Source organism: Mastigoproctus giganteus, chromosome 10, assembly GCF_048544385.1.
Source record: "Mastigoproctus giganteus isolate SK-2022 chromosome 10, ASM4854438v1, whole genome shotgun sequence".
In the NCBI taxonomy this organism is placed as follows: Eukaryota; Metazoa; Arthropoda; class Arachnida; order Uropygi; family Thelyphonidae; genus Mastigoproctus; species Mastigoproctus giganteus.
This window is the reverse complement of record NC_143584.1, coordinates 150176865-150293630: the sequence shown is the minus strand read 5'-3', so window position 1 is coordinate 150293630 and position 116766 is coordinate 150176865. Positions and strand designations below refer to the sequence as shown.

General features: G+C 36.2%; 2 protein-coding genes across 2 annotated transcripts; one reads left to right on the top strand and one right to left on the bottom strand.

Annotated features, from left to right (window-relative positions):
• Positions 1–7459: 7459 nt before the first annotated feature.
• On the bottom strand, positions 7460–35437 carry LOC150079371 (uncharacterized). The gene is made up of 4 exons (XM_090382547.1): positions 35154–35437; positions 34828–34914; positions 28888–29029; positions 7460–9927 (listed from the first exon to the last, which is right to left on the bottom strand). Exons 1-4 carry the CDS (start codon positions 35332–35334, stop codon positions 9837–9839), a joined length of 501 nt encoding a protein of 166 aa, XP_090238673.1. The 5' UTR covers positions 35335–35437; the 3' UTR covers positions 7460–9836.
• Positions 35438–47492: 12055 nt separating this feature from the next.
• On the top strand, positions 47493–113406 carry LOC150079370 (uncharacterized). The gene is made up of 9 exons (XM_090383042.1): positions 47493–47693; positions 50829–50913; positions 51018–51305; positions 54027–54205; positions 56425–56463; positions 74186–74296; positions 79082–79226; positions 98363–98533; positions 113339–113406. Exons 1-9 carry the CDS (start codon positions 47493–47495, stop codon positions 113398–113400), a joined length of 1281 nt encoding a protein of 426 aa, XP_090239168.1. The 3' UTR covers positions 113401–113406.
• Positions 113407–116766: the final 3360 nt, after the last annotated feature.

Below are 116766 nucleotides of genomic sequence, written 5' to 3'. Positions count from 1 at the left end.
AATATCCTCTATGTTTATTTGATTCTTATATTTTTGGTCCCACATTTGTTTGTTATTTAATTCAATTTCATTTATTTCTGGATCCAAAGAGATTTTCTTCAATTTCAGCTTGTGCAAGTCTGCGTTGCCTTGAAGCTTGTAACTGGACCACACCATCCAACACTGATTTTTCAAACAAAAATAGCTACTATTACTTGTAAACACAGTTGACTGATGATAGCACATCTTTGTAGAGTTTCAAGAAAGTCTGTGTGTATATATATATATATACACACAGACATAATTTGTTGATACTGTGCTGATCAGAACTAACATAAACTTACTTGCAAAAGGGTTAACAGCTGAATAAACAGTGACTAGTGCTCATCAAAGAATATGCATGGACTTCACAATAGAAATTAATCTTTAGGCAGATCACTCCCTCAGAAAGCCAGTAACTTCATTACTGTATCCAGGTGACCATCAGCTTACTGTAACTTTGGGTACCTTTCAGGTTGAGCTTAAATTGCCTTGTTTGATTTAATTACTCCTTGGATGACTTAAAATTACTGTTCTGAACATGGCATTCATTTGAATGCCATATTCGGTAACTACTACAGCAAAGATATATTTCATACTAAGGATGAGGTGATTATAGTTAATCAGAATTTCGACAGGAAATGTTTTGGGAGAGAAAAGTGTTTGATTAGGGTGATCATGATCAGATTATTGTGAATAAATGGAATACAAAAAGATACCAAAAACAAAGATGAGGAATAAGCAAATTCTTACATTAGCAGGCAGAGACAGCATACTGTTTGATTTTCAAGTTTGTCAGCTTGAAAAACAAACACTGCTCTCCATGGAAACTAATAAATTTATTAAAAATAAAATAAAGGATAACTGCTTAAGGATCTAACAAATTTTTTAACAAAATTTAGTTATTCCTTGAACAGTTATCCTTATGAGGGGAATACAATGACCGTACTTCTTGGTCAAGTGTTCTCTCTCTGTGTGTGTGTGGCAAAACTGGGAGAGGGGTTGAAATAAAGCTTTATATCTACTGCCTGTTCCACTTGCACTTGACCACATTACAGCCTAAGTCAGACACATACTACTAGGTCAGAACTGGTAGATGTGCATTTTAATTAATAGGCTTAATTAAAAATCTTGTAGCACAAAGTAAGTTATTGCAATATAATTATTGTACCCCTCAAGGGCATTTTGTTTCATGTACAAGTCATCACAAATTTTGTACCAGTTACTTCTGTGATGGGCAAATTATTGCTACTAATGGAACAGAAATAATTACACAACGAAAAAGTAATTTGTCTACAAATATTAAAATGAAAATAGACTATATGTAGCATATAGTTTATTAACCCTTTAGTGCAGTGGTGTCAAACTGAGAAGTGCCCCTGAACACTGAAAAAATATTTTCTTCAGTAATGCCACACTAGAGCAGCACTACTGGAAAAGATATGTATTTTGTCCTCAATGAAAATATGCAATCTCACAAAAAGCAACATTTATGGAGGTTTGTTATGATTTACTGACTTATCACCATTTGCCATTACCTTTATACGAGTTTAAAACTGTTAACCTGTAAAAGATTACAACTGTGAGCTGCACATAGTTTGACATGCCTGGTATACTTGATATTACATATACATACTTTTCTGCAGATTGAAGAATTTGTCATTTCAAGCCACATTACATTGCTACTACTGCTGCAGGCTGCCAAAATAACACATCTGGGCTACACTACATAGTATGTGGCCTGCCATTTTGACATGCCTGCTCTAGTGGGCATATTGGCTAGACACAAAAATTAAATGCTCATTAGAATTGTGCCAGTGTGAAGTTTAGTATTCCTCCATTACTGTATTCACTTTCAATCCACATTATTAATTCGAAAAAGTATAGCTGTAAAAAAATTCTTTGTGTACAAAATATACTACATCCACTCTAAGTTAATTTTCTATAGAGTAATGAAAGTTTGTTGGAAATCTTTTTTGTGTAACAAGACAGCAGTCTTGTTACACAAAAACTAAAGATATTTGTTCTTATTATCTAATATAATGTCAGAATAAACTTTAAAAATTTCCATTTTCAACTTAATATTAATTTTAGTTACAATGAAGTTATCCTCTTCTGACCACAGTGGTCAGGTATAAATGGAATACTCCAAGTATAAATTTATTTATTTAACCTTGCTTTAATTTTACAATAGGTTTGCCACTAACAAAGAATAGAATGTGGTTTAATGAGGTGTCTTCTTGAATAGGCTATGCCTCTATAAATAGAGGTAAATATATGAAACTTTGAATCTCTTAACTTCAAGCAAGTTTACAAAGGAAAATTGGCTTCCATATTCTTTTAAACAGACAGATTAAAATTCATTTACTTATTGTGAGGTATTCCTAACTGCACGAATAAGAAAAATTTATCTGCTACAGGCATTTTAAAATTGATATCAGCAGATATACTATGACAAACCAAATCTGCACAGAACTATAATTCATAAAAAAAAAGTAATAATAAATTGTCTTAATTAAAAATTCTTGTATCATGAAGTAAGTGTACAGTGCAAAATACCCTTCAAGGAGCTTAACAACTAACCCCATCAGTCCTCATTTTTATTATTATAGAGAGCAATGCATAAATTTCACAACAGGACTATAAAAATTTGCTAATGTGGAGCTGCTGAAGTGTTAAGATGCATTGCATCTTAATGAAGTCTCACTAAAAGGAAAAAGTTTGATAATTAAGAACACTTTTACTTACACAAAGAAGTACACAGTCATAAGTTACTCCATTTTAAAGAGGAGAAAACAATAGTTATTAGTGCCATTTTTAAATTCTTGACTTAACGGGAATCACTACCAAAGTCATCCTCCTTCAGCATAACTCATACATAAGTGTTACTTGAAGAAAGTTTCTTATACAGATTGGTACCAGTTGTAGGAAGGTACAACTATGAAAAGGATCTACTATGTAGAGCTGCTAAGCTAGATATTCTCGGCATATCATATACCTAAATAAGAAAGATGTATGTGCACCATAAGTGGGAAGAAACTCGAAAGTTCAAACATCTGCATCCATCCCGAAATAAAGTCTAAATTGTATACACCAGATACAGGAATGACTTATTTATATTGTATTTATCCTTAAAATATATCTTTATAATTTGTTTTTTATGTTAAGAAGTCCTGGAATTTGAATGATGCAACATTATGATATGCCAACCTGGATGAAAGGATTAAAATAATAGAATTCTATATTAACTGAGGAATCGTGTAATGAAATCTCTGTTGTCAATACACAAAATGTCAGTATAGAATGAAGTTTTTTCTTTCTAGAATGACAAAAACTTGTTGCTCCTGTCACAATGGTCATTACTAATGGTACGGTTAACTTTCTTCAAAGAGTGTGCATCTGACGTAGCCGAGTGGTTATGAGCAAGAGTGCATAGCACATGTTCCTTGAGTGGACCAGGGTTCAAGCCCGTGACTACTAAATATGATATTTGTATTGACGATTTATTGTAAACTCTACTAACTTGGTTGTCGTGCCGGAGTATAAACAGAATTTTTTTTTTTTTTTTTTTTTTATTCAGGAGAATACTTTAATGGCATTAGGGCTTAAAGCCTCAAGCTGCGAAAGAGATTAGACTATGTGTATTTTAGTGCAATTGCAACATTTATACACAGCTAAATATAGATTAGTAAATTTGCAATAGTGGCATCATTTAAGTTACATCTCATATTGTGAGTACCTTCACGACAAGTTGCCATGACATTGCACTACTTCGAATAAGTAACGCTTCATCCGAAGGAGAAGACTGTTGTTACTTATTCTCAGTGGATACCACCACCCAGACAGCCCCGTTTCAGGGCTATTTGGCCTTTCTTCGGTGTGTGGGTAGGTACCCAAGTGATGTAATGATGGCAAAACAGTTGTGAAAGTATATCTTCCCAATATGAGAGATATCGTGAAGGTATTCACAATATGAGATGTAACTTAAACGATGCCGCTATTGCAAATTTGCTAATCTATATTTAGCTGTATAAATGATGCAATTGCACTAAAATACACATAGTCAGGAGAATACTTATTGGACTTGACAACAGAACCTTCTACATAAGAATGTCAATAATGTTTCATCAGTTCCCACTGGATTTTTTCTACAGGAATACTGGAAGAACTATGTTTAGCAGAAATATCCAAAAAAAAAAAATCTGGAACAGCAATGCTTTAGATGGAAGTGATGCACACTCTTTGAAGAAAGTTGACTGTACCATTAGTAATGACCATTGTGACAGGAGCAACAAGTTTTTGACATTCTAGAAAGAAAAAACTTCATTCTATACTGACATTTTGTGTAATAAACACTGGTGAATTTGTTTTAAATATATGCAATAAAATATTTTTTCCCAAAATGTGCCTTTGAAACCTAGGTGCATCTTATCATCCAGAAAATGTTAAGTTATATTAAAGTGCAGTACAGGCATGGCAGAGATGTCTACTTTTGAAAAAAAAAAAAAAAATCACACCATTCAACTGCTGTCCATTCACAACTACAGCATTCCCTGCATCCTATCAGTATACATTATTAGCTTTAGTGGCAGTAATAGTTTTAGTCATTCTGATCTTAAGTTTATCTGGATATTCCTGCAAAACCTATTTCAACAAGGGGAAAAAATCCTGTGGGAACAGATTTAGAGATAAAAATGGCTCATATTTCAATAATTCCATGAAAAACTTATCTACACACTTTTGAAAATTTTGTCCATTTTCACACATGAATGCTTTAAAGGGTTTGTTACATTGAGATGTTCAATGGCCACAGTTGTCTAAGGCCTCCTGGAATCACAGCTAACTTCAGGAGGAATCAGAGTTAAACTGTGCTTAATTCAGCAACTACCTGTTTTGTTGGCTCCATTACATGTGATCTGAACTCATCACAAACTGAAGGAACTAACTTTTACAGAAAGCCAACTGGACATTTTGTCTACATTTTTGTTATCTGCAGCTAGGGATAAAACATCACTGTGTGCACCTAGTATACCTTTGGGTCATGAGAGAGAGAGGGGAATTTTAAGCAATTCTGTTAATGCGTTATGTGCATCATGGGATTTTTAATCCACTTGGAGCGGGGGAACCCCCTTATGCAATTTGATGGAAGAAAAACCATATATTTTTGTCAAGAAACCTTTGCCTCCACCTGACTAATTCAGCCATAGTGAGAAGAAAGACAAAATGTCTCTGCCCTACCCAGTTCAGATTAACTCAATCCTGTAATTTTCAATCCTGGGTTAAAAAGATTTTCAAAAAAGCACATGTTGAAAGTTTCAAGCAATATATACAAATCATGCTAAAAGACCATTTGAAGACTGTTTAGAAAAGATAAGTGCTAAAGCACATTAGCGAGTGCTAAGAAGCTATTGAATTCAAAAATTATTTCATTTCATATTTTATGTTCTGTTCATCTCATTTGATTCACTAATGTATTTATTCTTTAATGAGCCAAGCCATTTTTCTTTTTTCTTCTGAATGTCTGTTTTGTCAATTTTGGCATAGGGTAAGGAAATTGGTCAAATTCATTCACAGCCATGTATTAGTGCAACATAATAAAAAAAAAAAAAAACAGGTAGTTTTTTTTTTATTATGAGTTGGAAATCCAACTGTTGCTATGCAGGTAGCAGGTTGGATTATCTGATAGGCTGGGTTATTCACTAAGCAGATATCTTATCCAATATCTGCTCACTAACCACTTTGACATGACTCGCCTATCAGAAAATAAAATTACACATTTGATGCATAATTCCATTCAATGAGGTTATAAATTTGTGTTGCAAGTTCTTCCATCTGACCTCTTTCTGCCACAACTGTTGGGAATACCTTTGTACTGTAAATTCTTCTAGCCCCCCATGCACTGAGCATTAACAAGCAGTAGATGGAAATTATAATATAATCATCTCAGAATATCTTTTGAACCTATCCAAATAATAAAAAAGACCATGACATCAAGTTAGTTTGAGATATTCCCAAGCAGTCTGGTGATAAATTCAATGAAAAAAAAAGAAGTGTCACGCATAACAGCAATTAACTGACTGGCAAATCACATCAAAGTGGCCAGTGAGCCACCCCTGGAAAAGCAGTTTTGGCAACAGAGATGGAGAACAATTAATTTACTACAAGCAAATTGCCTGCGTAACAAGTGGAGTTCAAGTCTCTCTCTTAAAATTACTCCCACCCTGATTTTATTTAATTATTAGAGCATTTGAAGGCTGTTGCATCCTCAGTGATACTCAAATGCTAAGAATGGTGAAGTAATACAAGTAACATGGACAATGAGGAAGTGACAAGCCACAAAGGCTTCAATTACCCAGGGCAAGAGTTACAACCATGGCAACATCTCTCCCGAGCAATAAGTGGTTTCTAAATACTCTTCTAATGGTTAACCACCTCATTTTATTTTTATCTCTTATTTATCCTTGCTATAGTTTTGATCTTCCATCTGTTGTTCTACATGCTGGAACACAAATGATTCCATGATATCTATTAGACTCAGGAAAGTGGGATGAATGAGGATTTGGCTCAAAGCAGGAACAAGTGGAGAAAGAGGAATAGAATGAAAAGCTGAGTAGAGGCGCCTCCGTGGGCAGGAGCAGCAGTGCGTAGCACACACTTCTTGATTAGACCGGGGTTCGAGCCCGTGACCACCAAATATGGAGGATGTGGAAAGGTCAGGGAATGACCACCGCATATCCCCAGAGCAATATGGCCTTAGTTGCTAATGCTCCTAAAAACCCAATAACAACAACAAACACCCAAGTAGATGGGAAAAGGATGATAAGCAGCAGCTCTTTATATAGTTTGGCTTTCTGATATGAATTCAAAGTGGATGATACTTTTGAAGCCAAAATGCAATTCCCAACACCCTTTACTTATGTTCCTATCAGTGAAATACTTCCAACATGTTTGTTGAATTTGCACTATATGCTTGTTATAATAATAAACATTTCAGATGGAGATTTTTTAAACAGCACACAAAGGTTAGTCACTGACATCTCAGAATTACTAGGAAGGAAAACTAAAATGTGACTGTACATTCGACCATGACCATTTGCTATCTATCCATTTCTAGAAATGTTAGAACTTGAATACTACTTCCAGATAAATAACTTTATTGAATGGTGTGGTGCATTTTACAATCTCATCTTGGGGAGATTTAATATGATATATTTCAACAAATTTTTTTTGAACCTACCTTATAGAACTAAGTGTTAAAAATTAAATATTTAGTTTCTTTTTTCTCCCCTTATATCTGAATACTAATTCAAGCACAATACCTGAACCTGCTGAGAGTTATATCTGGGGCAGCACCAATGCATGTAAAATCAAAAAAATATTTTCAATAAAGTTATGGAGCTTTTCTTATGATAAAAAATGTGACTAAACAACAAATAGTGTGTTTGTTTAAAAATATTTTTTAATGCAAAACTTATGGTTTTAAAACAATAAGAAATAAAATTTAAAGACTTAATTTATTGAGTTGGTTTATTATCACTCAGAGTAAGAGACTTTCCAAAAATAGATGAGACAATGAATATGGTTTTTAAGGTAACATATACATCAGTGCTAATAAAATTAAATATCTCCTTTCAAAACTCTTGACTGTAACATGATAATGAGGTATACATAATCAGCTGATTTCCCCCCCCCACCCAATTAGTAAAGTATATGTCAATTTTAATACTTACCATGCAAGGAACATATGCAATATTATGTCCTATTATTTTACATCTTAAAAAAAAAAAATCTAAAAAATTATTCCTGAAAACTTAAAGGCCCAAGTATATTTACACAAAGGATATCACTCAGTATACCAAGGTACATTCATTCATTCTCAAAATGTACGTTTAAAAAAGTTATCGTGAAATTAGAGACACCCAAAGCCTTGGAACACAAATTATTTTACTTTAAATATAAAATTAAATTATTGACATAAGACATGTAAAATTCAATCTTATTTTGTAATTTTTTAAGCATGAATTCATAACCAAATTAAATTGGAATACAAAAAAAAATAAAAAATAAAAATAAAAGTAAGGTTAATTTGTACTGGTTAAAACCTTAGCTGATATTAAAAAAACTACAGACTTATTTTAACACCAGTGGATCTAACAGATGCACATTGGTGCTGATTGATTCTCGGGGATAGGATGTAGAAGAAGATAATGATAGAAAATTTTCCAATGCTAATAGATAATATAAAAAAAATCCTTAGAAAGATGAAAAACCTAAATTATACTGTTTACCTGAAAATAAGTTAGGTATTAAACATAAGCATGTAATTCCTGATCTGTTGACAGGATCCCTGGTATGCTGGGCCTCAAAAATCCAAAACTTCCCAAATAAATACCCTTATTTTGGTTTCATTCTATTGTCTTTCTAGAAATTAAAAACAAATGAAAAACAAGATTCCTAATGTGTGATGCAAGGCTTAAATTTATTGTATGGTAATTTGTGTTCAGAAGGTTTTTTAAAATTAGCATTAAGTGGTGTCTTATGTAAATACATTTGAATTCGAAATTAAAATTTTAGGATTAATTTGTTAGCTGCTGTCAGTAAAAAGATCGGTTTCTGTTTATGGCAATGTAAAATGATGTGATATTTTCTCAATATCTCCCAAACATGTATATAAACATTTTGAAAGTTATTAAAAATAGCTTTTTCAACAGTATGAGCAATTGAATTCATAATTAATCACTCAATTAGTAGGAGTAATGGGCGATTGAATTCATAATTAATCACTCGTGGTAAAAGTAAAACCTCCTATTTCTCCAAAATTAATAAAAAATGTACAGCTTACAACAATTATTTGCTTGCAGATTTAAAATTTTGGAAGCATAATTAATTATTACTGACATCCTTTTGATTTATATATCCAATGATCAACTAAGTGAATATGTTAACAAAAACATGAATGTGTAATTATCCTATAAACTGTCATTAGATTAAGATGTAATGTACAATTTAAAATATTATTTGAGTTATACAATCATGACCTTGAAGGCTAAATAATCGGCTGTAAAGAATTTCTCATTGTTTTTACCATTTTAGCTTATTGAATTACACAGAAAGTACCTTTCTGCATGCGTGCATATACACACATACACTCTTTTAATCTCACCTCAAAATTAAATGCATTGGGGGGGGGGGGTTAACAATCCTAAATTTAAAACTATGTTAACTGATAGAAAATATATAAGCTGATGAAATCAGGGTATTTGGCTTCCTTAAGATCTGTAGGATCAAAAAGTAATCTCTTCTGCTTAGCAGCAAGTACTATATTAATACAATAATTATAACCAATTGTTAATACAGAAAAATGAATCATGAACTTTGAGAAATATAAAGTTCTTTCTGCTTTTGAAAAAGACAGAAGAAAAAAATGTAGTACTTATATTCTATAACTACTACTATGCCTATTCAGAAAAGGTTTGTCTCCTCTCCTCTACCCAAAAAAAATAATATTATTTTCAGCAAGCCATATTTATGAATGCCATACTTATTTTCTCTATTTATAGGTATGAGAGCATATATAGCTTGTAAAGATTAATTGCAAAATTTTTAAGAGGCTACTATAGTGCAATTTATTGCAAAAAAGAATTTTGTATATTCTCAATGTCATATTTAGTCAATTTCTAAAAAGGTATAGTGTGTACTGTATTAAATAAGAATGGCTAGTGTAAATATGTGATGGAACTGACTTTGTCTTGTCATTAATATTGAGCAAAATAATTAAAAACTGTACAATAACTAAATTTCTCATACAACATGATTTTTCACAACCACCAGAAAGCCACAAAGGAACACAGAATCCCATTTATTACAGCTAATGCATATCCTGTATGAAACGTATGTCCAGACTGCAACCTAAGAAAGGAAAATCTGTAATTAGTAATATAAAGAATTATCAAAAAAAAATCTGAGTTAAAGGCTAGTTTTCTTTGAGTCAAGAAAAAGAAAAAGAAGAAAAAAAAAAAAAAAAAAAATGAAAAATCAGTCTTTCTTCGATCAAAATTTATCTTGGAGAATAAGATACTTGTATATTATATATATAGCCAGGCTAACGTGCCTGTAATCAGTAGCTGAAATGACCAGTGTGTTGAAGGAGAAATGGACCAAAATACAGGAACTCCCCGACTTACATAAGGGTTGCGTTCCGCGGAATGCTACGTAAGTCGGATTTTACATGTCGGAATTTCCCCCACGTTTGTGCAGAACTTGCAACTGTGCTCGCTGAATTGATTGAATCAAAAAAGAAAAGTTCAACTAACATGTAAATAGAATTATTTATTGTATTTATTCAATTTTTTATCTCATGCGCAGGAAAAATGACAAAAGCATGCAATTTAAAAAAATTTCAAAATTGTAAAATTACAAAAAAAGAGAGGAGACAGGCATAACATCAGTAAGTTTCACCTCTCGAGCATCATTGCCAGAATTGATGTCTTCAGTTGATAAGTACACCACTGCAGAGGTTGAGGGCAGTAGTGATTTAGAAGAGGTCAGTCGCTCAACCTTACAAAAGAACATATTAATGGATGACTGGATGGTGGCTTTTTTCTTTTCATCGTAGATTTCTTTGTAGCACAAGCAAGCGTATCATCTGTTAACCCCTCTGTTAACTTTTAAGAATTGTTCGCTGTCAGGATCCATCTTCTCAAATCTCGCCATTGCCTATGCAATTTCATGAAATGCCATTGCCATCTCTCTGGTGATGAAGCGTCCTGGCTCCTCATTTGGTTCATCTTGAGCTTCGTCAGCATTTTCTTCTTTCACTATCACTGCCTGCAAGTCAATAAGTTCTTCATTAGATAATTCCTTCTCTTCTTCCTCTATTAACTCCATGTCTTTGGCATCAACCTCCAACTGAAGTAGCTCTGCAATCTTTACAATCTTATCTGTAACCTCTTCATATGATTCGCCTTTTTCAACTCCTTCGAAGCCTTTTATGTGCCGTGGGCATATTTTCTTCCATGTGCCATTTAAACAACTTTTAGTAATTTCCACCCAGGCCTTATTAATGTTTAAGATGACATTTGGCAGTAGAAATATGACTCTCACGTTTGAATTGAAATCATCTAGATGAGCAGGATATCCAGGAGCATTATCTAATAGAAGCAAAATCTTGAAAGGAATGTCGTTGTCTTTACAATATTTTTCAACCTCAGGAATGAAGCAGCATTTAAACCAATCCTCAAAGAGAGAGAGAGATTGTTATCCATACTCTCTGGTTCGATCAGAATTGCACGGGTAGGGTGGCTTTATTGATGCACAAGGATTTCCAGAACAGTACACAAGCAGTGGTTTTAATCTGTAATCTCCTGCTGCATTAGCCCCAAGCAAGAGCATGGCCCTATCTTTTGACGCCTTGAATCCTGGCATTGTATTTTCCTCTTTGGCAACGTATGTTCGATACGGCATTTTTTCCAATACAGAGCTTTCGTCAACGTTAAAAATTTGCTGCGTTGAATAGCCGCCTTCGTCAATAATTTTTTCCAACACATCACAAAATTTCTCTGCAGCTGCAGAATCAGCACTGGCGACTTCACCGCATACTTTAATGTTGTGTAAACCAGTGCGATGCTTGAACCTATTAAACCACCCGTTGCTTGCCACGAACTTGGGTTGGGGTTTGCCTCTGAAGGGGCACTCACTTCTAAATCTGATTTTCCATTCATGTTATTAATAGCTTTTCCATCTTCGATATAGCACCTGAATGCTGTTTTGTGACCACTGTTGATCTTAAATGCGTTGACTGTTGAAGCAGCGAGACCTAATTCCGTGCAATAGATGGCAAACTTTTTTTTTCCCTGCTTCGTACTTGTTAATCATTTTTCTCTTCATTTCTAAATCAATTTTGTTTCATTTCCTGGCACTACCACCACTTGCACCTTTCGTTGGTCGCTTTCCCTTCATCATTGTAATATGTAAATAGGAATGAAGAGAAGTTTCTGAAAATTTATTTTTTATGATTTAAGATTTCAGTGAAGGGGAACACATTTCACCATAATAGCTTAAAAACCCACGCAACTGCAGTTATCGGGATTATTACAAATGCAAAAAGATCGAGTTTACTACCCATTTATAATTAAATGCACTAACAGAAAAGCCCAATAAACCGGAAAGTGCAATTTCCATTATAAATATGACCTTTTAGAGAGATAAATAGCTTAGTAATATAGCAAAATTTTCAACTTCCAACAACTTGGAAAGAATAATAAAAAAAAAAAAAAAAATATATTACTGGGGTCACATTACGATATTTTCACGATACCTCCATTTATTCCTACGCGATGCAAAATACATTTCCACTGATGAGGATACAGTGTGCAATTAAGGAAAAAGGGGGCTAACTTCATTAAATATTGTAGCAATAAAAGGTTCTTTGAAATATACAGGTGTCTGGTTACTTCTGGCAATATATGTGTATTTGTGATTGCATTGTTCTTGAAAGTCAACACTATATACAATAACCAGTACAGTGGTTATGATTGTTGTCCTTCCACACCATCTGGAAAAAGGTTGGGTTTGAATCCCATCAAGGCAGGAAGAATTGCTACAGGTGTTTTCCTTTGAAATACGCTAATGTCAAGTTACTTTTGCAAAATATATGTAATGCATGTAAAATCAATTTTTATGCCTGAAAAATTATATTTAGAGACAACAATTATCAAGCTGTAATCTCTCATATCTCCAGTTACTTGTCTTTTCTGTGATAATTGACTCAACTGATTTGTGCTGGAAGCAGTTGCAAATGGCTTCAAAATCATTATAGGTGACTTCAACCTTCTAATCCCAGCTGCCATTTGGACATGAAATAATCTGGTTGATAATCCGAAAGTCCTAAGTTTTACTGTATTGCTCGCCCCTACCACACAACTCAAACAACAAACTGACACCAACTAAATATTTTAACTCTGAACATTTACCTTTAGTCTGCTCCTTCAAATTTGTATCCAAAGCCCAAACTAATGCAGTGACTTCCCAGGATGGCCAAAAAGATCTAAATCTCAAATTCATCAACATTCCATGGCTAAATTTCTATTTGAAATGAATCCTTGGAACTCTCATAATTCTTCTGCAAACTGCCTTGAGTTGGCTTCTGCAATGGGTCATTTTAGCATTAGCATTAGCATTAGTAGAGGCATATGATGCAAGAAAGCAAGCTTATTCAGCATCAGCCAAAAAAAAAAAAAAAACCCTCTCCCATTTCACCCCTCCGTTCGTTCGAAATACCTGTCCAGTTGAGCTTTAAATTTGTTTAGGCTATCAACTTCAACAACAAGTGATGGAAGTCGGTTCCACCAACCAACCACCCGCTGGCCAAAGGCAAATTTCCGCACATCTATTCGACATCCGTCCTTCCTCAATTTGAATTTATGCCCTCTCAGGTGATTATTCTGAGAAAGATGAAGAATCCCATTGGCATTGAGCATGCTCAAACCATTCAAAGCCTTATACACCTCTATCAGATCACCTCGCCGGTGCCTAGTCTCCAGACTCTGTAATTTGCAAAACTTAAGCCTTTCTTCGTAAGAGCAACCCTTTGTTCCATTTACTAATCTTGTTGCCCTTCTCTGTACCCGTTCCAGCAGCTCTACATCCTTCTTGAAATGAGGCCTCCAGACCTGTATACAGTACTCAAGATGTGGCCTAACCATTGCCTTATACAAGGGAATAATCACCTCCTTATCCCTGCTAGAAAAATTCCTGTATATCATTGACAAGACACCATGAGCTACTCTTGCAGCTCGTCTGCACTGCTCAGAGAACTTCATATCTGCCTGCACAATTACTCCCAGGTCCTTTTCATTCTCCACCACTGTCAGTGTAGTACCGCAGAATTGATACATTGCTCTGGGGTTACTGTTACCCATATGTAGTACTTTACATTTGTCAATGTTAAACTTCATTTGCCACCTCTCAGCCCATCTGTTCAACCTTTCCAGATCCTGTTGCAGCAGCATAGCGTCAGTAGTGTCCTTAACGACCCTGCCAACCTTTGTATCATCTGCAAACTTAGACATTAAACTTGATATCCCATCATCAATATCATTCATAAACACCGAAAACAACAATGGACCCAACACTGAACCTTGAGGAACTCCACTAATAACATTAGTCCACGTTGAGCAGTGTCCATTGATTACCACTCTCTGTCTTCTGCCACTCAACCATCCCCTTATCCATAGCAGCAATTTGCCTCCAATGCCACACTGCTCCAATTTGTGCAGCAGTCTTCCATGTGCAACAGTATCAAAAGCCTTTCTAAGATCCAAATATATAATATCAAAGTTATTCCCTGCATCCAGTTATTTTGTGACTACATCATAGTATCCAATCAAATTGGTCAGGCAAGACCTGCCCTTAACAAAACGATGCTGCGTCTGAGCTATAACTGAATTCTTGTCTAGATGATCCTGCAGTGCTTCTTTAACCAGTGCCTCCATTAATTTACCTGGAACAGAAGTTAAACTAACAGGTCTATAATTACTTGTGTCAGCCTTTGATCCTCCTTTGTGAATTGGGGTTACATTTGCACATCTCCAGTCTATGGGTACCTCCCCTGAGTCCAAAGAAGCTCTCATAATTATGGCTAGGGGTTTGCATACTTCCTTTGCTGCCTCCTTTAATATAACTGGATAGATCCCATCCACCCCAGGTGCCTTTTTTATGTTTATCCTCAACAATCTCTCCTCCACTTTCCTCTCAGTTATTACAAAATCATCCAGCTCACTGCCAATGTTTACTTTACCTACATCATTCTCCTTCCTGAATAACTCCTCATGCGTGAATGTAGATGCAAAATACTCGTTTAGATTGTTAGCCACCTGAGCAGGATCCTCAACTGTTGAACCATCAATATCCAGTGGACCAATCTGATTCATCCCTTTCCTTCTCGAGTTCAAGTATGTAAAGAACTCCTTTCTGTTTTTCTTTGCATCCTTTGCCAAGGATTTTTCGTAGTCTGCCTTTGCCTGCCTAATCTCCTTTGTGACTTGGTTACAGACCAACTTATATCTATCATAGGCTTCCATGTCACCCATTAATTTGTATGTATCCCATGCATTTTTCTTCTCTGCCACATGTCTCACTAGTCCATCTGACAACCATTTAGGCCTAAACCTTGAACAATATTTCTTAGTTGGTATGTAAAGCCTGGTAGCCACCAAGATTAGTTCCTTGAATGCTTCCCATTTTGAGTTTGCTGTTGGTAACATCATCAGTTGGTCCCACTGTATAGAATTTAAATACTGTCTCAGACCATCATAGTCGCCTTTACGAAAACAAAAACCCTTCCCTTTACCTCTGATGGTAGTTACCTCCTTGAGTAAATCCCACTTCAACACACTGTGATCACTGCCACCTAGTGGTTCATTTATCTGCAGGTTCTTAATGCATGAAGAATCACTACTGATAATCAGATCAAGAGTATTGCTCCCTCTTGTTGCCTCACGAACATGCTGATGTAGAAAACAATCATCCAATAAATCCACAAAAGCCTTGCTAGTGTGCGAGTGACCAACCCACAAATTCCAGTCAATATCTGGGAAATTAAAATCCCCCATTATAAGACTCTCTGATTTACTGGCCCATTCTATTTCCCTGTACAATATATTATTATACTCATCAGAGTCATTAGGCCTATAGCACACTCCTACTCTCAATTTTGATTTCCCTATGCTTATGTCACACCAAACTGACTCGACACTGCCCTGTCCATCGATGTCAACTGGCTTCACTTCCTTTGACTTTATGTGTTTCTTAATTAATAGCATAACCCCTCCTCCCCTCCTGTCCTGTCTATCCTTTCTATATACATTGTATTCCCCAAATTCCAGTTCCGCATTACTTATATCTGTGTGACACCACGTCTCTGATATCCCAACAATATCTGCCTTTGATGTTTTGAGCAATACCTCAAATTCATCAAATTTATTTACCAAACTCCTAGCATTGGTGTACACGCAGGTATACATGCACCTGTTTCTATTCTTAGCTACCCTAACACAACCCATGTGTTTACTTGTAACGCAATGACTACCAGCAGTCTCTGAAATATCCTGCATCTTGTTTTTCAGACTTCTGCTCATTTGAATAGAAGCAGTGCAAGAATCACTTCCACCTCTGCCAGTGGCTACTGTTAATCTATTAGTCCTTGTATCCCCCCCAACTAGCAGTTTTCCGACCCACCTAACACTGCCTCGACAGCATCAGCAAAAATTCTTGCACCCTTTCTATTTAAGTGTATCCCATCCCTGTAGAAGCAATCTCTCCTGTTAACAAGTACAGTCCAGGCTGAAAAAAATTCTACCCCTTGAGCCTTGCACAATCCCTCCAGGGCCGAATTGATCGACAAGGCTCTCATCATATACTCCCTCCTATCGTGTCTGGGCAGAATTGCAGACACTTTCAAGTTCAACCCTAATTCACGGCTTTTTTTCAACAGTGACCTGTACTTGCTAAGTAATTCCGCCGGTCTCCTACTCTTAATATCATTAGTGCCAACATGTACAACTATATCACCTTTTGTGCCCTTAAAAGATGATATCCGCTCTACAACGTCATCAACCTTTGCCCCTGGCAGATTATCTAAACGGTAATGCCTAAGGCTTCCACAACTTCTCATTATTTCAAACCATGATGGAAGAACCAGTTCTCAGCTACTTTTAAGGGAAAACAATCCATCCATTGAAATTGTAAATGGAACCCACTGACCCACATTTTCAGTGAGTTCACTGGCAAAAGGAAACTGCAGCTGGAGCAGAATGCACTCTGCTCCCATGTAGACAAGACTGCTATGTAAACAAAACAACTCTTTTCAACTGCTGTTCACACCAAACAGAGCATTCTAAGTGCAATGAGCCACATTCTTAGTTTCTCCTCCTCACACGTGGCTCCACCATGGGACGATGACACTATTAATATCTCCAAGCAAGAACTGAAATAATAAATCAGTAACTATTCTAGTCTTGGGGCTGGCCAATTTCCAAGTTATGTCCTTAAAATTACTAGTAATTATTGCATTCATGTCCTGGTGGTCTCAATCACAAAATGTTTTTCAGATGTCTGGGTTTTTTCTTATCGACTTCAGTAGACTGATAACAATGCCTAAAACAAACATGCCAGTCAATTCATTGGATTTTCAAACCATCTATCTCCTCAGGTTGGCTTAAATTATTAGAAAAATGCATGCTTCACTGCTTATCAGCCCAAAGCTTTAGTGTAAGACCAATACATACCATTAAGGAATGAAAAAAAAAATGGTCACATACCACACACTTAGGTGTCCAAATTCTTAACATCCTAACCTGAACTGTGAGATGAACATTCTGTTGCATCTGACTTAGTTTTCATTAATTCCTTCCTTTCTTTACTTGGATAATTCTAATAAAAGATCCTGCGTTACCCTTCATTAAGGTTGTTCTATCAAAGAGAGCACTTCATTTCATATTTGAGGATCATTTATTAGCCAAAGACTCCAAAACAGAGATCCCCAGTGTGGTTCCTTGTCATCCCTGCTCCTTGCTGCCATCTTTAAAGCCTCTTTTTAATAAAAACCAGGGCTTTCTCTCACACAACAATGATGTCCTCTCATTTGGCCTATACTCACAAACTAGAAATTCCTATCAGTACTGGCTGAAGAGGCACAAAGTTTTTTTCTGCAAGGGATGGGATACGTTTAAATAGAAAGGGTGCAAGAATATTTGCTGATGCTAATGAGGCAGTGTTAGGTAGGTCGGAAAATTGCTAACTTTGAGGGATACACAGACTAATAGATTAACAATAGTCACAGGAAGAGGTGAAAGTGATTCTTACACTGCTATCTGAATGTGCAGCAGCCTGGAAAGCAAGGTGCTGGAGATTTCAAGGCCTGCTGTGAGTCAACATGAAAAAAGTAAATACATGGACAGCGTTAGGGTAACTAACAGTAAGGTGTATGTATACTTGCATGTACACCAATGCTAAGAACATAGTAAATAAATTATTTTGATGAATTTGAAGTGCTGGTAAAGTCATCAAATGTAAACATTGTTGAGATATCAGAGCAGAGACATGGTGTCACTCAGATATAAGGGATGCAGAATTTGAACATGGGAAGTACAGACAGGATAGGAGAGGTTATGCTCTTTGTTAGGAAGAAATAAAATCTTAAGGCAATGCATCCAGTCGACATGGGTGGCCAGTGCAATATTAGTCAATTTGGTGTGACAAACACTGGGAAAGCAAAAATAAGAACAGGAGTGTATTGTACACCTAAATGACTCTGATGAGTATAACGAACTGTATAGAGAAACAGAGTGGGTTAGTAAATCAGAATGTCTTATAATGGGAGATTTTAATTTTCCAAATATTGACTGGAACTTGTGGATTGGTCACTCATACACTAGCAAAACTTTTGTGGATTTATTGGATGAATATTTTCTACCGCTCTACTGGAGCACGTTAGAGAGACAACAAGAGGGCATAATACTCTTGATCTGTTTATCAGCAGTGATCATTCATACATTAAGAATCTGCAGATAAAACAACCACCAGGTGGCAGTGATCAGTGATGTATTGATGTGGGATTTACTTAAAGATGTAACTACCAACAAGGGTAAAGGGAAGGAAATTTGCTTTTATAAAGGTGACTACAGTGGTCTGTCCATTTTACTTAAGAATTTAAATTCTTAAGTAAAAATTAAAAATACGAATATTATTTTATTATGAAGATTATATAAATATTTATATATTTTCGGAATCATGTATGCCAACCTCCAGACACCATCTTTTGCCACAATCTTAAGGCAGTGCATCTTTTTGATAAAAAATACTAGTTTACCACTAGTATTTTTTATCACAAATATTTACAGAAGTACAATTTAATATAGCCTAATATTTTCTGAATTGAAATTAAAAAATTAGCACCAAAGGATTATTGAAGTAATATGTACCAATACAGGTCTTTATACCACAAGACCTATATTGGTACAAACTAAAAGAATGCCTTTTATTGAATAAAATGTTGTTTGGAACAGTTCCTTAGTTTCAAACGATGGAGAAATAGCCACTGTGGGTAAAAAGACTAAATATCAAAATAACAATAATAATAAACAAACTCACACTACATCCATGTTTTTCAAACTTTGTTTCTGATGAACCATTTTTGAACAAACCAGAATCTTGAGTTCTATAATTTTCTTTAACATTTTCCAGAGTATGTATGCAAATTTACATTTTTGTGTATACAGACTCTGGGGATATATATATATATTTATATATTTCAAGACTGTTTCAAATAATGTCTGTCATCTCTCATTTGTGTTTCCAACAGTGGATGGTTTCAATATATAGTAAAAAAAAATAACTTGAAAATCAAAGGAGGAAAATGCACCTGAAAAGCACTGCTGTCTGATTTAGGCTTACAAAAGCTGAAATTTCTGGAATTCAAATTCATAAGTTGATGCAACTGAATTAAGTGATAAGTATATAGGATACAGCTGCATCAAAAAAAAAAAAAAAACAGTTTATTTTACATTAAAAATAATATTTATAATAATTTCGCCCTGATGGGGCAATCAAGTCAAAATAAGAACAATTTAATATGTAAACAGCAATTATCTTCAAATTTTTAAATTTTATAAAACTTAAAAATTACAATTTTACTTTTATCATTTTTTAAAAAATTCACTCAACTGGCTATTGCAGAAAACTTACTTCTGAACCCGCACAATTTTGGCACACTCATGAAAGGATTAATGGTCATTACATTTCTTTTGTGACTATATTTTGTATTTTTAATTTATTTAAATCACTAGCACATATATATATTTTTGGCAATTTTTATACAGAACGTACTAAAACGCATCATACTTCAAAAGTTAAGTCTTAATTTTTGAAGCATGATGGTATATGAAGTATAATTTCCTGTTTTATCAGCTTACAGTTACATCTCCAGTGAATACCCTTCATTTCTTGCAGAATGTTGAAATGGTATGTAAACTATGTAGACACAGCATGGGTTTGTTAAGGGGAAGTCTTGTCTAACCAATTTCATTGGATACTATGATGTGGTCACAAAGGAACTGGATGCAAAAAATAATTTTGATATCATATACTTGGATTTCAGAAAAGCTTTTGATACTGTTGTACATGGAAGACTACTGTACAAATTGGATCAGTATGGCATTATGGGCAAGTTGCAACAATGGATACTGCTCTACGTGGACTAATATTATTAGTGGAGTCCCCCAGGGTTCCGTGTTGGGCCCATTGTTGTTTTGCATATTTATCAATGTTATTGATGAAAGTATATCAGGCTTAATGTTGAAGTTTGCTGATGATACAAAGGTTGGCAGGGTTGTTAATGACAGTATGCTAGTGCAACAGGATCTAGAAAAGTTGAGAAGTGGCAACTGAAGTTTAACATTGACAAATGCAAAGTACAGCATATGGGTAGCAGAACCCCAGAGAAATGTACCAACTGTGTGATACTACACTCAGGGTAGTGGAGAATACTAAACTGTAGTAAGTTATCTTTTGGCCAGTCAGATATGAAGTTTATTGAGAAGTGCAGACAGGCTGCCAGAGCAGGTTATGGAGCCTTGTCAATGATTTACAGGAATTTTGCTAGCAGGGATAAGGTGGTCATTATCCATTTGTATAAGGCAATAGTCGGCCCATACCTTGAGTAAAATGAGGCCTCCAGACCTGTGTACAGGTCTGGAGGCCTCATTTTAGGAAGGATGTAGAGTTGCTAGAACGAGTACAGAGAAGGGCAACAAGACTGGTGAGGGGAACAAAAGGGTACTCTTACCAAGAAAGGCTTAAGTTCTGCAAACTGCAGCACCTGGAGACTAGGCACCTGCAAGGTGATCTGATTGAGGTGTATAAGGCCTTGAATGGTTTGAGCAGGCTCAATGCTGATGGGATACTTCCTCTTGCCCAGTTTACAAACCTGAGAGAAGTAACCAATCAAATTGAGGAAAGACAGTAGTAGAATAGATGTGGGGAAATTTACCTTTAGCTAGAGGGTAGTTGATTGCTGGAACAAACTTCCATCTGCCGTTGTGGAAGTTGATAGCTTAAATAAATTTAAGGCTGAACTAGACAAACGTTTGGAGTGACCGGATGGGTGAAATGGGAAGGGTTTTTTTGGCTGATGTTGCATAAGTTTGCTTTCTTGCATCATATGCCTCTGCTAATGCTAACTCACAGCAGTATATTGGCACAAATGCGATGGTTGTTTTTTCAGTACCACAACTCATTTCACCACAATAACTATAAAAAACTGATAGTTACAAATAAATTAACATTAATACTAAAGATTCAAAATACAGGTAGTTCTCAACTTTACGAGTTAATTCGTTCCTAGCGTGTGCTCGTAAAGCGTGAATTTATTTCCCATAGACATACGTTATCAACAATGAAATTAGTTAGCTAATTAGTTTATGTTTAAACAATGATTGATGTATCCAAAGAAATGAAAACGTAGCCTGTAAAATCAAGCAAATTATAATTATAGAGAAATTATTTATGACTTACAAAAGTTAAAGAATGTTTATTCTTCATCATCATCAACTAAATGCACATTCGTTGATCACTCATTATTGGCTCAGCACTTGTTGGTTTGTTGCACAAGGAGTCGTCTTCTTCAGAAATGCTTCAAGAGTCATTTATTTCCAAGATAATCTTCTCTTTTCTTTATAAATTTCAATAGCATGCATAAGCATTTTTTAACGGAACGCACAAATTGTAACTAACATGATTTGCATGGAGTAACAATTTTACTAAGTTAAAAAAAAAAAAAAAAAAAAAGGAATGAAGAGAAGATTCTGAAAATTTATTTATGTTTTTTATACGATTGAAGATAAGTAAAGGGCAAACACATTTCACCATAATAAAGTAAAAACCCACACAATTCCAGCTATCAGTATTTTCACAAATGCAATAACGTCGAGTTTACTACCCATTTATAATTGGCTTGCAGTAACAGAAAAGCCCAATAAACCAGAAAGTGCAAATGGTTTTTATTGTTTTATGGTCGTGACTTCCAGAAATGTGCTTTAGAAAAATATCACAAAGCCGTTCAAAATTGATTCTTATAACATATGATAACGATGAAAGTGTAGTGCATTTAATGATTTTAATTGGTAACTAATACAATTTACACTATAAAAACGACCTTTTAGGGAGTTATATAGTGAAAATTTGAACTTCCAAGGTCGTGGAATGAATTACCAAAAAACAATGTGTTATTGGGTTCACATTATATTTTTGCGATACGATTGTAACAGATTAATATCGTAAAGTGGAGTACACTGTATTGTATAGCTACTATGAACCAGAGCTGTAATGCTCAATACATTCTATGTTGATATCAATATTTGTAAAATAATAAGAGAAGTTTACCTCAATATAGTAAGTAAAACACTTCGGTATGATACTCTCCACAAATTAAAACGGAAAAATCGAAAAACTTACATTCGAGTAACAAATACAGTGGATTCCGGTTATTTGGGCCACCGGTTAATCGGGGCAGCCGTTTATTTGGGGCAAATCTTAAAAAACAAAAACCAATGGAGAAAATAACCAGGGTTTACTTCGCTTAATTGGGACAAAATGCCGTTTAATCGGGGCAGGAGACCTCAGCACTGGAGATTACCCTACGATTGTCTCTGACCGTACCACTTAGTTCGGTCGGATTTCTGGAGGTCACAACCATAAAACAATAAAAACAATTAGCAGTCACGTGTTTATTGGGCTTTTCTGTTAGTGCAATCTATCATAAACGGACAGTAAACTCGATCTTATTGAATTTGCAATAATACCGACAGCTGGAATTCTGTGGGTTATTATGGTAAAATGTGTTTACACTTCCATGGAATCTTCAATCATATAAAAAAAATAATTTTCACAATCTTCTCTTCATTCCTATTTTTAAAGCTTCCTAATTTGTTACTCTGTTCTCACTTGCGCGTGTTGTGTTACTTGCAATTTGTGTGTGCCCTGTTCTTTGTTATTGATTGCTTATCTTTTTAGTTTTAAATTTCAGCCCCCACCAACAAATGTCAATGAACAGAAATGTCAACTAGTTTAGTTAGTATGTACATATTACAGTGCGTATTAATTATTCCGATTATCACGTATATTCTTCAGATTTTCACGTATCATTTAATTTTTTAATTGGTAAGGTAATAAAGGGTAAATTTGTGCTTAATATATCTTTACTTTTATAACCTGTGGATAATATTCCTCCTATTTTCGCTAATTAGAATCGCTGTTTAATAGAATTAAAATTCAATTCACAAACGTGATCAGAATGAACGACGCTTAGTGCACATCGTATAGTGAACGGTGCTTTACTATTTTGAGTTCGTCGTAACGTGATTTGATTGTACAGTGAACTAATTGTAAAGGGGGGGGGGGGTAAATTGTATTTTTAACTATTTATGTGAAACTTCGGATAATTGGGGCAGCCGCTTAATCGGGCCAAAATGCACTAGTCCCGATGTGTCCCAAATAACCGGAATCGACTGTAGTTTAAAAATAATTAAAAATCAATTTAACACAATTAAAAAATAAGAAAATTAATTAAAAGGATTTAATGAAAAAAAATTGTTTTGCAATTTTTTTCATTAAATCCTTTTAATTAATTTTATTTTTTAATTGTGTTAAATTGATTTTTAATTATTTTTTAAACTATTTGTTACTCTAATGTAAGTTTTTCGATTTTTCTGTTTTAATTTCTGGAGAGTATCATACAGAAGTGTTCTACATACTATATTGAGGTAAATTGCATGAAGTAAAATGCATGAAGATGAAATTTTCATGATTATATGTTAAAACCAGGAACCACAAATTCAAATTATGTAAGAAGAGGTACAGATTAGACTGTAGTAAATTATCTTTTGGCCAGTGAGATGTTAATTACTGGAATAGATGCAACATACCTAGGTTTTTGATTGAAAAGGGATCCAAATTGCAACAAAAGGGAAAGGGAGCCTCAGTCCCAAAAGGGAGGACCAGATGGACCAAACTTACTTAACTTCTTGCATTTGGGATTCCTGAACTCTGTTCTCTAGTAATCTGATGCTTCTACCATTGCATTTGATATGAAATCACTGAATTCCAACTTATGGTAATATTATCGAACATAATTTATGAAGCACCATGAAGTGGAGAGAGAAGAATAGTTACCAATGAATTATAATCATGCCATTTTGTTTAAACTGATGGGAAGCCATTTCTGTACTGGAAATTTTAAAAGGCATAGTATTCTAGGGTTAAAGGCCTTAAATTCTTTCTCAGGGATAGGGCTCCAGATTCATTCTCACCTACATTAGTTACTTTAATAAATGATTCACTTTTATTAAGCATTATTCAGTGCCATTCTCTTTCTAATAGTATGTGAAGGAGAGAGTTTTCCAAACTTTTCTAAATGGTATGCGATAAGTATTCCCATTCTTTATGATAAAGTTGTGAAATCTCTGGTTCAGTTCTATACCACTTATATGAGCTGGAATTCAACTATGCCAAGAATTTTTTTTTATTTAACAGCCTCAACCTAAAGGAGTTCATATGGTATTACTTGGATGAAATGAATGAACAAACACACACACACACACACACACACACACACACCCCCACCCACCCAAATGTCGGGCTAGATCTGTGAAACTAATCACAACTTAATTGAATACTGAAGTTCCGTGTTTAAATATTCAGATCCAATTTTGTATTTTGAAGAAATAAACTGCTTTTACTTTCTGCTTTATATTTTATTCATTATTAAAACTGTCATGACTTTCACACAACATAAAAAAAAAAGAAAGTGGCAGCAGCATATGAATTAAACAGTACAGAAAGTCAAGGGAAATTTTGTTAAGTGGTACATGTAAGAAAAAGTTGAGAAACAGTTGATCCAATATACAGGTGACCCCCACTTAACGCTGATAATTTGTTCCGTAAAAACAGAGCGCTAAGTGAATCCGCGCTAAGCGAGCGCCGCATTCCCATAAGGTAGCATATGTATTTGTGAGTTGCGGTCGGTGCCATAGGATATTTCCTAATCAATAATAAACAGTAGTGAAAAGATGCACAAATGTCGGTCAAAATATTTAATATTCAAATATTTGTACATATAAAATATTCTGAATTACATACGTATATAGTTATGTGGTAACTACTTACGTATCAAAATTAAACTTAAAATTCCAATTAAAATCATGAATTTAATTGATCTAAATCGATTTAATTTAATTGATGAATTTAATCATGAAAAATGTGTCAATTTTGGGTTGAACTTTGGCCCTCTTCCAAATAAATTAAAAGGAATATTAATTTTCAATCCCCCGCAGCGTTACCATCCAACAATAAAGTCAACCAATCCTTCGCCGCTTTGAAACCTGGCATGCTTTTTTCTTCTTTCAATATGAAACTTCTTTTAGGCATTCATTTCCACTAAAGTCCTGCTTCATCTATGTTAAAAACTTGTTGAGAAGTATAACACATGATACCCCTCTTCAATAATTTTAACAAGTTCTTTTTTGAAAGTTTCAGCTCCTTCTGCACTTGCAGCTTCTCCCTGGATTTTAAATCTATTCAACCAGCCCTTACAAGTTTTAAATGGTTCCACTTTTTTTTTTTTAGGTGAGTTTTCTTCAGATCATCATATTGGCTAATCTCTCTCTCTCTTTTTTTTTTTTTTTAATAATATTTAACTTAACTGAATTCTGCATTGGATAATATTTTCAATAAAATTAGTTAAAGTCTTTCCATTTCAATCCTAATAGCCGGCCTAGCCCTAGTTGCTTGCAGTGGAACAGCTATCTTTCTCGCTGCTAAAATTAATTCTTTATTTTTTTTTTTTATAATTGTTCTTACAGTTAAACTTGTAAGTCCTAAATTATGGTATACATCCACTTGTCTTTGACCGGAATCGATTCGCTTCAAAACTTCTAATTTAATTTTCAAATTCAGTCTTTTTCTTACATTTATAGTCTTCGTACTGTGCTCAGATGTTGTTGCTTTTTCATTCTTATCGGCCATTATTAACTCTTCGAAAATGTAACTGCGTTGGTTGCATTAATTATGATACAATGTTCAAGTAAACTGTCCGTTTCGCACGATGTCTAATACGGTACTAAGTGATGACTAGATTTCGGATAAATGCATATAACGCAAATATTACAAGCAATATACTTGGTCATTTTTTAAAATGTTGATCTCGGAACTACGTAACAAGTCACTGTACTGCAATTAAATTAGCGTGCGAGAAAATTTCACTGAGGGTGGGAAACGTTTTAATGCTGTTTTGCTATTCATTTTCAAGTTATTGACTCCATCAAATGAAACGATTTCATTAAATATGCCAAAAATGCAATCTGTAAAAGAGTGTTATAGTGATCTGTGACAGAATTATAGTCAGATAGGGGTTATAATATAAGAACAGCGTAAAGCAAACCGCGTTATAACGGGCGCCTGCTGTATTAAAAAATTAAATAATAACAGTCCTCAAACCCTCCTATCACATATTAATATCTACCAATCCTACTGGAGTGATCCCACTTGCATTGAAAGCAGTCAAAAACAAACTGGTTACTTTTTCAAGACATTCACTGTAGAACAGCACTATGTTATGTAGAACAGCACTATGTTCTACATAAATTTTATTTTCCTACTTAAAATCAAGCCATCATAAAATTTGTAAACTCAACTGCAGGTAAGAAGCATGATTATATGGAATCTATAATAGTATGAATTCTTTGTTCAGTTTACCTGTTTTCTAAGGAATACAACTGTGCAATCCTTATCCAAGACTAATTAACTTTGCTGCATTGTGGAAAAAGCAAAGGATGCAAAGAAAAACAGAAAAGAGGTTTTTACTTATGTAAACTCTAGAAGGAAAGGGATGAATCAGATTGGTCCACTTGATTGGTCCACTTGATATCAATGGTTCAGCTGTTGATGATCCTGCTAAGGTAGCTAACAAACTAAATGAGTATTTTGCATCTACATTTACACATGAGGAGTTATTCAGGGAGGGGAATGCCAGAGGCGAATTAAACTCTGGCAGTGAACTAGATGATTTTGTAATAACTCAGAGCAAAGTGGAGGGGAAATTGTTGAAGATAAACATAAGAAAGGCAACTGGGGTGGATGGGATCTATCCAGTTATATTAAAGGAGGCAGCAAAGGAAGTAAGCAAACCTTAGCCATAATTGTGAGAGCTTCCAGTCCATGAGTACTCAGGGGAGGTACTCATGGACTGGAGATGTGCAAATGTGACCCCAATTCACAAAGGAGGATCAAAGGGCAACAAGTAATTACAGACCTGTTAGTTTAACTTCTGTTCCAGAGAAATTAACGGAGGTACTGGTTAAAGAAGCACAGCAGGATCACCTTGACTTCACTTATAGCTCGGACACAGCATGGTTTTGTTAAGGGGAAGTCTTGTCTGACCAACTTGATTGGATACTATGATGTGGTCACAAAGGAACTGGATGCAGGTAATAACTCTGATATCATATATTTGGATCTTAGAAAGGCTTTTGATACTGTTGTACATGGAAGACTGCTGCACAAATTGGAGCAGTGTGGCATTGGAGGCAAATTGCTGCTATAGATAAAGGGGTGGTTGAGTGAGAGAAGACAGAGTGTTAATCAATGGACACTGCTCTTCGTGGACTAATGTTATTAGTGGAGTCCCTCAGAGTTCAGTGTTGGGTCCATTGTTGTTTTCTGTATTTATTAATGATAATTGATGATGGTATATCAAGCTTAATGTCCAAGTTTGCAGACGATACGAAGGTTGGCAGGGTTGTTAATGACACTAATGACAGTACACTGCTGCAACAGGATTTAGAAAAGTTGAACAGATGGGCTGAGAAGTGGCAACTGAAGTTTAACATTGACAAATGTAAACTACTCCATATGTGTAGCAGTAACGTATCAACTGTGTGGTACTACACTCAGGGTGATAGAGAATGAAAAGGGCATAGGGGTAATCGTGCAGGCAGATATGAAATTTTCTGAGCAGTGCAGACGGTCTGCAAGAGTAGCTCATGGCATCTTGTCAATGATATACAGGAATTTTTCTAGTAGGGATAAGGAGGTGATTATCCCCTTGTATAAGGTAATGGTCAGGCCACACCTTGAGTACTGTATACAGGTCTGGAGGCTTCATTTTAGGAAGGATATAGAGCTGCTGGAGCAAGTGCAGAGAAGGGCAAAAAGATTAGTGAATGGAACAAAGAGTTGCTCTTACGAAGAAAGGCTTAAGTTTTGCAAATTACAATGTCTGGAGACTAGGCACCTGCAAGGTGATCTGATTGTTGTGTATAAAGCCTTGAATGGTTTGAGCATGCTCAATGCTGAAGGGATTCCTCTTGCTCAGAATAATCGCCTGAGAGGGCATAAATTCAAATTGAGGAAAGACAGTTGTAGGACAGATGTGTGGAAGTTTGCCTTTAGCCAGCGTGTGGTTGATTGCTGTCGTTGTAGAAGTTGACATCTGTCATTGTAGAAGTTGATAGCTTAAATAGATTCAAGGCAGAACTAGACAAACATTTGGAGCGAGCAGATGGGTGAAATTAGGTTTTTTTGGCTGATGCTATATAAGCTTGCTTTCTTGCATCATGTGCCTTTACTAATGCTAATGATAAAATTTTTTTCTGTCAAGGTGAGATCTGAAGTCAGAATTTTTCCACACAGTACAGAATGCCCACTGACTGATAAAATAACAATCACAGGGAAAAAAGCTGGTAAAAAAAACTCAGTAACAAAGCTGAAATAATTAGAAAAATAAACCCATCATTCAAACCAGCATAGTTAGACACTCACCTGATCTTTTGTGGAGATAATGGAGTAGGTGGGTGAATACCAGGAACAGTGCTGTCACAATATGTTATCATCCATGTAAATATTGTTATTCCTAATCCAAGAAACCCAGCACAAAGGAGAGACAACATAGGAGTCCATAACACTAAAATTATTAAATTTCTTAAGTTCCATTAAGAATATTTTCTTATATAACTATGTAAATATAAAATTCAAAATTATTTAAGCAATTTTGAATAGTAATTTATAAGTTATGATATAGACATAACGATGATATGATATAATAATAGACAATGTGAATAGACAGAGAATGTGCACAATTTCCAGTAAATAGATACATTTATTGGAATCATAAAGAATTGAACCATGTGGAAATAAACAGATGGAAACTTTTTTCTTGACATTATAATGGATCTTTTTAGAGTTTGGGAGTGAATATGAAAAATATTCTTGTCAACACTGACTAGACATCAAATGTGGGGGGGAAAAAAATTAAAGTCACCCTATAAAGAATAAATTAAAATATTTGGGAAGAAATAAAAGAAGGAATTCAGCTGCTGATGCCCCATCTTTTCAAGAAGATGGCCAAGCTACTCAAGTGGGCAAAGGATGAATGTAGAGTTTCAATATCCATTTTGATTCTATACAGCCAAACTTTATTTTACTACTTTTAAAAATTTTAGGCCATTTTTCCTGTCTAGTCAGTGGCAACAAGAATATTGTTCACATTTACTCCACATAAAGTTCCACATTAATTCTATGATAACTTATAAACAAAATAAAAGAATAAAATGAAATATGGCCTTGAATATCTGTCTACAACTAGATGTCATTTTCAAGCCCTATAGAACATACACTAGAGAATTTTCATAAACATAAAATCAAATACATAATTCTGCAAGCTGATAAAAATGCATATCATCAAACATATCACAGAGACTAAAATATTTACAGTAGTTAATAATACTAATTTATTCTGACAAAGTACCAAAAAAAATTGGCAGAATGACAGTTTTGACAAATCAATAATCATAATAAAATAACAATTGCAGTGGCATTGTCATTTATAAATAAATTATTTTTTTTTTGTGCAATAACAGAAGTTAAGGCCCCAGAAGGAAATATTTCATAATGAATAACAAAAAGTTTAATTTATTAACATAACGTTTTGGAATATTTTTCTATTTCCTGATGCAAGTAACACAAATTTGCTATAAAATCAACAAGCATTTTACCTCAATTCTTGTAAGGAATCATAGCATTCATTAGCATTAGTAGAGGCATATGATGCAAGAAAGCAAGCTTATTCAGCATCAGCCAAAAAAAAACAAAAAAAAAAAACACCACTTCCATTTCACCCCTCCGTTCGTTCGAAATACCTGTCCAGTTGAGCCTTAAATTTGTTTAGGCTATCAACTTCAACAAGTGATGGAAGTCAGTTCCACCAACCAACCACCCACTGGCTAAAGGCAAACTTCCATACATCCATCCGACATCCGTCCTTCCTCAATTTGAATTTATGCCCGCTGAGGTGATTATTCTGAGCAAGAGGAAGAAACCCATCGGCATTGAGCATGCTCAAACCATTCAAAGCCTTATACACCTCTATCAGATCACCTTGCCGGTGCCTAGTCTCCAGACTGTAATTTGCAAAACTTGAGCCTTCCTTCGTAAGAGCAACCCTTTGTTCCATTCACTAATCTTGTTGCCCTTCTCTGTACTCGTTCCAGCAGCTCTACATCCTTCTTGAAATGAGGCCTCCAGACCTGTATACAGTACTCAAGGTGTGGCCTGACCATTGCCTTATACAAGGGAATAATCACCTCCTTATCCCTGCTATTTACAAGAACTTGAAGAATAGGATTGATGCCCTCAAAGGAATTAAAATGGGGAACCCATCAAGCTCTCAACTGCTATCTCAACACCAGAGAGCTTTATACTTGTGTATCAGACAAGCAAAAAATCCCAATGGAAGAAAGTGCAGGTCCACAGGAAATAGCTATTGTTGGTGACTGTATTGTTAGCAAAATATATTGTGCAATAAGGATAAGCGGAATAGGACCATTGTATGTCTACCAGGGACAAAAGTTAATGTTGCTGTAGAGAAGCTGTCACCTTTTAAGGGTATAAAAGTTGATATTGTTGTATACATTGGCACTAATGATATTAAGAATAGAAGAACTATGGAACTGCTTAACAGGTATAGGACAACGTTGAGAAAAGATCACGAGTTACAAATAAATCTAAAAGTATCTGCAATTCTGCCCAGACAGGATAGAAGGGAGTATATGATTATTATTATTGTTGAGTAAGCTACTGCGAAAAGATCTAGAAAAATTAGGAACATGGGCTTAGAAGTGGCAACTGAAGTTTAATATTAACAAATGCAAGGTACTCCACATGGGAATAAGTAACCCCAGATTAATGTACCAACTGTGTGGCACCACGTTCAGGGTAGTTCAAAATGAAAAAGACCTGTTGGGTAATTTGCACTCATACGAATTACTCTCAGAAATTCACATAGGCAGCAGGACAGCTCATGGGTTTTTGTCAATGATACATAGGAATTTTACCAGCAGGCATAAGGTGGGGATTTTACCAGCAGGCATATAAGGAATGGTGAGGCCAAATCTCAAGCAGTGCATACAGGTCTGGAAGCCTCATTTCTGGAAGGACGTCGAACTCTTTGAATGGGTGCAGAGAAGTGCATTGAGCCTGGTGAGAGGAATTGATTGAGTAAGCTCAATGCTGATGAAATCCTTCCTCTTTCAGATTTTACATATGGTTGCAATAATTGAAACTGAGGAAGGATGGCTGCAGGGTAGCTATGTGAAAATTTGCCTTCAGCCAGCAGGTGTTTGACTGTTGGAACAAACTCCCAACACTGTAGCAGAGGTAGAAAGTCTGAATAAATTCAAAGAAGTATTGAACTAACTGTTAGAAAGGATGGATAGATGAAATGGGAAGTGTTAGCTTTTTTTTTTTTTTTTTTGTGGCTGATACTGTATAAGCTTCAGCTCTTGCATCAATTGCCACTACTAATACTAAAAAGTTTCAGGGCCTTATTTTTATTAAACAAATATTTACATGGGGTTTTTCAAAAAAAAAAAAAAAAATTACCTTGGTTATTTATACATTGTTCCTAATGGCTGTGTAATTTTTTCTAAGTCATTTTCTGGAAGTTCCTCGATTGCATTTGTTGTAGCCGACATAATTTACACTTCAATGCAAAATAATTTTCCTGTTAACAAGCTCTTTAGTTCAGGAAAAAAATAATAATAATCACAGGACACAAAGTCAGGTGAATAAGGAGGATGGCAGGAAACAGTTGCAGATTATCTAGAAAAGTATTATTCAGAAATTATTTGGTCTGCTGAACAGCAGTACTGTTTTGAAGTAAACTTCAAATTTTTATCTCGTCCGCTATGGACAAGGAAAAAAATTAGAAATTACATCTCTCAAGTGCATAATGATTTTTAAATATAGAGTCCTATTAACAGTATGACTTCCTGGTATAAATTCTGGAATTATTTTTTGACTTATAAGCCTTTATAAAAAAAATAATAATTGGAAGACAAGCCATGGACATTTGGTTTGTCTGGAAGACAAGGGTTTGTCTGTGTGAATATTTAAAAAATAATGACAGAGAATTGCTTACTATCACAACAAATAAAAAATAAACCTTTCAACATATGCAACCAAAACCATATGCACTGCAAAAAATTATATATATTTCTGGTTACAAAATAAAAGGAAGCTTTTTTTCTATCTTGTATTTTTATTTAATATTCAGATAAATCAATAAATTCAATCTTGGTATTTGTGATATTACAACTCACCTTTAGAAGTTTATAACATGAGCTGTATTATATGAACATTTTTCATTAAAACTTGTTTTTCTGGTGAAATACAATTGTTGAAATACGAAGGGTTTCCAAAAAGTAACACAAAAAAGGTAACACATTTTTTTCTCTCGATGATGTTTAATACGAAGTTAAAATTACACACCAAGAAATAACTGAACATGCACTACTTCTCCACAAAGCCTCTAGTTTTATTGATGCACTTGTCCCAACGATGGATCAGTTTTATCAATACCAGTACTGAAGAAGTCCGTGCCCACATGCAGTAACCAACATCACACTGCCTGATGAGCTTCCTCATCCGTGGTGAAATGCTTTCCCGAAAGGTGTTTTCTCAGAGGACCGAACAAATGGAAGTTTGAAGGCGATGAGACAGAGTTTCCCAACGATTACGGCACAATACTCACGAGTGGCGTGGAGTTGCGTTGTGCAAATCATGCCGTTTGTCAGGAGTTGTTTGTGTCGAATGTTGGCTTTCAGTTTTTCCAACATTGCACAGTAAAGCTATGCATTGATTGTTCCTCCCTTTGGCAAGAAATCCACCAACAGAATGCCTTGGCGATCCCAGAACACTGTGGCCATGACTTTTCAGACAATGGGAACAGTTTTGAATTTTTTGCGCACAGGAGATTGTGAATGTTTCCAGGTCATGGAGTCTTGCTTGCTTTCCGGGGTAAAGTGATGAACCCACGTTTTGGCTGCTGTGATTATGCAAGTGAGAAAATCCTCTCCTTCATTGCTCTATCGCAACAGGTTCTCCAGACACATCCCCATGTGTTTTGGTTTGTCCTCCTCTAACATTTGTTGGGGCACCCAGCAGCAGCAGCACACCTTTCGAAAGCCAAGGACATCGCGAATAGTCAACTTACTCATGTTCTTTATTTGTGCAATTTCACACAGTTTCACTCGTCTGTTTTCAAGAACGATGCCCTTAATGCACAAAATGTTGTCTTTTGTCTTGCTCGATGAAGGCCTGCCTGATGTCGATCTTCAATGTCAACACTGCCCGTTTTAAATTCATTGCACCAAAAACACACCTGCTTCTTTGTCATCACCTTTTCGCCATACACAGCAACCAGTTCATGGTGAAGACCCTTTTGCTTGCAAAAAGCAAATAACTACACGAACACCTGTTTTGGACCATACTCGCACGGTAGATGCCATTTTGCAACTTGAATCTGCTGTGACGCAACAGACTGCAACCCTGCACTGACGGTCTTTTTGAATGTTATTAATGGGTCTATCTGTCCACCGTGTTTCATATCATTTCCTTTCACCATTATTAAAAAAAAAAAAAATGTGTTGCCTTTATTTTCGGAAACCCCTCGTATATTGTAATGATTTTTTTTTTAAATCTGGATTAAGGTATTACATCATTTGGTTATAACAGAACCCAGGAAATGTTTATTGGGACCTGAATTTTTTTTTTTTTTTTTTTTAACTACAAGCAACCTTCACCAATTGCAGTGCCACATTACTTACCAGATGTCCAATACAAACAGAACCACATATAAGGCTTGAAAGTAATAGGAGAAATTTGTTGATGGAAGAGTTAGATACTGAGAAAGTAAATGTAATGTTGTAGATGTGAGGAAGGTAGAAATCAGCTCAAGAATTGTGTAACTGGAAGATGCATATCTTTCTTTGTTCAAGGATTCGAAGCTGCTTATCTTTCTTTTTCATTTATTTTCTTTAGCAGCATTAGGGTTTTCAGATCATCCCCTCCCGAATAACATGAAACAAGCCTGAACACACACACACACACAAAATGATAAACTATGTGAACCTGATCATTATGACCAAAACAGTCAAAGCAAAAAAAAACCCTACAAATATATCTTGATTACTATAATTTTTTTTCAGATTTTCAAAACCTTAAGAAAATACGATATGAAGTGTAAACTTTGTGAAATTATATATTCAGTAGCTCTTGCTGCTTGGGGAAAAAGATCTACCTTGATATTTCCTGGTATCTTGGTGGTCCAGTCTTCCCCTGTATTAATTATAATTAATAATTAGAATCACATAGTGTATTTATTCAAATACGCTATGAGTGATGAAACATTGGAAAATAACTTACTTTCTAATATTAGTATGGCTGTCTTATTCCAGGATCCGAAAAGCCTGTCACGTAATACAGACGTCCAATACTGGGAGTCTAAACCATCTATTAAAAATAGATAAATGAAAGAGGTTAGGAAAGGAAAATGACTTCCTAAACACATCTTAAAGCACCAAAGTAAATTGTGCATGCTAGAATGAACTGATATAACCGTCATCTACATGTATAAGCAATTAAGAAATAATCAAATAAAATTCTTAACCAACATCCTCTTGTAATATAAAAAAACAATTATACACAAGAAAGTGGTTACTGTGTTGATTAAGTAAAAATGCGAAGTTCACCTTTGCTAGTGGATATTGTCCAATAAACGAATGCAAATGAACACAGCAAAACCATAAAGAGTAAATAAACATAGTTTTGTGCTTCTTTACTCTTTGTGGGGAAACTGATGCAATCATTATCGGAATCAAAGGAAATATGTTTCTTCACATCACTGTAACAGCTCCTCTCTTTCTCGTACATCAGGAGAACTGCAGTTGTAACCAATCCAAAAATTTTGTTGTGAATGCCAAATGAATTACTACATCTTTAAAAATATCACTACGGACCAAAACCGAGCGACAGTAATCAAGTCTCACTCTGAACTCTCGTTGCACCACCTATATTCTGCCTTTTATATTTCGAATTAAAAAAAAAAAAAAAAAAGGAGAAAATCATGTGAATATAACTTCAGACCAAATTATAAAAACCTAAAATGGCCGGACGAGAATCGTTTTCCAAGCTAAAGGAACACAGAAGTTTCTACGCTTGCATGGGCTCACATCTGGTGAGCATGGGCTTGGCACACCCAGGGTCTTTAGCTGGATATCATCATTCTTTTCTTTCTTGGTGATTCCCCTCTCTCTCTTAGGGTAACTCGGGAATTTTTTTTGACTGGTGCAGCATAAGCCTCAGGTTTCCTTGCACCATATGGCTAATAATAATAATAATACTCAATCTCGGCAAGAGGATGTTACCAGCTAATGAGCGTGTCCCCAACCTAGACTAGATGGAAGACCAAGTCACGAGATTATTTGGTAGAAGTTCCAGCAATTTGGAGGAGAAGAAATATTGTATAGTTATTAGTATTCGTAAACGTTACAAGGAAGCAAGCTTTTTAAGGGGAAAATAATGGAGTCTTTCGTTAAAGAAGTAATGCAGGGCTAACCAGACAGGAGTGCGGTTATACTCCAGTAACAGCATGGGCTTGTTAAGGGGAGACCAGTTCGATTGGGTACTGTCATTCAGTCACAAAGGAACTAGATGCACAAAATAATTTTGATATCATACACTTGAATTTCAGATAAGTTTTTGATACTGTCGCACATAAAAACACTGCTATACAAGTTGGAGCAGTGTGGTATGAAGGGAAAGTTACTGCTATGGATAAAAGGATGGTTGACTGGGAAGAGAAAGAGATTCAATGGACACTGCTCTACATGTACTAAGGTTATTTGTGGAGTCCCGCAGGGTTCGGTGCTAGGCTCATTGTTGTTTCCTGTATTCATCAATGATATACAGGGTGTTTCAGTTAAACGTTTCAGAACTTCTAAGAGGGGTAGGGTACATCCTGACAACTCGAAATCATATAGCAATGTGGGGTCGGAAATGCTTTCCTGAAGCGGTGTTGTACACAGAAGCACCATAAAAAGAAAAGAGACCGTAAGTGAGAAATCGTTTTAATAATACATGAAAAGAAGCAAAAGGTATATGGATTAAAGTAAGTGTTCGAAGTTTCTTCAACCTCGTATTGCTTTCGCACAGTGGTACCTTGGAAAATGTGCTACAAATCCCCTTTTTCCTGCTGAAGTGTTGTTTTCCGATGGGGCATCCTTCACAAGGGAAGGAATTTTCAACACGCATAACGACCATATCTGGGCGGTCGAGAACCCGCATGCAATACGACGTCGTGCAGCACAGATTCGATTTTCGGTCAATGTATGGGCCGGTATTATGGGAGATCACCTCATCGGACCTTACCTGTTACCGTGTCGTCTAACCGGACCTATCTACTTGATCTTTCTGCAGCAAGTATTGCCACAACTTTTGAGAGATGAACAGATTTCTGCATCGACGCAACAGACAATGTGGTTCCAACACGATGGAGCCCCTGCCCATTATAGCGGAGATGTTCGTAACTACCTGGATGTCACATTTGGTCAACAGTGGATCGGACGTGGTGGTCCCGTGCGTTGGCCTGCTCGGTCACCCGACCTATCATGTCTTGATTTTTATTTCTGGGGTCATATGAAATCGCTAGTTTATGACACCCCTGTTGACAATGCTGAGGAGCTGGTTGCAAGAATCGCAGTAGCTGCCGAAGAAATTCGAAATTCGCCTGGAGTATTCCAGAATGTTCGGATGTCCATGCGTCGGAGATGTGAGGCGTGCATTGTAGCCCGTGGAAGAAACTTCGAACACTTACTTTAATCCATGTACCTTTTGCTTCTTTTCATGTATTATTAAAACGATTTCTCACTTACGGTCTCTTTTCTTTATGGTGCTTCTGTGTACAACACCGCTTCAGGAAAGCATTTTCGACCCCACATTGCTATATGATTTCGAGTTGTCAGGATGTACCCTACCCCTCTTAGAAGTTCTGAAACATTTAACTGAAACACCCTGTATATCTAATAATATCTAAGTTTATCGCCTAATATCTAAGTTTGCAGATGACAAAAAAGTTGGCAGAGCGGTTAGTGACCGAAATAAGCCCTGGTGGATAGCACATTTGGTAGAATCGCCGTTTTTATAGGTATGAATAGGTTGCATAATGTGTGGCTCTGTAAAATGGGAGCAATTTCTCTTGAATACTAGGTTGCTCACATCTTGAGAGTATGGGCTTGACTTACCCAGGGTCCTGAGCTGGATATCATCATTCTTCTCTTTCTTGGTGATTCCCTTCTACTTCTCTCTCTCTCTCTCTCTCTCTCTCTCTCTCTCTCTCTCTCTCTCTCTCTCTCTCTCTCACACACACACACAGGGTAACTCGGGAATTTATTTTTTTTGGCTGGTGCAGCATAAGCCTCAGGCTTCCTTGCACCATATGGCTAAAAAAATAATTATGATATTAGGGTCCCCTGTTATTGATTACATCTACCCATATTTATTTTGTCTGTAAATCGCGTGTGTTCTCTCGTCGATTTGCCTGTTTTCTGGACGAAAAAACCTAAGCTTCTGGGGGAGGGAACTCCTTGCCATCTACGCCTGAGACCGACTAACTCAGCCATAGAGTGAAAAAAGCTTACTAAAGTTCCTCGCGTCATCGACGGGATTCGAACCCAGGCCTTTTCTACCCAGTGTGGGGAAGACGGTGACGATACCACTGTGCTACTAGCGCAGACCACCATACGGCTAATAATAATCAACACCAGGAACTATAGAAAATACATTGCCAAGGAGCCCGGAGTGTTCGATGACACATGTCGACGATGCCACCTGGCCTCAGAAACGATCTAACACCATCGCGGGATGCAAGGTGATCACCCAGATTGAGTACACTCATAGACACGACCAGGTAGCCAGGATAATACATCGGAGGCTACCAGTTGATCGAAGAAAGTGTGCCGTACTACAAGTACGAACCACAGGCAGTACTAGAGACCCCAACCCACAAACTGTACTGGGAACGCGCCATAATAACGGATAGGAGAATCTCGCACAACAGACCGGATATAACCCTTGTGGACAAGAAGGAAAAGGCTACCTATCTGATTGACATAGCGGTACCCAACACTGACAACCTGCAGAAAACCCATGGGGAAAAAATCATGAAGAACACGAACCTAAGACAGGAGATCAAAGACATATGGCAAATGCAACAAGTAACGACCTAACGGGATGGTCAAGCTGCCCATCCCACTCTGTGGGTGGTATATGTTAGCTGGCAGCGGGAACCCACCAGGCGAAGGGGTGGGAGAGACACACATTTATTTCATTCATAATCTGCATTCTCACTCTACTTGCATTCTTTTTTTTATTACTTTTTTCTTATTTTATAATTTTTTTCCCCCAAGTTTTATATATATACAGGGTGTCTCAAAAATACACGGTATAACTTCAGGAATAAGTTCTCATATGTAGACAATAAAAATATTTTATATCAACATAATTCCGGAAATGCTTGGTTTCCGAGTTTTGAAGGTCTGTCTATGACACTTAACTGTTCACATCACCTTATAGTAATTGTTCAAAATGTCCACCTTCTGCCTGAATACAGGCCTCACGTCGACGTCTCATGGACTCGCGAAGACGATGCCAAATTCCTGGCATGTTTCGTATTGTCTCACAACCTGCCACAATTCGATTGCGGAGAGTTTCCATATCAGCTACCGGAGTCGAATACACCAATGACTTTAAATGGCCCCACAAGAAGAAATCTAGTGGGTTTAAATCAGTGAGCATAGAGGCCAGGCAGTTGGTCCACCCCTCTACTTAAGGAGTCGTAGATTTGGTCGTTCTCTGTCGGCAGCACGAGGTGTAAAGGTCCCAGGTTCACAAAGGCGGCGATGGATACCTTCAAACGTTTTCCTGTCTGGACATCTTCGTTCTGGGAACATTTCGTGGTACAAAGACGAGCCTCCAGAGCATCGCCGACCGCCAAACCGTACATAAAGTGCATATCCGCTTGCTCCTGATTTGAGTACATGATCGGAATGGAAAACCACCAGATTCTGTCAGTACCTTCTGATGCCCCAGGAAGCTAATCTTGGGGACTGACTAAGTGATTTATCAGAAGCGTAATTAGCAAATTTTTGATTAAAATTTCTTTATTGATTTGTTGCTTATTGAGTTTTCCGTTGCACGACGTGCACTGATTAGCTGCCCTACGTTCACGACGTCTGGGGTGAGCGGCTAGGGGTTATTCCCCTGGCCGGCCAAACGGGTACTGAGTGATAGAGCGGAGAGAATTTTGTTTAAAAATTTATTTAGTTGAGTTGGTCTAAAAGACCTTGTATAAAGTTGAATTGTAAATAGTTGGCAAATTTAGCCTTTTAATATGTCTAGTAAACAGTCGAGCACTGGCTCTCTTTCCAAGAAAAACAGCAGAGATGATGTTGGAAGAAGAGAGTGATCTTGAGAGTGAAGAATCCGAGACTCAGGAAGAAATGGAAGATGTAGATCTAGAAGAAGTAAGTGGAAGAACTGATAGTACTGTGGAATCTCGTGATATAGGTGGTAAAAGGGAAAAGCAGGATAGATGGACACCAGAAAAGAAACTAGAGATGATTCATAATATGAAAAAGTTGTTAAATTCTATGGCAAGCAGTTCGGAACAAAGACCAATGGTAACAGGATTGGAAAAAGTTGCAGAGGCACGAGGGAGATTGAGGGCTCTCCTACTGCAAAGGGAACATCGGGTTACAGGCAATGTGGCAACCAAAATAATGAACATCTGGGATGATCTAGAAATGACTATAGTAAAGATGGAAATAGATATACATGTTTTAAAAGCTGAAAAGAGAGACATTCAAAAGGAGCAAAAAAGGGAATATGCTACTGTATTAAAAGAAAAGTGTGTTAAACCAAAAGTGGTAGTTATTACTACAAAGAATAGTGAACATAAGTGCAGTGAAGATATCAAAGAAGATCTGATAAAAAAAGTAAGACCAGAGTTACAGAAAATCAGGGTACAAAACTTAAGAACTGCACGGGATAACAAGATCATCCTTGAAGCAGAATCAGAGAAGGACATAGACTTGCTCAAAGATTGTCCAAAGTTTAAAGAACTGAAATTGTGCGTGGAAAAAGTAAAGAAGCAAGATCCCAAGATTCTGATCTTTGATGTGGAATTAGATGTAAATAAAGAAGAGTTAAAAGAACAATTGTGGATAAAGAACTTGAAGGATTATGGCGTGGACCAAAATGTATTCCAAGAAAGCTTTAACGTAATATCAGTAAATAAAGCAAAGAATAAGAAACTAAACAATTGGATATTGCAGATAGCAGGTCCCGTCCATAAACAGCTAATTAGCAAAGGGAAAGTGTTCGTAAATTGGTCTGCTTGCCGAGTTCGAGATATTGTAATGGTGACACAATGTTACAGATGTATGGCCTTTGGCCATATAGCCAAGTTCTGCAAAACGAGAGCGAGCTGCGGATTCTGTTCTATTGAAGGCCATTCATATAAAGATTGTGCTAATAAAGAAAGACCTCCTTGTTGCATAAACTGCAAACGTAGGAAAATAACAGCTGAACATACTGCAGTAGACCATACTTGCCCTGAGTATGAAAAGGCTATGTTCCTAAGCCGGAGAAGAACTGATTATGATTGAAACAGTGCTGCACTTGGAAAGAGACTCAGTGTGAGACTACAGTTTTAAGGTTTTAAAGAGTTAAGCTGAATTTTACCGCCAAACGTGTAGAGGTCTTCCTCCTCGAGGAAGGGGCGGAAACTGTGGTCACACAGGATATTCACTTATCTCTGTGTGACCACAGGCTAAAGACCAATTTTAAGAATCCTTTAATCAACAGAAATGCTTAGAACAATTTTGGCTGAGTAACAATTAAAGTGATGATAAGTCACATAAATATAAATGTATTACAAAAGTTAAAAGACTCTGGCGCAGATAGGCAATTGCCTGGGTGGCGCATTGAAGGTTCTGTTGTTCTGTTGCTTAAATGGAGTACCTTCTGATGAAGGAAATCATCTGCGGGAGATAAGACATTCTAGTTAATAACTCGGAAACCAAGCATTTCCGGAACTATGTTGATATAAAATATTTTTATTGTCTACATATGAGGAACTCATTCCTGAAGTTATGCCGTGTATTTCTGAAACACCCTGTATATATATATATATATATTTTTTTTTACTCACACTTCTTCATCTTTTTCTCACACACCAGGGGGGGATACAATGATGTGTGATGTAAAATACTAATTAAAACTAGGGTTAGTGTGTACTTAACTGTAGCATTTATGGTTTGTGTTCTTTTTCTCACACAATTACACTTTCATTCATTCTTCTAGCTCTCATTTCATTTATTCGACTCTTGCTTTGTGCACTGCCCTCTCTGGGCACCTCAACTTACTGTTATTCTTCAGTTGTGGTGCAGGCCTAGCTGCAAGTTTTTTTTTTTTTTTTTTTTTGCAGGCTAGGGGAGAATGCAGTGATACTGTTTATGTGGTCAGTAAATATTTGTTAGTATATATAAAGTAGTGTAAGTTATTATTATTATTATTATCTACATGGTGTGCAAGGAAGCCTGAGGCTTATGCCGCACCAGCCAAAAAAAAAAATTTCCCCGAGTTAGCCAGAAAGAGAGAGAGAGAGAGAGAGAGAGAGAGAGAGAGTTAAAAGTAGAAGTTAATCACCAAGAAAAAGAAAAATGATGATATCCAGCTCAGGACCCTGGGTGTGCCAAGCCCATGCTCACCAGATGTGAGCCCCTGGGTATATTTTTAACTTTGTATTCTTTCGGCCATTTACAGTTGCTCTTCCACTCATTCCCATTCACTCTCTCTTTCCCTCATGCTGGGTCACTCTTTCTTTCACCAAAGCTGCCATTTATTCCCTTTTACTGTAATTCCTAGTTCACTCAGTGCCCAACCTATTCATTCTGTCTTTCATTCTCATTCATTCATTCTTCTTTCATTCTTTAATGGATCCCCTTGCTAACAGCTTACTGATATTTTTCAGTGTATATAATATGTTTGTAAATTGTTTGTGTTGTGTGATCAATTTGCTGTTTGTTGGACGAAAAATCCGAGTTTCCGGGAGAAAAAACGAACCTATCTTCACCTGAGACCGACTAAGTCAGCATCGTTGTGAAAGAGACCCATAAAAATTTTTCGCGTCATTGACGGGATTCGCACTCAGGTATTTTCATGCTGGTTTGCGGTGCTTATACCAACCACGTTACCCACGAGGGCCTTCCATGAACTAAACAAAGTAACGACTTATCCAACCTGAAGCCTATACGAGTACTCGTCATCCTGAAGAAGCTCTGCCCTTACTAAGTCATTTATTCACCCAATATTTACGTCATCTGCAAATTTTGACAACGTTTCCTGTATCCATTTGTTAGTGTAGTTTTAAAAAAAATTAAAAACAGCAGCGGTCGCAGCATCGGATCCTGATGGACCACACTCCTAACCCTGCAAAGACTAGGTATAAACACAATCATCTCTCTCTAATTTTGGGTTTAGTTAATAGCACATATGTCAGTGTTGGACCCACTGTTTTCAATATTTATTATCGATAATGATGAAGGCACATCAAGCGTATTTTCCCAGATTGCAGGTGATACAAATGTTGGCAGGGTAGTTAAAGACAGAAAACAAGGCATAATACTGCAAGAAGCCCAGAAAAATTAAGCAGATGGACTGAGACGTGGCAATTAAAGTTTATCATTGATAAATGCAAGGTATTGCATATCCCAGAATAACATACGAATTGGTTCTCTACCACTCTAAAGGTGGTAGAGAACGAAAAAAGACCTAAGAATAATTGTACAGTCCGACATGAATTTCTCTGAGTACTGCAGACGTGTTGCTAAGGCAGCTCATGAGGTTCTGGTAATGATACACAGGAATTTTCCAGCATGTACAAGGATGTGATTACAGTATTTCATTTTATAAGGCAATGATTAGGTGGCCTCATCTTAAGGACTACATATAGGTCTGGAAGCTGCATTTTAAGAAAAGTATTGAGAAAAGGGGTGCGCTCAGAACTTTTTACAGTACTGAAATATTCCATCCATGTAAATTTTACAGCATTTGCACATAAAGTGCAAATTTGTTTTGCATCAGAATATTACAATTCCAGTGTGCATAGCAGAAATGAACAAGAATTGATCTGACTTCATCTTTAGTAAATTCATTTATTCAAATGCAGTCAAAGCTGCATCTTGACTGAGTTAACGGCGAGTATTTTATTCTTCTGCTGTTATATTCTTGTAAACACAAGTAACAATCTCCTATTAGTTTCCAAAGTGTTAGCTTTTTTTTTTTTTTATCACAGCATTAATTGTCCTTGATGGGCACAGAGAAATATCCTCATTTGCCTTTCTCTTTCCATTATTGCTTACACATTTTCCGTTGAGGGTCTTCAAATTTATTTCATGAAGATACCACACATCAAATAATGTCTTCCTCTCCAAACGTAAATAATTAAATAATTTCGCTCAGCACGATTTCACAGTGCATTGTCAATTCCCCTCTTTAAAACTTTCTTTCTTTCTGCAATTAAACCATTTACTAACAAATGTTTACTTTTTTTTCTGATAATAGTGGACTTACCTCCATGTATTCCTTTACCTGCAGAGAAGAGATAAGACAAGTTTCAAATTTTGTTTATTCGAGTGTCCTTTTGTAGCCTTCTTTCCTTGAAGGACTCTAAGGGAAGAAAAAAGGGGAAGAAGGAAAACATCAATCAACGCCGCAATTTACATATCGGATCATATTTAGACTTACCTTCTGAGGACTAAGAGGATTCTTACACTGCAATATACATGTACCAACCTCGACGCATCTTTCTCAAATCAGAAGACTGGTTTTTGTAGCCTCATACAAAAATCCTTGAGATATGCACAAGCAATACTTCTACTCTTATAATCATAAAATGCGTTTCTGTACTCAGGGGCGTTCCTAGGGTATGTGGCGCCCGGGTGCCAATTGAAATCTGACGCTCCCTTTAAAATTTTCTTCATATGTGTATGTAAGTTTCAGTTGTTCAGGCGCCCCTTGAACGTTGGCGCTCGGATGCAGTGCACCCCTTGCACCCTCGGGATGGCTCGCCTTTGTCTGTACTATACCTGCCTTCCCCATGGCTAATACAGATAGATAAATTCCTGACGACGCCATGGCCTCCTGATAATGTTTATTAGTAGGTTATATCGTTAAACTAATTAAGTTTGACATTCTAAATATTTGCAACCCATTTTAAGTGACATAAACTGCAGGTGTTTTTAATTTCATGAAGTTTTTTAAGAAAGAAATTTCGAAAGTAATTCATAAGTATTAATCATTGTGATCTACTTCTAAGCTACCAAGATATTTCCATTTCTGCCTTACAGAGCATACTTACTTTATATCTACTTCTTGGCTACTAAAACTGCCTGCCACAAAAAAAAAAAAAAAAAAAAGGGGGAGGGAGGGATTCCCAAATGAACCTGTAAACAAGCATCAAGGTTGTTTTATCAATAGACTCTGCAGAATCCAGCCGAATCAAACAGAATCAAAATGGTTTACTGCGTTGATCTAGAATATTCCACAAAGAAATGTCGATTGATGTTTTGTAGCAGCAGTCTTCAGGGGGTTCGGAGAAGAAATTTTCTGTGGGATCATTCCCACCTATGGGCCTCGATCATGTGAGTATGACATCCTCAATACTCTTTGAATTTGTACGATTATTCATTGAGTGCAGATGTGAATTTTACAATGTTAGTTTTGTAAGTATTAAATTTGTGAATTGCCGCCCCTCGAAAAATCCACTTAAGTCTTTATTAGCATATTACTATATAAATTATACCCAATATAACACAGCATAATTATATTATTATTATTAGCTATATGGTGCAAGGAAGCCTGAGGCTTATGCTGCACCAGCCAAAAAAAAAAAAAAATTCCGAGTTACCCTGAAATAGAGAGAAAGAGAGAGAAGTAGAAAGGAATCATCAAGAAAAAAAAGAATGATGATATCCAGCTCAGGATCCTGGGTGTGCCAAGCCCATACTCACCAGATGTGAGCCCCTGGGTTCATATGATTAGTGATCTCCAGAAAAACTGAATCAGAAAATTCCCATCTTTCAATTGTTGTCCTGTACTGTTTTCGATTTTTTTTTTTTTTTTTTTGTAGTGATTTAATTGTTTAAATCTGTAGCTTAAGGCATTGTTGGAAAGGCTTTCTTTTCGAGTGACGTATGTAACTCGAATATATTGTTTGATGTACTTCAAAGTGAAAACAAGCGCTATGAAAAAAAAAGGAACTGACTGGCTAACCTTCTGTAAAAGAAATGGTAAAAACCTCTTCTGAGTGGGTAGGAATATCTTTTTTTTTATTCAAATGGTACTGTCGTTCCCTAACTATTATTGTTAAAAAACTTTGATAAAGTAAATATTTTTACGGAATTTTTTTCATGCATATCATTACACATGAAAGCCTCCCCGTCTCTCTCTCTCTCTTTCACACTGCAAATACACGGTACAGGGAGTTGCTGAATGGCTAGTCTAGATAAACTATGATTTCATCACAAAAAATCCCATCTATTTAAATCCTGATTTTGACAAATGTTGCTTTTTTGCAATGGTGGTTTTGTAAATGGAAATTGAAACAAAACGCTTTAGAGAAAAGTTACTTTAAAAAAGGTAAAGTGCAGCCATTATCAACCCACTGCAAGCCTCCTCAACAATTCATGCTGAGGAAAATGGACCATAATCTGCCATGCTGGTCTAGTGAGCGTTGGCAGATCGACCGTATTCAACAGTCAGGGGCTTGAACCCCGGTCTATTCAAAGAGCGTGTGCTACTGCACTCCCGCTCCTGCCCACTCGGCTACGGAGGCCTCTATGTTACTTTACTTATTAAGTATATTTTACAAGAAACAAAACTGCATAATAATAATAATAATAAAAAATAAATAAAATAAATAAATAAATAAAGAGCATTCTCAATCCGTTAAAATAAACACAAAAATTTAAATACACCATCAGTATCAGGGGATATTCAAGTAGAAATGAAATAAATCGTAAAAAGTAAACAACTAGCTACCAATAGGATCAATGGCGATCGGAACATGCTCTCCCTTCCCACGCTGATTTATGGTTGTTGTAATAGAGTTTTAGGAGCTTCAGCGACTAAGGTCATATTGCTCCGTGTATATCGTCTGTAAATTGCGTGTGTTCTGAGGTCGATTTTCTGTTTGCTGGATGAAAAACTAAGTTTCTGGTAGAAAAAAACCATGCTACCCTCGCCTGAGACCGACTAACTCAACCATATTGTGAAAAATGGCCCATAAAAATTCCTCCCGTCATCGATGGGACTCGACCTCAGATCTGTCCATAGGGGTGGGGAGGACGGCGATCCTACCAACTGTGCTACACGCAAGGGCCCTGATTTACGATATTTAACGACGACGCTGAACTATTTAAGAAATGATATACAGGTATAATTCTTAAATTTTACTTCAAAAAAAAAAAAAAGATTTCGTGATCCTAAAAAATAAGCCCAAACACTGGCAAAAATCGCTAAATCGGTAGACATCGGGTAAAAATGACTTTTGCCAACCGTGGATGGATGACCTGCGCTTTGACTTAACACTGCTGTTAGGCTGTGTGTTTACAGACTTCTGTCAGTTGGATTGTGAATCGGTAAACTTTATTTTGTTATGATTATTTTCTTTAATTAAATACGTTTAACCTGAAACGCTATCCATATAACTTACAAGTGATCATGAGTATCTCTTCCAAAATTTCCTATTTGGCAGTGAACTTGACCACATAATAAAATTGATAAGATGGAATAGAAAGTACAAAATGAACACTTGTCAAATGCGTACGTAACCATATAACTTCCAGAGAGAATTTGAAACGGAAAATTTTAAAGATAAGATAAGCAACAAAATCTGTTCGGCGTCCCATTTAATTTTTTTTTCCGGATAACCAAACACCTGCCTCAAAATCGGGACGATCTAGTTAAAAATGGGACGTCTGGCTATTTCTGCAGAATCACATGTTTTGAAGAAAAATAATACGTTGTTTAAAAGAAGACCCGAGAAAATTACTGGAAAAATGGTAGATTTTTGGAAAAAAATTAAACTAGTGCATTCCCGTGAACGAATAATTCGATCACATAATATGAAAAAGCCTCCTAGTTCACATCGTAATCATTCATCCATCCAAGTATTATTATTGACAAGAAAATACATAACTTAATTTTATTTCTTCTTCCTCAGATATGAAAAGCTAGTGAAATTCGATGTGTACTAGAAGGAAAAGAAATATATAGTGTCCAAATTACTTACACGCTTGGTTCAGTAAAGGATTGTTAGAACTGGTAAGCAAATTTCAATTTGTGTATGATTATTTTATTTATATCGGTTTGAATTATACATTCATAGTATATGCACTCATGCATATAATAAATTTACTGAATGTAGTCATTAGAATTATTGTTCGTCTGACAGTAGCACAGAAACTGGTTACAATCAGGGGCGTATTCAGGGGTAGGCAGAGGGGAATATGTCCCCTTAACCAAAATTTTGAAATTAAAGAAAAAGAACACTGGAGATGTTCTAAAAAAAAAACTAAAAAGCCTACTCGCCCCCCCTTACGATGATACCTGGATACGTTAAGGGGATCTGCTATATTATAAAGAGTTCTCAAACGCAAAGGTGAGCAGCTTTGAATCATAGTTCTTGAAACCGATTTCGACCCCTCTCCATTGCTCTCCTGTATTTTCCAAGCATGTCAAGCTTCCTATATGTTTTTTTTTAGATTATTATTACATTAACCATTTTATACATATTTAAATTACTAATATTGCCTATTTCTGTTATTTTAAATTGCCTAACGGTATTTTTTAATTTGCTTAATCCCCTCTTTCCATTAATTTGAGTATTTGCTGTTCTGGGTTTTGTCGATCACGAGGGTTCACCAGTCACTAACCCCCCCCCCCCCCCTCTCTCCTGAGATCATCGGTGAGACTTTTAATTAAAAAAAAAAAAATGCTGAAAGCGGCTCCCCTCAAAACATTTCTTAGATGCCCTTATAATTACCAATTCGTCGCTGGACATTACTGAGTTTCTTTCTTTCCGGCACTGCCTGATTCAGTTACACTTTGTTGATTACTCTGGTACGATGAAAGAATCCCATTTTGTTCAAGTATGGGGACAAAATGACCTGAACTTAAAAGAATTTGGAAAATAAAGACAAACCATTGTGTACATCCGGAAACAGAATTAAATAATAATAATAATAATTAAATAAGTGAAATTATGAATTTATTTAATTAATAAGCAACGAACGTAATTACAGTAATAATATTGCTTATTTTTTTTAATTAATTATAACATTAATAAAAATATGTTAAGATAGCTCTTATTAAGATAACTCACATCCATAACCTGCTAATTATTCTCACGGTGAAGGTTTGAAAATAAAAATAAAAAAATTTAAAAATATCAAAAATAGAAAGCCATCAAATTTTAAAAAAAAATATTAGCTCTCTTGAAGTTCGTCCCTGTCGAATATGTCACGTCCAAACCATTGAATACAGGCATTAAAAATAAAACGAAGGTGAAAAAACGAAACCCGTTTGAAATACAATGGCAAGAACCCTAGTCTTTTCGTTGAGACATTTTCGGTTTCCTTAGAGATAATACGCCAGTAAAAGGAAAAGATTTAAATAACTAGAGTGATCCTTGCAATCACTCCAGGTATATTGTAAGCTTCGAAAGCACAACTTCGAAATACTGTACAGGTATTATTTTTCGAAGTTGTATTGTTTCCAAGATTTATTAGATAATTTTTACCCCAAGTGTGTTCTCCTGGTTAAATGCTTAAACCCCCCCCCCAAATATGATACGATAGAGTTGTTAATAAAATTCAAAATACATTTAAAACCAAACTATTATATTAGGCCACCGAATATTTAAATTCATATGCCGTGCTCTGTGTCTTATGTCTGTTAATTGCGTGCGTTCTCTGGTCGATTTGCCTGTTTTGCTGGACGAAAAAACCCCAGTCTCTGGGGAGGGACCTTGCTATCTACGCCTGAGATCGACTAACTCAGCCACGGAGTGAAAAAAGCCCACTAAAGTTTCTCGAGTCATCGGCGGGATTCGAACCCGGGCCTTTTCCACTCGGTGTGGGGAGGACGGTGACGATACCACTGTGTAGACTCACATATACTCTAACACATCCACATATACCCCAGGGCTCACATCTGGTGAGTATGGGCACACCAGGGTCCTGAGTTGGATATCATCATTAAGCCTCAGGCTTCCTTGCACCACATCGCTAATAATAATAATAATAATAATAATAGACATACGTGCTGGCCTTGGCGCTATGCCCTTACAGACATACCAGCGGTGTATAGGGTAAACCCTGGTTACCGCCATTTATACAATCATACTTTGAATTGCCACATCACTATGAATAAAAAAAAGAAAAAAAATATATATATATAATAAATAAAATAAACTGCTTTGTAACTGACAGCTGTTCTGTATATCCTTTGGAGTTTATTTTATTTATTCACTTGAAAATATGTCTGTCACAAATAGAGTGTATTGGGGCAGAATTATTAATTATTTCTCTTACGTGCTCCTGAATTTAGAATTTTATTCCTTAAATTAAATGCATTATTGATTCTGTGAAACGTCACATTAGACACAAGCACGTACTCTGTCATATACAAATAAGTTTTTTTTTTTTTTTTTTTTTAATTCGCTTTGTAGTAAAAGATAAATAGAAAAAGATCTTTAAGGGCCAAAACCTCAACTCACGGAAAATTCACTTAACGTAACAGGTTACAAGTGTATGTAAATATGTACGTAAAAGTGTACATGTAGGTAAAACTTACGTACAAATATGACGCTAATTCACTAACCTGTTACAGTAAGAGATAATCAAAATATTTAATATTCGTTGTAAAAAGTACCGATATTTGACAGAGCAAAATTTTGAACTCCTCTCATGCTGAGATTCTAATTTCGCCTATGTGTGAGATTGCTGCGAATTGCTCCTAGATAGTCCCTAAATCTGACCCAGATATGACTGCGCTCTATGAAATATCTTCCACTTTTGACGTCAGCCTTGCACACTAAACAAGCTTTAATCTGCTTTTTTCTAATGCTCTTCGATGAGAGGATGATTGTTTTGCTTTCCCAAAATTTGGATCTACATTCCCGAATATATGCAGATATAAATGGTACAATAATTTTTGTTGTTGTAGTTGGCTAATGATATAACCTTCTAATTATAATATAAAGTTTTGATAATCAAATCGACCTTTTTCCTTTCTAATTATAGATGAATATTCTCAGCTACATTCATAAGATTGCCAGTCTTTTCCTATGTGCAATGCTTTTCAAGAACGTTTCGGGATTAGGATTTAGTAAGTAAACACTTTCTGTGAGATCATGATTCATAATTCAAAACATTAAACGTTCATAGACGAACGATCCTAATATTTCTCTTCTTCGTACTGTTATTGTATAGGTAAAGATGGTGATTTTGCTGTCTTAAGAGGCTCTTCAGTTATTATGCCATGCGTTCCAGCAGCTATCAGCGAACAGCAGCAGCTTGATATAATAATAGGATATAAGTGGAGCAATTTTGAAGATAACAAACTGACAGATAATCGTTTCAATCAGTTGGAAACTGGAGAACTCGAGATCAACGAAGTACATGTTGGTGATTCAGGATTGTATAAATGTCTGGCTCAAGTGCTTGCTGAAGATGAGAGTAATACAATGATAGAGAAAATGTTTGAGCACAGATTAATTGGTAAGTAGAATATTTTGGCTCTTATATATACTCAGCCGCACAAAAATTAACCACGTACCATAACAGTGTGTCAAAAATAGTGAGAGATAAAATTTAGGTTTTCTATAATGACCACTGTTATACCACGTGAATATTAAAGTAGTTTATTTAGCTATTAACTAAATTCCTTTACATTAAGATAACGTTTCGGGAACCTTGTTGGAACTCATCTTCAGACAACACATAGGCTGTTGCTTGCCTTCTGCTCACTGAATGTCTCAGTTCTGACTGCGCAATCTACGGAATTTACAAATATAATGCACTTTGGCAGATGAATGAGTATTCCTGGTGGCCCTAGTGTGAAATTTATTTATTTTATTGGTTGATATGTTGTTTAATGACACAAGGGCTACTAAGTCCACATTGTGCCTCATTTATTTTGTCTGCTTCCACCAAATCAGGTTGTAGTGGTTGGTTGTTGTAAGATTTTAGGCACATCAGCAACTCGGGTCATATTGCTCCATATATAACGTCTGTAAACTGGGCGTGTTCTGTGGTCGATTTGTTGTTTGCTGGACGAAAAAAAACCGTGCTACCCTCGCATGAGACCGACTAACTCAGTCACGTTGTGAAAAGGGCCTATAAAAATTCCTCAAGTCATCGACGGAACTCAAACTCATTTCTCCAGGTCTTTTCCACCCGGTGTGGGAAGGACGGCAATTCTACCAAGTGCTACCCACGAGATCAACCAACAAAATAAATAAATTTCACACTAGGGCCACCAGGAATATTCATTCATCTGCCAAAGTGTATTATGTTTGTACCCATGAGGGCTAGACTTGAAATGCCTAAATCAGTACTGTTAATATTAACAACAGCAAACGGCCAAATACCTGTCCCTGTGAGATCATACTCATAAAATTTGTCCACGAATTGGGCAATTTATAACTACGTTCAAAGTAATCTCCTACCACTCAACCAACCCTTCTTCCATAGCACTATCTTGTCCCTAATACTGTACTGCTCCAAATTATACCTTTTTGACTATCTCAAAGAAACAAATCATATTGATAAGACAAGATCGCCTCCAAATAAGTCCATGCCGTAACCATTGTATAAATGCATTCCTCTCAAGATTACCTTGCATTACTTCTTTACATGTTGACTTCATTATTTTTTCTCTGATAGAATTGGCCTTTCAAGCCTATAATTACTCACTTCTTAGTGTTAGTATTATGAAAAGCTTATATATGAGGAATTGCGCATTCTTATACAAGCAGGGTAGTTAATCACGGTAATCAAGGTAAGTTACTGTATAGAAAAATTAGGCAGATGGGTTGAGAAATGGCAGTTGAAGTTTAACAGTGACAAGTGCAAGGTGTTGCACATGGGTGGCAGTAATCCCAACTTAACATACGAACTGTGTGGTACCGCACTCAGAGTAGTGAAAAATGAAAAAGACCTGGGGGCTTGTGCAGTAAGATATGAAGTTCTCTGAGCAGTGTAGACAGGCTGTCAGCTTACAGGGTTTTTTTCAAGGATATACAGGAACTGTGCTAGCAATGAGGTGATCATCCCAGTGTACAATGCAATGGTTAGGCCGCATCTTGAGTACTGCTTCCAGGTCTGGAGGCCTCATTTTAGGAAGGATGTGAGAAGAAGCAAAGAAATTAGTGAGGAGAACTAAAGGATGCTGTTACCAGAAAAGGCTTCGGTTCTGCAAATTGAATCGTCTGGAGACTAGACACCTGCGAAGTGATCTGATTGAGGCTTTAATAGATTGAGGAAGCTCAATGCCAATGCCATTCTTCCTCTTGATCAGGCTACATGTGTGAGGATGTTAAATTCAAATTGAGGATGGTAACAGAGTATGTGTGTGGAAGTTTGCCTTCAGCCAGCGGATAGTTGATTGTTGGAACAAACTTCCATCTGTTGTTGTGGAACTGGGTAGTTTGAATAAATTCAATGAAGAACTAGATAAATCGTTGGATGGGATGGGCAAGTGATGTGGGAATTTTTTTAGCTGTGTTATAAGCTTGCTTTCTTGAATCATTTGCCACTACTAGTACTAATACAGTGCTATACAGCAACAACCAAAAGAAAAAAAAAAAAAAAACATTTCCCCATCACCTGCCGTTCCCTTCTCGTAATTCTCTAAAACTTTACAGTATCTAACCAGATAACTTCACTACAAGTTAAATGAGTTTCATCGCGTAATAAATCTAGAAAACAGATAATAGTCCAAATTTTCCCATGCCTGGAAGCTACTGATGAAGAATTAGACTATATTTTCAGGCTCAGTATTTAGGAGTGATCGATTGCCCTTATATTTGATTTGTTAAAGGACTTTAAAACGTGGACTCTATATGCTGTATTTATGGTGTAGAACTGTAGGTACTCATGGTACATGCAAGGCTAGTCCTAGAGCTGGTTGCAAGGATTAATATTGAGGAAAAAGGACAGCAAGGGGGAATTATTGCTTTGAGCTTTGATGAGCCTCTCCATTTGTTGGGATTTAGGGCCAGTCTAGGGCTCTGTGAATTACATTCGCTACATTCCGAATGAAAGTTGTGGCAACAACTTGCATTTCAATTATTAAACCGTTCCAGTTTCAGAGATCGTTATCAATAATTATGACAGATATTTTTTATTTTAAAACCAAACTATATTCATAATGCGCCAATAGTACACAAGTTTATAAATTATGCTTAACTGCTACTAAAGTACTTAATTTCTTTCCAGTATATGATTTAGCTGGTCACAAATTCCTGCATCATGTCACATTTGATTTCGAAACTGCTCAGCCAGATGCCATTATTTCCAAACTTGTTCATCTCCTTAAAGATGTTTGTGCTGGCGAACTGTGTGCAACTGAAATGCCAAAGCTGGAGCATTGCTCCTTTAAAGAATCAGAAGAAAAGGTAGGATTTCATGGTTTTAATTCAGTTCAATTCTTTCTCTCTACACTGAAATCTAAAGTACAAAATGTGACTTTATTTATTTATTACACAACCGAAGACAGTTATAGAGTTTCGTAAAGATCAATGAATATTATGCTGTAGATGCACATTAATTATTACAGAGATTACAATTATAATACAAATATTACACTTAAAATAAGTATAATGGGTGAGTGAAATAAAACGAACAGTGCCTCCAACAGTAAAGTTCTTCAAGGATTTTTTTTGGTTAACGAGTTATATTTTTTATCATCTTCCAAGTAATCGTTTTGTTAGTATATGCAATACTAGGGAACGTCACTCTTATGCTTAAAAGCATTCTTGAGTAATTTTTGGAAAGGCAATTTAGCTCCTTGGCCTTTACGTTCTGCTACTGATGCAAACTTAGTTACTTTCATTGGAGTGTTCAGTTCTGGAAACAAGCAAAAATTGTAAAGTACCAAACCAGCAGAGTACATCAGCACAGTGATTTTCTTTGTTGCCAAGAATCCCCTCTCGAACAGCACCGTGTGTATGGGAACATTGAGTCATAAACAATCCAGTTGCTTGGAGCAAGTTCTGATCTTCCTGGCAAAAATGTTTTCTCAAACATTCTTGCACTTTCAGATAAAACGTTTGGTTGATAATTTGTGCAGGAGAATCGAATTACTGGTTAGTACGATAAAGACAATCCATTCTGACACCCATCAGAAGATACATGCAAACTCCTTTTGCTTAGGTTGTTTATTACTTAGTTTACACTTTTCTCCTGTTGCAATTATTATGTTCAAATTAAGAATCTCTGATCACATGTAATAAATAACAGCGTCTGATTCAGCTATGGCAGAGCTCTCAAACGTCTCTTCAAAGCCAACTTTTCCAGATTTTCGATTTACTTCCATTTAAGTTGTTTTATCTTGTGTTAGAGCATCTTCTGTCATGTTCATTTTCCTTTCTGTTGATCTCTTTAGCTACTTGTGATTTTGACATTGTATCGCTATACATCGAAAATATCAGAGATATTCGACCAGTTTACAAAATAAAGATTTTGAAAATTGATTGGACAATTTTCAAAAACAAGTCAAACTGAAACTATATTTTCACACGATTCTGACAAAATAGTAAGCCTGTTCAACAGAAAAAGCAGTTTCTACTTAGTGAGAAAGCTAATCAAATTTTGGATTTTTATTTTAGATCTCACTGTCTTTCCACATTATGTGGCCAGGACCACAATTCGAATCCTATAACACACATAAAAGTTTGTCACATCCAAAGGGAACTTTTTGTTCGTTTTTTTTTTTTTTTAATTATTTTTTTAGGACGTACTATTTGATCACATCGAGGGTTTGTTGTTGTCTCTGGATTTTCATCCTATACCATGAAAACAGCCCATATGACCACCTTCAGTAGAAGCCTGATCTTTTTGCTGACTTTTTCTTGTAGTTGTAAATGCTGCAAAGCAGGTCTAGCAGTCTTTACTGAGATTGTAGCTAGTGTTTGCTCCTTGGACTGGCAAAGGATGTGACCAAATTAAAAATACTTGTGCATATCACCGTTATTTAATGATCAATCACAAACAGTGTGGTCATAACTAGGCTACCATTTTTTTCCCTTGAAATTTAGACTTTAATGTAAAGAACACAGAAAATAAACATATACCCTTTGGCACTTCTAGGGAATAATTAAATAATTATTGAATAAGTGTAATAATTATGAAGAATATCCCATCCCTTTTTCCCCCAGCGAGCAGGATTTAAATTGCAATGGTCTTAATTAGGTTTGCCAAAGGTCCTGATTTACAAATGTAAATCATACCTCACACTAAGCAGGATAAAATATCCTACTTTCAACTTATATTGATTGCTACCATCAATTAACTTTATCATCTTTAGTTTTATATGTGGCAAAGGGAAAGGACCTGAGACCAACGGACGTAGTCAAAATGAAAAACAACCAACAAAAATTGCTCCTCTCATGACAGAATTTCAACCGTGTTTTACAACGTGGAAAGATGGCAACCATACCACCATGCTACCTATGGGGGTACAGGTTCTGAGGGAAAACATGTATTCAGGTTATCATCTAGATCTTTCTTTTAAGCTAAAAAACCTGTTTCCATCTTTCATTTAAATTTAACATATATATGGAATGAATGCCTGCAACTTATTAGTATACAGTATATTACACTATATTTTTTATAGGTGTTTCGGAAAAAAAGACATATACGTGAAGAACCCCAGGTAAGCAATTGTTTTTGAATTATGCTTAAAACTGCCATGCAGACAGTAATGTGGAGACCTGAAGAGCTTCTATGGGCAGGTTATCATAGCTTGCACCATATATCATGTCCTTCCTACATGTATTTGTACATGAAATTAGAAAAATATGTTAGAAAATAAAATGTTAATATTATGACCCCATGGACTTTAATGACATCAATGAGGGCCACATTCTGCATCTCCCATGGCAATTTCTCTGCTTAACAAAAGGCTTGAAGTGTTATCCCTACAAAGCTTTGCAGGGATGGCACTCTCGTCTTTTTTATTCACCATAGCTATCAGAAGTCTGAAATTCTGACAAATGTCTTCTGATTTTCGTAGACTACTAAAATACTTTTGTGCAGTTCAATATGCCCATGTTTTTTCAGACCATCATTGCCTCTCACTAACTGTTTTATTTTTAAAAATCTCCACTTCTTCAGCATCTAAAAAAGCTGAGTTTTCTCTTTTGTTCTTGGCATTACTTTTCTTCCAAACAGCTGTTCTCGGTACAATTCTCAAATTTCTTGGGCTTCTGGATTCCATTCAAAAGAGGGCAGTTAGGTTAGTTAATGACTCATCTTTAAAAAAGCCTTTCCACTGTCTCATGGACATCCTGTTTCTGCTGCATGCCTTTTCTTTAGATAAATCCATGAGTACTGTTCTTCTTCATGGTTAATGTTGTAATTGACTTCTATGATTCCTGTTCTCTTCCAAATCAGTCTGAACATGTGCTGCAACCAGTCAATATTCTTTTACTGTCCAACTTCAAACTCACAGAACCAACTTTTCTTCTTCCTCATTTATTCATTCAACTTCCGTTTTCTGGAGCCTTCCTTCATATGTATTTCCTGAAAATTACAATCTAGAGAAATTCAAGTGTAATGTGAACAAATATCTCCTTTCATCTTATCAACCTTCAGCACATACACAGTACTAAGTACTATAAGTTCTAATATCTCTCATGTTTGCAGGTTTCATAATAAAAAGCCTTCTGCAGTGACTGCAAAGACAGTAAGGATTGTTATTATTAATGGAATTAAAATTTTTTAGTAGAATTTGGTCACAAGAACTTGATTTGTTTATGGATATCAAGTCAAGAAATCATAACAAATAAGTTGACTTGTGACCTTTTGTGACAGTGATATTGCAAAGAAAGCTGGTAAGCGTTTACATATTATTTACTTACATAAAATTAACCTTAAAACAAAATTCTCAAATTAGATCTGTTTGATTTACTAAAAAATTGTAAAATTTCATTATAATGATAATAACCCTTAGTAACTAAGTCTTTGTGGTCACTGAAGGACTGATAAGAAAATACCATGAAACATTTGACTCCATTATGTATGTACAGGTTGACCATCACTAATCCAGCAGCGTTGGGACCGGTGGTGTGCCGGATCACCGGTGGTTATTTTAGCACATACATTTTACCCAACAGTTTAACCACCTCCTTCTACCTTTAACACGTTGACTGCCAAGCTAGTTTAAGAAAAAAATTCCCCAGGGACCAAAAAAATATTTAGGAAATAATTTGATTAGTAATTCTAAAATAAATATTGTAATGTCAGTGTTGTCATTTTTTTCACTTAAAATATATATATATAAAAAAAAGTATTTTTTTATGTCGCATATATGTGGCCAACGTGGCCACATATGTTGGTTACTTTATTTCTTGAGAAGCCTCGTCGGCCACATACGTGTGACGCTATTATGGCATACATATGAAAGTCGTTTGTGATTAGTTTATTGCACGCACGCCAAGCTGTGCAATAAAACTAATTACGATAAAATAAACCCTCAAATATCGCAATAAGTTTGTCAGTATTGTTAGAGATTTCGTGAAAACAAGTTCGTTAGTGCGCTGTATTATCCATCATATTGTGTTGTGTTTTTCTGCAAGTTTGTATAAGTGTGTTGTAAAAAAAAAAAAAATCTAAAAAGGAATGGCTAAAAGAAAATCACTAAGATAAGATGAACTGAGAGAAATTGCTGTAATTTACAATTAAGCAGAGTTAAACTTCTCACAGACACACTGCTGTCGAGCTTTCTCAGAAGTTCAACTTTCTTTGTTATGGACAATGTACAGTGTTTGTGCTTTACACCACGAGAGACACTTCATTTATGCACTGGAACCATGGCTAGGGCTAAATGTGAGCAGGTTATAATAATAAATTCAGAAAAACAAGTGGGAATGGCTTGCCAGTGTTTACGAGTTCGTGCCAACAGCTGATGTTGCAACCAACGCCACCAAAACAGTAGTGGCAGGTCGGTGCACCAACGGGGGAAATTTGAAATTACGTCCGAATTAGCGGTGGAACCGGATTACTGGTGGCTGGATTAGTGATGGTTGACCTGTATTTCCAATTCGGAAACAAACATAACTATACCAATGTAGGTTTGGGTGCACCTCACACCTATCCTGCACCAACCCTGCTTTTCCATCACCAATTCATCTCCTCGATTGCTATTTGTAAAATTTTTGTAACTTTTAAGTTTCGCACTCCACAAGTATCCCCCCCCCCACAAACCCTTAAGCCCACCTTCAACCTTGAGTTTTTATCCTCCATTCTAATCTCAACCAACCCCACCCCATTATCAATTTTTTTTTTTTTTTTTTAAGTTTTATTTACTCTTATCCGTAGTGAATCAATCCTACCATCATATCTGCTATTGCACAGGAGGAATAGCTGGGTAGCTGTTTTGGATTGGCTATTATAGATTAGGGGTTGTTTGGAGATCCTATGGGAATACCCAAAATTTTTAGTTTTGCTACTGCTCCACTCTCCCTTAAAACTATACTTCCTTCACCTTAACAACCCATTACTTGTACTTCTTACCTTCATTCTCTATAAACAATCTTGGTTAAGAACGTAATGCAGCAGTTTTCGATCTTTTTTTAATAATTGCACCCCTATTCAATCTAATATTAAAAAAATTTTATATGATAGTTATTACGTGGTACCCCTGGAATGTTGTTGTGGTATCTTGGTTGGAAACCACAGGTGTAATGGCTAAGACTGACATTCTTCCACTGTGTGGAAAAAGCCTGGTTACACCACCACAAGAATGAATTCAAGGTCACCACTAGATGTAGTCTGTTTATAGGAGTAAAGTAGTGTTGGGATGACTAGGGTACATTCATTTTTAGAAACAAAAGCAATTATATAAATTTATGTGATGAATCAATTTGTACAGAATCAATTTCGATCGCATTTCTATCTTAGACTATAATAGAAATATAATATCTGAAATCACCCCCCTTTTCCTTACAACACTAACCTTATACTTCTCAAACTATGGAGGTGACCTTGAGTTCATTCTCACGGCAGTAGGTCAGTTCCCTGACAAAAGCCCACACAGAAAAAAACCCAGTCGTAAATGCTCACATGAAAAATATCCACACGGAAGAATGCTCACATTATTTTTAGTTTACAAAAAACAAATTATTTCATATTTCAAAATGCAACAAAATGTTGAATTTATATATTTTATTTCTACTTCCATATGATGTATTTTGATATAAATTTTGATATTAAACTTTTGATTTTAATGTAAATGTTTGTAAGGGAAATTACAGGAAATAATATGCTCTGGTTTTACTGCAACTAAAGCCTTTTATTTTATTTATAAAAATAAATTATTTTTTCTCTGTCTTACAAAGTGAACAGTCAACAGTTTAGTTTTTTATCAACAAACAATTAATTCTAATCCAGACATATTTGAGTGATTTATTTATTTGTCACGGATTTGAATAAAATATTCATTACTGTAAGTTAGCCAATCTCTGCAATTATTTTAGTTTGTCTTCTACCTGCTCATATTCCTGCACAAAAGTGGCAACCAAGTCATGCAGTGCATCATATCTCTTTTTCACCTCTAGATGACCTGCATGTGCATTAGCCAGTATCAATTTGTGGCAAGCCAGGTCCCTCTTCAGTCCAACAAACAAAAACCACATGCTGGGATGACTGCAGTGGAATAGGGAATTAAGTGCATTGTGAAATCCCTCACAGTAGTTTGTAGTTTTAGGTGATCGTTCAAGAGCTGTATCACGATGATTCCATATTCTTATTGGAAACTGGGGATCTCCACCTGCTGCACCTCAATTGTCATTCAATTATAAAGACAAAAGATGGCAACATAGTACAACAACCAACCGAACATTGTTGTGATTCCTGTCCTCAAAAAGCAGAAGCCAACGTTGTCAGAAGGAAAATGAGGCAATACATGAGAGTAGTTAGTTCTACTCCTTGCAATGTGTTCAGAGTTCAGTAATGATGTACTGGCCCATATGCCCAAACAATCATCCCTTGCAAGAAATCTCAATCACAGAAAAGACAGTCATTTGCCTAATCCCTAGAAGTACCGTCAACTGATACTTTATGATTCAGGTGTGGATGATCCAGACAGAAGTCTGGTTTTAGGCATAAAGACCTCTTAGTTGAATTGAACAAAGATACAATTTATGGAGATAGCATCTTTGAGAAAGTTCTGAACATGGTTTACCAACTGTATACATGGCATGCCAAGGTGGGTAATTCATATCTGCCTTGTATTTACATTTTGTTAGAGAAAAAGAACTTGGATACTTATAATAGAATGTTTGTGAAATCATGAAGCTGTTGGTTCCAAATCTGGTGCCTCAAAAGGTTTTAGTGGATTTTGAGGTTTGCATGAATGCAGTGAGGATTGCCTTTCCACACGTTGAGGCCAAAGGGTGCTATTTCCATCTGTGTCAGAGTCTCATCAGGAAACTCAGCAACGTTGGCATGAAGACTGAATTTGAAACTGATATAAATATAAAACTGAAGCTGAAGTCTCTTGTTGCTATAACCTCTGTCCCAGTCCATAATGTGAGGAGTGTCTTTGATGAGCTTGTCGCCAACATTTCCAGACGAAGATAGCTATAATGAAGAGCTCACATACTTATTTTCCACATACATTGAGGATGCAGTAGGTAGAGATCCCCAGTTTCCAATAAGAATATGGAATCATCATGATGCAGCTCTTGAATGGTGGCCTAAAACTACAAACTGCTGTAAGGGATTTCACAATGCACTTAATTCCCTATTGCTGGTCCCACAGGAACTAGTTATTGTTGGTGACTCTATTGTTAGGGAGATGGAGAATATATCATGCAAAAGTTGATATCTTTTAAGGGCACAAAAAGTGATATTGTTGTACATGCTGGCACTAATGACCTGAAGAGTAAGATATCTGCAGATTTACTTAACAAGTACAGGTCAATGGTGAAAAAAGTCGCGAGCTAGGGTTGAATTTGAAAGTGTCTGCAATTCTGTCCAGACATGATAATAGGAGGGAGTATATGATGAGGGCCTTGCCAATCAATTCAGCCCTAGAGAGATTGTGCACGGCTCATGTAGTAGAATTTTTTTCAGCGTGGTCTGTGCTTGCTAACAGGAGAGACTGCTTCTACAGGGATGGAATACACTTAAATAGAAAAGGTGCAAGAATATTTACTGATGCTATCGAGGCAGTGTTAGGTGGGTTGGAAAATTGCTAGCCGGGGGGGGGGAGATTCACAGACTAAAAGATTAACAGCAGCCACAGGCTTGTTGCTGGAAACTTCAGGAGCTGCTGGGGTCATCATGGAACAAATAAATACATGGGCTGTGTACTTAGAGTAACTAAGATTAAGAACAGGTGCATGTATACTTAAATGTACACCAAAGCTAGAAGTATAGTAAATAAATTTGTTGAATTTGAAGTTCAGATCAAGGCATCAAAGGCAGATATTGTTGGAATATCAGATACATGGTGTCACACAGATATAAGCAGTGCAGAATTGGAATTTGGGGAGTACAATGTGTACAGAAAGGGTAGACAGGGTAGGAAGGGAGAAGGGGTTATGCTCTTAGTTAAGAAACAAAATCTAAGGAAGTGCATCTAGTTGACATGGGTGGACAGTGCAATGTTGAGTCAGTTTGGTGTGACATAAACACTGGGAAAGGGAAAATGAGAGTAGCAGTGTGTTATAGGCCTAATGACTGTCATGAGTATAATGAAAAATTGTGCAGAGAAATAAGAGTGGGCCAGTAAATCAGAATGTCTTGTAATGGGAGATTTTAACTTTTCAGATATTAACTGGAACTTGTGGTTTGGTCACTCACACGCTAGCAAGACTTGTGGATTTATTGGAGGATTGTTTTCTACAGCATGTCCAATCATATTGTACTGATGTGGGATTTACTTAAAGATGTAATTACCATCAAGGGTAAAGGGAAGGGTTTTTGTTTTTGTAAAGGTGACACTACAATGGTCTCAGGCAGTTTTTGAATTCTATACAGTGGGATCAACTGATGTTAAAAACTGTGAATTCTAAATGGGAGGCCTTCAGGGAATTAATCTTGGAAGCAACTAGGCTTTTAATACCAACTAAGAAATAGTATTCAAGATCTGGATGTCATCCATGATCTAACGAGGCCCGTGGCAGAGAAGAAAAATGTGTGGGATCCATATAAATTAGAAGGTGACACGGAAGCCTACGGCAGATATAAGCTAATCTGTAACCAGATAACAAAGTAGGTTAGACAAGCGAAGGCTGATTATGAGAAATCCTCGGCAAAGGGTGCAAAGAAAAACAACAAAGACTTCTTTACTTATGTAAACTCTAGAAGGAAGGGGATGAATCAGACTGGTTCACTTGATATTCGTGGTCTGACTGTTGATGATCCTGCTCAGATAGCCAAAAAACTGAATGATTATTTTGATCTACATTCATACATGAGGAATTCTGTAAGGAAGGGGAGGACAGAAGTTTAATAAACTCTAACAGGGAGCTAAATGATTTGGTAATAACGGAGAGCAAAGTGGAGGAGAAATTGTTGAAGATAAACATAAAAAAGGCACATGGGGTGGATGGAATCTATCCAGTTATACTGAAGGATGCAGCGAGGGAAGTAAGCAAACCCTTGGCCAAAATTATGAGAGTATCCTTAGATTCAGGGGAGGGCCCCCATGGACTAGAGATGTGCAAATGTATCTCCAATTCAGAAAGGGGGTTCAGAGGATGACGCAAGTAATTACAGACTTGTTAGTTTAACTACTATTCCAGAGAAAATAATGAAATCACTGGTTAAAGAAGTGATGCAGGATCACCTAAACAAGGCTGCAATAATAGTTCAGAAACAGCATTGGTTTGTTAAGGGGAAGTCTTGTCTGACCAATTTGATTGGATACTATGATGTGGTCACAAAGGAACTGGATGTAAAAAATAATTTTGATATCATATACTTGGATTTCAGAAAAGTTTTTGATACTGTTGCACATGGAAGACTGCTGTACAAATTGGGGTGGTATGGAATTAAGAGCAAATTGCTGCAATGGATAAAGGGATGGTTGAGTGGAAGATGGCAGAGAATGGTAATCAATGGACACTACTCTATGTTGACTAACAGAGCTGGCCCAAGGGGGGTGCGAACGCACAAGGCCCCGTGCCGCTGACTGATTTTGCAAAATAAAAATGGTTTCATTTTTTTTTTTTTTGTTTTAATACTGTCGCAAAATCTAGCGACATCGCCATAAAATGGCCATATTTTTAATATACATAAGAAATAAAATGACAATAATCATGTTATTAACATTATCTGAAACCCCGCCAAGAATTCTCCAAAGAACACAGAAAAATTTATTTAAAATATCTCTCCTTACAAGTCGCTCGGACGTACGATTATATGTTGCCAGCGTTTGCATAGTTATCGTACTGTAATGGCTATATATACCACCGACTAGGCTACTCATTAACTACACTTCTTTAGTAGGCTACTCATTAACTACGCTTCTTTAGTAGGCCATTTACTCATTTGATCCTAATAGGCTACCGCAATATTATTGAGTCTCTTAGAGACCTTATAAACAATTAAGCTGATCGAAGCCTACAAATAAAAATAATAATTATATAATAATTTATTGGAGTTTCATTTGAAATTATTGAATAAATATTCCTCACAAATACGAATATATATATATATATTATGACAGCTGATCGTACATTGTACACTTTTATCGTGATTCGCGAGGCGTGAAAATAAATAACATATTCTTATCCATTTCACAACATGACTAGTAGAGACAGAGATGCAGGAAGAAAGTATATGTGTGGCTCTGATACATTGAAGAAAAAAAGAAAGAGAGAAGAAATTACAGAAACACAGAGGAACTCCCTTGCAAAATTTTTTAAATATTGAAAATTTGAAAATATGCAACAAACTGAAGAAACGCATAATTCACGGTTACTGGAAGATCAAACTCGCGGAAATTAAATTACGCCATGCAACATCCACAAAAACAATCGTGATCATCATAAAGCCAGCTCTTGTCCTAATGAAGAAGAAAACGACGATAAGAAAACTGTAGAACGGGAAGATAATCATGAAGCAGAGGGAAACATACAGATGGATTTTTTGTCAGCGTCGAACAAAGAACAAGATGAATTATTCCGAGGACCGCAGCTTCAAGAGAATCAACAAAGCGATGAAGACAAAAATGTCGATATCAATGATCCTGGTACTTAGCCTGAAATTAAAACTGATAAATTTAGAAAGGCTATCATACAAAATGGCGTGACACAAGTAAAAAACTACGATTTTCCGAAAGATAAAAATAACAGAAGTTTTTCTGAAAATTATTATTTAAGAAAATTAACGAATGGGGAACGTCAAGAACGAAGGTGGTTACTCTACTCAAAGTACAAAGATGCCACATTGTGTTATGCATGTAAGTTATTCTGTTCAAATACAACTTCTCTGTGTTTAACTAGACTTAATGATTGGGTACATTTAAGTTCATGATTACAAAGTCATGAAAGATCAGAATATCATTTACAAGCTATGTACAAATTGTTACAACTTGAAAAGAATTTGAAACTTGGAAACACTATTAACAAAAAGAACATGAAAAAATAATTAAAAACGAAACAGCATTTAAAATGTGTTTGTGAACGAATAGTGGCTGCAATTTTATATTTATCAAAGCATAATTTGGCATTCAGGGGCAGTAGCAATGCTTTATAAAAACCACACAACGGTAATTTCTTAGGTCTCATAGAATTACTTGCAAGATTTGACCCAGTCATGAAACAACATTTGGATCGGTGCGTAGAATCAGCATCGCATTCCTATTTATCTCATAGAATATAAGATGAACTGATTTCTGCTTTGGCTAAAAAAGTTAGAAAGGAAATAATAAATACAGTTCGGAAAGCTAAGTATTTCACAATTTTATTAGATTGCATTCCAGACGTAAGCCATCAAGAACAATTATCTGTTATTTTAAGATATGTTAATGTAGATAACTCTGAAAGTGATGTGAGTATACAAGAACAATTTATTTGTTTTGAAACAGTAAAAGACTCGACAGGAAAAGGGCTATCAGACAAAATTGAAAGCATATTAGAAAAGGAGGAATTAGATTTAGGGAACTGTCGAGGAAAGGGGTACGATAACGGAGCTCATATGAGAGGTTTATATAAAGGCATGCAAGCACTTACCCTGCAAAAGAATTCCAAAGCACAGTATATGCCCTGCAGAAGTCATAATTTGAATTTAGTTCTTGGAGACATTTCAAAATCATCTTCTCTTGCAAATTCATTTTTTGGGACTTTACAAAGCATATATAATATTTTTGCAAGTTCTGTAATACGTGATCTCAATTATAATCTCAACGATGTCCATTTCCACTTGCAGTCTGCCAAACCTCATGTACTTTTTCTGACAGAATCTCAGTTATCGGTTGATTCAACTACTGCTCATCACAGATGCCCAAATTATTCGCTGTATGATTCCTTTCGCCTCAAAGGTGGTATTTGTGCATATGTCCATTTTGATATTCCCTGTCAGAGACTTGGCAATTTGGAATCTACTCTCTTTGATCTTTGGCTTAAAATCTCTCTACCTCATTGTGTAAAATTCATCTGTTGTCTCTACCGTTCTCCCAACTCCACTAATCACTTGGAGCTCTTTGACTTTCTCCAGTCCAACTTGCCTAACAGTGAGGTAATTTTCCTTGGTGATTTTAATGTTCACAACTCCAGCTGGCTTCCATTTTCTAGTCATACCAACCCAGCTGGTCGAGATGCTGAGGCTTTTGCAATTACTAATCACCTTGCACAGATTGTTCATTTACCTACAAGAATACCAGACAATCCTAATCATACAGCCAACATGCTTGATCTTTTTCTCACAAACAACCCTTCTAAGTACACGGTCAAAGTGAGAGGTCCTTTAGGCACTTCAGATCACAACTTGGTGATTGTCTCTTCTCCAACAGAGCCTTTATCTCATGGCTATTTCCAACCTCGTGTTGTTTGGCATTACAAGAATGAAAATGGGATAACCTGCAAGATTTTTCTACTTTTCCTTGGTCGGATTACTGTTTCAAAACTTATGTCAATGTTTGCTCAGATCGTGTCAGTGAAATTATTCTTGCAGGAATGGAATCCTTTATCCCACACTCCACTTTAAAATCTCGTCCTTTATCTAAACCTTGGTTTTCCAATAAATGTGCTAAGGCTGTTCAAGACAAGAATGTTGCATATCGTAATTGGCTTGTTTTTAATTCTCCAGTTTCATTTTCTGCCTACACCAAAGCTCGCAACAATTGTAAAGCAGTTATTAATCAGTCCAAACTAGAGTTTGAACAGGCTAAAAGTAGAAAACTTGCTTCTTGCCCTAATGGTAGCAGAGCATTCTGGTCCCTTGCCAAAACTATTGGCCACAACATTTGGCCATTTCTGCTCCCACCTCTGTCCAAACCAGACGGTTCTGTTGTCACTTCAGTCAAGGATAAAGCTGACCTGCTAGCATCCCATTTTCTTCCAATTCATATATTAATGATCTTGGTAAAACACCTCCCACCATTCCCAACACGCTCCATTCAAAGCCTCCTGTGGTCTTCCATCAAAAGGATGTCAGAAGGATTTTGACGAATCTTGATGCTAAGAAAGCTCCAGGTCCCGATGGTATTTCTCCACTTGTTCTCCAAACCTGTGCTCCTGAACTTACTCCTATTCTTTGCCGCCTTTTTTCACTTTCTTATTCCAAAGGTGTTTTTCCTTCTGCTTGGAAATTTGCTCATATCCAGCCAGTTCCTAAAAAGGGTGACAAATCCCTCCCATCTAATTATCGTCCCATTGCAATTATTTCTACTCTTTCTAAAGTAATGGAGAAATTAATTAACCGCCAACTCTTAAACTAACTAGAAACCTTCCATCTGGTCAACAATCGCCAGTATGGATTCAATCAGTGTCGATCCACTGGTGATGTTCTGGCTTATGTTACCCATTTATGGACTAATTCAATGGAAAGGTTCAGTGAAACAGAAGTAGTTGCTCTTGCCATCTCAAAGGCTTTCGATCGTGTTTGGCATAAAGGTCTTCTAAACAAGCTTCCATCTTATGGTTTGCCAACTGTTTTTAGTAATTGGTTATCCAGTTTTCTCTCTGACCACTCACTGATTTTTTTTTTTTTTTTTTGATTTGGTAGTTGTTGGCGCATCGGCTTCTGTGGCCATATTGCACCTCCCAAGGTTTTTGCAGTACTTTGATCCAAGCCCGAGGCGGGAATCGAACCCGCGACCTTTGGGTTGCCGGGCAGGTACTTTACTCACTCGGCTAGCCCGGTCGGCATGACCACTCACTGAGGGTGATGGTAGATGTCTCTCTGTCTTCTAACTTCTCCACTAATGCCGGTGTCCCCCAAGGTTCAGTTCTTTCCCCCACTCTTTTCCTCTTGTATATTAATGACCTCCTTCCATTGACTGGAAATCCTATCCAAGTTTTGCTGATGATAGCACATTACATTCCACTTTCCATTTTGTGAGAAACCTTGTCCTGCTCAATCAGCTTCAACTTCTAGAAAATCTGCTACCAATTCCTTAAATGCCGATCTTCAGGTAATTCTCGAGTGGGGCAAAGACAACTTAGTTGATTTCAACCCTTCTAAAACTCAGTCTTGTCTTATATCTCGCAAAAATGATTCTTCTGCTCCTATGCTTATCTTTAGCGTCACTCCGCTTTCTATGCAAAATGATATATCTCTTTTGGGGATTACCCTGACTTCTAATCTCTCTTGGCACAAGCACATTACAAATATTGCTTCCTCTGCATCTAAAAAACTTGGTTTTCTCTTTCGCCCTCGGCGTTGCTTTTCTTCCAAACAGGTGCTCACTATGTATAAATCGCAAATCCACCCAGCCATGGAATATTGTTCCCACATCTGGAGTGGTGCCCCCAAAACCTCTCTCAGGCTTCTTGATTCCATTCAGAAGAGGGCAGTTAGGTTAATTAATGATTCATCTCTAACAGAGTCTCTCCACTCGCTGTCTCATAGACGTACTGTTTCTTTTGCATGCCTTTTCTACAGATACTTCCATGGGCACTGTTCTTCTGAATTGGCTTCTATAATTCCCACTCTCTCTTTCAAAACAGTCCGAACACGTGCCGCCACCAGCCAACATCCATTTACTGTCCAACTTTTCATCTTCTTCGTTTATTCATTCAACTGCCGTTTTCTGGAACAACTTTCCTTCATACGTATTTCCTGAAAATTACAGTCTACAGAAGTTGAAGTCCAATGTCAACAAATATCTTCTTTCGTCTCCTCAATCTCCAATCCAAGCATGGTACTAAGTACTATAGGTTCTAATACCTCTCGTGTTTGGGATTTACATAAAAAAAAAAAAAAAAAAATGCACGGGATATATTAAAAGAGCATGTCAAACGTCTTACTCCAAAACCACTGTCAGAAACGAGGTGGGAATGTCGCCTCGAAAGTGTGAAATCTGTGAGATACCAAGTACCAAAATTTTCTCTAGCTTTGAAATACCTTTCTGAACATACCAGTGACATGAAAACAAAATCCAAAATCCAATCAATCGAAAATAAACTTATTTCATTTGAATTTTTATTAAGTTTGGTCATTTGGTATGACATACTGAATGAAGTAAATATTATGAGCAAGATATTTAAAAATTCAAATATAGATATCGGTACTGCAGATTCACATTTAAAAGGCCTTTTAAATTTTTTTGAACAGTATCGTGAATCGGGATTCAAATCTTCTTTAATAACTGCAAAGGAAATAACTGAAGAATTACAAGTGACATCTGAATTTAAGAATCAAAGAACTGGACGAAAAACAAAGCAGTTTTGTTATGAAGGAACCGATCAGCCTATTTCATCAGGCGAAGAATATTTCAGAATTCAACATTTTCTAGTCATAATCGATAGTGCGATTATTTCTTTTAAGAAAAGATTCTAAATTTATCACAAACATGAGACATCATATGGTTTTTTTATATAATTCGGATAATATTCAAAAACTGACTGAAAATGATCTTCTTAAATGTTGCAAAGACTTAAATGCTACCTTGCAAGACGATATTGATTGCATTGATTTATTTAATGAACTCGAAATTTGTCGCGAGTTTTGCCTTCCAGGATCACAATATTATATTACAATATTTACTGAAAAATATTTGAATTGTATCCAAATTTTGTTACTGTTCTGAAAATTATATTAACCTTACCAATTAACGTCGCATCTGCAGAAAGATCTTTCTCAAGATTGAAAATAATAAAAAATTACTTGAGATCTAGCATTAGCCTTTAGGTGGTAGATGACTTTCATCAACCGGTGAAATACCACCACTTTGCTTATTGGAGGCTTGAAGTGGTGAAACCCATGTTTAGTCTCTAGAGCAAAGTTTCCGGTATCCCCCTCCCCCCATACTTCTCCTTCAATCCATGCACGGTACTAAGTACTATAGGTTTGGATACCTTTCGTGTTTGGGGTTTTCATAAAAAAAAAAAAAAAAAAAAAATTAGTCAAGAACGATTTACCTCCTTAGCCAGTTTATCTATCGAATCCAAAATAGCCAAAAAACTAAATTATGATGATATTATCAACGAATTTGCTATAAAACATGTAAGAAAACGAAACAAAAATCGCATATTGTGATCTTATTCGATTAAGTCGCATACCAAATTGTATTTTATAAGTATATGAAGCAATTATTTTTCTTATTTGATTTATTAAAGATTTTTTTGTGATTGAAATGTTAATTTTATTAAAATAATTTAATTATTTATCATTTTCATGTAATCCTTACTAAACTAATTTGTGCAATGTAATAAATATCAAAATGCAATAAATTATTTTGTTGTACAAAATTTGTATCAAGGCCCCACAAGTCAACTTTGCAATGGGCCCCGCTTTTGTTCGGGCCGGCCCTGTTGACTAATGTTATTATTGGAGTACTCCAGGGCTCGGTGATGGGCCCATTGTTGTTTTGTGTATTAATTAATCATATTGAAGTTTGCAGATGATACAAAGGTTGGCAGGGTTGTAAAGACAGTATGCTAATGCAATAGGATCTAGAAAAGTTAGGTAGATGGGCTGAGAAGTGGCAACTGAAGTTTAATATTGACGAATTTGAAGTATTGCATATGGGTAGCAGTAACCCAAGAGAAATGTACCAGCTATATAGTACTACCTTCAGGAAAGTGGAGAATGAAAAGACCTGTGGGTAACTATGCAGTCAGATATGAAGTTCTCTGAGCAGTGCAGGCGGGCTGCAAAAGCAGGTCATGGACTTTTGTCAATGATGTATAGGAATTTTGCTAGCAGAGACAAGGAGGCGATTATACCTTTGTATAAGGCAATCATCAGGCCACACCTTGAGTACTGTGTAAGGTGTCTGGAGGCCTTATTTTAAGAAGGATGTAGAGTTGCTAGAAAGACTACAGAGAAGGGCAACAAAATTGGTAGAGGAACAAAGGGGTTTTCTTACCAGGAGGCTTATATTCTGTCAATGCAGCATCTGTACAATAGGCACCTGTGAGGTGATCTGATTGAGGTGTACAAGGCCTTGAATGGTTTGAGCAGGCTCAATGGTGATGGAGCATAGATTGAAATTGAGGAAAGACAGTCGTAAAATAGATGTGCAGAAGTTTACCTTTAGCCAATGGGTAGTTTATTGCTGGAACAGACTTTCATCTGTTGTTGTGGAAGTTGATAGCTTAAATAAATTTTAAAGCTGAACTAGACAAACATTTGGAGTGACCGGATAGGTGAAATGGGAAAGGTTTTTTTTTTTGGCTGATGTTCTGTTAGTTTGCTTTCTTTCCTCAACTAATGCTAATGCTATTCCACTGCAGTCATCCCAGCATGTGGTTTTTGTTTTATGGACTGAAGCAGGACCTGGCTTGCCACAGATTGATACTGGCCAATGCAGAGGCAGGTATTTTAGAGGTGAAAAAGAGAAGATATGATGCACTGCATGACTTGATTACCACTCTTGTGCAGGAATATGATCAGGTAGAAGACTGAAATAATTGCAGAGATTGGCTAACTTACAGTAATGAAAACTTTATTCAAATTCTTGACAAATAAATAAATCACTGAAATATTTCTGAATTAGTTGTTTGTTGATAAAAAAACGAAACTGTTGACTATTCACTTTGTAAAACAGAGAAAAAATAATTTATTTCTATAAATAAAATAAAAGGCTTTAGTTGCAATAAAACCAGAACATTTTATATCCTGAAATTTCCCTTACAAACATTTACATCCAAATATTCTACTTTATATTAAAATACATCATATAGAAGTAGAAATAAAATATATAAATTCAACATTTTGTTGTATTTTGAAATATGAAATCATTTGTTTTTTGTAAACTAAAAATAATGGGAGCAATTATTTGTGTGGGTATTTTTCACATGAGTGTTTGAGTGGGGATTTTTCTGTGTGCGGAATTTTCATGTACGCATTCATGGATTTTTTCCCCACACACTGGTTGAGTAAGTTGTCTCATTAAGAAGGCTCAATGGCTTTCTTCCAGGAACTTGGCTTTCCTGTGCTAATAGCAACGCCCATTACTATACACCAGGGGTGCCCAACAAGTCGATTACGATGATTTTTTAAATATATATAAAAAATCGATTTGTCAAAATCTAAATATTATTATTATGCGCTCCACTGCATACGCGAATTACAAATCCGTTGAACTATGTAACTACTGTTTCCGCCATGCAGCCGCTAAGCTTGTCTAATGAAAATTCATGTAGTTGTGTGGTGGAGAGCAGTGTATGTGTCGAATTCTTATTTAGGTTACTTATTATTAATAACTGGACAGTACTTATGCGTTAATTTAATAACCTTTGATTTAAAATGAATACTATGAAAAAGAGCAAAATGTATAATTTTCATCAAGGGTGGGTGGCAACTAGAATATTTTTTTTGTAATGATAAAAGAAAAATGCTGTTGTATGATTTGCAATGCTTCCGTGGCTATACCCAAAAAAAAGGAAATTTAGAAAGGCACTTTCAACGCACTGATTAGTAGTATTTTTGCATATAAATTTTTGCCAATGGCTAAGAATCTCAAAGGAAAAGAAATTCGATCATTTTGCGAATATGCAAGATCGTTTGCAAAAATATCCTGTTTTTGAATTTAATAGTGAGAAATAGGTTTCTGAAATTGAGAATGTTGTGAATGATTTTGAAACCAGATTCAGTGATTTTAAAACAATTGAAGACATTATCAATATATTTCTTATCCATTTAATGTTGATTTAGATGCAAAACAAATTGCAGAAATATCGCTGAAATTTTTCACATGGAGAAAATATTACTTGAAAATGAAATTCTTACATTGCAACACGATATCTTCCTAAAAGCCACATCATCAGAAGAAGACTTATGGAAATATGTTTGACGAGAAAAGTACCCAAATGTAAAAAAATGCAGTGAACTTTTAAATTGCTGTTTTGGTTCCACATATCTATGTGAATCGACCTTTTCGTATTTGAAACAAATAAAGACGAGGAATGGCTGTTCTCTTATGGAATTGCATACAGAAGATTTTTACGGTTGGCCTTATCACAGTATATCCTGATTTTGAAAGCTTGGCAGATGACATGAAGACACAAGCTTCACATAAATTAAAATTTTAAATACGTGTGAATTTAAAATAAGAATTAGACGGTAGATTGTGGCACATTTTGAAGAAAAAAAGTAGATCGCATCAGAAATTAAGTTGGACACCCCTGCTATACACTAATCACTCATTGCCTTAGCTGTGAATGACTCAGTACTTATTTATAAACAAACCTTTCTTCAATTTTTCGCCTCATTCTCCCCACCTACGATCCCATTCAAGTCCAACAATCCATTACCACCATTCTTCAACCATTTTTATTTTTTATCCACCCTCTACAACTCTATCAATAGGATAGAGTAACCTGTCCCAACAAACCCATACTTCTATTTTTTAAATTTATATTTTTACTCCACCTATATTCCTAAAAAATTTTCCTCTTCCACAACACATTTCCTCCATTATTCAACATTTCAAAATTATTTTTACATCTTGGCAAACACCTATTTCCATTCATTCAATACCTTGAATTTTCATTCTTTAACTATACAACTCACATTATTTCATACCCCTTCTCTACTTCCTTCCTATGCACTCCTGTAGAAGAGTGGACAGGAAGTTACTGCAAGTTAAGAGTATAATTCCAAATAATCACAATTAAGGGTTCAGCTTGATAATTAATTGGCATGATACAGCCAATTAATCAGAAGGGCAATTACTTAAAGAAACACCTAGTAAAATTTTCATAGTAAAAGTACATATCATTTCATGTTTGCCTTTTTTTGATTCCATTCTATAGACAAAAAAATGTACCTTTGCAATAGCATTTGATGCAGTGATGAAGTATTCTGATGACGAGAATTGTGATGAAGAATGTATGACACAAGATATGTTAAATAACCTGAAAAATGTAAGTCTGCTCTGTTTGCTCATTAAGAAATTTTCAAAAAGTGCTTATAAATACTCCTTGCATGTAAGTGAAAAACTATTTCAATTGCAAGATTGACATCAATATTTTAATTTTAAAAAAATTCTGTTTATAGTGGGGAGGAGGAGGAAGAGTTGCATAACCAGAGGAAGTAAATGAGATAGAGAATCGCATTATAGATGAACGTACCTTGGGATTTAACTTTAAATACTAATATTTAAAATTATATAGTTTACTAGTTTATAGTTTGGAAAAATAAAATTATGTATATTGGTAAAAGTTTCACACATCTGAAATCATGAAAATATAAAAAAAATCAGTAATTAAATTACAGGAATACCTCGCATAGCGCGGTTAATTCGTGCCAAAAAAATATCATGCTATGTGAAACTGTGCTGATTGAGGTATTATTAGTACAGTATGTATTTTAATGTAATGCGTTCCGACAATTTGATTATATGGGTCGAGTTGCAAAAATATATAGGTGTTTGTTTACCATAAATTGATGCACACGAAGTTTTTGCAAAAGAAATTAAAATGATAAAAATGAAAAATACTAGTAAGTACAGCAGAAATGATTTTTATTGCAGTATGTACATACCAAAAGAATATAAGTGAAGTATGTACCGCATTTTTATTTTGAAAAATAACTGATCAGCTTAGTTTGTACAGTTTTTTCCTTCTTTTTATCTGCATACATCTCTTTATAACATCGAATGTCATTTTGCAACACCTGCCTTACTTTCATACCTCGTTCGATGTTTGGATCTAGAACTCTCAGCGCCATTACATTTCTTCTTTCCACTCATATTTGCATATAAACGTGTAACGTTTTTAAAAAATAATCTTTAATAAAAATACGCAGCGAAAAATATTTGTACAGTTTACGCACAGTGAATGCCCTCACCGCTCGGAATCTAGAGTGTTTACTAATAATGTATAATGTATGAATTATGAATGTATAACGGGAGTTGCGACAACAGTCAGCATGGCCTTGAATCCATAACGCATTGGCCTACATGCTGGCATTATAATACATACATACATATCAAATGTATTGGTGCATAACACAGTAAATTTTTTTTTTTAATTTGTAAACCGTGCTATAGTGAAACCAGCACTGTTCAAAACCGCGCTGTGCGAGGTATTCCTGTACTCCTATCTAAGATGATATAAATCATTTTAGATATGAGCATTATAATTATAGGTATACCTTTCCTGATGATAGGATTAAGTTCTTCAAAGAGGAGTCATTAAGCAAAACTTTGTTAAGTATATGGAGATTTCTTATATACTCCCACATTATAATTATAGAAGCATTCCTTGGGGGGAAAAAAAAAAACATATGTAGCAAATTTTAGATATAATACAGTTACAATGAAAAATAGATCTATCTAGCACAAAACTTCTATTGCTGATGTTATTTAAAATATGAGTTTTTTGATACTACCAATCTTTTTGTAAAATAGCTGGTATATCATGTTTTTTTTTTATATATATATATATCCTTGTCCATTCTCCTGTTTTTTTGTATGTTTTCATCCTTCTCAGCAGAGATGGCCATTCCAATTTCTAAATGAGTAAAAGCTTCTAACATTCATTTTTTGGGATACAGCATTAACATTTCTTCAGCTTTATTTTGCATTATTTGAATTTAAGGAGGGTTTTTGATGTCAAATCCTCATGTGATTCAAGTAAATTGACCACACTGGCTTCATTGACATTAAACCAAGCCAGCCTTTTTTGCAGTTTCCACTATGTACATCCTGTGCTTGCTCTTCTAACCCAAGGCAATTTTGGGTACACCCAGGCTATAATTTTCTGTGGCCTCAAATCATATTTGATGTCCTAACTTTCTTCCATGCTTGTTCCTTTCACAACCAATTTAAAAGGGACTCTTAAAGCTAAGAAAATAAATGAATCAAGTAAACACAGAACAAGAAAAATAGTATATTTTCTAGATTCATTTTTTTACTTAGATTGGTATGCTACTGTTTGTTGGTAAGCTTTTTAATATTTCTGAAAATTATGTTATAATGAAGTTGGTTGGCTATTTGGTATTTAATGGAACATTAGTAGCTAAGGCCATAATGCACCAAGTCTTCATAATAACGTGACAGCTATTACCACCAAACACTGGTGGTAATTTTAAAGTGTTGTTATAATGAAATATCATTGAACAAAATATACCTGCACTGATTTTTGATTTTCACACTTTCTTTTAATGTAATTTATAAAACTAAGCAGCAGAGACTTATTGGCAGAATGCTTTGGCAGTAAGGAATCACAGCATATAACAACATTATTACTACACTAAGCAGAATATATAACTATATATATATATATATATATATATATATATATATATATATATATGTATGTTATGTAGTTATGTACACAATGTATTACATTCCAGGTACATTATGAAATAGTAATAATAACACAATTTATAATGACAATAAGAAAAAATCAACAATTTTTATGCACAAACCAAGAGTAAATATATCTCACAAAAAGAATTCTTCTGCTCCTATGCTTATTTCAATGACACTCAAATTTTTGGACAAGATCACATATCTCTATTAGGGATTACCCTGGCTTCTGATCTCTCTCGGCATAAGCACATCACAAATATTGTATCCTCTGCATCTAAAAAACTGGGTTCTCTCTTTTGCTCATGGCATTGCTTTTCTTCCAAACAGCTGCTCACTCTGTACAAATCTCAAATCCATCCTACCATTGAATATTGTTTCCACATCTGGGGCAGTGCCCCCAAAATCTCTCTCAGGCTACTAGACTCCATTCAAAAGAGAGCAGTTAGGTTAATCAATGTGATCCACCTCTAAAAGTCTTTCCACTCTCTGTCTCAGAGACATTCTGTTTCTGCTGTATGGTTTTTCTGTAGTATAAAACAGAACTACGATGCTTTTTCTCTAGATACTTCCATGGAGCACTGTTCTTCTGAGTTGGCTTCTATAATTCCTACTCTCTCTCTCTCTCTTTTAAACTACTGCAGCTAGTTAGCATTCTTTTACTGTCCAACTTCAAACTCACAGAACTAATGTTCCCTCTTCCTTGTTTGAGCCTTCCATTTCCGTTTTCTGGATTAACCTCCCTTCATACCTAGTTCCTGAAAATTATAATCTTCAGAAATAATGTCAATAAGTATCTTCCCAACCCTTCAACCCATGCATGGTACTAAGTACTGTGGGTTCTAATACAAAGAAAACAAAGGCACTGCATTTTGTTTCTGCACATGCCAAATTATCCAGTGCTTCAGATACAATATATGGACAGCCTATGTAATGTGATATGTATGTGAAAAAAAAAAAAAAAAGGAAAGAAAGAAACAATAATTACTACAATTCCACTCTGAATTTTAATGAAATATTGGATAGGTCAACAAATTGCTAAAAATGCTAAATGCTAAATACAAAATTACATAAACTCACCCATTGAGAGTTGAGTTATTACAAACAGATGGACATGGTGAAGATAATAAGCACTTTATACACATATATGCTAGTACACCTAAACATTGATGTAGGTGTGTTGTAAAGAGCACAGAGCATCAATTCTTATAGCAATAATAAAAAGCAAACAAAGTTGCAAATGGCATCATTATTTGACCTCATATTGTGAATCCCTTCATAAATTTCCCTGCTCATTACACTTAAAATAAACAATACCTACCAAGCAGAGAAGACTACTGTTTATTATCAGTTCAGTGGCACCCTAAGCATAAAAACTAACAACACAGTTGTGAATTGATTCCACAACATGAGATGACAAAAGGTATACGAAACTGAGATGTTAGTTATTTACATAGCTATAAAAATATAAGCAAAAGAGGTGTGCAAATGGCATCAATATTTGAAAATCTCATACTGCAAATCCTTTGTAACAAGTTGCCCTGAATGGAAGAACTCGAATGTTGTCAGCTCTTACAATGAGGGTGTCTACTCACCCACTAACAAGTTGATAATCAAAATTGTGCCACCTGGGTGGTGGGACACTCAACTGAGAATTCCAGAGAGTAACTGATTGCTGGAATAAACTTTCACCTGATGTTGTGAAAGTGGTCAATTTGAAATCCATAATGAAACTTGACTTAAAGATAAGTGTAGTTACATCACTGTTTTGAAAGTGGAGTCAAGTCATGCCTTGGTTTTTGGTTTACAAAACTGCCAGTTCAAGTATGTGAAACAAAGGAACCATACACCTGTAATACTGAAAAAATTAATTTTGCTACTCTAAAAACTTTGCAATTTCAAACTACTGAGCTTCAGAACACTCCAAAATCCCTTAACTAGTTAAGAAAACATAACATTCTAATCCTGAAACTGTTTTTGTCAGATAATGTATACTTGATCATTTAATCTTTATTGATTCCATTACCAATGATCTACTAAAAACTAAAGGGTTAGAATGCATGCTGAATGACAGTGGAAATCTTTAGATAAAGCTTCTTAGATTTAAGATTTATTCCCATTTTAAACGAGCCAAAACATCCCTGCCACACCTATACAAATGTGTCAAAACTATTTTAACCTGTTAATTGCAATTAGTTATTCTCTATTTTTAGTTGATCTTTAACCTTAGCATTAGTATTGGCAAATGATGCAAGGAAGTAAGCTTATACAGCATCAGTCATATATATAAACTGCATTTCCTCCCACAAACATTTGTATTCAAATTTCAGTTTGTCATTCAAATAGCTAATTTACGGCATTAACCTATTACAATTTTTCTTACTATTGCTATTAGGCTGAAACTAAGCTACATCAATCTATGACCGACTTGATGCATACAGATCCATCCTTTCAACCTGAAATGGACTCTATCCATACCCGACATTTCATCATATGTAATGAAGGGTTTCACTTAGTAAAGGAACACAAGAAACGATGCTGTAAGTATTTCTGTCTGCTAATTCTGTCCATAAGTTTGCTTATGACATATACAGTACTATACTCTTCTTTCCTTTTGACAAACGTTTTCAAAAATAAATAAAACATACAGTTCCTCCAGCATCCATAAACTTACACTTTTCCCTTTTATGTGTCAATATCTTTCTTCTAACTATTAATGTTGTATAAATCTCAAAACTGTCCTAACATAGAATATTGTTCCTATATCCAAGATGATGCACCCAAAATTCTGATCAAATAATCCTTGACACTGTTCAAAAGAGGACAATCATATTAGTCAACTTCCCTGCCCCAGTTCTTTTACTTTGTATTCAAAGCTCACAGAATTTGTATACAGACATTTAAGTTTTTGCCACGTGCCTTTTCAAAGAATATTTCCATAGACACTCTCCTTCTGAACTGGCATCTCTAATTCTATCATCCATAGTTTAACCCTAAACTCGGTGACTTATATTTTCTTGTTTGAAACTATCTCCTTTCCTATGTACAGTATGAAGCAGTCATGAAAAGTCAATCAGTCACCATTGGTCATGCAGAACAGTTCCTTTAACGGATCATGTATGACTGTGGTAACTATTTCTGTTCTTGTTTCTTATGTTTGTGCATTACATAAATGTAAATTGTTTTATATAAGTTTTGTTAAGCTGTCCTGACTTTTAGTTTACTACTGTACCTACCGAAATTCAGGTATAATGACATGCTTTCAAGTATAATGACAGATGCTTTTTTGTAGAGACATATGATACTTTCTTGCATCATATGCCTCTACTAATGCTAATAATGTTAAAACAAATTTACTGACTTTTCAACCCATCGATAGACTACAATATAGTTGAACTACCTTTTGTATATATGTATAGTATTCCACTGAGATTTTTCGAAGACTGCGTATTGTAGTTTAATATGCTGTTTACTGCTAGCATGATTGCCATGCTAGCAGTAAACAGCATATTACTCTGAATTATTTACCAGTGTAATAAACCACAGGTCTGATAATTCTCCTTGTACACAAAGTACACCAAAAGTCATTTTTGTATAGTGAAGTGGAATTTAAAACACAAGATGTGGGTTTTCTGAGCTCTATTTCTATTATTTTGAGAGTCCACATGACAATTCAAATAAAAGTTACCTTACCCGGAGAGAGAGAAATAAAAATAAATGAGTGACTGTCAGCATGGCAAGTACACCACAGAACAATCATCAAAATATCTGCATAACAACACAGCAATAAATTATAATAAAGAAAAAAAAAGGGGGGAGGGGTTTAAAACAGTGCATTTAAAGCCCTAGTAATGATGATTAAGAATTTTTTGGCTTTGCCAATGAACACGGTTACCCTTTCAACAAGGAAAATATTCATTATTACAGCTTGTTGCAATGTTTTATAAGATACACAAACATAAAACCATAGTTGAATGAGCTGAGAGGTTAGAAGAAACTTGCTAACATTTGACTTGTATTTTGGTGGGTTGTCCCAGCTTTGGCTTACTACTGTAAGTCAGAGTTGGAACATATGAAGAGCTGATAAAGAAAAATTTACGACATTCATGTTTATTTGCTGTGTAATCATATAAGGTCTTTCATGCATTGTTAAAAAAAAAAAAAAAAACTGTTCAACATGACCAACATTGGGTGACTTGTCCTAACTAGTTTATACAGTACATATGAAGGGCAACTGTTTCAAAGGGAAAAGTTAAGTCAGTGAGTTTAGGATGCACTATGAATGGTTGCTGGCTGACTAATATGGGTTTTCCACCCATTCAATGTCTGAGGCACCTTTTGTTTTAATTATATAAAAAAATTAATTCTTAACTTTTTTTTCACTAAATTGAAAATGGTATTCTGTTAATAATGACTTGCTAAACTCAACAAAATTTTGAAAAAAAAAAAAAAATAAATAAATAAAACAAATGAGAAAAACCAATAGTAATAATAAAATTTATCATATGTTTTAGAATTTAAGGCCACTCATCTCCTAAATTAAAACAGACACGCATAGCATCTGACAGACACAATATGAATGTCTATTTTTGTTAGCTGTTCGCATTTAGCCAGCAAGGCCAAAGCTGTATGGCAAATTAGATAACTCTCGCTGGCATCTCACAAATGATACATGGCAATGGTAGATGCCTGTAAGAAAGATAGATGCTTTTGCTCTTCTAGCACCTTAAACACAAAACAAAATGTTAATTTCTTATAATTCATAGTACTGGTGGGCAAAGGTTATTTAATAGGATTTGATTTGATTTTAAAAAAATAAATAAAAGTGGCATCTATCAGATGCCATGCTAGTGTCAAAAGATTAATAATCCTTTGGCTAAAAGAGAATTTTCTTATATCCAGTTTATAACTGTACTTCCACAACTGAATTAGGTGCATTCCAGTTTGTGCCACCTGTGAAAGAAAAAGATATCTTTATTATTTAATTTATTAAAGCCCTTAAACACTTCAAGTCACTGAAAATGCCTGGTCTTGACATTTTGCAACCCATAAAACTGAAGTCTCTCTCACTTATTTTTAAATTTCAGGCTATTTGTCGCATGGGCATTTTTTGTCATATTACAGGCTAAATTTTGAATGTGGTGTTAAAAATGGATTAAGTATTACCATTTTTATTTTATGATTTCTAAATTAGAATTGTGCACAATCATTTCTTTTTTCTCAATGGAAAGTTGTTCCCCATCTTTGGGTTGGTCTTAAAAATCTCATCACTGCACTTCTGAAATGAACTTAAAGCAACTTCATTTGAAAAAAAAAGCCCCCAATATAAACAAGTTGTATATTCAGTACATGCATGTTTGGCAGTTTTTATTGTGGCACCACATACTATGTTGTGTTACTGGTTTGGCTGAAATACAGTCAACTCTCAGTTTATGAACGAGTTCGTTTCCAAGACTTTGTTCGTTGTGTGTATCTTGCATTTCTGAGCTATTACAATACGTATTGTATACGCTAGCAGCCATTTTAAAGCATTAAAACCATGTACCAAACATTGCATGGTCTATACAATACATTTTATTATAATGTATATATGTGTTATGGTTTATCATATACGGTATGTAAAATAAAATAAGAAAAAAAAAAACAAGATATCATACTTGTTAATTTTAATTAAAAACAGTTACAAAATAGAAATAATGTATTCGAAGACGAAATGCACAAGGCATAATTTCTTATGGGTTTAGGTAATTAACTATAAAACAATGCCTTTACACTACATACATAGCTCAAATTTATGGGTAAACTATGGTGTATCTACACCGATATTATATACTTAAAATAAAAATAAAGAAAATGAGTACAGTAAACCCCCACTATTCGCGGGGGTTCCGTTCCTGAGAAATGCCGCGAATACTGAGTTATGGCTCCCATAGTAATAAAGGAGTTCCGTTCCAAAGTATGAAATATATAAGAAAAACTAGTAAAATTTTGTCTATGTATGTATTATATGTATCTTCATAATATGACTATGTACATAGACAGTACATAGTGAAATGCAAGCATATGGCATCAAAATGAAAATAAGAAACAATTTAATATTAAATGTAATATTTATTAGAAATTTCAAACAAATCTTTCAAACCAGCGCCTTTGCTAGCTAAAAAACTATCCCGCCAGTGCTATCACCAGTTTCGCTCAAGTGTTGATAAAGGAGTTTTGCGTTTTCACAAATGATGAGTGAACTTAATGGAATTTTATTTTGAGTTCGGTCTTGTATCCACAGTTTTAAAGCCTTTTCCATTTTTTCTAATTAACATCACGAGTTACAGAGCAAATTTTTGAAGCAATTAGCGCATTTTCACGGACACATGGCGGATTTTTTCTTCCGATTTTTTGATTGATAGTACCCTTGACTCATTGATTTTATGTTTTGCCACTGAGGAGACAATTTCACCATTAGAAATTTTGTCTAATAACTTAATTTTATTCACTAATGTCATCACCTTCTTTGATCTTTTCATATTTCTCTTGTTATTCGTAGCCATATTTTTGTACGGGTTAGAAAGAACTTGTCCACAATAAAGTCACTTTCTTCCGTTAACACACTCGAAAAAGTCTGTTTTACACTGCAAAACGGTAAATTTATCACTTTTGTAAGTATATCAATTTATAAATTGATAAATTTATTCAATTTATAAGCATATAAATTAAAAGCAAACGACGAAACCTTCCATGACAAGCGCATAACACATACTGAACAAGGAGTAGCGAGAAACATCCACGCCGGGATTTTGTCACCCCTCTCCCCCACCCACTGAGTGCTGTTTTGACCGGGAAAGATAATTTTAGCCACGCCCATGTTTTTTTATGGTGGAAAATGTTCACTGCGCTTTAAAATTCACATTTTTTTTAGGTTTCATTTTATATTAAATCGGCGATCGCGAATACAGATACCACGAATAGCGTGGGTTTACTGTACTAACATAATATCTGTACTGTACTGTAAATGTTGAATACATATGTATTCAATGTTTACTTATCAACATTTTTGTACGGATCTTCATCAGAGTTCATTATTTTCTACATAAGTGACACTAGGTGAGGTAGATGGAAGGGGATCTGATAATGAAGAAACAGCTGGGTTTTCTACTTTTTTAAAATGTTTTTATAGAAGACTGCACGGTTAGTTTCTTTTTTTCTTCAAAAATCTCACTGTAGCATGCTAGACAGTCATAAATGCCTCTTTTCACTTTTGCATCTTCTTCAAAGGTTGCAATCCCTCAGAAATAGATTTAAAAGCTGCAGACATTTTCTTGTAAATGTTCTGGGAGGTTGTGGAATATCAGGCTGTTCTGTTACTTTAGAATTTAGATGCGTCTCTATTTCAATTATTTCATCGGTTATTAATTCCTCAAAATGCGAGTCTGAATGCTCTCTCACATCAAGGTCGAGGTCCATTTTATTGCCCAGTTCAACAATTTCTTCAGTCACGGGTTCTACCGGCTCCTCAAAATCACTTAAATTATTCACATATTGTGAACACAAGTTTTTCCACACACCACTTAAGTTTGTTTCCTTCACATCCCCCCAGGCACCAGAAATGTTTTGCAATGCATTATTTTCTGATAATTTTTTTTTATTTATTTATTTAAATCTTACAATTATGTTCACTATATGTTTGGCATTTCGTTTTATAAGGACCTCTAACTATTGGCAACTTTAAGAAATTTTAAATGAATTGTGATGTTCGTTATAGTGAATGTTCGTAAACTGAGTTGCCTGTAGATTGAAAACTAACTAAATATACAAGAAGATATACAGAAAAGATAAAATATAAATAAACTATTTTACATGGTTAGTAGTGAGACTATATGTTAAAGCTGTGCTCATACTGCCACCTATAGCCTAATTTCTGTATATATTCTAATTTAAAGGTGGCATGGTGTTGCCATGTGAGTGCTAGGTTCTGTGTTCTATCATAATTTTTCGCTGCAAAAGGGTCACCATTATTCAAATCCATTGCATTTGTAGTTCAATCAGTGTATGGTTTGATGATGCACGGATTTGTCTAATGTTTGAAATGCAGTGATTCCTTGACCATTACACTAGCCAACAAAAAATATTTTTTGTCATACCTCTGCAATGAAAATGCGGAGGTATGGCAAAAAAAGAGAGGTCAGAAGAAGAGGTTGTTCATAAATGATCAGGAGGAAATAAACATATGATTCAAGAAATCACCATAAAAAGTTTTTATCAGGTCTACATCAAAAGATGTACCATGTTTAATGTTAAAATAAAGGGATATATACATATAATTCAAGTTTGTAATACAAGAGTAAAAAAATATTATACATTCTCTATAACTCATTTAACTTCGGAAAAAATATAAATCATAGCGAAATAGTTATATTTCAACAATATACACTGTGCTGCCACTTTATTAGGTACACCCCTGCTGTGCACACAAAAGGTTTGTCCCACATTGCAAATCACATGATCACAGTTGTGGATATAAATGCAGCAGAACAACCTTTCTATTATCAGTTACACGTACAAACCATAGCAAGAATGGGGGAAAAATGTACAAAATATCGCAACGGACCACTGGTCGCACTTTGTCGCGAACGCGCTACAACAGCCAGTGGCCACATCGCATACCTTTGTCATCAATGAAGAACAAGAGAGCATGCCTTCTGTGGGCACAGCAACACCAGCACCAGACTATCGAGGATTGGAAAACATTTGCTTGGTCTGACGAGTTTAAGTTCCTGGTGCATCATGTTGATGGAAGGCTCAGAATTTGATGAAAACAACACAAATCCATGGACCCGTCATGTCTGACGACTACTGTGCAAGGTGGTGGGAGCAGTGTTATGGTGTGGGGAATGTTTTCTTGGCACACGTTGGGTCCATTGATACCCACAGATTCAAGTCTGAATGCCACATTGTACCTAAACATCGTTGCTGACCAAGTGCATCCGTTCATGTTGACAGTTTATTCTCAGTCAGATGGTTACTTCCAGCAGGATAATGCGCCGGTGCACAAAGCCCGAATCACTATGGAATGGTTTTAGGAACATGACTGACTTTTCTTTGCTGCAGTGGCCCACTTAGTCTCAGGATCTCAATTCTATTGAACATCTTTGAGATGAGCTGGAAAGGGCTGTTCACTGCAGGCCTATCGATTTCAAGCCATGCATAGAAGAATTCAGGCTGTTTTGAAGGCTAAAGGAGGCTCAGCACACTACTAGGTAGGTGTACCTAATAAAGTGGTAGCACAGTGTATAATCAGCATACCTTTAATTGTCCTTAAAAATGTTTGCTACTAAGGAATTTTCTCTTATATTCTTGCTTACTCTTCCTCACAAGGAACCTGCAGTAATTCCCCATCATTACAGAATCCCAGTGACCTTGGTTCCACTTTTCCATCGTGGAAATATCTTGATGAAACTGCTCCCCTTGTTCATCACTAAAATCTCCCAGATTTTTGGGGAAAAATTCGAGGTGGGAACGAAGTAACGAATTCTCAACGACATTCGACAGCCCATGTTTTTGTAGCACTCGAGTAAATTAGACACCAACATTTCATTCTCTTTCCTATTACCCAAAGAAAAACCACATACTACTACCTTAAATGATCGCCAAGCTGCCAATTCAACCTCCTTTAACTGTGTTTCAAATGCATCGTCTTTCAGGAGTTTCCTAATTTGGGGTCCTAGGAAAATTTATTCCTTAAGTTTGACATATGTTAAATGCTTCTCATGCAAATGTCTTACCTTCTTTATCTAGTCACGAAATTTTTCATGAATCCAAGTTTGATGGGCAGGGGTGGAAGAACTTTGTTTGATTGCACTAAAGGAATATATTTTGCATTACCATGTCCTGGTATAGAACTTGTCCCAATGTTGCCCAACATTATGCTCTTCTGTCGCAAGGGCTGTCCGACAAACACAAAAAACATTTTGTGACCCCCACACCTGCAAACCAAAAAAAGCAAACTAATAATCTTAAGATCACTGCATATGTTCCAACCATAACCCCGGTATTTTATAGCATATAGAACCTTAGACATGCTTTCATGACTTTCTTCCAACTGAATGAAACAGGAATTGATGGAAATCCGTTGCCATTATGAAACAAAGCTGCTTTTAACTTAATTTTGAGGCATCTACGAATAAACTCCATTCATCTGACTTATGCACGGCATTTAGTTCTTTCAGAAGTCCAATAATATCTTTGCAAAAACACAACTGTGCTCTGTAGCAAAATATTTCACATCTTTTTCGAAACACTAAAATCTTTGTTCCTGCTGCAAGTATATTCCACCGCTGTAACCTAGAACCTAACAATTAAGTTTGTTCTTTCAGCAAATTTAAGTCTCTAACCAAATCATTCAACTCATCTTGTTTGATTAAATGTACCTCACTATCTGAATTTACTGGCTGATAGTTGACATCTTGTGAAGTGGAGGCTTCTGGGGAATCCTCAACTTGAACTTCATCATGCAAAAGGTAACGCTTTGAGTTTGCCATGTAACCACTTCCTAAAGTTTGACACATAGATAAAAAACACTTGTGAGGTACCCAAGGTTTGTCTTGATCACTAATTTTACATCCGAAATAAAAAGAATAGAAAAGTTTTGTAATGTCATATATATTTTTTCTTTGAGTCTTTGGGGTAAACTGTCCACAAACATAACAAAAATTGTCTGGATGACTGATACACTTCCCATGTGCCTGCTTATTCATTGTAACACTAAATGAATTTCTGAAATCTTAAATTCAGTTTTGAACACTACAATATAAAACAACACAAATTAAATTTTTATCACTACACAGCACACAGACATGGCAACTTACAGAATATGTCACGATCAGTTAATACTCGGAAAATCTTGGTACAGCCTACAAAAATCCTCATCAAAAACTCTAAGTGTGCTCCCTTCGAATTGTAAATTGTTGCATCGGAATTTGAACCTAAGGTAGAAGTCTAATAATTTATCACAAGAAAACCAAGGCCAGAATTGATTGCTAAAATTAAGAGAATTAGCTTATATCTGTTAAAATAAACCAGTATGTCATAATACTGGCTAGATTATGCAAAACTGGCATATTTCGGTAAAACGTAACTCCCCCTATATTTCATAACTGTGACGTGATGTGAAAATATCATGGCGATTTTCGAAATCCACGCATAAAAATCGGTTGAAAACAGCATTTAAGTTCTTGGAGGTAAAAAATCGTGTTGGCTAGTGTTATTGGGCCTGTAGTCCTCTGCCGAGATGTGGCATAATGGTCAGTCTATTTATTTTCATTTTGTTGATCAAGTAACGTAGTTCATTTCTGTCTTCATTTTAAGTGATATTTCACATAATTTGGACCTGGTGCTACCTTCTGTGTGCCGCTAGATTTCAACTAATCGGCATCTAGCATCTATATATAAAAGAATATTTTGCTTTTTTCACGTCCACACTTTTTGCAAGGCAGGGCTAACTGCTATTGCATCATACTACAACAAAGTGACTGACAATTCTGCCTCAAAGACACTTTTACGAACTCTTAATTTTTATATAAAAGAATATTTATAGTGCTTTTAATTTTTAGAATTTTGCATGTCTCAAGGTGCTCCTGATATATATATATATATATATATATATATATATATATATATATATATATATTAGATAGTATGAATCAGAGCTGTAATACTCAATATGTTCTACGTTGATAATAATATTAGTAAATTAATAAGAGGAGTTTACCTCAATATAGTACGTGGAACACTTCCGTATGATACCCTCCAGAAATTAAAACGGAAAAAACGAAAAAATCGGCAACTTACCGGTACATAAAAGTAAAATATAAATAATTAAAGTAAAATATAAATAATTAAATAATCAATTTAACACAATTCAAAAACAATTAAAATTCAAATTAACGCAATAAAAGAATCTAACGAAAATATTCAAAACGATTTTCCTTCCTGAAGCTGACAATGCTTTTCGACCGACTGTCGTGATCACAGGAATGAAAATTACCGAATCAGGCTAAACCTGCAACTTAAATAGTAAATATGTGTCTTCGCGCATGCGCGTAAAGGTCTACGCATCGGAGATCAAATATGGCCGCCGAACATTAACATGTTTATAACATTATAAAACCTTTTAGACAGGTTATACAATTTGGGATTAAGAATTACGATACATTTAATAATCTTAAAGACTGTAGACTCGGCGACAATGACAATTTATTCTCATTAGATGTTACCTCATTATATACGAATGTAAACGTTGAATACACATTAGATATTATTTGGGATATGTTAAATAAAAACTCGACACCGATTAATTATACGAAGCTGCCTATTAAGGAAATTTTTCACTTAATTAAACTATTAGTTGAGGCTAACTACATCACCTTTCGAGACAAGGTGTACAAACAATTTTTGGATTACCAATGGGTTTGAGCCTGAGTGGCTTAATGTCAGAGATCTATCTCTCAACGATTGAGCAGATACATTTGACATCTTTTCGTCCCCGTATCACATACTATGGGAGGTATTTAGACGATGTTCTAGTTATTACCGATAGTAGTACTATCCAAGACATTTTACATTCGTTTAATAATATTCATTCTAGACTCAAATTTACATTGGAAAGGGAAGATACAAATACTAAGTCATTAAACTTTCTAAATTTCACGCTTACCCGGGACTCGAACAAAATACAATTTAGCATCTATCGAAAACGCACAAACACCGGTATGCTTCTACATTATAATAGCTACCACCCGTTCACCTACAAAAGATCGATTATCTTTAATCAATTTCTAAATGCCTATAAATATTCAACGACGGATTCTGCTTTGGACTCAGAAATACAAATATTAACTAGCAGATTCTTGAACAGGGGTTATCCCATTAACACAATAAATCGAATTAGGGTACAAGCTAAGGATAGGATACAAAATACTGCACCAATCAACAATAGTAATATCAAAAATACTTTATTTCTGTCCCATATGTTGAACAGTGGCACAAACAGTTTAACAGATTCTTTAAAGATACCGAATTTAAAATTATAGCTAGGCCTATACGGAAGTTACACACTATACTGAACAATCGCTCGGTTCTTTCCGCGTTCGCAACACAAATTAATGATCTAGTATACAACATTTCTTGCGGTGATTGCGACTCGTCTTATCAGGGTTCGACGCGGTTTTCTCTTAATATTCGTGTAAATCAACACGAAGCCTCAGTTCGTGCTTCTCGTTCAGCAGCGTCAGAATTAGCCTTTCATGCCATTAACGAAAAACATACTTTTTTATTTAACGAGGCCAAAATACTTAACGTTCAACATAATTATACGCGACTATTAATTGCAGAAACCGTTGAAATTAAATTACACGAGAATTCTGTTAATGTTCGGCGGCCATATTTGATCTCCGATGCGTGGACCTTTACGCGCATGCGCGAAGACACATAATCACTATTTAAGTTGCAGGTTTAGCCTGATTCGGTAATTTTCATTCCTGTGATCACGACAGTCGGTCGAAAAGCATTGTCAGCTTCAGGAAGGAAAATCGTTTTGAATATTTTCGTTAGATTCTTTTATTGCGTTAATTTGAATTTTAATTGTTTTTGAATTGTGTTAAATTGATTATTTAATTATTTATATTTTACTTTAATTATTTATATTTTACTTTTATGTACCGGTAAGTTGCCGATTTTTTCGTTTTTTCCGTTTTAATTTCTGGAGGGTATCATACGGAAGTGTTCCACGTACTATATTGAGGTAAACTCCTCTTATTAATTTACTAATATATATATATATATTCAGTTTTTTCAAACGTTTCTTAATAGTAATAGAAAAGAGAAAGATTGTATCAGAAAGGCTGAGAAGAAAAGATCTTCGGTACGAAGCAGCACTTAGAAATCCCGATGTCGAAGAAAACAAAGCGATCATTGAAAATAAAATAAAAATACGAAAATAATAAGTTAAAGGCTTCAGAATTAAGAAAGGAAAGATACAAAAAATGAAAGGCGTGTAGTGGAAATAAGGAAGAAATGTTTGGTTTGTGAACACATCACAGGTGACAGAGTTGGATTGAAAGCATATATTCCACGGATTTATACGCATTCAAACGAAGGGGAATATAACTTCATTTTTCAATGAACACAGCTTCCTGTGAAATTGACAATAAACAAAAGTCAAGGTCAAATATTATCTAAGGTTGGTGTTGACTTAACACCACCATGTTTTTCGCATGGACAATTGAAGGCAGCTAAAAATCTCTTTGTAATAATGGAAAACGAATCAAAAATGTTGAAGAATGGGGTGTTGGGGGTTCCCCCACTAAAAAATTAAAATATAAAAATTTATAATTCATGTTTGTGTGACACAAGGCAGAAGGAAGCGACCTTCCGATTTGTATTCTAAAATTTTTGTTATTTAGTATTGTATAAATTGGCCTTTTCTAAATTATTTTTAGGCATTTCTGCTATAATATCTTTTATCTTGATTTCCCCCCCCCCCCCCAATTCTTGTTTTATTATACATGGGTCTATCTTTACTTTTACTCTACCAGTTTGCCATGCTACTAGCATCTGTTTCATTTATTATTTTTTTAAAGTTTATTATAAGCATGCTGCTGCTTATAAGTACAATATACTGCTGCTACATGCTGCTTATAATAGTAAAATAATAAGAGGAGTTTACCTCAATATAGTGCGTAGAACCCTTCCGTATGATACCCTCCAGAAGGTATCATACGGAAGGGTATCATCTGGAGGGTATCATACGGAAGGGTTCTACGCACTATATTGAGGTAAACTCCTCTTATTATTTTACTAATATTATTATCAACGTAGAACATATTGAGTAGCACAGCTCTGATTCATACTATCTAATGCTGCTTATAAGTACAGCAAACATTAGTGGCTGCATTGCAGCCACTATTTGCTGTACTAATTTTCTTTCTATTTCATCTTTTCTACCTTCTTGCATATTTAGTTAAAGTTTTCAATCTATATATATATACACACTGCCCAACCATCAATATCTCAATACTCCTCTGCTGATCATTGTTCACCCAAGCACCACACGTCAGACAACTATAAATATGCTTGCAGGTTTTCAAGGAGACAACAGTGAAATTGTGAATGTGAGATGCTGTGACTGATGAAGTTAAACTTCCAGAGCAGAGTGATAATAGGGTGCTACAAAGGCAATCATTCTCTATGTGCCATTTCAATGACACTAACAATTCCTCGGCCAGTGATTAATGATGTGATCTGCAATTGAAGCTGGGTAGTGCTGAAACCATTGTGAAATGGCACAGAAAACATCTGAAGTTCACAAAACACAACACGAGTCCTGCAAAAAATTGTCCACTTGGAATGAAGGTTGACAGTGGTGCAGCACACACTGGTCCTCAGCGAGATAATTGGGACACATCAGAATCAATAGTGTGCAGGATTCTATAAGATATGGGTTACCATGGTTCTGCAGCCATCCACAAGTCATTAATTCTCTGACTAATGCTAGCCACCATCTAGTTTAGAGTAAGGCCTATCATTCTTGGACCGTAGACCAATGGAAAGCTGTGCTGTGGAGGGATGAATCACAGTACATGGTCTACCAGTCTGGTGGTTGGGCCTAGGTGTAGCAGATGCCCAGAGAAAACTACCTGGTTAATTGTATCATCCTCAAAGTTTGGCAGAGGCAATGTGATGACTGCTGTTTTTCATGGTTTGGCCTGGGACCATTGATTGTTTTGGACAGTAATGCATTAGATATGTTTGGGGAAGTCCCAAACCTGTATCCAACAGGGCAATGTTATATGTCGTGGACTGGTTTGAGCATATGGGCATCAAAGCTGGACTGGTCAGTCTAGAGCTCCTGACCTCAATCTTATAGAGAACCTCCATGATGAACTAGATTGTTCAGTGCATGCAAAGAGAGCCTGCTCAAAAACTGATCTGAATGACAGAAAATGTAGAAGCATTTCACAAAAAACTAGTGGAGAATGTTCTACAGCCTAGAGTTGTAAAAGCTAAAGGTTTCAGCACATGTTAATAGTTTTCTTATAAATAAAAGTTATTTGTAAATATTCAGGTGTACAGATATTAATATAGAGCAGTGTATATACACAGATAGATGCTTTTTCTTATATCAACATTATTTGAAATAATGTTGATATCTAACTTTATTTGAAACTGTATACAATACTCAAGAGATGTGGTCTTACAAAGGCTTTATATGTTATCCCTTTGTCCCTGATAGTATGTCAGCAACTGTTGGGAGAACTTTATGTCAAATTGCAAAAGCAAAATTACTCGCAGTAAATTTTTTTTCCCCTATCAACTGCCTTCAGTTCACAGACAGTGAAAGTAAATAAAAAATTGGGATTACTATAACCTTGCATTAACAAAAAAAATTGTATTTTTAAGTGCTGTTAATTTAGGCCTTATTGACTGAATAATCTATGTGTTGTTGAAGCAGTATACTTTGGTTATCATTTACTTACTAACATTTGTATTATGAGCAAACTCTGACATCAAGCCTGTTGCAACCTCATCATTCCTAGGAATGGTATTCTACAGAAAGCAACTCATTCAAGTATGCAGGACATTAAACACCCAATAAAAAAAAAAAAAAAAAAAAAAAAGAAGAGAGAGAGAGACCATAGTAATCAGTATAAAAATTAAATATTTATTAACACGTTCACTGATTCTTGAATGCAGATATGCAGCTTTGGAGTTTAATCTGCCCTACTTTTAGAACTTTCTTCCATTTTGGCAGAAGAAAAGCCAGATATTTTTGTTAAGCAACTTTCACTGGGGATTGACTAATAGAATCATAGTCAGAAGAAAGCCCAAAAATTTTTCTGCCATTTCCAAACCAGCTTGATTGAATCTTAAGTTGACAATATGCTTGGAAAAGCCAGCAGCAAAAGTGAAAAATTGCAAAATTGAATATACAGTAGACTTTCAGAATAAGGGCACCTTCGAGGATTCAAGATGCTGTTATTTTGATTTTTCTACTAATCTAGAAAGTTCTATTTTTAATATTTAATGCAGAAATAATGAAGCTAAATAAAAATGAAAATTTATTAACTACACATAAAAAACAAACATGTTGACGATCCAATATTATATTCTGCCATTAATACACTCCTGCTTACGCCATGTATATTTTCTTTATTATGTCAAGTTAGTCTGCATAGATAGCACAGTGGTATCGCCACTGTCCTCCCCAGATCGGGGGGAAAAAGTCCAGGTTCAAATCCCATCGATGATGCGAGGAACTTTTATGGGCTTTTTTTTTTTTTTTTTTTTCACTCTGTGGCTGAGTTAGTTGGTCTCAGGCATACATAGTAAGGTCCCCCCCACCAGAAACTGGGTTATTTCATTCAGCAAAACAGGCAAATCCACCAGAGAACACACACAATACACATGGGTATATGAATTAACTTTCTGGGTGTGATAATGTAATAGTTTGGATTATAACAAGTTTGTCACTAAGCTTTAATGTTGTTCTTCTTTTCTTCTCTGTATGAGGTTTATTAACTTTAGGAGCCACAGTGAGGGGGTTTTTAATTTAAAATAAAGGTAGAACAGCAGTATAATTCAAGATATCAGTAAAGAATTCACTTTCAAAATGGCAAAAGTAACCAAAGACAGTAATCACACGACTTGCCGCTTTCTTTGTGCACTATATATAAACGTCCAATCTCAAGGTGCCATTAGCTTGAATGTTCAGTTATTTGGGGTGCTGTTATTTCAACAGTCTACTGTAAATGTTTTTTGTAATTATGCTAAGCACATATTACACACGAAATTAAAATGGTCGTGGCAAATAAACTGTTGATAATTTTTACAGCATCCCGTTGTTTGAACATCAATTGTCAAAATCTGATTCATTCAGTATATAGCTTTAATTCTTCATCATCTGCTAAAGACATCTACTGTAAAAAATAACTAAACACAGCAAATTTTGAAAACTAAACTTAAAGTTTTCCATAACAAAACAATCAGTTTGGGTACATTGGCAGTTTCTATGCACCAAGGCACTACTGAAAGCAAAATAATTAATAAATAAACAATAACAAGTTAGACAAAACTAATAAATGAAAGAACACTAAAAGAACAAATTTCACCACATCTCATATTTATAAACAAAAATTGTGTGAAGAGTAGAGTGCATGCCCTCAAAGGAATTGACATGGAAGTGCCCATCAAGCTCTCAGCTGCCCAACTCATTGCCAGATCTCACACTTGTGCACCAGGCAACACAGAGGCAATCACGAAGACAGAATGCACTGGTCCCACAGGAAGTTATTGTTGGTGACTTTATTGTCAGGAAAACAGGAAATATACTGTGCAGAAGGATAGGTGGAATAGGACTAGAATGTCTGTCATGGACAAAAGTAGAGCTAAATCTGAGGGCTTACTTAATGGGTACAGGGCAATGTTGGGAAAAAGTTGCAAGTTGGGAGTACATGTTGAGAGCCTTGTTAGTCAATTTGGTCCTGGAGAGAATGTGCAGGGCTCATAGGGTAGAATTTTTTCCAGCGTGGTCCATGCTTGTTAACAGGAGAGACTTTTTACAGGGATGGGATACACTTAAATAGAAGAGGAGCAAAAATATTTCCCAATGCTATCAAGGCAGGTTAATTAACTGCTAGCTTGGGGGAAACAGACTAATAGATTAACTAGAGCTTCTAACAGAGGTGAAAGTGATTCTTGCACTGCTTCTATTGGAACAGATAGCGGCATTATGAATAAATTTAATGAATATGAAGTACTGATTTATTAAATGCAGATGTTTTAGGGATGTCTGAGACATGAAGTCACCCAGATAGAATTTATGCTGTTGTTGTTATTTGGTTTTTAGGAGCATTAGCAACTAAGGCCATATTGCTCCGGGGATATGCAGTGGTCATTTCCTGACCTTTCCGCATCCTCCGTATTTGGTGGTCACGGGCTTGAACCCTGATCTGATCAATAAGCATGTACTATGTACTGCTGCTCCTGCCCACCTAGCTACGGAAGCGCCAGAAATTATGCTGACTTTGAATATGGGAATACAATGTATTCAGAAAGGACTGACTGGACAGGAGGGGTGGGAAGGTTATGCTCTTAGTTGAGTGTATTAAATCCAAAGCAGTTCATCGTCGATATGGGTGACCATATTGACGATGCACTGAATGTGTTTGGTGTGGCATAAGCAGTGGGAAAACAAAAATGAGAGTAGGAGAGTGTCAGAGGCCTAATGTCTCTGATGAGTACAAGGAACAACTGTACAAAGAAATAGTGGGCCAGTAAATCATAAATGGGGTATTCTAACTTTCCCAATGTAGACTGGAATTTGTGGATTGGTCACTCACACATAAGTAAGTTGTGGATTTCTCGGATGACTATTTTCTACAGCAGCATGTTCAAGAGGCAACAAGCGTAAGAAGCACTCTTGACCAGGTTATCAGCAGTGATTCTTCATGCATTAAGAATCTGCAGGCAAAAGACCCATTGGGTGGCACTGATCACAGTATACTGATGTGGGATTTACTTAAAGACATTACTGTGAAGGGTGAAGAGAAGGGCATTTGCTGTTGTAAAGGGTGATCACAGAGAGCTAAGATAGTTTTTAAATTCTATGCAGTGGGATCAACTGATGATGTTATCAAAAGCAAATTCTAAATGGAAAACATTGAGGGAAATAATCAAAGAAGCCACTAGGCTTTTCATACCAACTAAGAAATACTGTTCACAGCTTAGACCTAAATGGATGTCAGATGAACTGAGGCTTGTGGCAAAGAAGATAAATGCATGGGATGCATATAAATTACATGTGGTACGGAAGCCCATGGTAGATATAAACTAGTCTTAATCAAGTCACAAAGGAGGTTAGGCAAGTTAAGGCAGATTGCAATCTTTGCATTCTTTTCCAAAAGTCTCTTGCAGAGAATAGCAGCAAAGACTTCTTTCTATACACATATTGACAGTAGCAGGAGGGGACTGAATCACATTGGGCTACTTGAGCTCAATGCTTAACTGTTGATTACTCTGCTAGGTTGCAGACAAACTGAATAGGTATTTTGCATATACATTCACACATGAGGAATTCTTTAGGGAAAGGGGATATCAGAAATTTATCAAAGCCTAACAGGGAGCTAAATGACTCTGTGATAACTGAAAGAAAAGTAGAAGAGAACATAAAAAAGGTGATAAAGGAATGGTTGAGTGGAAGAGGCCAGAGAGTGGAGTCCCTCAGGGTTCAGTGCTGGGCCCATTGTTGTTTTCAATATTTATTAATGATATTGATGAAGGTACATTAGGCTTAAAGTCTAATTTTCCAGATGATATAATGGGGGTTAATGACAGTAATCAAGGTAAGCTACTGCAACAAGATCTAAAAAATTAGGTCAACAGGCTGAGAAATGGTAGTTTAAAATTTTAAAATTTACAAATGCAAGGTATTGTGCATATGGGTAGCATTAATCCCAGATTAAAATACCAACTGTGGTGGTACTACACTCAGGGTAGAGGGAAATGAAAAAGACCTAGGGTAATCATGCTGTCAGATATGAAGTTCTCTGAGCAGTGTAGACAGGACTGCTTGTGAAGTTTTGTCAATGATATACAGGCACTTTGCTAGCAAGAATAAGGAGATGATTATCCTTTTGTACAAGGCTATTAAGCCACATCTTGAGTACTGTATACAGATTTGGGGGCCTCACTTTAGGAAAGATGTTGATATGCTGGAACAGATGCAGAGAAGAGCAATGAGATTGGTGAAGGGAACAAGAGTGCTTTTACCAAGGAAGGCCAAATTGTAGCATCTAGAGACTTGGCACCTGCAAGGAAATCCAATTGAGATGTTTAAGGCCTTGAATGAATTAAGTAAGCTCAACATTGATGGCATTCTTTCTCTTGCCGAGACCACTACACATGAGGGGGCATACATTTAAATTGAGGAAGGATTGTAGCAGGAGAGATGTGTGGAAGTTTGTTTTCAGCTGGCAGGTGGTTGATTGCTGGAACAAATTTCCATCTGTTGTTGTGGAAGTGAGTAGTTTTAAGAAATTCAAGGAAGAAGTAGACTTCTTGAAGGGGATGGATGGGTGAGGTGAATTTTTTTGTTTAGCTGATGCTCTATAAGCTTGCTTTCTTTGTTCATTTGCCTCTGCTAATACTAATATAGCTTACTTGGCTTACGATTGTCTCTGACCAGACCACATGGTTCTTTCTCTCAGCCAAATACAGCCTTTGTAAATGTGTTGGCCACGTGCTTTGTTTTTGCATCCTTTAGTTGAAGTGATTTTTTGTGTCGTGCTTTAATCAATATATACAATTTCCATTATAAAAATCACCTCTTAGAGAGATAAATAGCTTAGTTTTATAGCGAAAATTTCAGCTTCCAAGGTCTTAAGAACGAATTACCAAAAAAACAATGTGTTACTGGGTTCATATTACGATATTTTCACGATACATGGTGTCTCTGGAACAGATTAATATCGCAAAGCAGTGGTCCACTGTATAGGTAATGTGGTTTGGTGCATATTACACAAAGAAAATACCAAATACTATTAAGGATTTTTTTAAAAATTTTGTTTGGTATTTGGTTACTAAATCTCTGTATCAGTATGTTTATTGATTTGGTTATTTTATATTCAAGTTCCCTGTCCAGCTGGTACTTTCAGTGGTCCAGGAAGTACAAAGTGTCATTCATGTCCCAAAGGCCAGTATCAAGACCAATATGCAAAACATGTTTGTATTCCTTGCCCAAAAGATCAAACTACTTCTAAAGAAGGATCTAAAAGTAAGACAGACTGTCATTCTAATAAAGGTGAGTATAAAGGGAGGAAATTTTGGTTTTATTTATATGTGAATGAGAATATGCTCTAACCAATTTTTTTTTTTTTTTTAATTTTTTTTTTGGTAGTTGTTGGCGCATCGGCTTCTGTGGCCATAATGCAAGGTTTTCGCAGTACTTTGATCCAAGCCCAAGGTGGGATTCGAACCCGTGACCTTGGGTTGCTAGGCAGGTACTTTACCCACCTGGCTAGCCCGGTCGGCTCTAACCATTATATGTAGCCAACTTGTCTGCTTGGTTATGTAAAAAGATATGTACTTTAATTTTTTAGGATCGATAGTAACCATTTAAGAAAAATGTAACCTAAACACTCATCATAACCTGGATACATGGTACCATACAGAAGATAATTGGTTACTGATGCAGGCATATAAATTAACATACTTCCATCTATACTTTGTATTACCACTGTAGCCAGGAGTTTTAACTTAGCTGTAAACACTTTATTGCAGCTGACATACCAACATGACAATGTTCTGTGTATTTTTTTATGGCAGTTCATGGGGGTCAATCTTAGAATGTGTGTACCCTTGATAATAAAATTAAATACATAGAATCTTTTAGTGTTATCTTAATTTTTTTTTTAAGTTAGAAATCATATCCCCACATTTGCTATCTGCCTACTAGCGAAACCCAGTCATAATACAATAGTTTCAGTTTTACTAATGTACGGTTAATTTTAACATTTCGCTCCAAATTAAAATTTGTAGGAGAATGTTAAAATGGAAAAGGGCATTCTTTCTATTGAACAATCATTTAAGTGTCAACTTTAATGATCATTCAACAGAAACATGGAACATGATGCTCTTGACACCAAGATTAAGCTATGAAATTTATATAGTATCATTTGCAAGAAATGGTACTATGTAATGGAAAAATCAGGGGGAAAAGGGAACTTCATTTTCCTTTTTCAAAAAACAATATGAAATATTTTATTATAATATAATATATTCAATTTTATGTCAGATCTTTTCACAATATAGATCTGATATAAATTCACAATATAGATCTTTTATAAATTTGAATTCAGCATATATGTAAATAAAGTTACATTTACATATGAAAGTTTTTCCTTTTATTTTGAGGATTATCTATGGTTTTGATCATCTGGGAAAATTTAATTTCCAGCCATCCCAGACAATCAGGAGTCAACTGTACCATACTAGCTGTGAATGATGTATTCCATAACCCACTGTCTGAAAAGTATTACATCTCTCATAGATAAAGACAAAGAACAATAATAATAATTTAAAAATCTACATTAGCATGTTAGCACATATTAACATGATATATTTCTCTAAATTTTAAATTTCTCCCCGCCCCTTTTATTTATAAAAAAAAGTTGTTAGAATCTGTAAAGCTATTTTGTAATTACTCTGTAGAACACAAATATATGCAAAAATTATAACCAGGTCCTGACAAATTTGTTGAATATCTAGTTGTCAGCCGGGGAGGGCACACTAAAAAAAGTTTTCTGCAACAGCCATTCTGAAGTAAATTTGAATCACACGATGAGGTGAAAATATTGGAGCATACCTTGCTTGTTAGCATTATATGCAACTTCCCAAAGCAGACAATATCAATCCACCTCATTCTATAATAGGCCGACAACTAAATTCTGTGAAAATTAATTATAAATGATATATTACCATATACCATTAGCAGTGACAAAGTAACACAAATTGAAAATCACAATAGATGACAAACTACCAGGTAACTGTCTAAGTTATGAACATCCAACTTACTATCATCATGCTTGCAAACCAAGCTCCACAATGTCAGTATAACACTTCCATGAATGAAGAATCTTTGAATATTTATATGAATGAATGGGCTATTATTCTCTTCCATCTGTACTAAGAGTCCATCATACTTTATATTTGTTGAAATAATGCCAATCCTTACAAGGTACAGATCAGGTCTGTCTAGAAGCTGTGAGGTTGAACTTACAGCTGATAGACAACTTACTTTTCCTCTAATTTTTGCAATCATCTTGGAAGATCACATCCTACCATATTCCATTCAATAACTCCCTTGGATTCCCAATATAATTAGTAGAATTCTCAGGATCCGAAAAGCATTTTTTTTCACACTGACTAACACATTTAACACATGGCCACTGGCAGATTTTGCCTTTGTCATTTTAGTTTATTCTTGGAACTGCAAAAATGTGAAATAATGAGGGGGGAAAAAATAAAATAAAATAAATATCCACAGGTGGGCAGGCATCCCTGCAAGTAAAATAATTTCAGAGACAGATGTAACCACTTTGGGACATTAAAAAAAGAAAAGGTAAAACCTTTTCTTTTGGTCTCAGGAGGCTGTTACCTAATTCTAACACAGTGCCCAATGTTTTAAAATGAAGAAAAGAGAACTCAGCTAGTTTTAATCCTTATAAAATCCATTCCTGCCTTACTTCTTAGACAAAATGATTACTACTCTCACGATTGTCTTCACTCAAATTTCTAGACAAGATAAGCATACCTTTATTGGGGATAATCATGACTGCTAACCTCTTTTGGTATGAGCATATCACAAATAGTGCTTCCTCTTCACACAAAAAAAAAAAAAAAAAATCAAGCTTTTCTTCTAAACTACTGTTGACCATGTAAAAATCAAAATCCTTCCATAAATTCAACTCCATCCAAAAAAAGAGCAGTTAGGTTACGTCGTGACCCCAGTTACAAACTTGCTGCACTTCTTGCAAAAGACATTAAATTTCTGCTGCATGCATTTTCAAAAAAGTTACTGTTCTTCTAAATTAATATTTGTGATCCAATTTACATTTCTTTCTTCCAAATCAATATGAACACATGCATCCGCTAGTCAACATCCATTCAGAGTTCAACTCACCAAACTTTTTCCCCCCCTTATTGAACCTTTCTACTTCTGTTCAATGTTCCTATGTATATATTTCAAGAATATTATAATCTACAGCAGAGGTGGCCAACAAGTCGATCACGGCTTTAATTTCAGTCGATCACATCACGACAAATTTTAAATATATACAAAAAATAGATTAGTCAAAATTAAATATTATTATGCGCCCCACTTGCATATGCTTATTACAAATCCATTGAACCACATGACTACTCTTGTCACCGCGCAGCCACTATGCTTGTCTAGTGAAAATTCATGCAGTTACATTGTGGAGAGTAGTGTGTGTCGAATTCTTATTTGGTTTACTCAATATTAATAACTGGACAATACTTATATGTTAATTTAATACCCTTTGATTTAAAATGAATACTACAGAAAACATTATCATTTTCATCAAGAGTAGGTACTAGAATACTTTTTGTAATGATAAAAGAAAAATGTTGTTCTCTGATTTGCAATGCCTCCGTGGCTTAAAAGTGCTCTTCAAGATCTGCAATTATCTCGAAATAATGAGTAAAAATGTAAGTGAACAATTGCGTGCTCATATGTGTCCTTTTCTTTACAACTGAATGTACAGACAGTGGTACAGCTCAACTGCTTGTTTTTATTCATATGGTTTCGTTAAAAGAAAGAACTAGAGGTCTTAATATATTTAACACATTCAAAACTTTGATTGAAAAAATTAAATTACCACTATTTCAGCTCGTATCAATAACAACAGATGGAGCTAAAGCAATGATGGGGCAACTTAACCGATTCATCCTATTGTGCAATAAGGATGATGAATTCCCAGATTTTTAGAGTTCCCACCGTATCATCCACCAACAAGTATTAGCCAGCAAAAGATTAAATACTAAAAGTGTTATGGACATGGAATTCATGATTTTGAAAGCTATCAGAGGACAATCTCTTCAAAGGAGACTTTTCAAAATGCAACTCGATGAAAATGAACCAGATCTGATATTACACATAGATGTGAGGTGGCTGAGTCTGAGTAAGTTTCTACAGAGATTTTGAAATTTGCTGAGTGAAAAAACTGTTGATCAAAGGAGAGATGATTATCAACAGCTACAAGATATGGAGTGTGTTTTATTTTGGAAAAAAGAAAAATGTGGGCGACACGATTAGTAGTATTTCTGCATACAGATATCAATTTTTGGCAATGGCTAAGGATCTCAAAGAAAAAACATTCTATCATTTTGCAAATATGCAAGATCATTTGCAAAAATATTATTTATTGTTATTATTAGCCATATGGTGCAAGAAAGCCTGAGGCTTATGTTGAGTGTGTGTGCGTGTGTTGAAGAATGATGATATCCCAGAACCTAGGTGTGCCAAGCTCATACTTACCAGATGTGAAATCCTGTTTTTAAATTTAATAGTGAGAAATATGTTTCTGAAATTGAAGTTGTGGATGATTTTGAAACCAGATTCGCTGATTTTAAAACAATTGAAGACATTGTTCAATATATTTTTATCCATTTAATATCAACTAAGATACAAAACAAACTGCAGAAAAAAAATCGCCGAGATTTTTCACATGGAGAAAATATTACTTGAAAATGAAATTATTACATTATGAAACAATATCTTCCTAAAAGCCAGATCATCATCAAAAAAAAAAAAAGAAGACTCTTGGAAATATTTTTGCAGAAAGAAGTATCCAAATATAAAAAAAATGTAGTGAACTTTTAAATTCCTGTTTTGGTTCCACATATCTATGTGAATTGGCCTTTTTGTATTTGAAACTAAGACAAAGAATCGCTGTACTCTTACGGACATGCATACAGAAGATTCTTTACTGTTGGCCTTATCACAGTATATTCCTGATTTTGAAAGCTTGGCAGATGACATGAAAACACAAACTTCACATATATTAAAAATTCTAAATATATGTTAATCTAAAATAAGAATTCTGAATTGTATTTAATTTTAAAATTTATAAACAACAATTTTCAATATGTGTTGATTAACTTTTATAACCATGTGCAATAAAATTCTTGAGATGGTAGATTGCACATGTTTTGAAGAAAAAAAGTAGATCGCATTACAAATTAAGTTGGCCACCCCTGATCTACAGAAATGAGTCCAATATCAACAAATAATTTCTATCAAAGAAAAAATTTAAAAAAAAATGAGCATAAGCACAAATGAATCAGAAAACATGGAAACACTGTTATTGTAATAATAATAATAATAATTGACTACGTCATTAATAAGAATGACTGGGCCATCGTGGGGGCGTGATGGCCCAGTGGTTACGACACAGGACTACCAGCCTGATGTACCTGGATTCGAGTACCGCCTTGGTGGAAGCGAACGTGGCTCCATCACACTGGGAGACCAGTATAATAATAGTAACAAAAATTAATAAATAAATAAAAAACATCGTGAAAGTTGCTCCAAGGGACCTACCTACCCCAAGGTCGGAATGCCAGCTAAGGCAGATTGTGACATCACCCCCGAGAACTACCACTGAACATAAGCCGAAGCTAAACAGGCCCACTTTCCATAGATGGATGATGTCGCAGAGAAATATTAATCATACTGCATCGAGTATGGCGCAGGATAAAGTCACTCGCGTTCAGGCCTTAGGCAGAGGGGTTGGTTTGAAAAATCAGAGACGGTCTCCTGAGAAAGACAGTGGAGCAAGTGCCGCTGTTCCCTGTATGGATACCCCAAGAGAAGGACAAGACCATCCCAGCCCCACTATCTGGGATGGTCTTCCTGCGCAAGTGATCACCCAGGAAGGGAGAAAAACGCCAACGCATGAAGTGGAGCATCGAAATGAATACATACATCATGCAAGCATACTACGAAATATAGAAGCTGGAGACCAATATGACAACTTACAGGGTGAGACTACATACCAAGTGCCTGGAACGATTCCCGGATATTCAGGTCAGCAAAGGATGCAAGGGGCAGTTAACCATAGATGCCGTGGTTATGGAGCAAACCTACAAGAAGCACCGCAACATGTACACAGCCTACACCAATTACCTCAAGGCCTTCGACTCGGTGTCCCATAGCTGGCTAATAGAGGCGCTGAATATCTACAAAGTCAATCCGATAGTGACAAACTTCCTAGGAGAAACGATGATGAAACGAAGTACCACCATTAAGGTTGAAAACATCACAACCAGCCAATTCCCATCAGGAGAGGAATCTTTCAGGGAGATGCCCTGAGCACATTGTGGTTCCGATTAGCACTTAACCTGCTATTCACCACGCTCAACAGTAGCAAGTATGGATATAACCTCAAAGAAGTAAGGAAGAACCTGTACACCCCACCCACCTGATATATATGGATGACATCAAGCTGTATGCGGGAACCAAGAAGTACCCTCAACAACTACTCCAGATCACCGAAGAATTCAGCAATGATATCAGGATGGAATTTGGTCTAGACCAGGGGTCACCAAACTTTTTTCACGACGGGCCAGATAACCAAGAGATTGACGAGCATGGGCCGTATAATCATTTTGTTCAATATGTACAATTCAGTAAATACAACAAAAATGAAGACAACGAATATATTTATTTACCATTACACAAAATATGCAAAAATAAAGGATATATAGAAAAATAAAGATAACAAATATATTTATTTATCAAAAACTTATCAAGGAAAGCGACATTAGGAATAAGATAAGCAGAAAAGATTAATGTGATTTATGGAACTGGCATTTAGCTTTTAAAATATCATCAATGTTTGCTTTTGAATTTCTACACCCAACCAAGAGAATTGCCTTTAAATGTTCATCACTCAGCCCTGGTCATTGAAAGCTGCCGTTGAAACAGTAGTATTTCGTTGATTCACTATTTATTATATTTCCATATAAATAATTACAATATATTTTAGAATTTTGATCATTTGTAGCACAGTGCGGGGTGGGCCGGATGAACAGATTACGCAGGCTGTAGTTTGGTGACCCCTGGTCTAGACAAATGCAAGACTCACAGATTGCAACAGGAAAAATTAGTCAACCAAAACTACCAAGTTGCAGACGGAAAGGCCTACAAATACTTGGGAGTAATTCAGTAGTTACAGCACAAGGAAATTAAGGCGTGTCTGAACAAAAAATACCATCAGCCTGTTGAAAGCAAAGCTGAACGGAGGGAACACAGTTAAAGCCATAAGCACCTATGCAGTCCCTGTGCTAGCATACTCCTTTGGGGGTCATAGATTGGACTAATACCGAGCTGGAGGACATCATGAGAAAGACAAGAACAATGATGACCAAGAGCTGCCAACACCACCACCCGAAATCTGCCGTGGAGAGACTGCCAATTGCCCGGAAAGAAGGAAGGGGCCTGATAGACCTCGTTGGGCAACAGAAGATAGCGATAGTTAACCTGAAGGATTACTTCTAGAAACACACAGCAGCACTCCATAAGGAAGACAAACAAGCGGTATACCTCAACCAACATAAGCGAGGAGTCACCCCTCCAACCATGAGGTACAAACGAAACCAGAAAGATGGGCAGAGAAGACACTAACAATGATCTCCATCAAGATCAAATTTGTTTCCAATGCATCTTCCCCGAGACTGAAGGATTCATGCTTGCTATCCAAGACCAGGTAATCAACACCAGGAACTATAGAAAATACATTGCCAAGGAGCCAGGAGTGTTTGATGACACCTGGCCTCAGAAACGATCCCACACATTACCGCGGGATGCAAGGTGATCACACAGACTGAGTACACTCCTAGACACGACCATGATAATATAAGAAGCTAGCAAGGAAATACCAGTTGATTGAAGAAAGTATACCGTACTACAAGTACGAACCCCAGACAGTAACTAGAGACCCACAAGCTGTACTGGGACTGCGCCATAATAACGGATAGGACAATCCCACACAACAGACTGGATTTGATTTGATCAACCCACAAGCTGTACTGGGACTGCGCCATAATAACGGATAGGACAATCCCACACAACAGACTGGATTTGATTTGATCTGGATTTTACTGGTGCAAAAATGACTGCGCCAAGAAAAGATTAAAATGTCAACAAATATAAATTCTGGTAACCTTTAAAAAGATTATCTTGTCAAATTGTTATATATATATATAAAGGAGTATAAGTTTAAAAGTAAATTATCCAATTTAGATATGCGGGCATATATTAATAGCTTGTAAAAATTTAAAAACTGCTGACACATGGTCGTTGTCTGATAAAATCTGACTGAGTGTATAAGGCCCAGTTGGATGAGTAAAAATGGTAAAATATATATTGCGAACATGGGTAAAATTAACACAATCTATTAAAATATGTTTATTGATAAAATGTCGCAAGACTTGCACATAGGAGGGTCATCTGCCCCCAGCAGAAACGAATGTGTTAGATGACTGTGTCCTATGCGGAGTCAAGCAAGAACAACTTCCTCGCTACGATTCCTGTGCAGACTGGACTGCCATGTTTCTATTACAGGCTTTATCTGGTATAATTTATTTGTTCTCTCTCTATGCCATAGTTCTTGCCATTGGGAATATATCTTGTATATTATTTGCCTGTAGTCTGTATAGCGTACTAACAGACAAAGATTATCAGTGGGAGCTGCTGATTTGGCTGAAGTGTCAGCCAAATCATTTCCCCTTACCCCAATGCAGCTAGGAATCCAGCAGAAGTGGATATCAAACTTGTGTTCATAAAGAGAATGAATCTTCTGCTGAACCCGACAGAGAACTGGATGGGAGTTGTCTCAAAGTTATTAAAGCCTGTAATACACTCAAAGAATCAGAATATATTACTGACCTTTGGCATTGACAAGTTCAAATGTGATCCAGGGCTAACTCTAGAGCATGCAGCTCTGCAGTGTATATGCTGGATTCAGGAAGAATCTGCTGAGATATTATAGTGTCTGGGAAGGCAACAGCAGATCCTACACACGATGCCGACTTCAAGCCGTCTGTGTAAACTGGCAGGAAGTCAGAGTGCTCAGCTCGGTGTGCTGAATAGAGCTGCTGGTAGACAGATGATGAAGTTTCATACTTTACCCATTTCTTAAGGGAAAAGTCGCACGATGGGGTATGAGCATGCCAGGGTGGAAGAGTTTCTTTTGGTGTTTGTGCAACCTTGTCTACCATGATGTTAAACTCTCTTGAGTAGCTCTTGGACATGAATACCAAAAGGTCGGTTGGCAGTCTGACGGGTATTGTACATATTTTCCCAATGTGGCTCAAAAACAAATGTCCACATAGGATGGTCTGGCAGGGATTTCAACTTTAAAGCATAGTTTAAAGACAACTGCTTACATTGAAGCGATAACCGTGATTCGTTTGCTTTGACGTATAAGCTCTAGACAGGAGATGTTCGAAATGTTCCAGTAGCGATACGGATGGCCTGATGGTGGACAGGGTCCAGGCTCCAGAAGGACATTGTCTCTGGCTGAGGAGTATACCTGGGACCCGTAATCCAGTTTGGATCGTACAAGTGCACGATAAATAAGTAGTAATGTGCACCTGCTGCTCCCCAACACGTAGAGAGAGAGCGAAGAATATTTAGCCCCCCTCGTGCACTTTGTACGAAGTTGACAAATATGTTCTAGAAATGTCAACTTTTTATCAAACACAAGTCCCAAGAATTTTGTGTCTGACACTACTGGAATAGCATTTTGTCCGAGCCTTAATTCAGGTTCAGGATAAAGATTATGCTTATGACAAAAGTGTACACAAACGGTCTTCTGCGGCGAGAACCTGAAGCCATTAGCAAGTGCCCAGAAATTAAGACGATTGATGGCTTGTTGTAGTTATCTTTCAATAACCCTCATGTTGCATGACTGACAAAATATGCTAAAGTCATCAACATAGAGGGCGCTGTTTACAGTTGGAGGAAGCTGTTTTGTGATAGAATTTATTTTGATGGCAAAAAGCGTGACACTTAATGCTGATCCTCGTGGTACTCCCTCCTCTTGGCAGAAGGGACGAGAGAGTGAGGATCCCACACGAACTTGGAAAGATCGATTGGCTAAAAAGTTTTTAATAAAAATGGGGAGATGCCCTTCTAAGACCAAGGCTATGCAAATCTTTGAAGAAGCCAAATCTTCAAGTTGTCATAAGCTTTCTCCATGTCAAAAAACACTGACACCAAATGTTCGCATTTTAGGAAAGCATTCCGGATGGATGTTTCCATTCTAATTAAATGATCAAGGGTTGATCTGTTTTTTCGGAAGATGCAATGAATGCTGGAGAGATGATCATTCGATTCTAAATACCACATTAACCATTCTCTTGAGGATTTTGCACAGACAGCTAGTCAGAGCTATAGGACGGTAAGTAGTAAGGAGATTAGGATTCTTTCCTGGCTTCAAAAAGGCAAGCACAAATGCCATGCGCCAGGAATTCAGAAATCGCTCTTTTATATAGATTCTGTTATACAGAACAAGCAGGTGATCCATAGATGTTGGTGAGAGATGTTTAAGCATTTCATAATGGATGCCATCTGGTCCAACAGCACTTGCCTTGGAAAGATAGAGAGCTCTTTAGTTCCTGCAGAGTGAAAGGCACGTTGTAGGGACAAAGGCCTTTTGGTGTGAAATTTAGTACCTGTTTTTTTTTCTTTTATGTTTCAGGACCAGGAACTCTGGGGAAATAGCCCAGAGATGTTTGAAAGTGTTTCCCCAAGAGCATTGGCTATTGCAGTGGGCCCTGCAATAGTGCATCCATTATAGCTTAGGATCGATGAGGGGTGATGTATATTTTCCCTTCATTTTACGGATTTTATCCCAGACTACCTTAGTGTTGGTAGATTGGTTAATAGATGATGTAAAACGGATCCATGATTCCTTTTGACTCTGATGGCGGATGTAGCATGCTCTGGCTCGTGCACGTTTGAAGGCTATCAGATTAACAGTGGTAGGATGTTAGCGGAATATCCCCCAAGCTTTGTTTTGAGCCTTTTTTGCTGCTGTGCATTGTGAATTCCACCATGGTTTGGGAAAAGGTGGAAACCAGGCAGATGTTTTCGGCCAATACCATATTTTCTGTGATGTACGTGACTGCATCATTGATAGGCTCCTGACTGACTGCATTAAAGTCAAAATTTGCCTGGTGTTGGGAGGCATTCCAGTCAGCCTGACCAGTCTCCCACTGTGGTAACCTGAAGGGAAGACACTGTCTCCCGCTGTGTAAGCAGGTTATTACAGGGAAGTGATCACTTCCATATGGGTTCTCCTTCACTTCCCAAGTCAATGAAGGGAGTAGAGAGGGAGCAGATAGAAAGATCAATGGCAGTAAACATATGGGTAGGCATGTGGAAGAATGTGTTGGTTCCCACATTTAGAAGGGAGAGGTCATTGTCATTTAGCATATGCTCTATGACTCGTCCCCTTCCATTATTGCTAGCACTACCCCACAGGGTGTTATGTCCATTAAAATCCCCTAGAAGTAAGAAAGGGGGAGGCAACTGCGTTACAAGATCATTAAGGTCTTCCTGGGAGATGTCAGTCCCAGGTGGCAAATAAATTGAACAGACAGTTAACAGAAATCCCACTGTAAGGCGAATTGCAACAGCCTTTATGCTGGTTGTAAGTAGCAAGGCCTGAACTGGGGTCTGGTTGCCTACAAGGATAGCCACTCCTCCATGAGCAGGACCATCCACAATTCTGTCCTTACAAAAAAATTGTGATGTTATGCATGGTGGGGTCATCATTTGCCTTTAGAAGTCTCCTGCAAGCAAAAGCAAACTGGCTCGTGCTTTTGCAGGAGGGCCTTGATGTCATCAGTATTTCGGCGGAATCCATGACAATTCCTTTGTAGAAATTTAGCCATTATTTGGGCTTGGTGGGTCCATCAGACGACTTCCGAGTTGCTGAGGGCTTAATTTTGTCAGTCTTGGATTTATCTTTTTTGGGGAAGTGTGGACGCTGTCCTGTGTCCATTTCTTACTCAGCAAAGAGTTCCAAGACTGATTCGTCCGGTACCTCCTTATACTCTACATCCATTGTTTCTGGTATTACGGGTGGCTCTTCCGATCTTTTTGACCTTTCTTTACCACTCGGTTTTGGTTTTTTTTTTTTTTTTTTTTTTGGTAGTGGTGGAGCACTAGGAGGTACGGATATAGGAGTGGCAGCTGACTGTTTTTTTTGGGTGGGCTTTTCTGAACTCAATAAATAGCGTGCAATCGGAGTAAACGACTCTCGAGGTGGTACAGTCATCTCCGTTTATGTACCAATAGTGCACTTAGCAGAAACCTTCTGGACGTATGAAGGTTTCCCGTTATTTATTGGTTGGGTACATTTTCTAGCCTCTGGGTAGGAAATATTCAGCTGTTTTTAATTTTTGGATTTCTTTTTCATCCTTCAACTGCTGGCATGCTCTAGAGTTGGCGGAGTGCTTTCCTTGGCAATTGACACAGATCAGTTTTGAGGCTGAACATTCCTTGCTTTTGTGGTCTTTAGCACCACATCGAGCACAGGCAGGGGTTACCACGATGAGCTGTTTGTGAATGGCCGTATTTTTGGCATCTAAAACACCTCAGTGGGTTTGGAATGTAAATCCTCACTGGACAGTTTAGATAGCCTGCCTTAATGGAACTTGGAGGCCGTGGGGGGGGGGGGTGTTGAATGTGAGGATAAGAACTCGGGTAGGGACAAGATTCCCATCCTTTCATATTGATATTCTCTTGACAGCTGTCACTCCTTGGCCTTTCAATTCAGAGCAGACCTCTTCTTCAGAGACACGAAAGTCACACTCTGATATAACACCTCGTGAAGAATTCAGAGTTTTGTGGGGAGTTACTGTGATAGGTATTCCCCCTATGGATGTAGAGTTCAGGATTTTTGGCACTTGTTTTGCGCTGGAAGCTTCGACCAAAAGGTCGCCAGAACGCAGTTGTTTAACGGATTTTGGTAATCCTGCCAACCCTTCTAATACTTTCTGGATAAAGAAGGGTGACATCTTTCCGATTGACTGCTCTCCGGTGGAACGGAGAATGAGGAAGAGTAGAGTCACTGATGGTGGCGTGTCCTCAGTTCTGGCTCTTTTTATGGAGGTGTTTTCCGTGCTATCATTTTGGTTAGGTAGAGGCCTTGTTAGGGCCCCAGAAGAAAGATTATATAAGTTACTCATAGGAGTAAAATAAATTTCAGATGCCCTAAGTACCTCACCTACTATGGAGCCCTATGAGGGGATGCCCACTCGTGAACTAGCAGGTACTGCGTACACGAATGGGATGCCAAGTTCGCTCAGGAGCATACCGTTTCCAATAAGTCTTGATCCCATCCCAGGACCAAAGGGAGGGAGACTTATTGGAACACAGTTGACCTTAGCAGTAAGAACCACACACAGATTGATCCCATTCGGGCCGGTCTGGGATCTCCCGTCTTGTCGAAGCAGGGGCCAAAGTGTTGTATTAAGGTTGGGCCCTTCAACCACCAGGATCTCCCTTTCCAAATTTCCATGGGTCGCGGCACACAGCTGCACACGCCGGATTCCAAAGATGTAACCCTGGAACCAAGGTATGGGCGTTAGATCCCAGTGATGCTAATCTGGAAGACCAGCAGCATCACCAGAAGGTCTCCTCACCACGTACAGGTGCCCACGTCGAGGGGCAACAGACCGGACATAACCGTTGTGGATAAGAAGGAAAAGGCTACCTATCTGATTGACATAGTGGTACCCAACGCTGGCAACCTACAGAAAACACATGGGGAAAAGATCAGGACGTACACGAACCTAAGATAGAAGATCAAAGAGATGTGGCATATGCAACAAGTAACAACCATCCAGATCATCGTGTCAACCACAGATATGGTGCCAAAGACCCTACATAAGCCTAGCAGCAAAAGGTCTCCCAGTGAACACCTACAAGGAACTCCAGAAAGTCGCAATCCTGAACATCTGTAGGATAGTCAGAGTTCCTTGACCAACAGTAACACCAGACATAACAACTACCCTGTGTAAATGGTAGCAATACCCGTCACAAGGTGGAACCCCCAACCAGGGAGAAATAATATAAGAGCAATAATAATAATAAATACAGTGTAGATATGTTTTTCACTATCCTAAATATAAGTACAGCAACTTAATGGGATTTTGGGAAAATAATGATAAATTTGGTAGGTTAATATCTGAAAAACAAATATGAATGAAATTCAGAAGAAAAGAAAACTTTATTCTGAGAAAATATTGGAAAGCTGGAAGGATTGCACTTATTCAGCCACTTTTTAAACACTTATATCCATTAAAAACTTCTTCTGACAATAAACATTTTGCCATACTACTGCTCCAATCTTTTGCATACTGCTGATAGATACTCCTTTGCCATTTTAAAAGCGAATTACCTGGCACTGTTCAGTCTTAATGTAAACTCTGTAACAGAACCAATGGTTTTAAAACTGGCTACCCACAGCTTGATTATGTTGATGGAGGGCACGTTGCAAAAAAAAAGAAATCACAAAAAGTTAATGTTGTTAATGACAGACTTACATTCAAACAAGGACTGTATACACATGAAGCTTGATACCAAATGCTCCAACTCTTCATGATGAAATAATTTCCCTACTATATATATACTGTGCAGGAGAAAAATACCAATGAAATGTATCAACTGTTTCTGAGGGACCCTGTACAATAACTAATTAATCTTATTTGACTTTAATCATTTGTTCAGCACATAGTGCTGGATGTAAATATTACCTATAATTGATAGATAATTGCGGGGAGAGGCATGATTTTTTGTTAAAAACTTAACTAAAGTTAACTGAAGAAATACACTCCTGTGCCACACACAAAGTCATGTTGATTAATGAGATAAAATTTCAATAAACAACTTACACAACCTCAAAGATGATAAAAGAGTATTTTTTCAGTTAACACTACAGTACAATTATTTATAACTGAATATTATATAGCATTTTTCTAATATAACATCTATGTTTTTCTATAACAGCTGGAATAATTGGAGGAATTCAAGAAGGAGTAAATAACTTTATTTCCCTCTTCACTGTATAATATCAGGATTCACATAGTTGAAACATGTTATATCAAAATTAAACCATGTTTTATATATTACTTACAATCAATCATTTAAAATAAACAACTTGAATATTTCTATAATGACTGTTTTCTGAACATATGCATTCACAAAATTATGGTTGTTTCTGTGTGTTACAATTAACTGTGATTTTTAAATAGGTTCTTTGCTATTTTATGAAATATCTGAATGAGTTTGTAAGACATACACATGAAAGGACGTGGTTTCAAAATCTAACAGCTAAGAAAGAGTTGACAATGGCAAAACTTCAAAAAAGATTGCATATGACTGCTAGACGAAATTAACTACTGCTGGTCCACTTTCTTTCTTAATGCATGATAATTCTTTTTTTCTTGAATGTCTGATGCAGTAGCTTACAAGTAATCTCATGCCTAAAAATTATAGACTGATGCGTACAAAGCTGTGCAATTTTAGAAGCATGGAATGCATAGAAGAAAATACTATTCAAGGCATTCTTAAAAAGAAAAAAAAAAAAAAAAAATTTCACTTGCTACATTTTAATTAATACTAGTGGTCCCAGGCAATATAGTTATTCCACAAACTGAAGTTAGTAAACAGAGCTGAGATTTGTCTTTTTTCTCCACAGATTATTAATAACATAGGTTTCACTTTTATCATCTCTTAATGTAAATATATCCCTGCAAATATTTTCCTCTTAAAATGCACAAGCCTGCCAGTTTCAGAAAAAAAAATAAATTAAATTAAACACGCAAATTGAAAAATATTAAAATTACAATTTGATGATTAGCCACCCAAGTTATTAATGTGACTTAACAGCTGCGTATTACTAAATAAATCAGAAGAGAACTGGTGTATTTAAACAAGTATGATAGTTGGTCATATATATTAATTTATAAAAGTAGGTACTGAGTGGACAGATGTTGTTGTTTGGTTTTCTTTTTTTAGGAGCATTAGCAACTAAGGCCATATTGCTCCGGGGATATGTGGTGGTCATTCCCTGCCCTTTCCGCATCCTCCGTATTTGGTGGCTCACGGGTTCGAACCCCGGTCTAATCAAGAAGCATGTGCTACGGACTGCTCCTGCCCACGGAGGCGCCTGAGTGGACAGAAACCATGGGATACCCACCTAGTAACGGATAGGCCCCCCCTATCCTTATTGAGTCCACTAGTTCACGAAAGCGTTCCAAATGTATATCCATATGTGCTTGCTGCACCGCTGTCCATAATTCCATCGCATTCCCGGGTGGAGGATCCAAAGCTTGAGTGGACCTTTCCACAGAATCCCAAAGATGCTCCATAGGATTCATGTCCGGTGAATTAGGAGGCCATCCCATTGTGGTAAAATCTGCGGAATGCTATTCGAACCATGTTCTAGCACAATGGCTCTGTGGGGAGGTGCATTGATCTGCTAGAGGAGTCCACTGCCCTGTGGGTGCATGATGATCACAAAAGGATGCAGATGGTCTGCAAGGATGGACAAGTAACCTGGACTGTTCAGAGATGCATCTAGACATACCAGAGGTCCCAATATGTGCCAGTTGAACACGCTGCCTGAACAGTTCCTTGTTGACACGATGGGTGTATAGCTTCTTGCAGTATCCGCTAGACACACACCTCCAGTCTACTCAAAATAACTGGAAACAAGACTCGTCAGACCAGGAGACCAGTCTCCAATCATCCAAGGTCTAGTGCTGACGTTCTTTTGTCCAGTTGAGGCGTACAGTCCTGTGCTGCGGTGTTAGCAATTGGATTCTGGTGAGTCGCGGCTCCCATAACCTATTGCGGCTAATAATCACCTGATGGTCCTGGAGGAGAAGTTTCAGGCACCTCCCATGTTGAAGTCGGCGGTGATTTGTGCCACTGTCGCTCTCCGGTTGGCTGAAATAATGCGAGACAGTCATTGATGGCCACATTCATCCACCACCTTTCTTCGCCCACATCGCTGTCCACAGCGAGATGTTATTCTGGAAATGGCGTATTCCCAATACACTCTTAACACTATCGAATGGGGATAGTGCAATTTCAGTACCACCTTCGTGATAGAGTGGCCCCTGCATCAGGCACCCACCAGCATCCCTCTTTCAAAGTCGGTTAACTCACAGCGTTTATCCATACTGACATTGAATTACCATCTATGTGAATGTACCTGTCAAGCTGTGGGATTGTCCACTAGAGTGATAGGTGACAGCGTTGCATTCCCCAGGAACCAGGTATCTCACAAATTCTGTCCTTTCAGTGTATATTCACAGCTAAATCATGTCAGATCTGTATACTTGCACTTATTCTGGAAGGGAAATGTGAAATTTATGAAATATTTTAGGGAGGGAGGCAATAGGGTATAAAAGCTTGGGACCTTCTACCGTACAACACACTTTGTATGTATGATGGCTACATTTATCCTGGAATGAATGAAATACATTGTAATTGTCAATAAAAGAATTTGTCCAGTTGTATACCTGGACATATATTAAACAGTTACTATTTATTTTCATTTAAATTTAACTACACCTCACAGTGAAGTCTAGTGCATTTGTCAGCTGAACATTTATAATTTAACCTTCATAATTTTACTCACCATGTCATCCTGTTTATGTAATTTAAACTTGTCAGATAAAGAGTTTATTCACTTGCTATCCTCTTGAAATTTCATAGCACTGCAATTTTAACTAGATTACTCATTTTAATTATTTGTTGATAGAGGAATGTTATGTGGTTATTCAATGTATATTACGTGTGGGAATGCATTAAGATGAAGAAATACTATTTATATCACTATGTTAACATTAAGTAATTTTACTATAAATTGTTGCAAAGAAATATAAATCCTTACATATGCTTCAACTTCTAACTTAGTTATATATACATAATAAATTATATACAGTCGAACTTCCCTATAACGAATTCGATAAATCCAGAAAAAAAATTCGTTATACAGAGAATATCTTTTTTATTAGAAAATGAAAACGAATCTACATTTATTTTTAATGTATTTTATTTCAAAAACATACTTATTTAAATTACGTTTAAACAATTTTCGCCGGTAAGTATTACAAATTTAAAAAAAATCTGTAATTTTGGTTTGCACAGTACAATTAAAAAGTGTCTGATTCTCAAAGAAAACCTCACATTTGTTCAGAGCATTAAAAACATTATCAGGAACATTTTCACAAAACTGTAGACCCATACGAACCTTTTTAAAAGCGTTAATAATTTCTTCGCGAGTTGTCTTTTCTACGGGTTGTTCTGATGCGTCTTCAGCGTCATCGTTAATTTCTTCATGATCATGGTCGCGTCTAACACTGTTCAGCAGTATTTCATCTTCATTTGGATGTTCTGCTGTAGTCAGATCTTGATCTACATAA

Bases quoted from the DNA above. Each gene is read 5' to 3' on its own strand.
- LOC150079371 (XM_090382547.1), bottom strand. From the start codon at position 35,334: ATGTACGAGAAAGAGAGGAGCTGTTACAGTGATGTGAAGAAACATATT. The intron at 34,915-35,153 runs GTGAACTTCGCA...TATTTTTAATAG, and splicing joins GACAATATCCACTAGCAAAG to ATGGTTTAGACTCCCAGTAT. The intron at 29,030-34,827 runs GTAAGTTATTTT...TAATAATTTTAG, and splicing joins AGCCATACTAATATTAGAAA to TGTTATGGACTCCTATGTTG.
- LOC150079370 (XM_090383042.1), top strand. From the start codon at position 47,493: ATGGGACGTCTGGCTATTTCTGCAGAATCACATGTTTTGAAGAAAAAT. The intron at 47,694-50,828 runs GTATTATTATTG...TTCTAATTATAG, and splicing joins GTAATCATTCATCCATCCAA to ATGAATATTCTCAGCTACAT. The intron at 51,306-54,026 runs GTAAGTAGAATA...ATTTCTTTCCAG, and splicing joins GTTTGAGCACAGATTAATTG to TATATGATTTAGCTGGTCAC.